Source organism: Triturus cristatus, chromosome 3_2, assembly GCF_964204655.1.
Source record: "Triturus cristatus chromosome 3_2, aTriCri1.1, whole genome shotgun sequence".
Classification (NCBI taxonomy): domain Eukaryota; kingdom Metazoa; phylum Chordata; class Amphibia; order Caudata; family Salamandridae; genus Triturus; species Triturus cristatus.
In genome coordinates, this window is record NC_140584.1 from 706,729,172 (window position 1) to 706,873,350 (window position 144,179).

Below are 144,179 nucleotides of genomic sequence, written 5' to 3' on the forward strand. Positions count from 1 at the left end.
GGACGACGCACCTGCGTGGGCACTGAGGCCCTTGACGGTTGCTTGGCGGCCCTCTCTTCCACCCCTAACTATTTTCTCTACTGAGGAGGGAAGTTATCCCGAAACCCGAGCCATGTCTCGGGCGATATTCTAAAACCCGGGACATGTATCGGGTCTAGAGATCATCCGTTTAACAAGTACTTACTTGCACCCACTGGGGTGAACCACTCAAGAACTTCATGTACCAGCTTCCCATGGGGCAACCCGGAGGAGGAGCTAGCGGTGTGCGCTCCATTGCGGTGGTTTATATGAATGGCTCCCTTGAGCTTTGAGCTGACGAGCTCCTGGACGACGCACCTGCGTGCCTGTGTGGGCACTGAGGCCCTTGACGGTTGCTTGGCGGCCCTCTCTTCCACCCCTAACTATGTTCTCTACTGAGAAGGGAAGTTATCCCGAAACCCGAGCCATGTCTCGGGCGATATTCTAAAACCCGGGACATGTATCGGGCCTAAAGATCATCTGTTTAACAAGTACTTACTTGCACCCACAGGGGTGAACCACTCAAGAACTTCATGTACCAGCTTCCCATGGGGCAACCCGGAGGAGGAGCTAGCGGTGTGCGCTCCATTGCGGTGGTTTATATGAATGGCTCCCTTGAGCTTTGAGCTGACGAGCTCCTGGACGACGCACCTGCGTGCCTGTGTGGGCACTGAGGCCCTTGACGGTTGCTTGGCGGCCCTCTCTTCCACCCCTAACTATGTTCTCTACTGAGAAGGGAAGTTATCCCGAAACCCGAGCCATGTCTCGGGCGATATTCTAAAACCCGGGACATGTATCGGGCCTAAAGATCATCTGTTTAACAAGTACTTACTTGCACCCACAGGGGTGAACCACTCAAGAACTTCATGTACCAGCTTCCCATGGGGCAACCCGGAGGAGGAGCTAGCGGTGTGCGCTCCATTGCGGTGGTTTATATGAATGGCTCCCTTGAGCTTTGAGCTGACGAGCTCCTGGACAACCCACCTGCGTGCCTGTGTGGGCACTGAGGCCCTTGACGGTTGCTTGGCGGCCCTCTCTTCCACCCCTATCTATTTTCTCTACTGAGGAGGGAAGTTATCCCGAAACCCAAGCCCTCAGATAGCCCAAAGGCTATCTGAGGGCCCAATCACTTCCAAGTCCAGCATTTTTTGGACCTGATACAATCTCTGACATGGTCAGGCTGCCTGTAAATTTTATTCTTGACAGGTGGACTCTCACCTTGGTCAACTTCATGGGTACAATGAAAGAGTGATTCCAAATAAGCATTAACTGGGGAGTCACAAAGTGTTTTAAGAAGAACCCTCATTCACCAACCTTGTTGGTAACATGCTTTATCATAGGGTTCCCACCCAAGGGGCCGAATGCCTCTCGGGTGTGCTGCAATGCCCAATTACAGCGGAGCAGGATTTATTTGGAATGTACAGTATGTGAGTAGTAACACAGTGAATGTTAAAATTGCCTTTACTTATACTAAAACAATTTTAATAGTGGAGAAGTAAAGCAGGATTAAAAGATGGTGATGGTGGACGTTTTAACTGGTTAAATTGGCAAGTGACATCCTGAAGTAATAAGTGATGGCCGGTCTACATGTTTCAGTCTCTGAACACAATTAGCTAGGTTTTGTTGCTCACCGATTAAGTCATGGTCGATTATCTTCTCTCTCCATCGAAATGAGAATATTGAAACCGGCCGCTTATAATTTACGAGTTGCTTATGGATTCTAAATTGAAGCACAATAGTGCACTGAGTATTCGCCGAATCCCATGCAATACTTTGGATATACATAGTCCACCAGTTGTCTAAAGGATAGTGCTATAACCAATGCACTTCACAAGAATCACAATACCCTGTTGAGCACATGTTTGAACAGCACGTATGGCAGCATGAGGGTCATTACACATACTGAGTCAGTGAAAAACATACAATATGACATGATTGTCTTGATATGCGCTTTCTCTTTCAGAATTTATTTTCTTTCAGACAACGCTGAAGGTCTAAAACCGTGAGTTTATGGTAACTATTTTCACAGGTGATGTTGCACCTTAGCGTGTGCTTACCCCCGTGGCATACCTTCTGACCTGGCTGACAAACAGTCCGGACAGCCTTTTGGTAATGCCAAGCTTTTTGGAATTCTTGGTTTGCCTCAATGTTTTGGCTGGCCTTCTTTACATACTCAGCCATGCGGAAGCGCAGACCAAGTACATAGTCCACTATGTCCTGTTTTGTAGGTTTGAGAGATAACTCCCATCCCACCTTCACCAGACACAAGGGACCCCTAACTGGATGTCCAAACAGAAGTTCAAAGGGACTGTAGCCAACCCCCTTCTGAGGAACCTCCCCGTAGGCAAAGAGAAGGGAGGGCAGAAGAACATCCCATTTTCGCCTAAGCATTCTGGGAGGCCCATGATCATGCCCTTCAGGGTTTTGTTGAATCTTTCAACTAACCCATTGTATTGAGGATGGTAGGGTGTGGTGAATTTGTAATTCACTCAACACTCTTTCCACATTGCAGTGACATGAACTTTGTACTGCTGTCAGTTAAGACCTTAGGGAACCCTACTCTGGAACAAATTGCTAAGAGGGCCTTTGCCACCACAGGAGCTGTAGTGGTCCTAAGGGGAATGGCTTCTCGGTACCTACTGGCATGGCCCACAATCACTAGAATATAATTGTGCCTAGATGCAGCTGGAGGGTTAATGGGACCAATGATATCAACCTCAACCCTCAAAGGGAACACCAACCAATGGAAGTATAATCTAGGGGGCTTTTGTGGTACCACCTGACTTGCCACGGGCTTGGCAGGTGGTACAAGAGCGACAAAAAAACTCCTGTGTGTCCTCAGACATGTGGAGCCAGTGAAAGTGAGGGACAAGCCTGTCCCAAGTCTTACTTTGCCCTAGTTGACCTGCCAGGGGAGTGTCATGTGCCAGGATGAGTAGGAAGTCTCTAAATACGTGGGGTATTACCAACCTCCAGGTGGCACCAGGCTTGGGGTCTCTACCCTCCGAGTATAAAAGTCCTTCATCCCAGTAGATCCTGTGGGACCCACTAACATTTCCAGAAGCCTCAGCAGCAGCTTGTTGTCGGAGGGGTTCAAAAGAGGGACAGGTCTGCTGTTCCATAATCAAGTCTGCTCTGGAAGGGCCCTCTGCCCCTAAGAACTCAACCTGATCAGGTTCAAGTTCATCTGGGGTAGTTCCTTCACAGTGCCCAAGATCATCTCCCTCAAGAGACTGATCCTCACACTAAGTCTGGGGGGTAGACCCAGCCTTGTCCCTTCTGCACCTCTTCTTGGAAGGCACCAAGTCCATTATTCGAGGATCCAGGGCCTGTTCAGCGGAAAGCTGCTTTGTTTGTGACCTGGTCACAGCAAACACTTGCAGAGATGCCCAGCATTTCTGCAGGAGTCCTTAGCTCCACTTCAGCCCAGGCTGAAGTTTCCAAATCATTGCAAAACAAACAATCCACAGTGAGGTCTGAAGATACCACAGCCTTTTTAGGTCCAGTTACCCCTCCCCAGTTAAAATTAACAACTGCCAAGGAATGATCAGTCCTGACATTGGTCACTTGGTACATTTGTCCAAGTATAATCTGGTCAGGAGACATGTTTCTGTCACCATTATGACACTGGCCCCTGTGGGCCATGGCCTCTTGTCCATTGATCAAAGGCTGTTGCCTGTACTTGCCCAGGTTACTGGGACTGACCAGTAAGATGACAAGATCTATGCCACCATCACAGACCAAAACAGCCTGAGCTGGAGTTCTAAGTCAGAGCCCACCGCAGAACCCAAGGTTAACCCTACTAATCCCTTGGTTGCTCTACTACCACTTGTACTGTAGCTACGGGATGCAGTTGCCTTCGGGGCAGTGGTGGTAGTAGTTTGCTCGGCCTTTGGCCAATCAGCATCCATTGTCCAATGGGTCTTCTGTTTACAAAGTTAACACCAAGGTTTCTTTTAGCCATTCATGTTGGATTGTGCCACCTCTCCCCCCCCAACCCCCATCCGTTTTTGGGCCCTTTGAGAAGACTCCTTTTAGTCTTTGCCCTTGTCCCCACCCTTCTCGAGATTTAGAAATATCTTGCTACTTCTGGTCATCACCACTGTTCTGGTTTTACTGCTTAACCCTGGTTCTGACCCGTTTATCTGCATTCTTTCCCAATTCTTGGGGAGAAGTCAGGATTTGAGTCCACGAGGTATGGATGCAAAAGTTGGTTCTTACAATTATTAAGGATCAGCTCCCTCAATCAAATTATACAATGCTAGGTAGTCATGCACTTTGCTGCCAAGCAACCAACCTTCCGGAGCCTTAATGGCACTAGCCACAAAGTCTACCCAGTCCTGGGTCTGTGCTTTCTGGGTGTTTCTGAACTTAATCCTGTATTGTTCAATGGTTCAAGCCAAACCCATCAATGAGAGCACTTTTCCAAAAGGGAGTAATTGTCAGCATCCTCTTCTCTTAACAGTGAGGAGCTTATCTCTACCTTTGTCAGCAAAGGAGAGCCACAAGATAGCTGCCCACTGCTCTCAAGGGACCTTTTGAACTATACAGGCCCTTTCTAAAGCAGTTATCCATTTGTGGATGTCCTCTCCAGAATGGTAGGGAGAGACGATCTGGTTTAGGTTCCTATGTTCAAAGAAATGTTTCTCAAGTCTAGGGACACTGTTGCTGCCCCCATGTGACTCTAGTCCCAACTTTTTCCTAACCCTCTGGACTTCTAGGGACTATGCCAAGGGCCAACTGCTCTTGCCTAAGCCTAGCTTTCTCAAGTCCAAGAAGTTGGTACTACCTATCCAAAGAGTCCCCCCTTCTATTAGAAATGGAGTTTCCTACTGAATGCCCAGAGCCATTGGATTCTGCAGAGGAGGATCTAGTCCTCCTTTGTCTACTCTGCACATTCCCAGTAGGATCAAAGGGGGCCTCCTCTAAGCCCTCTGTGTTCTCCTCTGGGAGGTCTGAATTGTCCCGGTGAGAGTAATCAGGCTCTACCTGGCAGGGTTGGATTCTAGGCCGAAGAGGGGTTACCCCCCCCCCCCCCCCCGGCCTATCTTCTGTCCTAGCCCCAAACACTCTTTCCTGTTAATTCGACCCTGAGGTTTCCTGAGGTCATCTAACAGTAACAGCTCTAAGAGGCGTGGAGTGTTGGCTCCTTTCAGTTTTCAACTTTCTAGAGGCAGAGTGGTTTCAGTTAGTTCTTGGAACGAAAGTTCACTGTATCTAGTAGTAAGCGAGCCACTGCCATCTCCTTTGGAAGACATACTAAGTGTGGTGTTGCACCTACCTAGCCTAGTGGGAACTAAACTCTGAGGTTGGAGAAAGGTGTGCTAGACCCTTGACTTACCCAACACTAAGTTCAGTAGAACTTACTTATTCTAAGCTTTTTATACGTGCCTAGCAGTAGTGATAGTTAATTAATCAATACAAAAATGTATCTGGTAAAACTGGAAAACCAACCGCTGCACATCAATGAGAGAAGCTGGTCTGGTATATGATGTCCACTAATCTAAGTGGACATATTGCACCAGTCCAAACAACCCTTATGGTGATTTAAGAGATCTTAGACAATCTTAGAAAGTTCTCCAAGTGGTAGTTGTGGAGAGCAGCCTCAAAGCTTAGTCCAGGATCGTAAAGCAGCTTGTTTTAGCAGAATGCAATCTTTTAGTATAAATTAAGTGGAAAAGAACCACACCAATCATTTATAAAAATGTGTTTATTATACGATACTGTCTGACACGATCCAGTATCTCTAACACGGAGTTAAAAATAATGCACACAATACGTTAGCAAAGAAACACAATAAATAGCAGAAATTACAAAGTGGCCCCAGGGGGTGACCAAACCATATACAATTAGAACCACAACTCTATTCAAGACCGTTCCAAGAGGACGTAGAAGTGGTGGGACCCCAAGGAACCACCCACGGTGAGTAGATGGGGACCCCAAGGAGAGCGTGCACAGAGTGGAAACAAGACCGTGCGCTCCGTACAACTATGTGCAAGTAGCAGTTGGATTTTTAAAGATTAAGTACCCTTCCCAGTGGACCCTGAAGAAACCCTGTGGAAGACAGAAGGTTGTAGAGCCACCCCGCCCGTGGATACCCTAGTACACGTTACCTACACCAGGGAAGTCAGGTGCCTACCTGTGAAGTGGTGTAGGAAACTGCCATCGAACCCAATGGAGGACTTCAGGGAAGTGCCGCTGGCGGAGGAGGAGAAAGTGTCCCCTGGAACCCAAGGATGGATTCTTGATGAGAGGTACTTGCAAGCAGAGGGGGCAGAGTTTATGTCACTCAGGGATGACCAGGAGACTTGGAAGACAAATGCACTCCGGTGTTACGTGCTGCAGGATGGGTGACAATGACCTTGCCTCTGCAGCTGTGAGGACCAGGTGCCAGGCACGAGCTGTCCCACGAAGGATGCAGAGTGCGGAGGGGTCGGTGTCCGGTGGGAGCACCAACAAGCCTTGGCAAAGCCAAGCCACACAGGAATCAAAGAAGGAGCAACGTTGGGACCAGCAGGGTCCAGGGGACTCACCAAAGGCAGGGAAGGCCCGAGCAATCAGAGGATCCCAAAAGAAAAAAGTGTGACCCTCTAGTGGACCTACAAGCCGGAGCCACTGGAGTCGTGAGAGGACCTCAAGATGCTCACCAAAAGATGCAGGCCACAATGCACACGATGCAGTGTGGCTGAAGATTCTGGTAACTGGAGGTGCTCGAGGTTGGGACTATTTGGAGCCCAAAGATCTTATTGCAAAGAAGCCAAAAAGACTTTCCATTTGTAAGTTGGTGGTGGTGCACAGGGGTTTGGTTATTGCAATCCCTACTAGGGATACTGGCGTAAGACTTGGTGAGAGGACAGGGCAGGCTTCGGGAGCTGTGGAAAACCACCACCTGTGTTGCTGCAGAGCCCACAGAATACAGAGGACCTCAGGACTCAGGATCTGCAGCCTGTTCAACTTAGTTGCAGTGCATGCAGGTGAGTGACTCCTACTCCAAGGGAGATTTCTTCAGGTGTCTGATATTTTACAGGCCTAGGAAGGTTCATGTATGATTCACTGACAGACGATGCAGCAGACTGGAAAGGAAATGAGGTCAGGCCCAAACGAAGTCCAGAGTGCCCAGACGATAGAAGTGCAGTGGTGTCTGATCTGAATCTTATTCCACGACAAATCTAGGGACCTACACCCAGGTAAGCCCTTAAGTACCATAAGGAAAGGGTTGAAAAGATTCAGGGAACCCTTCCAGGGGAGGGTGTGGACACGGGGAGATTAATCACATGTCCAGTTTCCCCTGAGCGGGAGCTAACAGCTCCCAGAACTGGATTGAACTGGACTATGCAAAGGGTCACCAAGTACGCCCCTCATGTATAATTTCTGGTGCTGACAAGCACACCCACTTAGTCCCAATACACTAAATCATGTCTGGGAGGTAACCACACCTCCCTGTGACAGGATGCCTATTGTTCCACCTTCCTCTGCTCAAGCTTGGCTCAGCAGCAGGAGGGCAGAAATCTGTCTCTGATTGGCAGCAACCATTTTGTGCTGTCCGGGTCTAGAAGTTTGGCACCGGGAACACTGAGCCTAACAAAGGGCTCTTCCGGTGCTTGGAATCCTACCTCCCACACCATTTACAGTGTGGGGGTATCATTCCAACATGTATACCAAACGTGATGAGATTTGTTGCAGCTGTTTGAGATGGTCATCGCGTAATTACACATTGCCCCTCTATGGTATATGGCTGCTTCACTGACAACCCGGATAATGGACTCCGTAGGTGTGTCCTGCTCATGCAGGGGCACCCTCTCACTTAGAACCTAGCATTCTGCCTTCAGGATTGCAATGACCTCCTATGGGGGGGGGGACTTATAGGTTTTAAGTGCAGTGACCCTTAGATATAGGAAAGCTATATCTTAAGTATGTGGTGCAAGCACCAACTTACACAGGCAGCAATGGCAGGCCTGTTACATTTTGCATGGTCTTTCATGGGTGGCATAATGCATGCTTCAGTCCATGAGACCTCTGGGGTATATATGCCCTGGGTACCTTAGTACCATATACTAGCCACTGATAACGGTACCCCAGTATTTAATCTGCAATGCACCCAAGTTCTCAACACAACAATTTAGGGAGAAAGCAGATAGACTGGGGTACTGATTAGCAGGACCCCAGTCAGACTAGTCAGAAACAGCATTACATCAAGCAAAAAGTGGGGGTAACCATAGAAGCAGATCCTACTTTCTTACAAACACATTTTAAGTTGCAATAAACCAAGTCTGAACTGAAAATGGTTCTGTCAGTCTCAATGTTAAAGGGTTCAGTAGAGGATTGTTTAATATGCACATAAACACAATGTGTGTGTTCAATCGGTGTGGACAGCAGATACAAACATTTGGTACACCGCTGTTGAATCAATCCCAAGTAATATCAAACTGTCTTAGTTTGTCAAGTTAAAACCTGAATGACAGATGAGCACAATGTACGTAATGAGGCTGAGACTTTATAAAATCACTTTGAAGACGCCACTGTAAGTGGTGGGTAAAATTGGCGGGCAACTTTTACTTCCAAAGAGAGAGAAGCTAAGGGGTTCACTGGATGGGATCCAGACACAAACTGGAACAGAGACATGCGGGTTTAGGCATAAATACAGAGAAATAATAGGCAAAACATTTGGACACACCCCTTGCCGTCGTCTAAACAAACCATAAACGAATTAAAGCAAATACACAGGAGTGAACTAACCAGGTACAAATTCCACATTAGATCATGGTTGTTTTTAATGGAGTGCAACAATCAATTTGGTTCTATCTTTACAAAATTGTCCTGTACCAGGAGGTTCCAGATTGTATCTGGAGAGAAACTGAATCCAGCGATTCCGGAGATACTGAAATTTCACGACTCTAGTGTGACCAAGATCTCTAGCAATGTCCAAGTTCAGCTCTCTGTGGGCAGAGGTCACAGTAGCAACACTCACCTGCAACTCCACCAAGCCATCCTCCAGTGCAGCTGCAAGACAACCTGCTGTGTGGCGGGGGCCCGTGTCCTACTCCACTCTTTTTTCATTTTTTAGCTCGCGTTTCTTTGTCCTGACTGCCCCAGGAGTGTGCACGTGAAGCTAGGAGGTGGGTCCAAGTGGCAAATGACTGGGAGACAGGCAGCCTGCTGAAGTATGCTAGATGGTACCATGAGACTGCCTGCGAACCCAACCCCACACCAGACAGCCGAGGAGAAGAGTAGGGAATTTCTGTGCTGAAAACAAGGAGTAAGAAAACCGAAAGGGGATTAGGAATGATAAGTGGGGATGCCTATGTGGAGGTTAATGCAGCCAAAAGGGCCTAGGTGAATCTATCCTTCGATGTAGGAATCTGTAGTGAGAAGTTAGCAAACACTTACCGCTTCGTTAGCACTATCTCAAGTATGCGCAAGTAAGAACAGCTGCCCGTTCTCTTCTAAGATGACGGCAATACAGTGCCACTTCTTAATGTGTAGTTGAGCCTCTTCAGTCTGGTAATGCTGCCCTTTTTGTTCTGTATTCCTTCCGTCATCTGTGGGTATTTTACTTTCTTGCTCTAAATGCACAAGGTATGCCCAGAAGTGTGTCCCGGCTCACTGTGCCACTTGGCTGATACCCTGGAACCGGTCCTATGATTCTTGTTTCAGGTCAAGGGAGGACCTGGCTTAGTACTTGGGCTGGGTCTAAACTGGGGTGGTATGGTGAGCAAAAGAATGATGGATTTGGCTCTGAACTCTTGACTGGGGGTGAATGTTCGATTTGTTCTACATTCATCCATCATCTGTGTGTCTTTTGCTCATGGGAGGGAGCTGCACTGGAGGCTTTATGTCGCATATGGCGAAGGAGGAGAAAGCGGTGGTTACAGCCAGGCATGGGATGTTAAAAATAATGAAATTGTTGCATGGCGCTGGTTTAGAACAGCGATCATAATGTGTGGCGGGATGAGTCACCGCAACCCAATTAAAAACAAAGTAGTTATAAAACTATGAAGAACCATGTGCTCTACGTAGGTTTAACGTAGTTGGGCGGTGTGCTCGGGGTGGGCCAAAGACCAGAGAAGGCATGACGTATGCATGTTCTTCACAAATGAGAACAAACAAAATGAAGAAACCATGGTGATAGCAAATGGCAAGCCTATTGGCGTGACTAGAAGCCCAGATGTAGATGCAGCATTTCTCGGTTTCGAAACAGCGCATGCATGCAGTCTAGAGCAGGTATACAAAAATGGGAATGATCAGGGCATAAGCATTACTTTCCCCTTCTAGGCAGAGATGGGCCAGCAATATCTTGAGCAACGGAAATGGTAGTGTCTGCTTTAAGGGTAACTGGGTCTTTTGAACAGAAGAGACATGTTCCGCCTAGTCAATGCCAATCCCCCTCCTAAAGCAGCGTGGGAAAGGGGATCCTGTGGTGCGTCCTCTTGCCAGACCACATCCTGTTGTTCACTTCTCTGCCTCATCTAGCCCCCAACCACCTTTGGGCCCTCAACTCTCATAAACCTCCTGATTTAGCAAAACCTAAAATTTAACAGACAAAACTGATACATTTAACTTTAGAACTGTGTGTCATGCTTCATGTTGTGCTTGATATCAGCCTCCGTTAGGAACTTTGTATTACTTTTTGTTCAGCACAAGTGGTTGGCCATTTCAAAGGCACGACAGTAGTCACTGTCAAATTAAGCAGAGATACACACAGAAGACAATCTGTTATACTGATCATGAAGGAATAATAATCTCCTTGAGATATGATTGGCAATAATAAAAAGGTGATCCTGTGCTGGGCCAGATGGTTTGGTGATGAAACACCAACAACTAACTTTAATGCTCGCTTGCCGAACACACGTTTAACTATACAGAATGCACATTTGATCAATTAAAAATAAACATCTGGACAAGACTATAATGAAAGATAGTCACACAGAGGGAGATTACATTTTATTGCCTTTTACTTACAGAATGCAGTAATTTCAAGTGCTATAACCTGTGCATTTCAACTGTACAGTTAACAGCAAAGTAATCCGTTTACCCTTTATAGGTACCTTACTGGATGCAAATATAAAGATTTTATTATCAAAAGTCAATAAATAAAATCCAACCTCTCCCATCTAAAATGTTTAAATGCACTATACAATCCAATGGGTGCCATGGTGGCTTTTACAACACACCACCCATCATCATAGGTGCAATTTCTCCCTCAAGAAGCATCAGAATGTCATAGCCTCTTCTCATTCAACATCGTCTTCTGATAAACTCTGTGCAGTAACAATTCTCTGGGGGGAAGAAAAAAAGAATTCAAATGTAAGAAAATAGAATGGACATCTAGACAGTCACATGCATGTGAGAGCCATGCAAATTTAACAACAGGAGATTGACAAACGTGTCAAGTACCACTTTCAGAAATGGGACAATACAATATTTTATTATGTTGCTTACCCTCACATTTCAAAACTTTTCTGTTGCCGTCCTACATCTGTTAAAATCACCTTTATGGCAGACTATACAAAGAGTGTTATCCAGCTCCAAATAAACTTCCATGCAAGAGTTTTGGGAAGTGGTTTCTTTCTTACACTTACGGTTAGTTCTTTTTAGAGTAGTATGTTTAACAGTATGCGATAAAAACTTGCTGCAAAAGAGACAGCATGATGGGTGCATGAGTACTATCAATTAGAATACTACCTTTTCAAAGAGCTGTGAATGATCACATTTCTCACTCTAAGGTGGTGCCATGAAGAGAAAGTCAGGTGGCAAACAACAAAACATTCTGAATTCAGCTTAAGGATTTTTTTTAAGTTAGCGAAGGTGACCACACCAAAATGAACCCAACTACTAAACTGAAGGCAATGTGGTAACCTGGGTATGAAGCAAACAAGCTATCAAGACCTGTTATGTCGAGGAATAATTTTGGTAAAGCAAACATACACAATTCAGGGAAAACTCTTCAATAGGGATAAAGAAATGTAGTTCACCGCTGATATAAGCAGGTCTCTGGATGTTAGCCATACATATTCTGCTCAAGTTTTGGCACACTGCCTGGTGGATCAATCGGGCTCGGGTGCTTTGAGTTTGGGTACAAGGATTTGCATGCAGATAGTTTGATCACAAAAGTATTGTTGAGTTAGGATTTATTTTGACACTCCATGTTAACAGATATACAGATTGGGGGAGGGGGGGGGGGAGTGGATGTGTGAAGGAGGCCTGCAACAACAGCAGACATCCATTCTCAAAATCCACCAATAGAGAACATATTTGTGGCCCTGTACATCACAGCCCTGCCTCCAGTACGGTCTTTGGTGAGACCTGGAAAGTTATCCTGCTATCACCAACTTTGAGAGCCTGTACAAACAGGAGGATAGGTCCTCTGTTTAACAATATTGAAGATCTGGAGAAGTGTCCTACCCAACCCTTGACTCCTCCCTTCTCCACAAAGACGTTGGTATGGTAAGAGCCTCTAGGATCTGTAGGGGTTAACAGCGCAATCTGTTGTATTAGCCTCTACAAACTAGAGGGGTAAAAATATATTAACTCTTGAGGTACAGTGGTGCTTTCTATGGCAAGAGCCTGTAAGAACTAGATGGATAGTACTGCTGTAGTGAGATCCGGCAAGATCTGGAGAGGCACGCTTTGAGATCCTGCCTTATCTGGAGGGTTAGTACTATAAACTTTGGAAAAACTCTGCTATCTAGTCTGCTAAATCTGGGGAGATAGTGAGCCTATAATATTTGGAAGGATGAAAATGGCGTCCATTGTGTGCGTCTGTTAGATCTGCAGAATTATCCTACACAAGAAGTCTTATCCGAGGCAAGCTAGCAGTTTTGTCTATATACAGAGGGCAAGATCTTGAGCGACAGCTCTGCTGTCAAAGACCAAAATCTTACATGCAAGCTGATGAGGGATTAGGTTGGAAAGTCATAGGGATAACTATTTAACCAGAGTTTTGCCACGTTTAAAGAGGTGGCTTTTTGCTTCCCTCCAGAGTTGCGGTCTATCATCAGCCCAACTTCTTGTGCTCAGCTAGTATGCTCAAGACTAAAGGAAAAGTGGTTCAAAAAGGTCTATGCCTGCGATCGCAATACAGTAGCAAACAGTGACAAGTAGGGATGCAGCCTTCTAATTGTACTGTAACTTGCAGGGTTATATTAGGTACAAACACAAAAGTGCACCGCTCTACAATGTTACTTACGTGTTCCAAAATCAGTTATCTGTGAGAGGAGTGGGCCGAACCATGTTAGAGGACTGGGATCAAGACTTCTGTCCCCAAAACCCACCATATACGAGGACCTGCAGCAAACCTGTTCACACCCCTGAAACCTTAAATAAGTGACCTGGGGACTACTAAAAGGTAGCAGTCGAAAGAAAACTATAAGAAGAGCAGGGGACATTGAATACTAAACATGCAGGATACAACACTGTCCTGGTCACTTAGTATGCAATATTACAGAACAATCTGCTAAGTAGAGCTTGCCTTTAAGTCAACAGCAGCAATAAAATCCAGTGGCATGTCCCAGGTATTAGATGAAAGTGAGGGTGCCGACCAGGCTCTGAGAAATACAAATCGCTGTCTCTCATACAGCATATGGGGGTCTGGCATCGATTGCAAATGAGCGGTATCACCAGAGTTATCATTTAACCTTTTGGACTACCAAGATCAGGGGTCTGCCATATTGGTTTGCATTGGTTTGAAATAAGGTTATGCTGCACAACAAAAGGAAAAACAATACAAGTAAATGCTGTAGCTATTTTGTGGTGCTGAAGCATGTCACTAGGGTGCACATTCCATTGGTACGACTGGAATAAGAAAATTTTTAGGTGTTTTTCTTGTAATTTTTTTTTTAAACCTGGGGCAATAAAAAGATACAATTAGTCTTTCCAGTTCTAATGAAGGAAGATGGCAGACTGCCTGCTAGCGGTGATCATGCCGCAGTACATCTTAACCAAAGGATGCTGCCTGAGAGAGGATGAAATACGGACCACTGTGAGCATGTTTTATGGTTGTCCATGACAATCCAACCTCTCAGCTGCCACGGAGCTATAAGATCAGAACTCACCATCTTCCACATACATGAAGATCATGCAGCTTCAAGGGATACCAGTTCTCGTTTCACTTGCAATGAAAAAGATTAGGGCCACTCCCCCCTAAAAAACCACAAGCCTGTTTAAATACAGGTTGTTTGGTGCATGGGGTTTCACAACGACAGACAGCAGATGGAGGACGACACGGTGGGAACCCCATGCTGTGTGCTGTAAATTTAGTGACTTGTGAAGGAGGGAGGCCTATGGGAAGAGGAGGCAGGGCAAGCAATGCCCATAAACAGGGAGAAAGACTGGGATAGCTTTAAAATTATTCAGGTGGACTACTTTGTCCTTCCCAATGGAATACATAAAACGTAAACATCTGTAAAATCCAGTGGGCTGATCCAAAACAGGATGAACATTCCATGAATTCAATATCTGAAGGGAGCTCATCAGAACAAGCTAATGGCTAAGGAAGGATGACCCAAAAACTTTTTCTGTACGTGTACATCTGTGTTGTGTGTAGTGGCCAGATGAGGTCTTGCCAGACAGCAAAAGTGGTCTTAAGCCACAAAAGGGGTACAGGCGGGAGCAAAGCGGTACATGGAACTCTGCTTCTGCCTTATGTCTACAGTTGTCACTCACACAGTTAAAGCTGTACCTCACAGATGGCTGCAACAGTACAAATGGTTATTGTCTTACAAGGACAATATCATACATTTCCATGCTGTGAGCCTGCCAGAGGAGTCGCAAAACATCCCTGTATTTTGCACAAACATGAGGGCAATGCCTCTTTGTGCCCCACATTACTTGCAGGTCACAGGGAATTGTGATTGGAAATAAGCCCTTTCTACAGGGTCCGCTCAGAATTTTGGTTTTTTACCGGTCCCTATGATTCTGCCAATTGAAGAACCCAGTGCACTTCCGCTAACCAGGGTAACGTGTCTGCGCTCATCCTTTCAAAATGATAAAATTGTCATACCCCTAATTGGCAAATTTAACTTACATAAGACCCTAGCGTATGGTATAAAAGTGTACACAGAACCTGCAAATTAAATGTCACAAGTGGAAACAGCACCCAATATACCACCAAATACAGCCACAGTGTAAACATTACTGCGGGCCGACCTTCTGTACCCTGGCTAACTCCTTTTGACAGGCCTAAAGCTCCCTTTAAGCTATTAATAACCCCCAAGTAGGTCTTACTGCCTATATGGTGGGGTGCATGATATTCAAAAGTAGGATAATGTAAAATCTTAATAGTAAATATATACTTCTAGTGAAAAAGCCCCAAAAGCTAGTTTTACTATAACATCATTGGCTGTTCCATAGGAAAGAAATGGGATACAATATTAATAAACTAATGTTATCTCCTGCTAGAAAACAACAAATTTCAATCTTGGACTTATTGAAATATTATAAACCCATTTCCCTGGTGAAGTCAGATTTGTAATAAATGTTTTGGAAAAGACTTTGAGACATTTTCCAAGCCTAAAATCTCTGGAAGGCTATTTCCAGGAGATCCCAATGTCAACTGACAGCTAAAAAGCAAACTTGACGATGCGTGAAAACTGCTCCCAAAGCAGGAAAAGGGCTTGTTCTTAGGAAGGTAATCATGATCCTGGGTATAGCCGTGACGGTCATCCTGTCAAAGAGCCTACTCTGTCACAGGTAAATCTTAGCTTATGACTCAGCAGGGTTCCACGTTGGTCCCCTGTCAGTTGACACCAATCCAAGTGGGAGAGGACCTGCCCCCAGAAATGGTTAAAAGTGACCACAGAGTAGGAGTTGATCAATTCCATGGGAACCCCTCTGTAGGAGAGTAGTGTTGTAAATTAAGGCAGAATGTGATTAAGCATTTACTGAAAACATTAATGCTTTCCCTTGCGATCATGTTTTCTTCGTTATGTTGACCGAAGTCCGGACTCCATTTTGTATTACCATGCTGCCACGTGTCCGCCACGAGGAGAGTCCGACCTCTGTGTTAGTTGCTCTTGTAATCTGCCTAGTAACAGTTATAAATAGCTCTCCCGTCCATCTAGCGCATGCCCAGACTTGACCACATCTGTTATAATTAGCTTTGCTTGACCATGTGTTTTCGCGGGCTCAAGGAGTGTGCTGGCTCCGCCCATGTATTGATTCAGTATCGAGAATGACCATAAATGGTAATGTTCTTCGACCTCATGTTGTATCCACCCACTTATGAGCCCCTCTGTTGTGTATAAAAGGGGACTGTGTACGCAAGTTCTGTGTGCTACTCCATGCAATACTGAAGAGTGTTGTGTGGATTGTAGGACCACCCTTAAGGGTTAATAAACGTTGTTTTTGTACTTTGCAGTTTCCGTGCCAACTTCCTTATAGATTCCGTTACAGGAGAGCGAACCCTTGTGTCTTGCGGGCCTAGCTGGGGCCTGTATTCATCAATTGGCGCCAGTCACGTGGGGCTCATCGGCGACTCGGATGCTCGAAGGACTGGTCGCGACGAAGGTGAGGAGTTTGGCCGGGGACGTGATCACTGCCAGCGGCGTCTTAGCCCTGGCATCCCGAGGTTTTCTTCCTTCCCTTCCGAGCTGACCGTCTGGGTGGCGCCGGTCATCGACTGAGACCTCTTCTGTCGGTCCTGCCGTGAGAGCCGTTTGGGCGATTGTGGAGCTTGGCAGTTGGAACCTGGACTCTTGATTGGTAAGAACCGTTGTACGGTACTTGCTCCGAGTTTTTGAAGCCTGGGTTGGCTATTTGAGTTTGATTGATGATGACTAGTCATATTTTGAATTTGTCTTTGTGAAAATATATGCGTTGCAACACATATAGGCAGGTAATGTGGAGAGATTTCTCCGGAGCTGTGTAAACTTTGAACGGCGCAACGATTAAGTGCCATTTTTCTTTATAATATTGCATATTTTGCATTATTCCTAGCATGCCTGCTTTTAGCGCACTCCGTAAGTGGTGCTGCTGTTTGGGTAACCGGTTGAACCTCGAGGAATCTGCTCCAGCTCCCCCAGAGGGGACTCCTAATTGGGATATGTATGTGAAGCATGGTCTTTCTTCCATAATGTACAGCACGCTATGGAGGAAATACACGAAGAAGGATCCTGAGTTGCGATGGCTTTTGTATGGATCGTTTGATATACGTAAGATTGAGTATGTGGAACAGTGTATGTGTAAGCGACGTGCTCGTCAGGATATGTTTGAGTGTGTGCGATTATGGGTGAAGGAAGTGCGTGAGCGAGAGAAACGTGAGAAAGCGCTGTTTGATAAGGAGCAACGAAAGAATGATCATGTGCGAGCGCAGGAAGCGAAGCGTCGGGAGGACAAAGAGCAAACGGACAGACAAGAGAAAGAGCGTAGGCTACAGGTCTCGGGTCAATATGTTGTTCGTCAGCCACTTTATCCTGTCCTTAATAATCCTGATGATGATTTTTATTTGCTAGATCGTTCTCCGCCCCCTTATGTTGGCGCATCCGCTCCGCGGCCGCAAGATTCTGGCCCGGCTTCGGGTAAGGTAGACACACGGTCCATGTTATCGGCCGAGCATATGGCTGAGCTCCGGAAACTTTCCCTCCGTGCCCTTAAGGGCAAGATATCTAAGGAGGAGTTGTTCCATACTTGGGGGTCGTGGCAAGATAGAGAGAGGGTGTATTTTCTGTCTCATTTCGCGGATGAAGTAATTGCTGCTTTCCGAAAATATTCCAGTGTCCTTGAGCCTGACGAAGTGTCTTCGGATGCCGGAGCATTACGTAATGGTGTTTTTTCTCCCCCTAAGGCTCCTGAGGCGGCTCGGCGGCTGTTCGCTTTGCGGGACGAGGTGCTGGCCCTTAGAGAGAAAGCACGTCAACAAACGGAGGAGGAGAAGCAGTCGGATTCGTCTGCAGCAGGGGGACATCCATCCGCCTCCCAGTCAGATAAGGATGACATAGTGCATGCTAAACCAATGCGAGAGGCGGCGCCTTTGTATGTTCCTCCTAAAGGAGCGGGGACTAGCTCGGACATTAACTCCGCCGATGCAAGGGGATATTTTGTGTATAATTGGGTTTACACTCCATGGCATAGGGCCGATGTTATGGCATTAAAGAATGCGTTGCCTGACCCCCGCAAGAATCCAGCGGCCTTCTATGAGGAAGTCGAGGGGGCCTTGAATTCTTGCATTATGACCTTAGCAGATATAGACCTGTTCTTTGGCCTTATCCTACCACCGGATACGTGGCGCTCTGTCCGAAAGGTAGATGATGCGGTTGCCTTTAAGGCCCGGTGGTCTGACCTTGAGGATGAGGATAGGGAACGGAAGCCCGCACAGAAACCACCCCAGAATATTTTAGATCTCCCTGCGGCTATTGTGGCTAAGTTGAAGACGATTATCCCCCCTAAAAAGATTGACTGGAATATGTTAGCTGCATGTAAACAGAAAGTTGACGAGTCAGTTGCGGACTTCTTTACGAGCTTTGAGGAGACGTTTCATGATTTTAGTGGCCAGTCGCTTACTGACGACACGGGCCGCCACCTTTTCGCGGACAAATATGTGGCTAATCTGCTACCGGCAGTTGCGGCCCGGTTAAAAGCGAGCGACAGTTCCTGGTCCTCCGCGACGCCGACGGCCCTTCTGACTATCGCCCAGTATTATGAGCGTCAGGAGCACGAGGCGAAGGGCCAGGAAGAGAAGAAATCGAAAGACCTCAAGAATAAGGTGATGTTAGCACAAGTATATGGCCCGCCCCGACGGGGTAATAATAGAGGAAGGGGCGGATCTTATGGTCCCCCTTCGGGCCGATCTGATTTGAATAGGAACCAGTGTGCGTATTGCAAGCAATTGGGCCATTGGGCCAGGGATTGCCCAGTGTTGCGTGCTTCACGTCAGGGGCATACTCCGGGTGGCCCGAGAGGTAGAGGGGGTTCCTCGAACTTTAGAGGGAATTCTAATGATAATGCCCGTTTCGATACTGCTGGGCAGCACCGAGATAGCTCAAATGTTTTCGATCGCCAGCACCAGTATCATGTGTCGGACATCGATCGATCGGGATATCACGATTCGCAGCATGCATAGGAATGCGTTGGATGGGGGTCTGAATCAGTTGAGGTGCCGGTCGATCAGACGGGTCCTTATGTATCGGCTGAAGTTTTAGGTTCTACTGATCAGTTCCTAGTAGATACAGGAGCGACCCGTAGTGCATTGTCTAGGTACTTGGTTCCGGGGGCTCCCCCATCCGGCTCAGTGGTTACATCGGTAGGGTTTGACGGTACACTCTCCCGAAGCCCTCTTTCACAGCCCCTTACATTTAAGGTTGATTCTTTTTCTGCGCCCTGTCCGTTTCTGCTTGCTCCGTATACACCGGATAACATTATGGGCCTTGATATGTTAAAGTACTTTAGGGCTACAATCCGCTGCTCCCCTGAGGGTGTGAGGGTGATATTAAATGACAACTACCCCCGGTCTGGGCGGATGTGTACGATATCAGAGGATGCGTTGTTGGCTACCCTCCCCCGAGCTTTATGGGCGACTTCGGACACAGATGTGGGACAAATGGTGATTCCTCCGGTCCACATTAGCGTCCAGGAGGGGGCGGTGTTACCACGCCTCCCGCAGTATCGTATTTCCCAGGAGGGCGAGGAGGCTCTCATACAGATTGTGCAAGACTTGATAGCAGTAGGGGTAGTGGAAGAAGTTCCCTATAATATTTGTAACAGTCCGATTCTCCCTATTTTGAAAAAGGACACGGATGCAAAGGTCTATCGGTTCATAATTGATTTGAGGGAGGTAAACAAGATCGTGATACCTCAGTACCCGGTGGTTTCCGATATCACGACGTTGCTTACCTTGGTCCCGCCTACGGCGACCATGTTTTCAGTGATTGATTTGAAGAATGCCTTCTTTTCCATTCCCATTCACCCTGATAGCCGATTTCTTTTTGGGTTCACATTAAACAATAGATCTTATCGTTTTTGTAGAATTCCCCAAGGCTATACAGAAAGCCCTAGTATTTACAGTCAGGCTTTGAAACGACAATTGGATTCCTTTGTTTTACTCGAGGGGGTCGCCCTCATTCAATATGTCGACGACATCTTGTTGGCGGCTGACACCCTGGAGTTGTGTGAGAAGAGCACGTTATCCCTACTTTCCTTTTTAGCATCCCACAATCATAAAGTGTCTAGGAAGAAATTGCAATTCTGTAGACCAAAGGTGATTTATTTAGGTCACCTTTTGTCTAAGGAGGGGCGTGCACTCACGCCAGATCGTATTCAAGTAATTTTGGACACACCGAGACCATCCACGCAGAAGGATGTGCGTGCATTTTTGGGTCTTGTTTCTTTTTGTAGACAGTGGATATTGGGGTTTTCACACATAGCCAAGCCATTACTAGCTCTCTTGACAAAAGACACGCCCATTCCGATCCCCTGGTCAGATGAGTGTGATGCTGCGTTTCAGCAATTGAGACAGGCCCTTTGTTCAGCACCAGTGTTAGGGACCCCTGATTATACAAAACCCTTTTCGTTGTATGTGCATGAGAAAGATGGATGTGCATTATCAGTCTTAGTGCAGATGCATGGTGATAAGCAGCGCCCTTGTGCATACTTTTCGGCCGTACTTGATCCTGTCGCCCGAGCATTACCAGGGTGTTTTCGCTCGGTTGCGGCGACAGCTGTGTCAATACGGCAGAGTGAAGGAATCGTGTTGTCCCATAAGCTGTTGGTGTTAGTTCCCCATGCTGTTGATGCCCTGCTTAACCAAACAAAGACACAGCATTTGACCAGTGCCCGTTTAACGGGATATGAGTTGACGCTTTTGGCTCCTCATATTACGTTGAAAAGGTGCGTGACATTAAACCCGGCCACATTGTTGCCATACCCCGAGACCCAGCCGGAGGCACAGAAAGCGCATGACTGTATTCTTGTGACTGAGGAACAAACAAAGGGTCGTATTGATCTCCAAGATACGCCCTTTTCAGATGTAGATGGAGAGTTGTGGGTAGATGGATCATGCCTGAAGCTACCAGATGGTACGACTTCAGCAGCGTATGCAATTACCACGTTACAAACGATAGTGGAGACAGCACGCATACCACAGAAATCAGCTCAAGCAGCGGAACTGATAGCATTAACACGGGCATGTGAGCTCAGTACAGGATTGTGTGTGAATGTTTACACAGATAGCCGCTATGCCTTCGGAGTAGCGCACGATTTCGGCCTACTCTGGAAGGAGAGAGGGTTTTTAACGTCACATGGGGTACAGATAATGCATGGAGAGTTAGTCCACAATCTCTTAACCGCATTGACATACCCGAAGAAAATTGCCATTGTTAAGTGTAGCGCCCATAGGAAAGTGGTTGATAAAGTTGGAGAAGGGAATGCATTAGCAGACCGAATAGCACGGGAGACTGCGATGCAGCCCGGCGCTACTGCCATGTATGTAGTAAAATCACAGGTGGAAAGATGGCGTGATGCGAAGGAAGAAGTGCGAGAAATGCAAAGGACCGCTTCTGATAAAGAGCGGGAACAATGGGCTAGCGAAGGAGAGCTGGATGATGAGGGTTGTTGGAGAAATAAGCAGATGGATAGATGGAAATTACCCACGGCCTTTGTACAACCTATGGTTCAGATGGCACATGGGCTAGCACATGTTGGAGCTTCCGCAATTGTGAAATTGCTTACCCAAGTCTGGGAGCATCCAGAGATTGCTAGCACGGCAAAGAGGGTGGTGCAGACCTGCATGATCTGTCTGAAGTATAACCCAGGGAAAGGCACTCGAACTCCAGCAGGAGGATTTGCGACACCTACTGCACCCTTTGAGGTTCTGCAGATGGATTACATCCAGCTTGAGCGCTGTAACAATTTAAAGTATGTTCTAGTAGTGGTTTGCGCTTTCAGCAAATGGGTTGAGGCGTACCCTACGAAAGATAATACTGCAATGACCACGGCGAAGCTACTGCTAAAAGAGTTTTTCCCTCGATACGGCGTCTGTAGACTTCTGTGGAGTGATAATGGCCCTCACTTTGTAGCGGATGTTATAAAGTATGTCTTGAAGGGCCTAGGCATCACTCAGAAGTTTCATGCCGTGTTTCACCCCCAGTCTGCCGGACTAGTCGAGAAGTATAATGGTACACTGAAGCTTAAGATCGCCAAAATCCAAGCTTCAACGTCTTTGACTTGGCCAGACGCCCTGCCACTGGCGTTATTGTCAATTAGGTCAGTACCACACTCTCGAACCGGCCTTACGCCATACGAAATAGTATTCGGACGCCCAATGAACATTTGGGGTCCACCAAGGCCTAAGGCTGTGTATGATGTACCTTGTGTAATGATGAGCGATTATCTGGCACAGTTAACGGATAACTTGGTTTCTATTCATCAACAGGTCCGAGAGGCGCTCCCTGATCGGTCTACCGGCGAAGGACATGGTCTCCGGCCTGGGGACCATGTCATGGTGAAAGTCTTCGACAGAACGAACAGCTTGGAACCGAGATGGGTGGGCCCTGAGCAAGTCCTCCTTGCAACGAGGACGGCTGTGCGAGTCTCGAACCGAAAGAATTGGATCCATTCCTTGCACTGTCGAAAGGTACCGCCCGGATTGGTGGAGTCTGCCGTGCTGACCGATCAACGAGAAATCCTGGCAGCAGAGACAGGCCGTGCTGCTGAGCCACGAGACACTGAGGAGCTCTTTCCGGACCACACGACTTCTGGAGGAAGGCGATATCATCTTCGACCAAGGAAATAAGGTTTCCAGTGCCGGGACATACTGTCAGAACGGCCCTTGGGTTAGTGACACGGAGAGCCGATGAGGCAAGGGGGGGGGGATCAGCCCTGCATTAGTGTAGTGACACCCGTCTTGGCCGGTTGGTGAAGAAATCAACCGCTGCCCAAGGGGAAGAGTTCTGACAGACTTTTTAGTTTCAGGAAGATATCAGGGTATTGTTTCCTTTGACATGGAGAAGAAGAAAATCCTTTGTGCGTTGGGGTTCATGCTAACAGTAGCTATTGTTGGCATAACCACATGGTTTGTGGAGGAGGTAACTCCTGCTCGGAAAACACTTGTGCTGACGACTCCAGTGCCTGCAGAGCACTACTTTTATACATTGCCGTATCAAGAGTTGAAGCATCGACAGTCCTATCTGAATAACACTTTCATTCAGATGCTGCATCATACCCACGTTGCTACGAACGCTACGAACTGTTGGATATGTGGGATGATGCCGGCCCATCAGAAGAAAGGAGGTACGCCATTCATACCACTTCCTTTCTCTCATAATGGCTCTTGTAGAGCATGGTACACTTTGCTTTTTGCCACTTGGAAACCGACAGTGGGACGATTGCTTTTCAGACTTAATAGAGAATGCCATCAAGACCAGAATGGGTATCCACAAGCGAATGGGACAATTTGGGAATGGGAAGAGTACCGACCGGACAATGAATCCATTCCCTATATCTTCACGAACACAAGAGACACTGCGGGGAAGGACAAATTCGTGATCCAAGTGGCACAAGCTCAAGCGGACCTGTGTGTCCAGAGTGTGGGTTTAATCCCTGTTGGTGTCAGTGATTGCATAACCGTATTGAACATTGACGGGTTGAATAACAGTACCTTCCTAGCGTCCCATAATACCTACTTTGTGTGTGGAAATAAAGGTTATTACCGTTTGCCGGCTGGGTGGTCTGGGGTATGCTATGTATCATTCCTATTACCTCCTGTATTCCTAGCACCCGCGTCATATCATAAGGATTTGAAATTGTTGAATAATGTGACTGTAAATAGATATAAACGTACTTTATCGATTGACGATGTGGATCAAACTGATACTAGCTTGCAACAGTATATTGACTTTAACTTAGGACTGTTTTTCTTTGTTGGAGCCGCTTTGAATAGTAGGAAGATCCGAAGATTAACAAGAGTGGTAGAAGCAGTGACTAATCAGACTGCTGCTGCTCTTGGGAATCTTACGGAAGAGTTACAAATAACTAGGATTGTTGCATTACAGAATCGTATGGTATTAGATGTAATGCTAGCCGATCGAGGTGGAGCCTGTAAAATTATTGGAAGTAGCTGCTGTGTGTTCATTCCTGATCATACGCCATCCGTTTATAACGCCATTAATAAGCTGCATAAAATAGCAGCTGAAATCCACACAGAAAACGGCACTTGGTCCTTTTCTGGTTGGTTTTGGGCATTGGTTACTGCCTGGGGATGGAAGGTTTTAACTGGTCTCTGTATTATTATAGCAATTCTGTTCCTTTTCTGTATGTGTATTCAATGTGGACCATTGTGCTGTTCTGTATGCATTTCATTCTGCATTCCAGATAAGAAAGCTGTTGCCGATGTTGCTCACCAAAAGGGTCTAGCTAAAGAGGTTAAAGGAATGATGATAATTGACATATATGATGATTATTCTTGGAAACCGGATGTCTTCAGTAAATGCTGAAAGGGTCGTCTGTTGTAAATTAAGGCAGAATGTGATTAAGCATTTACTGAAAACATTAATGCTTTCCCTTGCGATCATGTTTTCTTCGTTATGTTGACCGAAGTCCGGACTCCATTTTGTATTACCATGCTGCCACGTGTCCGCCACGAGGAGAGTCCGACCTCTGTGTTAGTTGCTCTTGTAATCTGCCTAGTAACAGTTATAAATAGCTCTCCCGTCCATCTAGCGCATGCCCAGACTTGACCACATCTGTTATAATTAGCTTTGCTTGACCATGTGTTTTCGCGGGCTCAAGGAGTGTGCTGGCTCCGCCCATGTATTGATTCAGTATCGAGAATGACCATAAATGGTAATGTTCTTCGACCTCATGTTGTATCCACCCACTTATGAGCCCCTCTGTTGTGTATAAAAGGGGACTGTGTACGCAAGTTCTGTGTGCTACTCCATGCAATACTGAAGAGTGTTGTGTGGATTGTAGGACCACCCTTAAGGGTTAATAAACGTTGTTTTTGTACTTTGCAGTTTCCGTGCCAACTTCCTTATAGATTCCGTTACAGGAGAGCGAACCCTTGTGTCTTGCGGGCCTAGCTGGGGCCTGTATTCATCAGTAGGGTCTGCTTTCTATGTTCACCCGCACTTGTTGCTTTTGCTTTACTGGTTTTCGACTTAGATGTGGCTGTGGGCCTGCTAATCAGACCCACAGCCCTGCTGTTCTCTCTCTAAATTAGTACTATGTACTTTAGGTGCATAACCCATTTGGATAGGATCACCTTATTGGCCCCTGTACAGTGTACCCTAGGTACCCAGGGCATAGGTGTACCCTAGGCCTACCAGGGGCTGCAGCATGTATTATGCCACCCCTGGCCTGGCCTCCCATTCTGACACAACTGGCTGATCACTCAGCTGGGGCAAGGTCGTGTAATCACCCCTTGCTTAGGTGTAGTATTCCTATACCTAACTTACATATAGACACATGTGTACCTATCAGTCACTCCTATGGCAGGCCTTAACAATCCTGGAGGCAGAGTGCTTGGTAACCTGTGAGATGGTGCTCTAGCATGAGCTGAGCCTGTCTGCAGCTTTCGGAACTAAGTCCTTATAGCTGTTCTATGATATAGCCTACCATATACTCTTAAAGTGCCTTATAATCTTAGACGGTTATGGTAACTATGGTTTGGCTTTATCGAAACATGTCGTGTAAGGTGTTTAACACTGTGGAATAATACAAAAAGGTACCTAAGCACACGCAGAAGTAATTTTTGCAAATATTAATGCGTTAATTAAAACATGTAACACAACAAGTGAGTCTCCGTTTCTTTCTTCAATTTAATTTTCAAGTTTTCATAGTGAGTTTGTAGTCTTCACAGTAGTTCCCAAGCCAACACGTGTTTCGTCGCCTCTAGTATTATTGTACATGCGACTTGTTCACGGCTGAACACTGTATTTTAAACAATCATTTATGTATGACGATAATTCCGGGTCATACAGTCAATCGACGGGGGGGGGTCAGTCCTAGTTTAGGAAGGCGTATTTCATCCGTAGCGGTCCTCAGTATTTGTGTGAGGTGCCCATCTCCGAGTAGAGGAGAGAGTGTCCGTAGTCTGCAACTGCCCCCAACCGCGTCTGGCTCCAATTCGAGTTCACAGACACATGTGTACCTATCAGTCACTCCTATGGCAGGCCTTAACAATCCTGGAGGCAGAGTGCTTGGTAACCTGTGAGATGGTGCTCTAGCATGAGCTGAGCGTGTCTGCAGCTTTCGGAACTAAGTCCTTATAGCTGTTCTATGATATAGCCTACCATATACTCTTAAAGTGCCATATAATCTTAGACGGTTATGGTAACTATGGTTTGGCTTTATCGAAACATGTCGTGTAAGGTGTCTAACACTGTGGAATAATACCCCCATGCCATTTCTGGACATGAGAATATTATTCCCCCCTTCTAGAGGGAGAGACATGTTAAAATCATACTTCAACTGTTAGCCTCTGACCAAAGCCTCAGCATCACAAAATGGATGCTGCTGCCACGACACAAGTCTGACCTCCTGCAGCTGGGAGTGATCCCAGCCAGGGAGGCCTGGACAATAGGTTTCCTGCTTGGGGAGGTGCTAGCACCTTCCCAGACAGCCTTTAGTGTATTGGGGTAGGGTGGGCTGAAAGGAATGAGACATGCCTGGGGCACACAAGGTGTTCCTTGCATAGTCCAGTTCAAACCGGCGCTGGGGCACTCCAGCCCCAGCTCTGGCGCGAAACTGGACAAAGGGAAGTGGGTGTAACCACCCCCTCCCAGGTCCCACCCATAAGGCGTGACCTAGCAGGTATCCCAGCCCCCCAGATTAGTATAAGAGTGGGAGTTGGGCCTCAAGACTTTAGATTATCCTGAACCTGCAAAACTGAACAGAAACTCTGGACCTTCGACATTCGACGAAAGAAGAAGACTGAAGAATCTCCCTTGTAGCAAAGGAGTGGCTACCCTGTGCAAACAGGCACCATCAAGAGACTACCCTTTGCTTTGCCCACGTTCTACGAGGAACCGACTGCAGAGCCCGACCAGAGCCTTGACTTCCAGACTTCTCCGACCCTGATCCACATCGACAGCAAAGCTGAGATCCTTGGAGGCGACGAGCGACGTGGGACCGGCTACCTGGGAAAAGTGGCTAGTAACTTAAAGCGCAGCTTCTGAGGCACCCTCGAAGTTGTGCACCGGGGATTGAGAAGCCCCAACCCCAAGCACCATCTGCACCGAAGATCAGCCCCCCCCACACTCCACGAGTCCTGCGTGGGGCCCTTCTGCATTTTCCTGCTTGCCGCGTCTGTCCGGTTGCTTGCCCTCTGGCTAGTGGCCTTTGAGACGACGCACCCTGAAATCTTCTGCGCTGGTTTGGCTCCTCCAGACTGGCTCCCGCTTCTCTGCAAAGAAGAAGCACCCCAGACCTTCCTGGTCTGCACCAGAAGCAAGTCCTCCGTTCTTCGTGGGTTCCGCTTGCCAAGGCTTGGTGAGTCCTAGTCCAACTTCGACGCCGCCGACAGCAAGAGCCTTTGTGGGACAGCTCGCCTCCTGGTCCTGGTCGTCCGACGCTTCCTGGTCCTCCTGGCTGCAGCGACAAGCTTCACCTTCACCTGCAATCTTCACGACATCGCCTGGTTCCTTCCTGGTTCCACGTAGTCACTGGCTAGTGACCTTGACTCTGTCCCTTCTGCTTGCAGGTTTCCTCTCTTCTTGATCCCAGCCTTGGGATCCACCGGACACTCTTCACTGACTGCCTGTCAGCATCTTTCTTCAGGCATCCATAGGAGTCGACGACGAAAACGACGCATCTTCACCCCTATGCACCCGCAGCCTGTGGGCTAGGTAACTTGGGTACTCCGGTGCTCATCAGGATAGTGACTATCCTAGTGTCTAGTTTTCAAGTCTCAACTTCCTAGCTACTCCGGAAGTGTCCTAAATCTACCGTTTTCTAAACTGTACTATTGCTATTGACTTTTACGCATTACGCGTGAGTGTTTCCACTCTGCACACGAATCCCGTGGGCCTCCCACTTCCTAACTAACGCTAGTGTAGTGTAGCCCCAGCGATTCCCTAGGCCTAGGCCTATTCTATTTCCGTGACAGTGGTCCTTATACCACTTACTTAGTATATGGTTTGCGTGGCCCCTAGGGCCTAACTGTATTACTTACCTGTGTGACTTAATGTATGCTTAAATAAGACTGTTGTACTTACCTCTAATCTCATAAAGAGTGCTGAGGGTTTGACTAGAATAAATACACTTTATTTTATATATATATCTGTTGTGGTGTCCTTTCATTTGTTATTCAAGGGATTATATATGGTATCACAGCTGGCTTCACATGCCATTCAGAGTTTAGCCTAAGACTGCTCTTGTCCATGCTACCACTAGGATAGCTGGTCTATAAGGTTGACTTTACAACCAATCACCATAAGGGTATTTGGACTGATATAAGGTGTACACTAGAACTAGTGACATCATACATCAGGCCAACTTCTCACATTGGTGAGCAGCGGTTGGGATCTGAGCTTGCTGTTGTAATACCATTGTAATCTTGAGATACTAAATTGAAAGATCACACAGATATTGTCTAGGTACATATAACATAGATTATAATACTTAAGTCCTACTGGACTTTGTAGTTGTAGGTTGAAGGGAGTAACACACCCTGACTACAACTACTAGAGAGGTTTAGTAGATACAACTAGTGTAGGTAGGTGTACACACCACACCCTCACTAGATCATGTCTCTGAGAGGAGATCAAGTAGATGCTCTCTCAGGAGGATCAGGTTTGCAAAAGACCCCCTCTAGATATGATACCTTAACATTCCAGGAGATGAGACACTCGTGTACCTCCAGAGGAATAAAACAGGGTGCAAACCCTACCCTCCTTCAGTTAAGACAACTCCTAGAGGAGTATGACATTCTTAGGCCATCTCAGGCAGGTACCCTAGGTACAGAGGAGGGTCTACCCACCACAGAGGAGTCAGAGGGGACTTCAGATGAAGAGGTAGACAGCCAGGGCCAAGTAGGAAGACTTAGCCAGGCTAACCTAAGCTTACATGGGAGTTTGCATGGGGTCCCCCCATACAGACCCCCAAGTAGGCTTACACAGAGAAGCAGGAGGGACAGATCCCCTTCAAGGGAATCCATCCACTCCCATGTCTCTAACATCTCTAATGCTTCCTCTCACAGGGGAATGACTTCCCCTGAGAGAAAGGAGCATGAAGCCAGAATGAGGGAAGCTAATCTGAGGATTCAGAGGGAAGAACTTGCCCTTGCCAAGGAGAAGCTTGCTCTGGCTAGAGAACAAAAGTTAAGTGGGTCAGAACCCACTGGTGGCAGCAATATCCCTAAGGATAGAGACAGGCACTATGATAATAGAAACCTGAGCAAGATTGTCCCTCCCTACAAGTGTGGGGATGACATCCACAAATGGATAACTGCTTTGGAGAGAGCTTGCAAAGTACAGCAGGTACCCCAAAGTCAGTGGGCAGCTATCTTGTGGCTCTCCTTCTCTGAGAAAGGCAGAGACAAGCTCCTCACAGTTAGTGATGAGGATGCAGATAATTACACTGTCCTGAAGAGTGCTCTGATTGATGGGTTTGGCCTAACCACTGAACAATACAGGTTGTTGTTCAGGGATACCCAGAAGACACAGACTCAGGACTGGACTGACTTTGTAGATTGTGCCACTAAGGCTCTGGACGGCTGGCTAATGGGAAGTAAGGTTAAGGACTATACAGGATTGTATAATTTGATCATGAGAGAGCAAATACTTAACAACTGTCAAAACCAGCTATTGCATCAACACCTGATTGATTCTGATCTGACTTCTCCCCAAGAATTGGGAAAGAAGGCAGATAGATGGGTCAGGACTAGAGTTAAGCAGAAAAACCAGAACCAGGGCGGTGATCAGAAAAAGGCAGACCAGAAGGGTAATGATCAGAAACAAAAAGACCAGAAGTCTTCACCAGGCCCCCAAAAGGCTCAGGGGGAGGGTGGTCCCAAAAAGGATAAAAAGAAAGATGGCCAAAAGAAACCATGGTGCAACTATTGTAAGTCCAACTCACATTGGTTTAGTGAGTGCACCAAAAAGGTTAAGCCCCCAGCCACCATTGCCCCTAAGGCAACTGTACCCCCTAGTTCAGCTGTAAGTGGTGGTTCCCAGCAAAAGGGTGTAGTAGGGTTAACCCTGGGAACTGAGGAGGATTCTGGCCTAGTCAGAGTACCTACTCAGGCTGTTCTGATCTGTGATGGGGACTTAGCTTTGTCCTCTACTGTAGGCCCCAGTAACCTGGGCAAGTACAGACAGACTCCTTTAATCAACCAAAGAATGGCTCAGGCCTACAGGGACACTGGAGCTAGTGTCACAATGGTGACACCTGCTTTTGTGGACCCTGGACAGATCATACTAGGTGAGAATTACCTAGTGACCAACGCTAGCAATGCCACTACCTCCCATAGTGTGGCTATTGTTAACTTCTCCTGGGGAGGGGTAACTGGCCTCAAGAAAGTTGTTGTTAGTTCAGACCTTCCTGTAGAGTGTTTACTGGGCAATGATCTTGAAACTTCAGTTTGGTCTGAAGTGGAGTATAGGACCCATGCAGAAATGCTGGGGATAGATGCACATGTCCTTGCTGTGACCAGGTCACAGGCCAAAAAGTGCACCACTGAACAAGTGCTGGATCCTGAAACTATGGACCAGTCACAACCCAAGAGAAAGAGCAGTAGGGTTAAGGCTGTGCCTTCCCCCCTGCCTCAGGTGGTGGATCAGCCCTCCCAGGAGGATGATTCTGAGAGCCCTGAAGGAACTGTCCTAGAAGAACTTGAACCTGATCAGGTTGAGTTTCTTGGGACAGGGGGACCTTCAAGGGCAGATCTGAGGCAGGCTCAATTAGACTGCCCCTCTCTTGAACCCCTCAGACAGCTGGCTGCTGCTGAGGCTGCAGGGAATGCTCAAGGTACCCATAGAGTGTATTGGGATGAAGGGCTACTGTATTCAGAGGCTAGAGACCCCAAGCCTGGTGCATCCAGGAGGTTGGTCATACCACTGAAGTTCAGAGGCTTCCTTCTTACCTTGGCCCATGATATTCCCCTTGCAGGACATCTAGGCCAGAACAAGACTTGGGACAGGCTTGTCCCTCACTTTCACTGGCCCCATATGTCAGAAGATACTAAGGAGTTTTGTCGCTCCTGTGTCACCTGCCAAGCCAGTGGCAAATCAGGTGGCACCACAAAGGCCCCCCTCATACCACTACCTGTGGTGGGGGTCCCCTTTGAAAGAGTGGGCATAGATATTGTAGGACCAACGGACCCACAAACAGCATCTGGGCACAGATTCATACTGGTGATAGTGGACCATGCCACCAGGTACCCAGAAGCAATTCCCCTGAAGGCCACAACAGCTCCTGTTGTGGCAAGGGCCCTGCTTGGAGTATTCTCCAGAGTGGGCTTTCCAAAGGAGGTCATTTCTGACAGAGGTGCCAACTTCATGTCAGGATACTTGACTGCAATGTGGAAGGAGTGTGGTGTTAACTACAAGTTCACCACACCCTATCACCCACAGTGCAATGGGCTTGTTGAGAGATTCAACAAGACCCTAAAGGGAATGATAAAAGGATTACCAGACAAGCTTAGGCGAAGATGGGACATCCTTTTACCCTGCCTTCTGTTTGCTTACAGAGAGGTCCCACAAAAGGGGGTTGGCTACAGCCCTTTTGAGCTTTTGTTTGGGCATCCTGTAAGAGGACCCCTGTGTTTGGTGAAGGAAGGATGGGAGAGACCTCTCAGACAACCCAAACTAGACATAGTGGATTATGTACTTGGTCTCCGCTCCAGGATGGCAGAGTATATGAAGAAGGCTTCTAAAAACCTTGAGGCAAGCCAAGAACTCCAAAAAGCTTGGCATGACCAAAAGGCTGTACTGTCTGTTTACCAGCCAGGACAGAAAGTGTGGGTGTTGGAGCCAGTGGCCCCAGCAGCACTCCAAGACAAATGGTCTGGACCCCACACTATTGTTGAGAAAAAGAAAGAAGTCACCTACTTGGTGGACCTTGGGACTCCCAGAAGCCCCCACAGGGTGCTTCATGTCAACAGATTGAAGGCATATGTTGACAGGGCAGACATGGGGCTACTCATGGCTACAGATGAGGGGCAGGAGGAAGAGAGTGACCCTCTCCCAGACCTGTTGACTCAGAACCCTGATGATGGCTCAGTTGATGGTGTGGTCTTTTCTGACAGCCTCACTGTCCATCAGCAACAGGACTGCAGACAGGTTCTGCAATCCTACAGACACATGTTCTCTCTGACCCCAAGTCAGACAAACTGGTGCACCCATGAGGTGGACACTGGTGACAGTCTGCCTGTGAAGAGTAAAATCTACAGGCAACCTGACCATGTCGGGGACTGCATAAAAGTTGAGGTACAAAAGATGTTGGAGCTGGGAGTCATTGAACCTTCAGATAGCCCTTGGGCTAGTCCTGTAGTTCTTGTGCCAAAACCTCACACCCAAGATGGTAAGAGAGAGATGAGGTTTTGCGTGGACTACAGAGGTCTCAATGCTGTCACTAGGACAGATGCCCACCCAATACCTAGGGCAGATGAGCTCATTGACAGACTGGCAGCTGCTAAGTTTTTGAGCACATTTGACCTGACAGCAGGCTACTGGCAAATCAGACTAGCTGAGAGTGCAAAGGCCAAAACTGCTTTCTCGACCCCAGGAGGACATTATCAATTTGTGGTAATGCCCTTTGGTTTGAAGAATGCACCTGCCACTTTCCAAAGGTTGGTGAATCAAGTCCTTACTGGGTTGGATGATTATTGTGCAGCTTATCTTGATGATATTGCTGTCTTTAGCTCCACCTGGGAGGATCACCTGGTCCACCTGAGGAATGTTTTAGAGGCCCTGCAAAAGGCAGGCCTCACTATCAAGGCCACTAAGTGCCAGATAGGGCAGAGCAAGGTTGTATACCTGGGCCACCTAGTTGGTGGGGGTCAGGTTCAACCACTGGAGAGCAAGATCCGGACCATAAAGGACTGGGCTCCTCCAACTACCCAGACTCAGGTCAGAGCTTTCTTGGGCCTGACTGGGTACTACAGAAAGTTTGTTAAGAACTATGGTTCCATAGTGACACCACTTAATGACTTGACCTCCAAGAAGATGCCAAAGAAAGTTCAGTGGACAGTAAGCTGTCAAAAGCATTTGATGACCTGAAGCAGGCCATGTGCAGTGCACCTATTCTGAAAAGTCCAGACTACTCCAAAGAGTTCATTGTCCAGACAGATGCTTCTGAGTTAAGTGTGGGAGCTGTTCTTTCACAACTGAATGTAGATGGTCAAGACCAGCCCATTGCTTTTATAAGTAGAAGGCTGACCCCTAGAGAGAAACGTTGGTCAGCTATTGAGAGGGAGGCCTTTGCTGTGGTTTGGGCCCTGAAGAAGCTGAGGCCATACTTGTTTGGCACTCACTTCAAGATTCAGACAGACCATAAGCCCCTCTTGTGGCTAAATCAGATGAAGGGTGAAAATCCCAAACTTCTTAGGTGGTCCATTTCCCTACAGGGGATGGACTTCACAGTGGAACATAGACCTGGGACTGACCATGCCAATGCAGATGGACTCTCCAGATATTTCCACTTAGAACATGAAGACTCAACTGGTCAAGGTTAGTTTAATGTCCCTAAGTTTGGGGGGGGGGGGGGGGGGTTGTGTAGGGTCTGCTTTCTATGTTCACCCGCACTTTTTGCTTTTGCTTTACTGGTTTTCGACTTAGATGTGGCTGTGGGCCTGCTAATCAGACCCACAGCCCTGCTGTTCTCTCTAAATTAATACTATGTACTTTAGGTGCATAACCCATTTGGATAGGATCACCTTATTGGCCCCTGTACAGTGTACCCTAGGTACCCAGGGCATAGGTGTTCCCTAGGCCTACCAGGGGCTGCAGCATGTATTATGCCACCCCTGGCCTGGCCTCCCATTCTGACACAACTGGCTGATCACTCAGCTGGGGCAAGGTCGTGTAATCACCCCTTGCTTAGGTGTAGTATTCCTATACCTAACTTACATATAGACACATGTGTACCTATCAGTCACTCCTATGGCAGGCCTTAACAATCCTGGAGGCAGAGTGCTTGGTAACCTGTGAGATGGTGCTCTAGCATGAGCTGAGCGTGTCTGCAGCTTTCGGAACTAAGTCCTTATAGCTGTTCTATGATATAGCCTACCATATACTCTTAAAGTGCCTTATAATCTTAGACGGTTATGGTAACTATGGTTTGGCTTTATCGAAACATGTCGTGTAAGGTGTCTAACACTGTGGAATAATACCCCCATGCCATTTCTGGACATGAGAATATTATTCCCCCCTTCTAGAGGGAGAGACATGTTAAAATCATACTTCAACTGTTAGCCTCTGACCAAAGCCTTAGCATCACAAAATGGATGCTGCTGCCACGACACAAGTCTGACCTCCTGCAGCTGGGAGTGATCCCAGCCAGGGAGGCCTGGACAATAGGTTTCCTGCTTGGGGAGGTGCTAGCACCTTCCCAGACAGCCTTTAGTGTATTGGGGCAGGGTGGGCTGAAAGGAATGAGACATGCCTGGGGCACACAAGGTGTTCCTTGCATAGTCCAGTTCAAACCGGCGCTGGGGCACTCCAGCCCCAGCTCTGGCGCGAAACTGGACAAAGGGAAGTGGGTGTAACCACCCCCTCCCAGGTCCCACCCATAAGGCGTGACCTAGCAGGTATCCCAGCCCCCCAGATTAGTATAAGAGTGGGAGTTGGGCCTCAAGACTTTAGATTATCCTGAACCTGCAAAACTGAACAGAAACTCTGGACCTTCGACATTCGACGAAAGAAGAAGACTGAAGAATCTCCCTTGTAGCCAAGGAGTGGCTACCCTGTGCAAACAGGCACCATCAAGAGACTACCCTTTGCTTTGCCCACGTTCTACGAGGAACCGACTGCAGAGCCCGACCAGAGCCTTGACTTCCAGACTTCTCCGACCCTGATCCACATCGACAGCAAAGCTGAGATCCGTGGAGGCGACGAGCGACGTGGGACCGGCTACCTGGGAAAAGTGGCTAGTAACTTAAAGCGCAGCTTCTGAGGCACCCTCGAAGTTGTGCACCGGGGATTGAGAAACCCCAACCCCAAGCACCATCTGCACCGAAGATCAGCCCCCCCACACTCCACGAGTCCTGCGTGGGGCCCTTCTGCATTTTCCTGCTTGCCGCGTCTGTCCGGTTGCTTGCCCTCTGGCTAGTGGCCTTTGAGACGACGCACCCTGAAATCTTCTGCGCTGGTTTGGCTCCTCCAGACTGGCTCCCGCTTCTCTGCAAAGAAGAAGCACCCCAGACCTTCCTGGTCTGCACCAGAAGCAAGTCCTCCATTCTTTGTGGGTTCCGCTTGCCAAGGCTTGGTGAGTCCTAGTCCAACTTCGACGCCGCCGACAGCAAGAGCCTTCGTGGGACAGCTCGCCTCCTGGTCCTGGTCGTCCTCGACGCTTCCTGGTCCTCCTGGCTGCAGCGACAAGCTTCACCTTCACCTGCAATCTTCACGACATCGCCTGGTTCCTTCCTGGTTCCACGTGGTCACTGGCTAGTGACCATGACTCTGTCCCTTCTGCTTGCAGGTTTCCTCTCTTCTTGATCCCAGCCTTGGGATCCACCGGACACTTCACTGACTGGCTGTCAGCATCTTTCTTCAGGCATCCATAGGAGTCGACGACGAAAACGACGGATCTTCACCCCTATGCACTCGCAGCCTGTGGGCTAGGTAACTTGGGTACTCCGGTGCTCATCAGGATAGTGACTATCCTAGTGTCTAGTTTTCAAGTCTCAACTTCCTAGCTACTCCGGAAGTGTCCTAAATCTACCGTTTTCTAAACTGTACTATTGCTATTGACTTTTACGCATTACGCGTGAGTGTTTCCACTCTGCACACGAATCCCGTGGGCCTCCCACTTCCTAACTAACGCTAGTGTAGTGTAGCCCCAGCGATTCCCTAGGCCTAGGCCTATTCTATTTCCGTGACAGTGGTCCTTATACCACTTACTTAGTATATGGTTTGCGTGGCACCTAGGGCCTAACTGTATTACTTACCTGTGTGACTTAATGTATGCTTAAATAAGACTGTGTTGTACTTACCTCTAATCTCATAAAGAGTGCTGAGGGTTTGACTAGAATAAATACACTTTATTTTATATATATATCTGTTGTGGTGTCCTTTCATTTGGTATTCAAGGGATTATATATGGTATCACAGCTGGCTTCACATGCCATTCAGAGTTTAGCCTAAGACTGCTCTTGTCCATGCTACCACTAGGATAGCTGGTCTATAAGGTTGACTTTACAACCAATCACCATAAGGGTATTTGGACTGATATAAGGTGTACACTAGAACTAGTGACATCATACATCAGGCCAACTTCTCACACCCTCTACACAGGAAAACAAGGGTTCTGCAATCTTGTTTTTTTAATAGAAGGCACTGTGGATTCTTTGAAGTAGGGCACAGAGGGAATTGTGCTAAGGTGGGTTGGGTCACCCCTGGGTGCTTCTACACCGTTGGTTAGGGAGTTGCGAGGGGCTTTCCCCAACCTCAGGCTTGTGCCAGGCATACATGTAGCATCCCCAATAGCCTCCTCAGTTTGGACCTCTGAAAGAACAGAAGAGTAATGCTGCGGCTGGCTGCGCCGAGAGAAGAGCTTAGAAAACTGCACCTGCTCCTACTCTTACACCTAGGACACAGACATGGACCCTAAGGGTTATAAGAGCGACCTCCTGTTTAAGGTACAGGGACATAATAGGCTACAAGAGGCCTTTTCTGCAACTGCCCAGCTGACCAGATCCAACTGGACCTGCCCTGGACCCCACTGCTGGAGTGATTTTTCACCGCACTTTGGCTCGTGTCTAAGTGTTCGCCCCCTAATATTTGCTGAAACCTGGGATCAAACTGCAAGCCTATCCAACTAGGGTGTATTGCAGCTGGGCTAAAGACTGAGGTTACTCTCAATTAGAGCTTTCCCAAAGCAGCAAATCCTATTCAGTGGCACCTCGCAGAGAAGATATCTGCCTCGTACAGCCTTCTTTTGCAATGGCCTACAGTCTTGTTTGGAAGGAAGTCGGAAGGTAGAAATCTTTACTGAGCAAAGGCAGCTAAAGTATTCGGGTAGCGAGGGACCTTCAAGCACATATTTCAAATTTCTCAAGCTCAGAGCTTTCCCCAAAGACCTCGAAAGTCATTGACTTCACCAAGACCTAGTTTAGCGGCTATATGATGTGCAGCCATCTTCGGCCACAGCCTGTTGCCTTTCCCTAACAACGCAGAAACTGGCCGATATATTTAAGCAAGGGCCCAATATTTGAGAAGGGAAAGAAATTTCCAAAGTCAGTCAGCTTGTTTGTATGAACAAACTCCAGCTCTGGTTGAGGGGGGTATACTCTTACCTGGCTGATGTCACACTGCCACATCATAAATTTATTCTATTAAGATTTTGCATAAATTAGATTCCGCTGATGGTAGGCTACCCAGGGAAGAAATTCAAACAGTCTGAACTTTCCTTGTGCCCATGCGATAACCAATCTCCACAAAATGATCTTCATGTTTTATTTTGTTGTTTATATCAAGAAAGACAACTTTATAGTACAGATTTGTAAACGTTATAACTTAACATTTAGTCTCGTAGCATTGCACTTTCTCAAATCTCTTCAGAATCCTTTTGTATGCTTTTCAGTAGCATCATTCTTATGGACACGTAAGAAAAAAAGGAAGCAAGCAGGCCCATAACTAGAAACAGGAATTGTCTTTTTAAAAGTTTAACCTTTTTTAATATTTAATGTTTTAAATAACTAGTAACCAGACAATTTACATAGATGAAATTGATTTTATGATAAATGGAGCAGGAGCATCTTTTTAATTGAGACTTATGTCTTTTTATAATCATGTTTCCTTATAAAAATGTTACTGTATGTACTTTTATGACCTCATGTGTAAGATCGAATAAAGGAATTGATTGATTGGTATAAAACATTATATAAGGGATAAAGTACTCCATGGAGTACATGGCAAGGATTGTTTATGAAACCCCTCGGTGACTTGCACTGAGGAACGAGTACAAAGGCAGTGGTCCTTTAAAAGGTTATGTAACTCAGAGGTGACTTGCAATATCCCCACGTATGGCAGAGGATACGTTATCCCATATAAAACATGGTCACACAATGTTTCCCACAAACCACTTAAAACCATGGTATGTAGGTCTTTCATTTGAAAGAGTCTTTAGTGCAAAATTAAACACATCAAAAACCTTTTAGATATTGGTTAATAAAAACACAAACAGTTTAAAAGAAACAGAAAGCTGCAGTAATTCGGAAATGTGTAGAAACATCCAGAATTTTTTTTGTACCTTCTACAATTAACTAAGGAATGCCAAGAATAAACATTTATTCTGCTAATCATTTCAACTAGGAAAATAAAGCAGAAGAAAAAAAGCAAAATGTCATGTTTACTGCTTTAAACAGCTGCTCAGTGACCAGATCTGCCCTTCACCTCAGCTGCTCGAGTTCTGATGTCTTTTCAATATAATCTGTGACTGGGTGCATCACAAGTCTCAGATTATAGGAAAATAGAGACAGGAGTTCATACAGGGATTGTAGAATACCATAACTGTGTGTAGTGTGGGGTGTGGTGGTGTGGGTGCGCAGTGAAGGATGCAATGAAACACAATCTTTAACTGCTCTACTGATTAACTTTCATGTTGAGTAGAATTCTCAGTGCCAGATCATAATCAGCAGGTTGTCTTCAAGATCCAGCCAACTGTGTGAGCACCTCTAATTATTCTGTTCTATTTTACCAATAAACAGTATTACAAATTGAAGAAAGTTTACTGTGCTGGAGATATAACATCCACATGTATTTCTACGTATTCAAGCAGTGTCAAGTGGCAGCATGGAAGTCTTTGCGAGCTACAGAAAATTTGAAAAATAAATACCTGACTGATGGTTGGTAGTTTAGTCAAAAGCATCTGGAATACTGGTGGTGGAAGAGTTTGTTGCAAAACTTGCAGTAACTGCTGGGGTTGCCCACAAACAGCTATGGCATTGGTTAGGTGATCCACACCTTTTTCATATTCCCCTACAGTAATAAAAATAAACTAGTTAATATTTTGTTTACATGAACTCCTAGATTTAGCAATAATGACAACACAGTGGGTACTGAAAACATTGGGGAAAAGACACTCAACTCACCTCTTTTCAAACTTAACAAGCATCGACAATACTGATAGGTCGGTCTTTTAAAAGAATGTTGTATAGCAATGTGAAGTATTACAAGTACTTAGCGTGGGAATGGATATAGTATTGTGTAAAAGCATAATAATATTGGTGTAGATTAAAGCCTACCAATCCAAGTAGGTTGACTGCCCTCCTTCCATCTTAGCTGCTGCCAGAGAAAAACGCCATCAATTATCTAGTTTTCTAATAATTTAATAGCATGTGTGCGTTCCCTTGAAAGTCCAACTTCGAGCAGCTGGATAAATAAACAAAATTATCGCAGCTGTGCGGAGAGAAAGGTCTTGTGTGGAAATACACAACTTTGGTCCAATCAAAACATGCACTTCTGGCTTCCAACACAAGGGCGAAGCCAAAGCCCCTCTTCTGGAGTTCACATAATTGCCTGGTGATAGCTGCGCTGTCAAGCCACACCATAAAACAAGCATTTGCAATGCAACAGGTTTCACATTTACGAGATTTAGAGCGATTGGTGTTGTAAACTAGTGTTTTTACTTGTGTGTCTTGGTTTGGTGTGTAGTGTACATATGTGGTGTGTAGTGGAATTATGTGGGTTGGACTGGACTTGTTAGTTGTGGCATTGAATTGTGTGGATTTGTGTAGTGGAAGTATGTGGCATAGTGTGCACTGGAATTATGTGGATAGTAATTATGTGGTGTTGCGTGGACTGGAATTATGTGGAGTGGGATTGTGCGTCATGGAGTGCAATTATGTGGAATGGTATTTTGTGTTATGTAGGAGTTTAATTATGTGGTGTGCTGTTGAATTTTGTAGCACAATGTTGGGTTACGTGTTGTGAATTGGATGTATGTGATGTGTAGTAGAATTGTGTTGTGTAGAAGTATGGTTTGGCGTGGAATGTGGTGTGGAATGGGTTTGTGTGGAGTTGAATGGTGTGGCATGAAACTGTGCGGCGTTATGTGAAATTATTGAGTGGAAATATGTGGCATAGAGTGGATTTATGTGGTATTAAGTACTATGTAATTAGGTGGAGTTGAAGTATGTGGTGTAAGATGGTTTTATGTGAAGTGTGAATATGCTGGACTGTGTGGAATTGTTGTGCCGCTGGTTTGTGTGGTTTTGTGTTGAATTATGTGGATTTGAGTACTTGTTGTCTATGTCCAGCAGTGCTTAGGGAGCAGCCTCCATGGGAGGTAAAACAATGGTGTTTTCTTTTTTGTCTTTTTACTCAGGGTTAATGGCATGCAGCATTTGTTTTTGCTGCACCACCCCATCCGCTCCTCCATCTCCAACAGCTTTGTTACAACACACTGAACTATGTGTTACTCTGGGCCTTGCACTACATGGCGCTGTTTTTCTAGACGCTAGATGTTTCTTGGTGTGGGATCGTACTATTGGGAGTGGAACCCCCCCCTATTTTGTTGTCGCTATTGATAAGGTTTTGGGGTGAACATTTCAGTCTAAGGTTGGCATGGCCTTTATTATCTGGCCCGTTTTAATGATTAAATCCAATAAATAATTATTGCCAATAAAGAAGGGTGCCAACCATGAGGCTGTCCTTGATATGAACAGTAATTATTGTGGTGGACTGTAGCAGTCTACTTTAGTCCAAGAAAGAGAGTTTACCCCAGTTAGGCCAAAAGGGACCGGGTACAAAGCACAAGATAAAAGAAAATGCCCCTTTTGTGACCACGTTGTCGTTTTATCACTAGTTTGCACTGAACCATGAGATTCTTCACTATAACATTAAGCATCTACACCAGATCATTAAACAAGCATTTACAATGCAATGGTCTCGGCATTGTTAAAGTTAGAGCTATTGGCATTGCTATTGACATTATTTTTGTTTACGTTTTTGATTTTAAAACATTGAAAGAAACAGCATTGTTATTTACAATGTCAATAGCTTAATCTCTCTCAAATGCGAGATCTATTGCATTTGCACCCACACACAGAGCCACCCACACAGAGCTATTCACATAGAGCAACCCACACACAAATACAGCCACCCACACAGAGCCACCTACACACACACACACAGAGATTTACCCACACACACAGAGCCACCACGCATAGAGGCACCTACAAAAAAAGCCACCCACACAGGCGCACACACACACACACACACACACACACACACACACACACACACACACACACACACACACACACACAGCCTCCCACACACACACACAGAGCTACACACACACAGAGCCACATACACACACAGCCACACACAGAGAGCCATACACACACATAACGAACCACACAGATCTAGACACATACACATTGATCTTGGGAGCCAACGCAGAAGTGGCACGCACTTCACCTCCAGTTGTAAGAATTATTTTAGTGAGTAGTATTTATTGATAGTAGTAGTTAGTGAGAAGAGAGTAGTATAGTGTGGGTAGTATAGTGATTTGTAACTATTATAGAGTAGTATCACAGCCAGAGGAACTAACTATGGCATCCTTTAAATGCAGCATCCTCTCACAATTAGTCTTCTGAGAAGATACTATTTGAGTTTATAAACCACATTGTAGAATGTGCACTTGAAACTTTTAATAAACAGCTGAAGCAGACCACCACCCGGCCCTGTCAATACCGAGATGAGATGGAACGTGCCCCCTTTCATAATACGGCTCAAGTTGGGGACTCCTTGCAGATGAAACTATTGAAGATATGAAAGTCTTTCTCAGCTGGCAATGTCTGACTCCAATGTGGAACAAGCAGCCTCCCATCACCTTTGGTTTGTTTCATGTGCCTAGGATGTAGCCAACTACAGCTTGCATTCTGGACCCTACATTTCACAGTTAATGCGAGAAAAGTTAAACTATAGGCAAAAATATGCAATTTTCTTGTATCTGAAAGCCAGGAGCTCACGTGGCCTGGAGCTGCCCGTGAAGGGCGAGGCACTTGGGAGCAGTGGAACGGAAGTTGCTGGAAGGATTCCAGTGCATCGTTGGCCCTTTAAGTAAACGACCGTATGGCAGGCCTGGGAGGAGCGGGAAGGTCCTTTCCACGTCCTGAGATCTTGTCACAAAGGTGATAGCACTCTCCGAGGCCAAGAAGGAAGCTGCGACTCAGGTACAGAACGCGGAAAATAAACTTTATTACCCCGCGTGGACTGCTGTTTCTCATCCAACCACCCCCCCTTCCCGTGTTCTTATTCCCGCGCTTAATCTATGTCTAACTTTGGCGGGTCTTCCTTTTGCAATACACATTTTATTTTATTTGCCGTGCTGGAACAAAGCAATTTTTGTAACACACAACTGCTGCGTAATCTCTATGCAGTGTGCGGCAAGACTCGTTATCCTTTTCAGCCCTTGAGCGAGAGAACTTTGCATTCTGGGACATGTAGTTTCACGATTCTCAGAATACGATTGGGGTGGCAAATTGGAATACACAAACTGAAATCTGGCTACAGAGAGCCAGGGATACCTGAAATGGTCACGTGACGTTGGTGGGTCACATGTAAGCCACAAATAAGCGAGTAATCCCGAGTCAAGTAAGTGGCGTTTTAGCATTGGAAAGGTCAGAAAGAAAGGAAAACAGATGCGGACAGCTGTCCCCACTTCCTGTTTTTCGACACACTTGTTGTTGCCTTGTTGTGGACAACTCCCAGGCCCCGATCCACCACCCCGAATACTCGCAAGTGCTTCAAGGCGATCGAGTGGGCGCTAAAAGTATACCAGAGTCCATTCTGTTTCATAGCGTAGAGCGTGACGATTCTACCAGATGGAAACGTGTTAGTAGGACACCCGTCAAGCATACATGCCTAGGAGATCCTTTGAGGTCAGGGACATACGCCATGAATAGAGTGTACCAACTCCTGGGGAGGGGGAGTGGGGGGGGGCGTGACGCCATAGCTCAGCCCACAGTCAGGAGTCTCTGCAAGCTTCGACATTTTTATCGCCACAGTGTAAGATGCAGTCACCAATTCCAATGCTATTATCAACCCTTCGGGACCTCCTGCAGCCGTCAGGCCTTCTTTGTATATTCCTTTGTCGGTTTCGGGTTTTTACAAGTCTCGCTCAGCTGCTGACGGGGCCCACAGAGACAGCCCAGGTGTGCCTTCCACTCTGCGCGCGCACGGAGGCCCAGCGACTTTACTGGTTATAAACTAGAAGTGGACGGGGGATGGGGGAGGGACAGACTGACACCGCTTGCACAAAGGGGGCATTGAGGGCCAAAACCGTCGCACTCCGGGAGAGTGCACAAAGCAAAGAGGCGCACACCCGGGTCCCAGCTGGGTAACATGTGGCAGTTAACTTTCGGACTCGGTCCCGTAAAAAGTGATTTGTAGAGAGCAGGGACATGTCTGCTTCACTGAACAGCCAAAGACAGACGATACTCTACCATGCTCGTCTTGCTGGCAGCGCGACCCTGCCCAAGCACCGGGCAATGTTTACCACATAAGTGTCCGTGACAGGGTTGTTTGTCAGCTATTGTTCCGGTACCTCAGATAGCGGAGTCTTTGTAAAAATATTAACCCGTCCCCCCCCCCAACAGTCTCGACATCCGTGCAATAGACAGGTGCAACGAAAGGTCTCGTGACTGCGCAGGCTACGAGTCACAACACTTCTGTGGTGGAAGGTGATGTGGTGGCGCCACTTGCGAAGTGCATCTCCGCTCCCGGGAAACAGTAACAAGCACACCACTGCCTTTCTCCGAGGCGAAGCAGAAATGCCTCTGAGAAAGGCAGCGGCGTTTCCGGATTCGGGGGCGTGTTTTTCTTTTCTCTCCTCTTGCCATTGGCTGGAGGAGATGTAGCAAAAAACACGCCCCCGAATCCGAAAAGGACGGGGCCTGTTCGGAGAGACAAACCTCTTCTCCAATGGCTGGCCAGCATTCAAGAGGCCAGACAATGGAGAAGAACACCTTCTTCAGGAGTGTTATCATATTCACAAATTTCTCATCGTTAATCATAAAATCATGTATCCAGATATTCCGCAAATGATGTTTAGCAGATTGTTCTCTGTTCAATGTGTCTGAAAATAATCCAAAGGAACCTTAAAATAAGGATGAGTCAAAGAACTTTGGCGCCTTATTCGTATAATTTTCTTCCAAAATTCAGTGTCCTAAAGTCCTAGGTTTTGCTTCTTGGACTTTTTACTGAGGTTTTCAATTAAAATAAGGTGATTCTTCACAGTGACGGATTGCTTCGACCAGCCTTTTCCAATGACAGCGGTCCGCAAATACTCGTTGGAATGTTTTACAGCCTCCTGTCGAGGTTCTGGATCAGATACCAGTCTACTTTAGAACATTATAAAGCTAAAAACACAAGTAAAGGTAAATCTGGCATATACGTCCAGTGTAATTAGCAGTCTATTTCCACCCTAATTTACAAGTTTCCTTGAAAGCAAAGGAGGCCAGTCACTTGTGAAATGTGTTGATGGCGAAAGAAGCCCATTAAAATATTAGAAAGACTGACTTTCGGTCTCGATATCGAATCATTTCTCTCAAACACGTAACTGAAATCTCAAGGCAGCAACATTTTCAAACTGACTGGTAATAGACACAACAAACATGCTACTAAAACTAGCAAAATTCTAGGACTTGTTCAATTTTAGTACAGGAGTGGTCAGCTGACTGAAATCACAAGTGTTTATTAATGTGGCCAAAAGGTGTCATTAGCAGCAACAATGAGATGATGTAGGGATAATAACGGCTATCCGAAGCTGCTCTTAAAGAATGCTTATCGCGTTAATCCCCTGTGATATCTAGACCCTAGAATTAACTCTGTTCAAAGTATGCCCTACAAAAAACATGTGCTCAATGACCCAGTGAATTATGACCGCTTCAATGGGAGGGGAACAGGAGAGGGGAATAGCATCTCCTGCCAGCAGTCAGATAAATTATTTACTGTTGCACTACTCACAACACTGTTTTCCATCTAGTATGCAGTTTCCTGGTAAGAAGCAAGGCTTGGCCCATCAGGAGGGTCACCCTTCCCCCATAAGATTTGGGTAACGTGTGATACACAGCTAATCCCTTACCTGATCTAGCCGCTGCCAGTTGAGCATCCATTACCTTCCTTTGATGGTTGGTCATGGAGGGATGTGGCCTGCAGTTTGCAAGTGAATTTTGAGATACAAGGCAAATCATTAGCCTGCACGGTCTGCCCCAACCACAGGAAGATGGAGATCAGACCACAAAACTGAACAACAGAATTGAAAGAAATTTGGGCAAGTAGGTGATGCCTGTAGCGTGACGAGCCAAAAAACAACAAAATGTGTGTGCGATACTAGCCCGAAAACAAAATTAAATGCGACCAGCGATGCAACGCATTCATGCTCCTTCCACTGAAATAGACGCTGGGTTGCCATCAGTTATCCCAAGAAGATAGCGTCCACCATCAAACAAGGACATCAGTGGCTATACATTGAGCAGACAATTTCTTGCATGGCTGCCACATTGCTTCCAAGCTGAAGGCTATGTATTGTACTGTTAGGATTGAGAAAAGCTTTGTAATTTATAATTTACATTTATAATGTCAGGTGGCCGTGTTATTTCCAGGCCAAACATATAAGAACAGCCCCGCCCACAAGAGACATTTATGATTTCATACGAGGAGCCCACAGATTGTTCTACTAGTGTGTAATTTACATAAACATAATTACATCTGCAAAGCTTTAGAGAAGAGGGCCTCATTTACACGGCAATGTTCCACAGCATAGAAAAATCGAGTGGCCTAATTTACATAGATATGTTCAAATCGGCGAGACTTTAGAGACAAGTGCGGTTCTTTGAGCAGGAGACTGCATTTCCTGGGATGTCCTTCAGCAAGGCAAGAAGAGCCTTTCAAACATGCATGAAAAGGAAGGATATGCAGAGCGCCGGGGAGTTTGTTACAGGAAGGGGTTTACAACAGAGGAGAGACTGAAAGTACTGGTTAAAAACAAGCCAAGCCACTTGTGACCCTGGGCAATGAACAGCAAAAAACATTGAACCGATATATTACAAGCGTGCTGATCTACAAATCTGAGCCTCCCTGCTTTATCTTCCTAATGATCTTGACTTTTCAGTTTGGTGACTCGCCCAAAAGAGCACCGTGCAAGCTTTCGGCGAGAGGTTCCAATGAAGGGAGAAATCTTGGAGCTACGACAAGGCATCATAACAGACAACTCGTTCACGCTGGGGAAAGCGGCCAAAATGTTAGAAGCCGCCAAACTGCTGACAATATGTGCAGGGACGCCCTTATTAATGGGCAAGCGTGGCATTTTGCAGCTCTTGGCAGTGTTTTTTTTAAGTTGATTTATGCGCACGGAGTGGCACTTTGAAAATATATATAAATAAATAAAGAGCTTGGCTACCAGCCAAAACATAGGCATAAACGAAGGACTAGGAAAACAGACACCTGCCTTCACCTCTAGCAACGGATAACAAATATGATGGCCATTTCTGTGCTTCAAAGTAAAGTCCATTGCATTCTTTGGTAGAACTGTCACCCATTGCAGCATGTTCTGTTTATGATTTTACATGTTGGCCACATAACTATTACCTGTGTCTGCCGGGGGCCTTAGGTACCTGCACTCTAGTCGATACCAACACGATTCAGTCAGATAAGGGTTCTTGTTGCTTGTGGGAGGCTTTCGGGGTTCCAGGGCAGTGATCACAAGGGAGGGGTCAGGCAGGATATGCATGGGAGCGTGCCTGACAGTGCAGCAAGAGCTTACAGCTTTAAATCACGGAGGACACTTGTGCATGGGCCCGGACTGACACGCTCTACAAGGGCAGCATGGGAAGGGGAGGGGCATGATAGGAGGGCTGCTAGGAGTTTCCCGTAATTCCCCGCGGTTGTCTCCGCATTAAACATGAAGCGTGGTGTAAAAAAAAAAAAAGAGAAAAATAGCAAGCAGTAAATACCAGCGTATATTGTGCATTTCCTACTCCCTCGCTGAGCAGTAACTTAATCAGGTAATCCCCACAAGACAAGCCCCTACAGTGTGTGTGTTTCCTACTCTGTCACTGAGCATGAATTCAAAGAAGTAGTCCCCACACGAGCATACAAGCACCTGTAGTGTAAGGAAACTGTAGTTGCCTGGTGCTCCAGAGCGTTAAACAGAAGTGAAGTATTGGGAGAGCCAACCAATACGCACTCAGTAAAGAGCACTGTCATGAGTAAAACTATGGTAAGCAGCAGGCGGAATTTACATGCCTATAGTGAAAACAACAGTTCTTGCAGAGAGCGCATGCGTGCTGATACTGGACCTAAAAAGGACAACCCAGATGACTGTTCTGTTGGTGGAAACGCACACCTAAACAAACTTAGGACAGCGACTGCATTTCATGCCTGAGCTGGCAACAGACTTATTTAAACAAAGCACAAAATGAACCAGAGATGTAGGGCATTTATAAATCCCTAAACCCACTAATATAAATCGAGGCGGTAGCAAACATTGCTATCAACATCACAAGTAAAAAAAAAATATATATGTTTATCACTCAAAGTGGGCTAAATTTAAAATAAAAGTGAGTGGGAAAATCTGAAACATCTTTTCTAAGGAAACAAACATTTGCCACACGTCATTTCGGCTGCAATGCATGATGACAACTGAAAGCAAGACTTCATTTATCAGCATTTTCAAATAACCTCAACTACAGACCACCTGAGAGGGCCCGACATGACCCGAGCTCAGGATAACAGACAATGTGAATCTGAGAAGCTTTTGGGCAAGGAAAATCAAAAGATAACCTACTGCCCTCTAACAAGTGGCCAACCTCCTTTGCTTATATGTCAGGAAGCACAATGCATAGCAGAAAGTTCAAGGGAAATCAAAGAAGCAACAAAGGAATTTGTTTAAGGGTCGACAGGCGTTAATGCTTGCTAATCATCAAAGCACTACGACAAAGACCCTAGACCAGTGTTATCCCAAATTGAGAGTTTCAGGCCGATTTTTTGTTTGAAAGTCAAGTCAATAAAGATGCATTTTTAAATTCTGTATTCATCCCACATTTGCTTCGCTTCAAAGCTAAGCTGTCATATGACCATGGGCATTTGTATTTACATACTCACTGCATTTCGTGGAAGAAATGTAAAGTGAATTATGTAACAAAGTGTGAAAGGAAAGGCTATAGTGTCAGTCTTGTGATAAAACAAGACGTAAATATCTGCACATGAACTGCACCAATTCAGAAGTTAGGAAAAAGAAAAATATGTAAACCTGAAGTGTGCTGAAAACAGATTTCAATAGGATCTAAATACATCAAGAAACTACTTGGTGACGCACAACTGACAACTATTCACTGAAACCCGATTTCCACACCTTGTGTGTGCAATATAGTTTTATCTGAAAAACTGTGCAAACTTAGTAGCCATTTCAAAGGAAAATGGTCTCTAAAATGTCAGTGCGCTGCCACAAGATAAAAAATGTGCTGTTCTATAAACTAAAAAGTTTGGGAAGCTCTGCTCTAGACTAAGTACAAAATAACTTTGCATTCCAGCACGGATGTAAGCGGCAGCTTAGGTAGTTACTTGGCTTTTTAACCAAATAGACTAGCCTTCCAATCACCAAATGGGCTTAAATGCTCCTCCATAGGAAGGTGAGACGACTTCCAGGGAGACCAAGTAAAAACAAGCTTTTGCAATTCAATTGGTCTCGCATTTGTGAAAGTTAGAGCTTTTGGGGTTGAAAATGATTTTTACTTTCGTTTTTAGGTCTCGGCTAGCGAAGGCTGCGCTTGAGCAGTCTCGCTCGCGAGATTTAATGACTTGGAGAAGAGGGGCTTGAACCCGCTCCTCTTCTCTCCTCTTCTCCATTGGCTTGCCTCTTAAATGCTGGCCAGCCATTGGAGAAGAGGTTGGTCTCGCACAACAGGCCCCGTCCTTTTCGGATTCGGGGACGTTTTTTTTCGATACTTTTTGCTGGGCGTGTTTTTCTCTCCTCCAGCCAATGGCAAGAGGAGAGAAAAAGAAAAACACACCCCCGAATCTGAAAACACGCCCCCGAATCCGAAAATGCCGCTGCCTTTCTCCGGGGCATTTCTGCTTCACCTCGGAGAAAGGCAGTGGTGTGCTTGTTTAGCTGCTCTGCTTTCACTCCTCCCTTTTCCTCTCTCCCATGCTGGATGTGTCCAGGCCCCCGGAAGCAGCAGCTCCTCGCCCTCCCTGCGGCCGATGAACATGGGGGACTACTATGACCCGGAGCACCCTATCGAGTAAGTATTTGCACCGGTGTGGCTGTTTCTGCCACCCCCCGCTTGTTTTCTTAACCCTCCGCAGTCTAAAAAACAGAACACGACGTGTTCCCGGCAGTTCTCCCTCAAAAAATAACGTGCATGTGTGTGTTTTTGTGGGCTGGGGCAATCATGCGGATGGTACATCCGCCTTGCGTAAAATCTGTCACCATGTTAAACGACCTCGCAGTGCTCTTCCGTGTTAAGTTGGTTACCGAGGCTCGTTATGCTTAAATCTCTCAAAATGAGCGTTTTAAAAAATCTTTTTGAATTGACATACTGTGCTTTGGTGATTGGCAGTACCGAATTTAGTAGTAGTAAAGTGAATTTAGTAGTAGTAAACACCTCAGTCTCACACATTTCCCCATATCAAGAAAACCCTCGACGGTAGTACTTTATTTTGTGGTGATTTTAAAGGAACCGTCGTAGTGGGATTTAATTTTCTTCTCCTTAGACGTGTGGCAGTTGGGCATTTACGCGTTTCGTTATGAGATATTCAATACCGTTTTAAACCTTTTTTGACGATGGCGGCAATGTTCCGCCTCTCGGAGTTTTTATCTGGTCTGTCTGGTTTGAGGAGCGTGTTTGTAGTCTCCATTTTGGTTACTAGACATTTACAGTTGTAGAAAAATATTATTGTCGGTAGACCAGCAGGCTCACCCCCCCGTAAATGGAAATATGTATTTTTGACAGCCCCGTGACCTCCACACGGTCACTATTTTGTCAACGCTGCGCCGACGTCGCCTGAGAAACGCGGCCTACCCGAGGCCTGTACGAAGCTCCGGATCCTCGGACTCGCGTGAGCAGGTTTGCCGGAGGAGGGTTTAATTTAAAAGCAAGGCGAAGAAGCAGGGATTGCCCTCAGCGTTACTACAAGTGTACCGTCTTTCTTAACCGAAATGCCTCTGCTTTCGAACCCTGGCACCCCCATTGCTGGTGTCACAATGTCTACCAGGGCTCCTGTAGCAATACGAAAACATATTGCGTTGGTGCTTTGAACTTCACTCTGCAAGTGCAGTAATAAAACCGGAGCAGTCCGCAATTACCATTTCTAATTTTAAATTCAAATATGGTTAACTCTATTTACCAAACCATGTTAAGAGCAGCGTCTGGCCAGTTATTCTAATAAAAAACAGGATATATTTTGCTCTCAGATTTAGGATCTGGCTCCCTTCAAATTATACTTCCTGTTGTAAAACAAATAATTACTCATGAAATCTTAATCTTCATAGAGCCTGTTGAGGGGGTTGTCAGTTGATCCAGCAAAAAGTAAATATGTGTTAAATTTTGAGGTTACTGTGTGGCTGTGTGTGGAGGTGGGGGTGGCTCTGTGTGTGTGGGGGAGGGTCTGTGTGTGGGGGGGAGGGTCTGTGTGTGTGGGGGAGGGTCTGTGTGTGTGGGGGAGGGTCTGTGTGTGTGGGGGAGGGTCTGTGTGTGTGGGGGAGGGTCTGTGTGTGTGGGGGAGGGTCTGTGTGTGTGGGGGAGGGTCTGTGTGTGTGGGGGAGGGTCTGTGTGTGGGGGGAGGGTCTGTGTGTGGGGGAGGGTCTGTGTGTGGCTATGTGTGTGTGGGTGGCTTTTTTTGTAGGTGGCTCTGTGTGTGGTGGGTCTGTCTGTGGGTGGGTAACTCTGTGTGTGTGTGTGTGTGTGTGTGTAGGTGGCTCTATTTGTGTGTGGGTTGCTCTATGCGAGTGGCTGTCTCTGGGTGTGTGGCTCTGTGTGTGGGTGCAAATGCAATAGGTCTCGCATTTGAGAGTGATTAAGCTATTGACATTGTAAATAACAATGCAGTTTCTTTAAATGCTTTAAAAACAAAAACATAAACAAAAAGAATGTCATGAGCAATGCCAATAGCTCTAACTTTAACAATGCCGAGACCATTGCATTGTACATGCTTGTTTTGTATGCAGTGGAGTGATGCCGTTTGCAGAAAATGGGAAATAAATTATAAGGGAGGGGAGACAAGAGTAATATGCTAGCTGGAAGAAGTAACATCCTGGAAACTGCAAACTCATTGGCAACACAAGATTTAGTAAAGCAGGAGAAGTGAACACTGGAGGGAGGTGGGTGGTGTAAGATGTGTGGGGAGGGGTTAATCATAGTCAGAAGGGTTCCCCTACACCGTGGTGAGGCTGTAAAATACATGTGATTATTGCGAGTGGACCAAAGATGAGCAGAGGAGCAAAGTTAAATGTTTTCCACTGTACGCATATCCCAGGTATTGCAGTGCCCCCAGGATTGGTGCACCCAACCAGAGAAAACAATGTTTTTCAAGAACCGCCAAGAAAACAAAAGTAGCGCTTCACTGGCAAACTCTGTAAAGTGGCGCTAATGGGTGTGGTTGTGAAAAGAACCAATATGACAATTTGGGACCCCTCTTTCTAGCCTTAATTCGTTTTTTTTGTTTTTATTTTGAACCTTTTTTCTAACCATCTCGAGGCTGCTCTTTGGAATAGAAAAAGTTACTGGGGTAGAGGAGAGTTCAGTGGAGTGTTATGCAATGCCGTAAAACAGAGTTCAGTGGAGTGGCACAGAGTGCCGTGTTCCTTATAAGCTTTGTCTTCACTAGGCAGACTATCGCTTTCTACAGTAGATACTCGTTATGTTCTCCCTAAGGTATGAACAAACTTAATTGCAACCATGCATGCACCGAGTCGGAGGCAAGTCACAAGGACTGAGTGTTCGTGTATGCAAAACAATCCTGGACCCCCAGTGCGTTTGTATAGAGAGATGCTGTCCACTCCCGTTAAGAGTCTAGCTCCATTAAGCGGGTCTTAACTAAAAGCTTCACACAAGGTGCGTTATTGCAGTAATGTGCAGCTCACGTCATGCATCACTAGTGTAACAAGTACTCTGGGACTCTCTGCATGCAGTTATCTACTAGAGGAGATACAGTTTCATACGTAATCCAATAAAACTGAAGTGGACGTACTAGATTGTCAGCGAAAATGTAGAGATTTTGGGTGCAGTTAAAGATTCTGCTGTAACATCCTCCTGTTGAACTCATAATGTACTTCTGTAGTACTCATGATGTATTCCTCTATACGAGTGAGTTAGGAGTAGGCCCGGCTTAGTCCAGGACTTAGTAAGGAGTACGTCACACCAACTTACTGCAAACTCTTGGTGAATCTGACACCATTGAGCATCGTGTGTCGCTAAGGAAAAGAGGGGTGGACATTTTTCAAGAGCTCACATCTAATTGGTTGTCAAGCAAATTTGAGGAAGCAGGAAGGTTGATAAAGCACTTGCGAAAGTGTTATGACAGGATCTGTAACAACATCCTTAGATCCATCAACTTCGCCCCAACACAAGTACAAACACACACTCAAACACTATCAAGTACACACACAAACCACGAGTCACAAACATTTGTTTAGGCTTAAAGAACTGTACACAAAAAAGTATACAGAGAACGCTGCTGCTGCAAGCAGATGTGAAATACTCGATTTACTCACAAAGTGACAAACACAAGACCCGCAGCCAGACATACCGGGCCCGGTGCCACCTCACAAGCACCCCTGGTCACACCTTCCCCTTTCTGGGAGCTTCCAGGAGACTCGCTGGGCAGGATGAGGAAATACTGAGTGCTTGTCCCAGCAAGTCGAGTTTCTTTCTGTGTTCAAAAATTACCACCTTGCTTTTTCTGCCTCCCCCTCATTTCTGTGTTTGGGTTTCTTTGTGTCTCACACCCTTCACCATCGCTGCCACCCTCTCCCCAGCTGCCCTCTGCACTTCCCCCTCACCTCTAGGTCTCTCCCATCACTCTTTCTACCTCCTGTTTTCCCCATACAGCTCTGCCTGAATTGCACCCTCCTTCATGTTCATCCTTTCACTCTCTCCTTGCTGTCACTCTTCCCACTCCCTTTTGCCCTCCCCCTCCTCTCTGTGAACCTCTCTCTGACCTCCATCTCTGTCACTCTCCTCTCATTGCCATTGTTTCCACTCATGTGGCCATTATGAATCTCATCTCACGCTCTTCCTCTGCATCCGTGTCACTCTCACCTTTCCGTCACTCTTTCCACTCCCTTTTGCCCTTCCCTCCTCTCTGTGAACCTCTCTCTCTGACCTCCATCTCTGTCACTCTCCTCTCATTGCCATTGTTTCCACTCATTTGGCCCTTATGAACCTCATCACACGCTCTATCTCCATCCGTGTGACTCTCCTTGCTGTACCTCTTTCCACTTCCCTTTGTCCCTCCCTGCAAATCTGCATCTCTGTCACCCCCTCTCATTGACACTCGTAGTACTCTCCCCTGTCCATCCCTCCTCTCTGTGAGCCTCCCTCTCTTCTGCACTCCCTGTCCTCCTCCTTTCATTGTCACTCTTTGCACTCCCCTTTGCTCCTGCCCTTTCCATTTCTTGATCCGTGGTTACTTCTTCCCACTCTTCCTTCCCTCTCTCCTCTTACACTTTTATTTTAACTCCCTGTCCATATTACCAACTGGCACTGACATAATTTTGTCGCACCCGAGTTTATCCAGCAGCCAAGCCGAGCTACTTTTAAGATAACGCGCTTCTTGTGACCATACTCGCAAGTTGTGACTTTGGTGAAAACTGGTATTTAACGGTCGATTCAGGTTTTCCGGTTAAGAATGCAGTAATTTTCATCAGGGCACATTTGAAAAATGCTCATGTGAATACGAAGTTTCAAGATTACAATTTAAAAAAGAAAGCTTACCAGACCAGGTCCGTGCGGCGCCTCTCTGCTTCTCGGCCGGGTCCCGTTGGCGCCACTTCTAAGGAACAGCACTGGTTGGCAACCCCTCTAAGCCAATACGGACGCTGCTCCAGCAGCGCCAGCATTGGCTTAGAGCAGGGTGACTCACTCCCCGCCTGCCCATTTGGAGACCTAGGTTTGAGCCTTTACTCAACCCTCGCTCTCCTAATGGGCATGCGCCAGCCACAGCAGACTGGGCACGGTGGAAAAATTTGCCAAGCTTTACCCAGCAAGCGCACCGCTGCCTGCTGTGGGCTCTGCGCCACCTCTGGTCTGCTGCATGTCAGTCACTCAGCAGCATGACGCCGGACTGCCCACCCCCTTCAGACTCTGAAGGGGGTGGGCGGTCCGAGTTCATGCTGACTGACATGATTGTCAGACAGTTCTCCCACGGCGTCTCTGAACTTAAGTAAACTGAGTCAGTTTACTTAAGTTCAGAGACGCCGAGGGAGCTGCGGGTGCGGGCGGCTTGTGGGGCAAAGCCACAGCACCCTTAATGGACGCACCGCCACTGCCCTCTGGTATTACCACTGAGGGCGTACCACCTGAACAGCTCCTATGAAAGGGAACAACTCATGAACACGTAGTAAGGACGCCACTTAAGAACAAAGGGAAAACGGATGGCTTCAAAGCAAATAAAGTGCCTGGCCTCTTATTAGCTTGGAATGACCGAATTAGTCTTTAGTTGGCTCTCCTGCTTCCTACTATAGTGTGACTGACCACTTACTTTGCAGTGGTTTGCCAGTAACAGATACTTGCCTGTTGCTGCTGTGTGCTTCTATCACATCTGCGAGCTATAGCAGCTATCTAACTTAGAACTCATCTGACAGTTCTCGTGCATGCTACAGAAGCTTGCCTGTCTGTGCTAGATTTCCTGCTGTGTCTCCGCAGTCTTTGTACCGATGGCTAATGTAGTGTGCATGCCCTCAGTCTCACGCCTGCCAAGCTCTGTACCTGCATCGGATGTGTTGCTAAAGCTGTGTCCATGGCACTTTAAACCTGCCAATTGCTAAAGTTCTGCTTCTGCACCGGATGGCCTGGTATCTGCTAAAGATATGTGGCCACTGTTTCATAGCATTTAACCTAGCAAGCATATAACCTTCTCAATAAGCCCGGGACACTCAGCCCACGTGTTGCTCCCTCGCAGTGACCCGTGGGTACATTTGAGTCTGCTGTCATGGCCTGAGACCCTGCCGCAACCCCCGCCCTTCCTGCGGCGAAGCCCTTGGAGCGCAGGAACAAGCAGACAGAGCACCTGCACCAGCCGATCCCTGTATCCCCAACCCGAGCACCCGCAGCTCCCAGGGCGGAGGCCCACCGATGGGGATCATAAAGCTAGTCATGGTATTCCAGGAGGCGGCGCCATAGGCCATCAGCAGACTGCAGGACTACAAAAGGTAAGGAGAAGTCATGCAACAATTCGGGTGGGAGCTATGGGCTGCACACAGCTGTGCAGACTAGCGTGCAACACGGATCTGACCAGCCTGGCCGCCATCTTCAACTGCCTCGCTTCCAGTTGATCATAACAGAGGGTACCGAAAGTAACTCCAAGTAGTGCTCTCACATTTTCCATGAAAGGTTTATAATTCAAAGACAGCTTGTCAAAATACACTAGCTCAAAAATATATAAAAACCTGGTCCTAGTTTCACATGCCAATCTATAATACTATAAAGTTATTCTTTTGAATTTTGTTATATGAACTATTACTGCCGTACGCTGTAAAATTTCCTTTTATTTCCACGCTCAAGAAGCATTCCATAAAGCAGGGCTACTCAGAGTGCCGTCCTCCGGACCTTTACAACTGCCACATGGATGAAAACAAGACGGTTCTGTCACAACATGAATGATGTCATGACGTGAGTCTGCAATCTTAAATCGGGGCAATATTCATTAAAAATCATAACTATAGCAATTTACTCTGCACATCGGCAGTGCACAACTGAAAAGAAAAAATGAATGTAAAAAGTTGTGGTCACAATTCTATTTGCGTGGCGGCAGAGTAACAGGCGCCCTGGAAGAAAAGCCTCTAACATTTGACCTTGGTTTTTGAATGCACAGCAAATGTAGTCTAGAGATAAACAAGATTTGCAGCCCTGTTTATAGAAACAGACCTGGAGCGACTGAAAACATCCAGGGCTCTAGTCAAATGTTCTCAGAGAAAGGGAAAAGTAGTCCCTTAACAGATGCTACAGTGGGTCTAGTAGAAGGGTACAAGTACTGGGATACTGCTTCCTGGGAGTAAACAACTGAAGAAAATGAGGGGAAAAAGAGGAAGGCTTGGCCACTAGCAAGCAAGGACTTTTAAAGGACACTGAAAAGGATAAATAAAATTAGTGGGCGGGCTGTGAGCCCACAAAGAAATGTGTGTACATGTATATATGTATGCATATGTGTATATACTAAATTATGTACATGAAACTTGATAGCTCGACCAAACAATGTCTGCATTCAGTTATCTTTGTGGGTTAATGTGGCAGGTGTTTTTTGAAAGAATTTGAAAACAAAAGTGCTTAGTCAGGATTTGGGCAGAGGTCACTGAAGAACAAACTTTGGTAAAAATACAGACTTCAAAGGAAGAAGAGTACCATCACAAATCTGACATAGAATGAATGACATTTATAAAGCGCAAAACAGCTGCCCCACAAAGGAGCGTCCCGGCGCTAGGTGATGATAGGACACAGTTAAGATAAGCTAGAGGTGCCAGACAAAATTAGATCATAGCATAGCTTTACCCGTCCAGCAGGTGAAAATAAGACGGTAGAGCTCTGGGGCCTTTTCAAAACCATTCCTGGCTCACTACTTGCAGACAGTAAAAGGCACGAGGAACCTTATGTTCAATACAAACCCTAGTGCCACAAGGACAACTGCACCTTCAATTGTGGATTGAAGAGATAATGAATCAGGACCACGGATGTACAGTTATAAAAATGTTTTTACTTGCTGGTCATCCAATGACGGCAGTCTGATGAAGGATTAAATATACAGAATTGTGTCAAAATGATTTGTTGGGTATTTACATGGGAGGCCATCTTCCATATATTGCTCGGGGATAATTGACAGAATTTCAGAACCAGAAATATTGTGTGGACAGAATACAGCATCAAAAATATCAACGAACATAATATCGAGAAGGCAAGTGCAACTAGGTAAGTGTAGATTACTATTCTTAACTCCACCTCTGCATACTTTTTAAAAATATATTACACATTGTAAAGGTGCATCTATGTGGATAAAGATATATAATTTACTTACCTATTGAAATGTACTTCCACAATAATTTTGTCTTCGATATTCTTGAAATGATAGATTGTCCCACAATATTTTTAGTTCCGATATGCTGTCTAAACACCATTGCACACCATTCACAGAGTTGCTAACCATCTCCTAGAAACCTCAAGTTGGAGCAGACAAAAACAGCCAGCTAAAGGGTTGTCGTGGCACGGAACAAGGAGTTATTTCGTTGAAAGCTAAGCAAAAAAAAAAAACAGAAGAAACTGTGAAAGCAAGATCATTTCCTGAAAAGAACAAGCATTGGCATAGCCATTAGGTCTCGCCTTTGGGACCTTAGAAGTGTTTAATCATGCAAAAGTTAATGTTGTTGCACCAAGGATATTGTGCTGCATAACTAAATACTTATATAAGGTCCCAAAAGCGAGACATATTGACAATGCTTGTTTATTTTACAAGCACGATCAAGGAATCCTTGACATCTGTGAGCTAATTCCCATAAGCCATGGTCTAGTCAGGATTATTTATTTATCTCCAATAGCTTTTCAGGTCCAGTAATTAGCACGCTTATGTCACTGCCACCTAATGGGGGATAGGATTTAAAATAGCACTTTACACTATGCTTTACATTTATTTTCATGTGAGGAGGGTTAATTAAAAACACAACACGTGCAAGCGTGTGCATGATTTTTGAATGCACACCTACAAAATGACTTGGTGGCGGCATCATCACCGCTCCATTACCTTCCAGCAAATCAGCAATTAATTAGTGCTATGGGCCCACTAAAGGTTTAAATCTTCGGGGCGCGTGCTCTAAGGGGTTTATTTACAAGGCCCTTGCGCCGCCCGTACGTCACTCCCCTCCACCCCCCCCATGTTAAAAATGATGCAAAAGTGGCGCAAGGGACTTGTAAATAAGCCCCTAAGAGCGCAGAGCTGCGCGGGCGGCATCCCGCTGCCAGCGTCATGCATTTCCGCTGGTCCTCTGCAGGCTTCCCCGTCTTCCCTCGACTCTGCCAGAGGTGAGGGGCCCAGGGTGGCAACTTTGTCAAGAAAAACTCTAAAACCGAAAAGATCTTGAACCTTTGAACTGCCGTGTTGACAAGCACGCACGTCAATGATGAAATGCTGAGCCGCCAAGCGCCATCATGTTTCGGCTGCATTAGCGCGCACTTGGCCGATGCACTGAATCTGATCCCTGCTGGTCAGCTGTGTGAGCTCCTGGCTCTTTTCATGAATTCTTTGTGGGCTTTCAAGGCACAACCGCTAAAATCGAACCTGCCTAGTGCAGCACAAAGGCCTCTGTGGCACGTATTTCAGATAAATTACCGCCTGGCAAGCCTAAATGATTATTTTATTTCTGCTCGGAGGTAAACTCCAAACTAGAGGGATTTTTGTATTGAAAGGAGACTCCCGGGCAGGCTTTTATGAAGATTTTCTGTCTGTTTAGTACCCAGGATGCAGCTGTCAATGAAGCAGGGGATCGTGGCGGGAGTTGGAGTGTTTCTCCTTTCAGAGTCACCTTTTGCGTCACCTTTTGCCCCTTCCTCGGTGGTGGTGGTGGGGACTCTGTGCAGCCGAAACCCCTTAGCTGTCCTCCATGAGACCAGTCACACAGGGCATGACAGTGGTCGCGCAGTGCTTAATTTGAGCCAATGGTTGCTGTTAATACTCTGATTTGGGGACAGGCACTTACTGTTCCTCATCAGACCTTCACCCAGAGCAAAAACGAAAGAACACAAAAGGAGAAGAGAAAGAGGCGGAACAGTGAAGCAAGTATGAAAAAGTACATGAAAGAAAGAGATAAAGGATCAGGGAGTGGGGGGGGGGGATGAAAGGGGCATGAGCTGGAATCAAAAGTAAGTACGCAGCCTAGGTATTCAGCACCTCAACAACAATTGTAGCGCCAGTTATGGGCTTCTGAGCAAACCTTTGGCCCCGTATTCAATATGTTGGGGCTAGGCAATTGTTCTAGGAGTTCTTATGCAAGCAACAGAAAAAGAAGATCCTCACCGCATATGGATGGGTATTAAGCGATAAACTGCTGTTGCCACTAGCTGTGGTGTGGCACCAAAATATTGTGTGATATAAATATTATGTCCTATAGATGGTTTATAAATATCTCATCTCCTTGGGTGAAGATTTTCTATTATTAACTCCCGCGGGGTATTATTTCTGTGTACGGTATGCTGCCATAAAACCACTGCTCGAATGATAGCTAAGCACTTGAATCTGGAGTCCGACACACATGTTGACCAGTAGATACTTTGGGCCTGATTACGAGTTTGGCAGTCCATGGGATCGCCAAACTCGCGTTCGCAGTTGGGGCAGCCGCACCAGTGGTCTGACCAGTACATTGGTTGAACCTCCCTAGCACCGCAGCAAACTGCAGGGATCCGCAATCACTGGCGGTGGCTCAGCGATCGGTGAACAGGTACGGCTTCCGCAAAACAAGCAACACAGTCCTCCCAACCTAGGTCTGTTTGCCACCACTGCCTTCGTCTCCAGGCGCCACCAACCCAGTCCTCACGTAGAACCGAGGAGACAGTTGTGCGAGATCCTCATCCCCGTACTTCCACATGTTTGCGTCAGCCAGAGGGATTGTTAGCAAAGCGTGTACATCCAGTGATTGTGTGCAGGAATGGGCTGGAAACAGTATGACTGACGTCAACAGCGCATCGCCCAAGGTTGCTCACAATAGATTAGATAATGCTCACATCATGAGGCAAATTAACCATGAGCTATTTACTCATCACCATTCTAGCTTTCTTGCTTAAAAATGATGTAAAAGCAGTAACCCTTGTTTCCCCATTTACCCATTGAATAGCACCAGTACCCTTAACGAAAGCGCAAACTTTTCCTTTATTTTTGCAGTCTCCAAACACGCACAGTCTTAACAAATGTGAACATTGAAAAAATGCGCTACCATCATGCAGAGAGATAGTGACAAGGTCCATCAGGAGCGCCAGCACTAATAAGCACTCTCGCGCACAAAGAAGGCATCCAATTATAAACAGATTACAGAATTTGCAGGGCTATCAAAGGCTTAGTTACAGCTGCTGTTCCATCAAGTCAGCCTGTGCTTGATTTCTATGCAATCTGCTTTCAGGCTGTACCCCCCCCATACTAAACAAGCGTGGTCCCGCAAAGGCAGCAGTGTGTTTATTTTCTCATCGCGCTTTCACTTTAATTGAATAGGCGGCTGACTTTGCCAAAGCCCAATGAGAAGACAAGCACACAAGTGGTGCGCGCGCCACAGCGAGAATTCTGTTTTGCATTATCGTGCACGTATCTGTGCACGATAATTCAAAACAGATGTGGCCTGTGCGGGTAACCGCAAGCAATAGGCCTTGGGTGGAGCAAAGACGGGACATGCACCCGCTTTTGCCCAATTGCGGGCTGTCTTTCTCAGAAAAATGCACGCAAAGGCTAAAAGCCACTGAAGGAAAACAAACCTTTCCAAAGCCTTTTTACTGTTTACATAAAGTCTCGCCAGAGCAGCGCATGCGCGCTGCTACAGGCTCGACCTAAAAAAGGGTGGCATTATTGTAGTGCTTCGGGCACATTCAGAAGGTATGGTCTCTAGGTATATGCTTGTGGGTTAAAATAAAGCAGGGAGGAAGAAGTGCATGGCAGCAATGGATCAAGAAGGCAACATATTTGTAGTCTATACTTTGTGCTATACAGTACATATAGGGACAGGAATAGCAAAGTAGGCAGGTATTAACTGTTTTACAAATGAAATATTCCAGTTCAGTACTCGTGTTACCATTATAAAACATTAGCGGTGTTTTTATCCCAGCTAACTCAGAATTCTGGATAAGTATTCATGTAGATCGGCATGCAAAACTTCATTTGAGAAGTTATGTAAATCAAATTCTCCACATCACCCGCTAATGAACAGTGTAAAAATGATAAAAAGAAACGGTTGGGCATTCTCTAGGATAGGACAATTCACAAGAGCAAAGGATAGAATCTATGTTGCTACAGTTTGAAAACTACAACCTTGTGCTAGCAGTTCTTCTCCAAGCTGTATTTCCTCAAGAAAGAACTTCTGAACGGCCTCTGCATCCTTAAGATCAGGAAGCTTCAATAAAACCAAAACAGGAAATCACTGACATTGTTAACATGTAAGATAAACGTAGAATTATGAGCAAAGCAACGTGATACTAACAAAAATTATACCGGCTTTGGTCTCAACACTCATGCCTAAGACATTCACAGGTGCACAAAGGGGTACTCACTCTCAAAAGACGTCCCATCTAATTTGCTCTTCAGATATTTTACGGGTCTGGATTTGTCGGTGCTTTGAGGAAATCATGCCCTCCAGAAGCTCCAGTAACGAAATGCTAGGGGAACTCCTACAAACGAGGCTCTGTTGCAATCTTTTCATATGTTGGTGTCGCAGTCTAGAGCTCAAATCAGTGAGACATTTGAGGGGTGCGGGGGAATTGAAGAGATAGGGCAGGGTCATACCACAACAGCCCGAATAGACACATGTCAGCTTATATCCATCAGTGAGAGCCATATTCTTCAAGTCCACATTGAAATGGACTTCAAAGAAAAATGTCCCAAGTTGATCAGTGTAAGGAAAAGGGGCGATTAAGCAATGATCATTCAAATACAATTTATTGTACTGCAAGCCTTCCTACCATTGGTACAAGCTTGCTTATCGCCAGGCTTAAGTAGTGCCTAACAGTCTGCTAGCTGCTGCATCATAATTCCAGGTGAAACACAGACAATTCTACTTGATGAACTTGTAGCCTATACATAAAGCAAACTCTGGTTTCCACCTAGCTAAGAGCGTAAGTACATGACAATAACAGACTGCAACTCACTGTGAAGTTTTGGACATTGGAAGCCACAACAAGCCTTCCAGCTGGTGAGGGAGAGCTCACTCAAACCATTATGCCTGTGCTCTCCCTGAGGTCCAAGTGTCTTAGGAAAAGAGGGTGGAAGGCCCACACAGACTACCACTATATCCTTAACTTTGGCCACACAGGTAAATATATCAACTAGGAAGAGGCTATTTTGAAGACCAATTGTAAATAATGAGGGAGGAAAGGAGGAGGGGGGGGTTGGTTGGTTCAAGAGCTTCTGCACCTGTCCACTGCCAAGTCCTTCTCCGTTCATCCTGCTCTTGCTGCCGCATTGCCTTTCCAGGTCCCTGTTAAAGTTCAAGTTCCCAAGATGCCAACAATCTCGTTCCTTCCTTGTAGCCCTCTCCAGGTCCCTCTTTTCCATCCCCAGCCGTGGGCTCTTCAAGAGGGACTAAATTAGCATAAAATGTTTTACATTACACTAAACAACGTTAAAGATGACTTGTAGTCAGAAAAGAGGGGGGAAATGCCATCTGTGTTGTGTACTAAGTGCATTAATGTTACTAGATCGAAATATTAATTAGATCTAGCCTCCAAGGACCTGGTGGTGGTGGGGTTAGCCATGAAAGTTTATCGAGTCAGGTAAATGGGGTGATGTGGTTGAGGGTTGCTTCTCTTAGATGCAGAGTTTGAGGGAGAGGGGGGGTTAGATGTTCAAAATGTTTTCACTACGCCGTCTACTCTACCAAGGTTTTCACATAAGGTACAGAGATTTTTTCAATTGCCATTATCTGCTTGAAACTATGTGTGTGTGTTCTCAATTTCAAAGATCGCTTTATAGAAGGCATGGACATTTGAATGTTTATGGGGCTCAGTGGGTCGAAGCAGGACGAGGCAGACTATCCAATTTGGTTTAACTTTCTTTAAATATTTAAACAAAGGTTTGCGTCATACAATGCTAGCTTGCACACATTTTAAAGGTTCGGATGTCTCAACATGCCGATAGGCAGAAACTGCCTAAACTTAAAACAAGCTAGGGCAGAGTATTTTCTGCTGCGCCTATGACATGTCTTGCTCCTCATCTATTTCTTTATTCAGCCAACCAGTTATCTTTTCAAACCATACATTAAGTGTCACACTGAAGAAGCAAAGCCTCCATGATGTAGTAATTTGCAATAATCGCTTAATTGCCACTTTTGGAAGCAGCCTGCAATTATTTCATAAAAGCCTATCTGGATTTGCCTTCTGCTTCGGTCTTCCACTATCAGCCTAGGCATGAAGAGCTTAAGAAAGGACTGCCTGGAGACTGGGTATCACTCAGTGCGTAAATTTAATGTCCAGTCTTATTTCGCTGGTTCTCTTGCATTTCCTCACTTCTTGCATCCAATTTTGGTCCCATCGGCCACTTCACACCTATAAAACAGCTGGTATGCCTCTATCAAGGAAGTGATGAAGGGGACCCACCATACTTCAAACATTTTGGCTTCCTGAACACAAAAGCAACAATCATCAAAGTGGCATTTATTCAACCATTCCCTCCATCAGTCACAGGCAATTGGGCCACATTACAGACCTGCGTTTTTCACCCTAAAAAACATACCTTTCATAGGCAAATCGGACATGGTCCTGCACCAACTGTAACAGCCCAGACTGAAGTACCAGGCCAGGTCTCCTCTAGACGGTAACACAAGCAACCCCATGCTGGTTGTGACCAACTAAAGAGTTTGTCTGGACTGTTCTGAGTGGAGCAGAACGAAGATTGATTTTCATAGGACAGTACTTAAAATGGTAGCTGTACAACTTGAGATTTCATATATTTTCACCTCGTTTGCCGTTATGGGAGTTTTTCAATTTTTGGTGGGCTTCATCATGGTTTTTTTTTTTTTTTTTTTTTACTTATGAAGTGGACAATGGATCATGCTTTTTAACGTACTTTTAAATTTCAGTCAGTTTTTATTATATTTTCAGCTAGTTGTTTTTAGTATCCAATGTTTCGCCCTTTTCAGTTATGTTAGTCATTCTTCTGTTTTTTAGTCTCAGTATCATTCTGGACAACAAATTTAACAGGAAGAACCAGATCGACACAGTCCTCTGCCTGCTTCTTCACTCTCCGCAACATTTTCAAGTGGCTCCCAATCTTCACCAGACGGACCATCAAGCGAGCCCTCGACACCAGCTGCCTGGATTATGGCAACGCTCTATATGCTGCACTCACAGCACACCTCACAAAAATACTCCAAGTCATACAGAACACAGCAGCCAGACAATCTGAGCCTCCCAAGACGAACCCACATATCCACCTGTCTGAGGAACCTCCACTGGATCACCGTACACAAATTATGCCAATTCAAGCTGTTGACTCATGCCTATAAAGCCCTTCGCAACCAAGGACCTGCATACCTCAACCACATCCTGAGCTTCCACCACCTCGCCAGACCCCTACGCTCTGCGAGTCTCACCCTCACTCACACTCCCCGCAGCAACAGTGGAGGCCGTTCCTTCTCCCACCACGCCGCAAAATCCCAAAACTGCATCCCCATCCACCTTAGGACATCTCCCTTCCAGGAATTTAGAAAAAGACTTGGGAACTGCTCTTCAAATTCAGCCGATTCCAGGGCCTGGGTGCCCTCACGGTTGATTAGTGCCCTCTATAAATCCTGACTGATTGGTGTAAATGTGCTTTTGTTGTTGTTAATCAGGATACAATTTGATGCGTTTTTAAACAAATTTCTCATGAATATTTTGGCCCCAGCTTTCTGTTTTCAAATCGATTGACTTTTTTTTTTATTTCTGTGAAAACGCGATAAAGACCATCTTTACAGACCAGTCCACATACCCTGCAGCTTATCTCTGCAGTAACATCAAGTAAAATTATAGTTCAATTGGATATCGTGACAGATGTGTAAAACCATTCCATGTCTGAAGGATCACTTTCAGAATCAGACACTTTTGACAATAAAGGTATTTGATTGTTTAGAGTACCTTCACATAATCTTCACAAACAATTCAATCCTCGTTCAGGTAGTTGCAACCGTTCCTAGACAGTGTTGCATGGACAAGATTGATGCTCACTCAGAATAAACAGATAAGTGAGGAAGATCAATTAAGAATTTGAAAAAGGCCATTGAGAAGGTGGAAAAACGTAGTCAAGGCCCAAGTTGTTAATGAATTCATCAAGCAAAGGCACTTATTCTGCAGGGTTAAGAACAACATGGTACAGAAGCTTTGACAGCACCAATTTCAGAAGAGACTGACAAATAACTTTAGGCATAGGATAGCTAATCATATGTCAGTTCTCACAAGACATGTCCTGGTAGTGTTGAAAGGAGCAACAGCATATAAAAAACGCCCATGCATTGCTTCACCACTGAGCGATTCATCTTGGAGTGAGTGTGTCCCAAAGACCTCCTAGATTAGGACATGGTAGCACATACGCAGGAGGAAGTAACTTTGCGTTAGTGTAGAAAGCTATGGTGAGTGTTAAAATGAATTGTCGCAAATATCTAAATACTGTTCACAAAATTAACTAATCCATGTTGCAATATCCTAGGAGGTCTGGATATGGCCCCAAGCACCGACATACAGACCACAGTGGAACTAACTTTCAAACCCCCTTGTCCCCATTCAAGCAAGCTATATGGGTGGCACCTCACAAAAGTTAAACAAAGCTGCATAGTGTACAAAAATGGTTAGGAATATCCTTGCAAAGAGATACTGTGGCCACTGCTTGTGATGTGCAATCAGTATGCCACTTCACAGTAGCACACATGTGGTTCCTTGGCAACCAAAAGGGAATGTCACTACTGTGCTGATTTCTGCTCACCTATGTGAACTATAATTAAGTTAAGAGGCAAGTCCCATTACAAGCTTGCAGCAAAGCAAAGTGCATACATTAACTCCCTCTTCGACAGCAAAGTACACCAAGTTATGTTTTCTTATGAACAGTGAGAATTATCTTACCTTGGACAATCCTTCTCTCTCTTGGTCGATCTTTTGCCTCCTCCTGCCTATAAACAAAAAGTATATATACATATTTGAGAGTGTTACATCTGGTAGAAAACTGCAAATCAATTTTGATGCAATATATAAAAAACAGCAAATGAGAAGATTAGGTGTGCCTAATCTCTGGATACCTGCAATTGATAAGGAGACAGGCTGACCTGTTTTCTCACATCTGGCGACAATGGACATTGAAAACATACACAATTACTAACCTCAACAGGAGTCATTTCTTGTTCAAGTTCACAACAAATGAATAAATCACCTCAATTCACTAATAAGACCGCTAGAAAATCTCAACATAAAGAACTTCCTAGTCCTCCTTTATACAATGGCGAAATGCAAAACGAGGCCCCCCATTTCTCACAGATATTAATTGACTCTTGACTGAATGAGGCTCGCACAAAGGGTTGGAGGTCTCCTGCCTGCGGGGCTCAAGGGGCTGCTGTAAATTGGCAAACATTACTGGAATTCAGAAACACTAAGTATGCCCTAGCCAAGCCTTCTGTGGCCTACACCGTACTTCAAAGACCAATTAGGAGATAAAGTAAGAGGCTTAGGTAAATCAGTAATGGAATCAAGATTCCCATCTTGACCTGTAGCATTTCGAGGAGGTTCTCCTAAACATGCAACTCAATTTGTATGAAATTCAAAGGTGCGACTTAAAAAAAAAAAAAATGAATCCCTCCTATGGTAAAAGGTTTGAATTTGGAGTCCCTCATTTCCAAATCAGTCACTCAACATGACTGGCCTGAGAATTTGACAAGCCACTAGACAGTCTCAGATGTGTCAAATATTTACAATTACTATTCTGTAAGCTGGGTATAATGCACAGGGCCACTTTTGTCTGGCTAGAAATGCACCAGGATATGTTGCTATGGAGCAGGACTATCACCACCTTAGCCAGGAATTTCCCAAGTGGCCTTTACATGTCACAGAGGCAGCCAACCGGCCATGCATTTGTCTGCTGTTATGGGCTTGTACTGAGGTGTTGAACGATAGCCTCCGGCTGAACAGCTGTAGGAATATGGCTTCCGTTAAGCTTCTGCTTAATCGAAATGAATGCCTCTTAATTAACACGGATGGGGGTGATTTCTTCACAATAATTTGGCGACAAGCTGCGGCAACCATCCTACATGAATTTTATAATGATAGACTATGTTATCCCAAAGCCATTGTGGAGACTGTTAAGTATCATCCTTGGAATTTTTTTTAAAAAAAGAACCACTAGTCCACAAGAGTCTACTGGCAGTAAGCCATGCAACAGGAGAGTGATAACCATTTTCCCTGTTAAAGAGAAGAAGAAAGACGAAAGTAACGCCTGCGTGAGCTATTTACCTTAAATCTACAATTGACACTTTGGCTACCACAAAGACGCACAAAACAGTTGGAGAGCCATAACCCTTTGCGTGTGGAAGCAGTCAGACACAATAGTGCTCATGTGCGTTGGACGGCTCACGCGCGTCAGACGACATGGCACAGGAAATGGGATTTCCTTTCCCCTATATAATCTCAGGAACTGGAGAAGAGCTTGCCCAGCTCAAGAGGCTGTTTAGTTTGTTTCACTGAAATGACTAGCAGCGCACACGTCGTACTGGCATCGTTTCAGTGAAATCGAAACTGCAATGAGTCGATTAGCTCATTTCAGTTTCACTTTCTACGTGCTCGTGGGGCTATCTTAGACCCCCCCCCCCACCCAAGAACGTAGAAAGGCAGGAGAGGTTTCATTGGAAAGGGGAGAATCTCTCCTTTCCAATGATACCCCTCCCTAGTGGATCCCTGCATGGGGATCACCTCAGTGGGCGATCCCCAAGCAGGGATTCACCCAATGGACACAGGGAAGGGGCTCCATGGTCAAGGGCCTTTGTTCCCCCCAATTTATCTGTGACATATTTTGTCTTTCAATAGGCAGACAGGGGCAATAGCCCCCAATTCTTACCCCCAGGGCAAAAAACCCACTAGGCATCAGGACTTTTTTTTTTTTAAGCATAGGGGTGTGGGCTGCCCATAATGGGCATGCAAATGCCCCCACCCACCCCAAAAAATAATTGCCAGAGTCTTTGTCTCCCAAGCGAGGCATCATTTTACCCAGGAGACGGAGGGGAACGCTGCGTGATGGACATCTGTGCTGGCACGGTAATCCCACACAAACGTGAGAACATTTTGTATTTTTCAGCTAAATGAGGTTTGCTGGGGATTTTGGGTAGGCAAGTGTTGGGGGAATCCACGCAAGACACACATTCCCAGACTCCCCTACCCCCCCAGTATCTAGTTTTCAGAAATGTCTGGGTTTGGAAGGTTTCCATAGATGGCCACCGGGGCCAAAATCCAAGGTGACCTCGCTTCCAAAACCAGGTTGTTTTGGGATAGGTAATTTTGATGTCTCCACAATACGTTTTGGGCCCTTCCCAGCTGCAGGCACTTGGCCCACCCAAACAAGTGAGGTAGCATTTTTATCAGGAGACTTTGGGGAACGCTTGGGTGAGTAGAAGTTTAAGGATCCACGCAGATGCCAGAACTTTCCATCACAGAATTGAGGAAATTAGTTTTTTGGACAAAATTGGAGGTTTGCAAGGGATTCTGGGAAACAGAACCTGGAGAACCACACAAGTCACCCCATCCTGGATTCCCCTGGGTGTCTAGAGTTCGAGTGAGTAATCTTAATCTTCTGAAAATTGCCTAGCTAGAGGATCAGGGATGCCACAATTGCTCCCCATGGATGAACACAATCGAGAACAACCAGCTAGCAGATAACAGGGTACATTTTACGGCTTTGAGGAGCTTTCAATTTCTTCAGATTATTCTAGTACGTTCATGACAGCTGTTGCATCATATGGGAAAAACCAGAACCATAGTCTGTTTAAGCGAAATCCAACTAAATAAAACAAAGTATTTATAATCAGAAAAGGTTAACTTTGGCCTTGAGATTCAAAACGTTCATCAACAGTAACTTTGAGAAGATTATTTTAGAGCAATTCGCAGCATTTTTAATCCCTGTGTGTGTCCTTAAAATGCACGTTTGGCACACTGAGCTACCGGACATACAGCCGGCCTCTACGGTGCAAATAATGCAACATGATTAGGTCTATTTGTGAAACCTCAACTTCCACGGGAATAACGCATCATTATATTTTACCGGGCTGAAAAAATCCATGAGAAATTCGTTTAGCTAATTTATACGCCCAGTTACGATCGATGTAGTCGAGGGATAAACTGGTAAAAGCACAATGTTCAAAACTGAAGCACACAGCGCATCTAACTGCTAACCGTGTGCCAATAATTTAATTCAGACTCTTTCACCATGGGGAATATGAAGCGATAGAATGAATAAAGTAATAAAATTAATTTGAATTAAGTAATAAAATTAATTTAAATCCAACGTGAGACAAAACGGAGCATAAACTTTTAGAAGCAACATCCTTAAAACAGGAACAAAGTATAATTTACCAAAGTATATTTATGAACGATTACTTGATACCTTCCCCCTTTTTTGCCATACTACGAAGACATTTCTGGTCAAGTTAATATTTCACTTGTGAGAACTGTCTGAACATCCTCACTGCCTAGCACAACTGACAGCTAAAAAGTGCCCGCTAGTGCAGAGTACATTGATCTACATGATTGATGAGGCAATCGGCCAATGAGAACACTCACTGTTTTTTGGAGATCAGTCCTCTCTTTCCAGTATGGCTGCAGTACACAAACTGGTAAGGTGGAGGAGGCTTAGGATTTAAAGAAATAGTACACAACTATTACATATAACATTTAAAATAGTACATAACTAGAAATAGTCCTTCAAGAAACACACCGCGAGAAACCAACCACAACAGATCCCACACTGCAGCTTGAAAAAAGTCACCGAAGACCAGCTCATCTCCACTCTCGCCCGAAACCCTCCACCCGAGCCCTCCGAGACCGACGGAGCAGCCCACAACTTCAGGCAATGGATCAATGACTGCGGCAACACCCTCGCCCCGATCAGGAAACCCTCCAACAAACGCACCAACACGAGAGCCATCTGGTCCAACGCCGACCTCCAGAACTCCAAGCACAACTGCCGAAGACTCGAGAAGCAGTGGCACAACGACCAGACAATCACGCCGCCCTTACGAATGCCAGACGCAAACACCATCAACTCATCCGATCCACCAAAAGAACCTCCTTCAAGGAACAGATCGACAACAACGGTGACAACAGCAAAGAGCTCTTCAACATCGTGAAAAAACCCGCCTGCTCCAGCTCCAACGACATCCCACCATCGCAAGAACTCTGCGAATCCCTGGCCACCTTCTTCCACCGCAAGATCGCAGACATCCACAGCAGCTTCGACACCCAGATGCCAACAACAGACGCTCAACACCCACCAAACACACCGACCTCCTGCTTTCCTGGAACCACGTCAACGACGAAGACACCATCAAAATCATGAACACCATCCACTCCGGTTCACCCTCCGACCCCTGCCCCCGCCACATCTTCAACAAGACAAGCTCCATCATCGCACCCCAACTCCGAAAAATCATCAACAGCTCCTTCGAGACCGCCACCTTCCCGGAAAACTGGAAACACGCTGAGATCAACGCCCTACTCAAGAAACCCAAGGCAGACCCAAAGGACCTCAAGAACTACCGAACCATTTCCCTGCTCATTGAAAATACGGCTAACAGACATGCTTCCTGGAAGAGAACAACGTCCTGGACATTCCCAATCCGGATTTGGCAGCAACCACAGCACCGAAACCGCCCTCATCACAGCCACTGATGACATCAGAACCATACTGGACAACGGCGAAACCGCGGCCCTCATCCTCCTGGAGCTCTCGGCCACCTTCGACACCATCTGCCACCACATCCTGTGCACACGCCTCTGCAACGCAGGGATCCGAGACAAAACCCTGGACTGGATCACCTCCTTCCTCACCGGCAGAACAAAGAGTCCCCCTCCCCCTTTCAGATCCGAAGCCACCACAATCACCTGCGGCGTACCCCATGGATCATCCCTCAGCCCGACCCTTTTTAACATCTACATAGCACCGCTTGTCAACATCATCCGTGCACACCACCTCTGCATTGTCTCCTACGCCGACGATACCCAGCTGATCCTCTCCCTCACCAAGGACCCGGCCACCGCCAAATCCAACCTCCATGAGGGAATGAAGGCCGTCGCAGACTGGATGAAGACTAGCCGGCTGAAGCTGAACTTGGACAAGCCTGAGGTCCTCATCCTCGGATCCACCCCGCAGCATGGGACGACTCCTGGTGGCCGGCCACGCTGGGAGCTGCCTCGACACCCATCAACCACGCACGCAACCTGGGTTTCGTCCTTTACTCCACGCTCTCCATGACCTGGCAAGTTAACCCCGTCTCCTCCTACTACTTCAACACCATCTGCATGCTCCGAAAGATCTACAGATGGATCCCCACTGAAACCAGAAGGACGGTCACCAAAGCACTCGTCAGCAGCAGGGTGGATTATGGCAACGCCCTCTACGCAGGAACCACGGCCACACTCCAGAAGAGACTCCAACACATACAAAACGCCTCAGCCCGCCTCATCCACGGACGCCCAAGCCACATCACCACCCACCTGAGAGACCTGCACTGGCTCCTGGTCAACAAGAGGATCACCTTCAAGCTCCTCACCCACGCCCACAAAGCACTCCACAACGCCGGACCAGCATGCCTTAACGAACGACTATCTTTCTACACCCGAACCGCCAGCTTCGCTCCGCTGACCTTGCCCTCGTCCCACACATCCGTCAAACGACCACCGGCGGCAGATCATTCTCCAAACTCGCCGCCAAGATGTGGAACACCCTCCCCGCCCACCTACGGCAGACCCAAGACCTGCTGACCTTCAGGAGACTCCTCAAGACCTGGCTGTTCGCCCAATAGCTGCTCCCCCCACCCCCTTAGCGCCTTGAGACCCTCACAGGTGAGTAGTGCACTCTACAAATGTCTTGATTGAACAAGGTATGAGTTGGTTAGTTTATTAATCAACTCGGATAACAGACAGTAAACGTGTGTGGAAAGGTAGCAGATCTTATTAGTTTGTTCATACCCTTTCACTGCGAATATCTCCGACTTTGTGCCCCGTCTTAATTACAATTATACATGAGCTTAGACAGTATTTAAACGCGATTTTGAATACAACAGATTCTGTGACATGCTAATAAAAATTATTTTAAAAAGGCACGACGTGCAGGTTTGCAGATGAATAGAGGCGGAGGAGGGCGCTCACATTTTCAAGGTCAGGGGATGGTACATTGCTGAGCGCAGCATTTAGCTACGTAAATAGTACCTAAAATACAAGCCCGGCGCTGTGCTAAAACAGAGCGCGGCGGCAGTGTAAATAAAACGTGTGCACGAAGACCGTGTACCTTCTATGCTGCTGCAAAGAAAGTTGAGAGGGCGCAGTGTTAAAACATTAAGCACTGCATCCATGTACATAGTAACATTAGCACAAATTAAAATTTTAAACAAGTACTAACCAAAGGAAAGTAGTAAATAAACTACAGTATAAGGAAACTGAAGTTAGCGGATGCGCCTGAACTAAAAAAACGGAAGTCAAGTGTCGAGAGCAGCACCAATAAGGAGCCACAAAAAACAAGCAATGCAGGTGTGACCAACTCAAGCTGAAGGTAGGATTACACTTCCGGTATATTGATTACAGCATGTCTTGCAGTCAGCGCATGCGCGCTGATGCTTGACCTGACAAGCATTTACAATGCAATAGGTCTCACAATGACATTGAGCTATTGGCATTGTAAATGTCAGTTTTTTCCCCTTCGTGAAGCATTAATTTCTGTCCAGTGTAGGCGCTGCATAGAACCGTGAATTGCTCCCCCCTTTTAACATATCGGAAGGGGACTTCAGAGTTTCTCTCATTGGCCGGCTATCAAGCCTGAGAAGTCACTATATGGCAATAGTTTTTCTTAAACCAGCGGGAAGGGTGCCTCGTACCACCGCCTGCTCAGGGAGTAAAAATCTGAGCACAGAGTATAGAAACGTGGTGCAGGGACAGAGCAGAAATGCACTGCAACTCTGCGACTGCCTGGCGTTGAATGTGGGGGGGGGGGGGGCAGGCTATTGTCTTTGTTTATTATTAAAAGTTTAACAATTATCAAAAGCTAATGCTGGTGCATTAAAAGATCACAACTACGGTCTACCCGTAAAAATATTTCCATGCAAGAGCACTTCATGGTAGGGGGAATAAAGATATATCCTGTTATTTCGATAAAAAACCCCACTATGGGCTCAGCTTGCGTTTTTTTAGCTGCCACAATGTGAACCTTTTCTATTAATTTAAACGCATTTCAGACTAATTTTATTTTCTTCGCTGCTTCCAATATCACGTGCGGTAGTGAGCTGAACCCCAGCTCTGGTCACCTTGTAGCCAAACAAAACACTGAAGAGGGGGGTTGTTCCCATTCTCCGGCCTCACAGCCGGAGAGCAGTGGCGCTTTCAAGCATCTCCCTTCAGAATAATGTCTCTTCGGCGGCAGCGCTGGACAAAGTCAGGAGAGGAGAGAGGTGGGCGTGTCTCTAGGAGGCATGGGTTGACAACTAAATGTACTCGAATGACAAATCGCGCCTTGATAGGCGAACGATGCGCTTCACCAATAGAAGACAGAAATAACAAGGTTGTCGATGATTTGACCAGGGGACTGGCGTGCAAAACCTGTCTTTTACACTTCTCGGTGTGTGATCTTGTGCTATCCAATGTCCCTCGATTGTCCGAACTTTTGAAAGAATACATCGCAGTATTTAGCTCTATGAAAGTAAAACTAACCAAGCGCTCGACGATTGCACGTTTTCAAGACTTGGGATTTCCTGTAACAACCAAATGTATTCAGGAAGCGTTACTTCTAGGTTGCCTCAATTGAACTACATTTCCAGGCTAGTTGGTTCGTGACTGGACTGACAAAGTATCCATGGAGGAACTGGGCCATCTATTCACTCGTTAAACAAGGGAGGGCGAGGTTGAGAAGAAACACTCTTATTAAAGATAAGAAATACCTTCACGACAGCCGAAAAGCAGACAATCCAGTCCGGGTGGGCCGGACGAAAAGGAGAAAGGGCAGAAAACAAAAAGGCTCAGTTCCAATTAAAGGCTAGCGTTTTACATAAACGTTGACGCCAGCACATGAAAATAAGGGGCGGGGCTTCAAGTCCCCTTCTGAAATCTCATCCACAATATGTCTCGCAGCGCATGCGCGCTGCAATGCTAGGTGAGACCTAAAAATTCAAACAAGTCAATCGGTTCAAAAATGATCTGCCGCAGCTTTCCACAACACCACGTACATCCCCAGGGCCATGTCAACATTCTCTCTGAACATTATTTTACACAAATCTAATAAGGGTGAGCATCTTTACATAATACTGGACAAACGTCCCGGCGTTTAAATGCACATAAGACTCCTGATATACAAAAAACCTTCTATAATTCTATATCGCATAGGTTTGTCCTGCAATAGTTATTTGGTACTACATTACCTCATCAATACTTACTTTGGGCTGCGCGAATAAGAGTCTATACAGTCACAAATCTCGCTGCTTTTTAAACTAGTAACACCTTATGAATGCATTGTATTTACTTTGTTCAAATTTATCTAACGTGCTTCGCCCATTACACTTCTTCAGGGCTGAACTGTACTCACTTGGCTGTCATGGAAATATTAGGTAGCATACAATCTCTCCAAGGGGCATATTTACAAGGCCTTTATCTCCGCTTTTTTGGCTTACAAAGCCCAAAAAAGCAGAGATAAAACCAGGTCCCTATTTACAAGAGGGTGCTAACAGGCATAATCGCATGTTAGCACCCCTTTTCCCCAACGCCTCACTTTGCATCTCCAATGAGATGCAAAGCGGGCGTTACTGGGCGTACCCAAGATGGACTACCTTGCAAATATCGCTGATGTATGCATCGCGATATTTACAGGGCAGCCTACATGATTTTAGCACACATTAGATTTTGTCGAACCTAACGTCTGCTAATTTCCTGACTTAGCCATCCCTAACATATGGGGTGGATTATGCTGATACGATCCTGTGGGTTGTATCAGCAAGGTTATCGCCCTTTTGCAGGGAACATCGCTGGAAAACCAGCGATGTTCCCTGCAAAAGGGCGATAACATCGCTATCTCTGGAATTTTTATCGCCCTGGAGTAACACGTTGTTAATAACGCGCTACCAAAGTGATAAATACCAGACATAGCCTGCGATAATATAATTATCGCTAAGCACGGCTATCGCTGGCTGTTGTTAATATGCTCCTAAATTAGGACATATGGGGGAATATTATCAAGCACAGCATTAAAATTATCACCGCTTTTGGGCTAGATAATATGCCGCAGAGAATTCCAATAGAAGCCCATGTTGACACCAGAACATGGGCTTCTATGGGAATTTTCAAGGGCATATTATCAGGCATTTTATCGCCGCTTTAGCGGCAGTTTTCTGCCCCTAAAGTGGCGATAACTGTAACGCCGTTTCTTGATATGACCCTTTAATAGTTACTGCCAATCTCTTACCTGTAAACTGATGGGAACTCTTCTATTGTATATCACGAATAACATACGAGAGTGGTAGCTAGCCAGCGCCAACGAGGAAATGACACACTACAAATATCGATAACCTGATCGGAAACTGTGCCCCATCACGTGGAGTTAGACACCAGCTCGAACCGTGCTCTTAAAGCTACGTTTTTTGCGAGATACGAAAAAAAGAGAACCCCATCAATTGGGGGAGGGAGGATACATAATGTCTCAAGAACAGTAGGGTGGTTGGGGTTCAGTAATTTCGCTCTCGGGTGGCGAGAGATACTTTTCTCAACGCCATCTGATCCAGGAGCCGTTGACATGATACAGCGCACGTTCTACAAGCTTGGCTGTGCACTCGGAGCCGTTGACATGATACAGCGCACGTTCTACAATCTTGGCTCTGCACTCGGAGGTTGCAATGCAATTGGTGACTGTAGCAGACACTTCCGCCATCCCTTTAAGGTAGGACCAGCAATACTCACGTTCCCGCAGTCGGTGTTTAAAGCCAGGGTCGCTGCGCCTTTTTCTGTCAAAGTAAATGCAATAACCGAGCAGAAGAGCCCCACACACGCCCGCAGCGATAGCGCTGGTCCTACCGGCCGCCATCATTGCTGCGACCCGGGGAAGCGCACAGGCGGAAGGAACGACCTAACACTCCGCTGACCTGAACACCTTCAACCGCCGTCATTGAAAGAGCGACTCTAAGGGAGGGCGTCGCAGGAGCAACGGCAGTATCCAACGACGCATGCGCGCTAGTATAGATACTACTCCCCCGCCTGCTGCCTTCTATGACGAAAGTCTGTGATTGGTACGTTGATTGAACATTTTTTTCTGTTGGGTAGTGTAAACACAGTTGTAGCGTTGACTGAGGCAAGAAAGAGTTCTACGAATGGAAATTAGCCGTGGGCGAGCAAGTAAATTTACAAGGAGAGCCGAGTCAGGGGTCTGGTTTATCAATTAGGGCTATGCACAAGCCGAGACACGAAAATGTTTACCATGTAAATCATACAACAAACATCATATAAAATAAAATAAATTCTCTTCAGAAATAATTTTTCAAAAAGTGCATTCCGTTAACACATGGAAGCCTTGACATTAATACATCACATTGTAGCACTGTACTTAGACGTCTTAAGAAAAGTGATAGTTTTTAAACATACTTAATAAAAGTGATAGTTTTTTTACACATTGACTTAGAACCATTCCTGCCCCACCTGCAGTGCCATTTGTGAACCAAGTGGCAAGACAGTTGTCACGAGAACCTTGTATGTGCCCCAGATTCTTAAAAAGTTAGAGCAACATTATAGTCAATTAAATCAAATAGATTTTCATAGCTGCCAACTTTCACAGGTCCATGCATGGAGTCCAGGGTTTTTCCTTCGAATACTGGGTCTAGTAGCCTCGAAAAACACTGACATTAATGTTGTACTGTGTCAAGGCATATCTGTCCCATAGGATAGCATTGAGATTACCTTAATACATCTTTTAAGTGTATTTCCCAATTGGGAAAAATTAGACTTTTCAAGTTTAGTGTCTCTGGACTCACAAATTAAAATCACAATTTATGGGAAGCCGGATATTAAATTGTAATTTGGAAAATACCACTTTTAGAAAGTTAGCATTTTCTTACATTAGCCATGTTGGCATTTTCTTACTTTAGCCATTTTGTGCCTTCAGCCTGCCTCTGTGCAATCCCTCTAGTCAGTCACACACAATGGGAGCTTAGGTGTGACTTGATGTCCCGCAATGAGCCATTAACTGGCTTGATCGGGGGAGGCAGGGGGAGCAGAGCTAAGCACTACCACACTTTCATCTGAATAGGCTGTGCCCTGTCCACACACAAAAGGACTTAACAGTCTTGCATTGTCACTCTAGCCAGCATGAAGCCAGGACAGGGGAGTCAGGGCATCTCTGCACTTCAAAGCCACTGTCTAAAAGCACCTCCCACCTTTCAGGACCAGGGCACCAAATTATAAATACTGGACCTCTTCTGAACCTGTGGATAATCTGCCAGGAAGAAGGACTGCTATGCTACTGAAAGGACTGTCACTCTGCTGTTCTCCTGTTCTGCTGTGCTGGCCTGCTGCCCTCTTTGCCTGGTAGTAAGAAGGACTGGACCTGCATCTCTCCAACCCAGAACTAAAGTGACTCGAAGGGCTTGTTGGCTTTCCTCCTGTTTTCTGAAGTGTCAGGGGCTCAAACGACTTCCAACTTGTTGTAAATTAAAACAGCAATGTGATTAAGCATTTACTGAAGACATTAATGTTTTCTCTTTAGATCATGTTTTCTCCGTTATGTTGACCGAAGTTCGGAATCCATTTTGTATTATCATGTGCCACGTGTTCGCCACGAGGAGAGTCCGACCTTTGTGTTAGTTGCTCTTGTAATCTGCCTAGTAACAGTTTATAAATAGCTCTCTCTTGTCCATCTGGCGCATGCCCAGACTTGACCACATCTGTTATAATTAGCCTTGCTTGACCATGTGTTTCGCGGGCTCAAGGAGTGTGTTGGCTCCGCCCATGTATTGATTCAGTATCGAGAATGACCATAAATGGTAATGTTCTTCGGCCTCATGTTGTATCCACCCACTTATGAGCCCCTCTGTTGTGTATAAAAGGGGACTGTGTACGAATGTTCTTTGTGCTACTCCATGCAATACTGAAGGGTGTTGTGTGGATTGTAGGACCACCCTTAAGGGGTAATAAATGCTGTTTTTGTACTTTGCAGTTTCCGTGCCAACTTCCTTATAGATTCCGTTACAGGAGAGCGAACCCTTGTGCCTTGCGGGCCTAGCTGGGGCCTGTATTCATCAATTGGCGCCCGTCACGTGGGGCTCATCGGCGACTCGGATGCTCGAAGGACTGGTCGCGACGAAGGTGAGGAGTTTGGCCGGGGACGTGATCACTGCCAGCGGCGTCTTAGCCCTGGCATCCCGAGGTTTTTCTTCCTTCCCTTCCGAGCTGACCGTCTGGGTGGCGCCGGTCATCGACTGAGACCTCTTCTGTCGGTCCTGCCGTGAGAGCCGTTTGGGCGATTGTGGAGCTTGGCAGTTGGAATCTGGACTCTTGATTGGTAAGAACCGTTGTACGGTACTTGCTCCGAGTTTTTGAAGCCTGGGTTGGCTATTTGAGTTTGATTGATGATGACTAGTCATATTTTGTATTTGTCTTTGTGAAAATATATGCGTTGCAACACATATAGGCAGGTAATGTGGAGAGATTTCTCCAGAGCTGTGTAACTTTGAACGGCGCGACGATTACGCGCCATTTTTTATAATATTGCATATTTTGCATTATTTCTGAGCATGCCTGCTTTCAGCGCACTCCGTAAGTGGTGCTGCTGTTTTGGAAACCGGTTGAACCTCGAGGAATCTGCTCCAGCTCCCCCAGAGGGGACGCCTAATAGGGATATGTATGTGAAGCATGGTCTTTCTTCCATAATGTACAGCACAGTATGGAGGAAATACACGAAGAAGGATCCTGAGTTGCGATGGCCTTTGTATGGATCGTTTGATATACGTAAGATTGAGTATGTGGAACAGTGTATGTGTAAGCGCCGTGCTCGTCAGGATATGTTTGAGTGTGTGCGATTATGGGTGAAGGAAGTGCGTGAGCGAGAGAAGCGTGAGAAAGCGCTGTATGATAAAGACCAACGGAAGAATGATCATGTGCGAGCACAGGAAGCGAAGCGTCGGGAGGACAAAGAGCAGGCGGACAGACAAGAGAAAGAGCGTAGGCTACAAGTTTCGGGTCAATATGTTGTTCGCCAGCCACTTTATCCTGTCCTTAATAATCCTGATGATGATTTTTATTTGCTAGATCGCTCTCCGCCCCCTTATGTTGGCGCATCTGCTCCGCGGCCGCAAGATTCTGGCCCGGCTTCGGGTAAGGTAGACACACGGTCCATGTTATCGGCCGAGCATATGGCTGAGCTTCGGAAACTTTCCCTCCGTGCACTTAAGGGCAAGATGTCTAAGGAGGAGTTGTTCCATACTTGGGGGTCGTGGCAAGATAGAGAGAGGGTGTATTTTCTGTCTCATTTCGCGGATGAAGTAATTACTGCTTTCCGAAAATATTCTAGTGTCCTTGAGCCTGACGAAGTGTCTTCGGATGCCGGAGCATTACGTAATGGTGTTTTTTCTCCCCCTAAGGCTCCTGAGGTGGCTCGGCGGTTGTTCGCTTTGCGGGACGAGGTGTTGGCCCTTAGAGAGAAAGCACGCCAACAAACGGAGGAGGAGAAGCAGTCGGATTCGTCTGCAGCAGGGGGCCACCCATCCACCTTCCAGTCAGATAAGGATGACGTAGTGCATGCTAAACCAATGCGAGAGGCGGCGCCTTTGTATGTTCCTCCTAAAGGAGCGGGGACTAGCTCGGACATTAATTCCGCCGATGCTAGGGGATATTTTGTGTATAATTGGGTTTATACTCCATGGCATAGGGCCGATGTTATGGCGTTAAAGAATGCATTGCCTGACCCCCGCAAGAATCCAGCGGCCTTCTATGAAGAAGTCGAGGGGGCCTTGAATTCTTGCATTATGACCTTAGCGGATATAGACCTGTTCTTTGGTCTTATTCTACCACCGGACACGTGGCGGTCTGTCCGAAAGGTAGATGATGCGGTTGCCTTCAAGGCCCGGTGGTCTGAGCTTGAGGATGAAGACAGGGAGGGGAAGCCCGCACAGAAACCACCCCAGAATATTTTAGATCTCCCTGCTGCTATTGTGGCTAAGTTGAAAACAATTATTCCCCCTAAAAAGATTGACTGGAATATGTTAGCTGCATGTAAACAGAAAGTTGACGAGTCAGTTGCAGATTTCTTCACGCGCTTTGAGGAAACGTTTCATGATTTTAGTGGCCAGTCGCTTACTGACGACACGGGCCGCCACCTTTTCGCGGACAAATATGTGGCTAATCTGCTACCGGCAGTTGCGGCCCGTTTAAAAGCGAGCGAGAGTTCCTGGTCCTCCGCGACGCCGACGGCCCTTCTGACTATCGCTCAGTATTATGAGCGTCAGGAGCACGAGGCGAAGGGCCAGGAGGAAAAGAAATCGAAAGATCTTAAGACTAAGGTAATGTTGGCACAAGTATATGGCCCGCCCCGACGGGGTAATAATAGAGGAAGGGGAGGATCTTATGGTCCCCCTTCGGGCCGATCTGATTTGAATAGGAACCAGTGTGCGTATTGTAAGCAATTGGGCCATTGGGCCAGGGATTGCCCAGTGTTGCGTGCTTCGCGTCAGGGGCATACTCCGGGTGGCCCGAGAGGTAGAGGGGGTTCCTCGAACTTTAGAGGGAATTCTAACGATCATGTTCGTTTCGATACCGCTGGGCAGCACCGAGATAGCTCAAATGTTTTCGATCGCCAGCATCAGTATCACGTATCGGAGATTGATCGATCAGGATATCATGATTCTCAGCATGCATAGGAATGCGTTGGATGGGGGTCTGAATCAGTTGAGGTGCCGGTCGATCAGACGGGTCCTTATGTATCAGCTGAGGTTTTAGGTTCTACTGATCAGTTCCTAGTAGATACAGGAGCGACACGTAGTGCATTGTCTAGGTACTTGGTTCCGGGGGCTCCCCCATCCGGCTCAGTGGTTACATCGGTAGGGTTTGACGGTACACTCTCCCGAAGCCCTCTTTCACAGCCCCTTACATTTAAGGTTGATTCTTTTTCTGCGCCCTGTCCGTTTCTGCTTGCTCCGTATACACCGGATAACATTATGGGCCTTGATATGTTAAAGCACTTTAGGGCTACGATCCGCTGCTCCCCTGAGGGTGTGAGGGTGATCTTAAATGACAACTACCCCCGGTCAGGGCGGATGTGTACGATATCAGAGGATGCGTTGTTGGCCACCCTCCCTCGAGCTTTATGGGCGACTTCGGACACAGATGTGGGACAAATGGTGATTCCTCCGGTCCACATTAGTGTCCAGGAGGGGGCGGTGTTACCGCGCCTCCCGCAGTATCGTATTTCCCAGGAGGGCGAGGAGGCTCTCATACAGATTGTGCAAGATTTGATCGCAGTGGGAGTAGTGGAAGAAGTTCCCTATAATATCTGTAACAGTCCGATTCTCCCTATTCTGAAAAAGGACACGGATGCAAAGGTCTATCGGTTCATAATTGATTTGAGGGAGGTAAACAAGATCGTGATACCTCAGTACCCGGTGGTTTCCGATATCACGACGTTGCTTACCTTGGTCCCGCCTACGGCGACCATGTTCTCAGTGATTGATTTGAAAAATGCCTTCTTCTCTATTCCCATTCACCCCGATAGCCGATTTCTTTTTGGGTTCACATTAAACAATAGATCTTATCGTTTTTGTAGAATTCCCCAGGGCTACACAGAAAGCCCTAGTATTTACAGTCAGGCTTTGAAACGACAGTTGGATTCCTTTGTTTTACTCGAGGGGGTCGCCCTCATTCAATATGTCGATGACATCTTGTTGGCGGCTGACACCCTGGAGTTGTGTGAGAAAAGCACGTTATCCTTACTTTCCTTTTTAGCATCCCACAATCATAAGGTATCTAGGAAGAAATTGCAATTCTGTAGACCAAAGGTGACTTATTTGGGTCACCTTTTGTCTAAGGAGGGACGTGCACTCACACCAGATCGTATCAAAGTAATTTTGGACACACCGAGACCATCCACACAGAAGGATGTCCGTGCATTTTTGGGCCTTGTTTCTTTTTGTAGACAGTGGATATTGGGGTTTTCACACATAGCTAAGCCATTGTTAGCCCTTTTGACAAAGGATACGCCTATCCCAATCCCTTGGTCAGATGAGTGTGATGCTGCTTTTCAGCAACTGCGACAGGCCCTTTGTTCAGCACCAGTGTTAGGGACCCCTGATTATGCAAAACCCTTTTCGTTGTATGTGCATGAGAAAGATGGATGTGCATTGTCAGTTTTAGTGCAGATGCACGGCGACAAGCAGCGCCCCTGTGCATATTTTTCGGCTGTACTTGATCCTGTCGCCCGAGCATTACCAGGGTGTTTTCGCTCGGTTGCGGCGACAGCTGTGTCAATACGCCAAAGCGAGGGAATTGTGTTATCTCATAAGCTGTTGGTATTAGTCCCCCATGCTGTTGATGCCCTGCTTAATCAAACAAAGACGCAGCATTTGACCAGTGCCCGTTTGACGGGATATGAGTTGACGCTTTTGGCTCCTCATATTACGTTGAAAAGGTGCGTAACACTAAACCCGGCAACATTGTTGCCATACCCCGAAACTCAGCCTGAGGCGCGGAAAGCGCATGATTGTATTCTTGTGAGTGAGGAACAAACAAAGGGTCGTATTGATCTCCAGGATACGCCCTTTCCAGATGTAGATGGAGAATTGTGGGTGGATGGATCCTGTCTGAAGCTACCAGATGGTACGACTTCAGCAGCGTATGCAATTACCACGTTGCAAACGATAGTGGAGACAGCACGCATACCACAGAAGTCAGCTCAAGCAGCGGAACTGATAGCATTAACACGAGCATGTGAGCTCAGTACAGGACTATGTGTGAATGTTTATACAGATAGCCGCTATGCATTCGGAGTAGCGCACGATTTCGGCCTACTCTGGAAGGAGAGAGGGTTTCTAACGTCGCATGGGGTGCAGATAATGCATGGAGAGTTAGTTCACAATCTTTTAACCGCATTGACATACCCAAAGAAAATTGCCTTTGTTAAGTGTAGCGCCCATAGGAAAGTAGTTGATAAAGTTGGAGAAGGGAATGCGTTAGCAGACCGAGTAGCGCGGGAGACTGCGATGCAGCCCGGTGCTACTGCCATGTATGTAGTAAAGTCACAGGTGGAGAGATGGCGTGATGCGAAGGAGGAAGTGCGAGAAATGCAAAGGACCGCTTCTGACAAAGAGCGGGAACAATGGGCTAGCGAAGGAGAACTGGATGACGAGGGCTGCTGGAGAAATAAGCAGATGGATAGATGGAAATTACCCACGGCTTTTGTACAACCTATGGTTCAGATGGCACATGGGCTAGCACATGTTGGAGCTTCCGCAATTGTGAAATTGCTTACCCAAGTCTGGGAGCATCCAGAGATTGCTAGCACGGCAAAGAGGGTGGTGCAGACCTGTATGATCTGTCTGAAGTATAACCCAGGAAAGGGTACTCGAACTCCAGCAGGAGGATTTGCGACGCCCACTGCACCCTTTGAGGTTCTACAGATGGACTATATCCAGCTTGAGCGCTGTAACAATTTGAAGTATGTTCTAGTAGTGGTTTGCGCCTTCAGTAAATGGGTTGAGGCGTACCCTACGAAAGACAATACTGCAATGACCACGGCGAAGCTACTGCTAAAAGAGTTTTTCCCTCGATACGGCGTCTGCAGACTTCTGTGGAGTGATAATGGGCCTCACTTTGTAGCGGATGTTATAAAGTACGTCTTGAAGGGCCTGGGCATCACTCAGAAGTTCCACGCCGTGTTCCACCCTCAGTCTGCAGGACTAGTCGAGAAGTATAATGGTACACTGAAGCTTAAGATAGCCAAAATCCAAGCTTCAACGTCTTTGACTTGGCCAGACGCCCTGCCACTGGCGTTATTGTCAATTAGATCGGTGCCACACTCTCGAACCGGCCTTACGCCGTATGAAATAGTATTTGGACGCCCAATGAACATTTGGGGTCCACCAAGGCCTAAGGCTGTGTATGATGTACCTTGTGTAATGATGAGCGATTATCTGGCACAGTTAACGGATAACTTGGTTTCTATTCATCAACAGGTCCGAGAGGCGCTCCCTGATCGGTCTACCGGCGAAGGACATGGTCTCCGGCCTGGGGACCATGTCATGGTGAAAGTCTTCGACAGAACGAACAGCTTGGAACCGAGATGGGTGGGCCCTGAGCAAGTCCTCCTTGCAACGAGGACGGCTGTGCGAGTCTCGAACAGGAAGAATTGGATCCATTCCTTGCACTGTCGAAAGGTACCGCCCGGATTGGTGGAGTCTGCCGTGCTGACCGATCAACGAGAAATCCTGGCAGCAGAGACAGGCCGTGCTGCGGTTCCGGGTGACACTGAGGAGCTCTTTCCGGACCACGCGACTTCTGGAGGAAGGCGATATCATCTTCGACCGAGGAAGTGAGGTTTCCAGTACCGGGACATACTGTCAGAACGGCCCTTGGGTTAGTGAAACGGAGAGCCGATGAGGCAAGGGGGGGGGATCAGCCCTGCATTAGTGTAGTGACACCCGTCTTGGCCCGCTGGTGAAGAAATCAACCGCTGCCCAAGGGGAAGAGTTCTGACAGACTTTTAGTTTCAGGAAGATATCAGGGTATTGTTTCCTTTGACATGGAGAAGAAGAAAATCCTTTGTGCGTTGGGGTTCATGCTAACAGTAGCTATTGTTGGAATGACAACATGGTTTGTAGAAGAGGTAACTCCTGCTCGGAAAACACTTGTGTTGACGACTCCGGTGCCTGCGGAGCACTACTTCTATACATTGCCGTATCAAGAGTTGAAGCATCGACAGTCTTATTTGAATAACACTTTCATTCAGATGCTGCATCATACCCACGTTGCTACGAACGCTACGAACTGTTGGATATGTGGGATGATGCCGGCCCATCAGAAGAAAGGAGGTACGCCATTCATACCACTTCCTTTCTCTCATAATGGCTCTTGTAGAGCATGGTACACCTTACTGTTTGCCACTCGGAAACCGACAGTGGGACGATTGCTTTTCAGACTTAATAAAGAATGTAATCAGGATAAAAATGGATATCCGCAAGCGAATGGGACAATTTGGGAATGGGAAGAGTACCGACCAGACAATGAATCCATTCCCTATATCTTCACGAACACCAGAGACACTGTGGGGAAGGACAAATTTGTGATCCAAGTGGCACAGGCTCAAGCGGACCTGTGTGTCCAGAGTGTGGGTTTTATCCCTGTTGGTGTCAGTGATTGCCTAACTGTCTTGAACATTGATGGATTGAATAACAGTACCTTCCTAGCGTCCCATAATACCTATTTTGTGTGCGGAAATAAAGGTTATTACCGTTTGCCGGCTGGGTGGTCTGGGGTATGTTATGTATCCTTCCTATTACCTCCTGTATTCCTAGCACCAGCATCTTATCATAAGGATTTGAAATTGTTGAATAATGTGACTGTAAATAGGTATAAACGTACTCTATCGATTGATGATGTGGATCAGACTGATACCAGCCTGCAGCAGTATATTGATTTTAACTTAGGACTGTTTTTCTTTGTTGGAGCCGCTTTGAATAGTAGGAAGATCCGAAGATTAACAAGAGTGGTAGAAGCTGTGACAAATCAGACTGCTGCTGCTCTTGGGAATCTTACGGAAGAGTTACAAATAACTAGGATTGTTGCATTGCAGAATCGTATGGTATTAGATGTAATGCTAGCTGATCGAGGTGGAGCCTGTAAAATTATTGGAAGTAGTTGCTGTGTGTTCATCCCTGATCATACGCCATCCGTTTATAACGCCATTAACAAGTTGCATAAAATAGCAGCTGAAATCCACACAGAAAACGGCACTTGGTCCTTTTCTGGATGGTTTTGGGCATTGGTTACTGCCTGGGGATGGAAGGTCTTAACTGGTCTCTGTATTATTATAGCAATTTTGTTCTTTTTCTGTATGTGTGTTCAATGTGGACCATTGTTCTGTTCCGTATGCATTTCATTCTGCATCCCGGATAAGAAAGCTATTGCCGATGTTGCTCATCAGAAGCGTCTAGCTAAAGAGGTTAAAGGAATGATGATAATTGACATATATGATGATTTTTGGAAACCGGATGTCTTCAGGAAATGCTGAAAGGGTCGTCTGTTGTAAATTAAAACAGCAATGTGATTAAGCATTTACTGAAGACATTAATGTTTTCTCTTTAGATCATGTTTTCTCCGTTATGTTGACCGAAGTTCGGAATCCATTTTGTATTATCATGTGCCACGTGTTTGCCACGAGGAGAGTCCGACCTTTGTGTTAGTTGCTCTTGTAATCTGCCTAGTAACAGTTTATAAATAGCTCTCTCTTGTCCATCTGGCGCATGCCCAGACTTGACCACATCTGTTATAATTAGCCTTGCTTGACCATGTGTTTCGCGGGCTCAAGGAGTGTGTTGGCTCCGCCCATGTATTGATTCAGTATCGAGAATGACCATAAATGGTAATGTTCTTCGGCCTCATGTTGTATCCACCCACTTATGAGCCCCTCTGTTGTGTATAAAAGGGGACTGTGTACGAATGTTCTTTGTGCTACTCCATGCAATACTGAAGGGTGTTGTGTGGATTGTAGGACCACCCTTAAGGGTTAATAAATGCTGTTTTTGTACTTTGCAGTTTCCGTGCCAACTTCCTTATAGATTCCGTTACAGGAGAGCGAACCCTTGTGCCTTGCGGGCCTAGCTGGGGCCTGTATTCATCAAACTCACCTGCTAGAGCACCGGGACTCTGCCATCTGTGAGCCTACCCTTACAAGTGGTGCCACCCCAGTCCTGGACCCTTTGAAAGTGGGCCTAAGGTATTCTGCCTTCCGTGGTCCTTCTTAGAACTGATGTTGGACAACGCAAAGCTTTGCATAGCAACGCAGCGCAGATCACACACCAAGATTCAAGGTACTGGGTTCAGTGCACGCAAGTGGGTCCCTGTAGCTGGCCCACTCTCCATTGCAGTCGGCCTGGACTTGTGACTGTCCAGGTCTGGCACGACCAGATAACCACAGTCGGTGCTTTGCACTTTTATGCGCTATTTTCACCTAAATATTTAAAATTACATATCTCAGGATCTACTTATTGAATTTTTGTTCTTTTTTTGTTTAATTTATTAAAATGTGCTCTATGTTTCTAACCAGGTGTGATGCCTATTTGTGTAGTGTGTTCACTGTTTTACTGCTTTAAGTGTTGCACAAAGACTTTACACATTGCCTCTTAAGTTAAGCCTGTCTGCTCTGTGCCAAGCTACCAGACGGTGAACACAAGTTAATTAAGGGTGTGTATCTGATTTGCCCTGATTAGGATTGTGCTTCCTGATTGGACAGGTTACATACCTCTGCCAACCAGAAACCCAATTTCTAACAATAATAATATAAACGCTGTTTGGATAGAATTCCAATTTCTAACAATAATAATATAAACGCTGTTTGGATAGAACTCTATATTAACACATCTTTACTTACAAAGTAACCAATTATTCTGTCAACCAAGTTGGTTTCTTTACTTCAGATCACAGCTCAACAAATGTTTCTCCTCCCATTCAGAATTTGCAGCAAAAGTTAATTACTATGATACATCCTCATTTTGATGATGACCAGATCTGCAATTCAAGAGTATATTGTGAGTATGTCTCTTGATAAAGACATTAAAAGGTTTCGTAGGTGCCCCCTCCTCTGCCCACGTGAGAGCTACAATTGGTGTAACTATGGGACTTGAAAAACATCTTTATAAGTAAGATTGCCCAAGTATGCCACAGCATGCAATAATTTCACCTGTCATGAGTGAAACCTTGAGGCATACGGTCACCCTATGACTCAGCGTTTCATTGAAGAATTCCCATTGTGTGAGTGGCAAGGGGACATGATTTGTGCACCACAGGCGCCCTAATTTGCGTATACCTTCAACCTGCAAAACACACAGATTTCAATGTGAAGGACTGGTTGTTTGAATAAAATGAAGCAAATGAAAAATAGAGCAAACAAATATGTTATATCATAGTAGTGCAGTTCTAATCTGGAAAATACACTAAGGACCTTATTTAAGGTTTGGTGAAGTGGAAAGAATGTCATAAACCCGCAGTCCTTTGGGCCAGTCAAACCTACAGTGTCCTCACTATATTTAAAGTCAGGGAACCTCTGTTTTACCCTTGGCAGAGTCTCCGCAGGCTCCACTGGCAGTATCCCTTGACCTGGCAGTCTGTCCACAATAGGATGGCTGAGTCACAATGATGGTCATTGCACCCTAAACTATCATCACTCATTTTCCCTGCCCGTGTCCTGCCAGGAAAAAAGTTAAATAGGCCCCACTCACAGACAAAGCGCTGCCACACCCAGAAAAAGTAAATGGCATTAGACTCATTCAGAAAAAATATCTGGATTAGGATTTTGTTTTCTCGGACCAAAAAAAAGAGTTGTCTGAGCAAGCACTTTAAACATGACACATATTCGGAAAACAGCTCCTGTGAAAGAAGCAACTGCTGCGTTGGTTCCCTTGACAGCAGAGTGATCTCTGTCAGGCTAGTAGGAATATCTAAATAACACAGGCAGCCTTTCACCTTATTATCGAAGGTCATGACCTCCATCCCCTTGGTGGGATGATATGGCACCCGGATTGCTAAAGAAGGCATAACTTATTTATTTCCAATTTCAAAGCATATGATTTGGGCTTAACATTCATGAGAGCCATGAATATATAGTCACTCATAGATTGTTGAAAGTACAAACCAGTGGGATCGAAAAACCAAACGCAAAAGCATTGTGTTGGAATCTGTTTGAGACTACACAAGAGCCATGACTTATTTAGGGCAGACAGATCTTTAACTAACTTCAAGACCTGTACCATCACATTCAGACATCAATAAGGGTGAGACTGCCTCATCTCTGTGCAGAAGACTCTAGGGTGTCTGTTCACACTACCCATCCCTAGTTTCTAAGCCCCTTCACCTCATAGCATACACCATGGCTGTTCGTTCTTGCTATCCCCTGAAAGTAAAGTGTTCTGCCTGTTTTTTCCCACTAACCTATGATTGCAACAGAACTCCACGGAAAGACCTCACAATTAGCTTGAGAATTAATTATGGGAATACTGTCTGCCTCTGCCCGTACCCAGTCTATCAAAACAAATTCATCCAATAATATGCTTTTGTCTTACCTCCATTTGCTTCCAGTTCATAATTTTCATTTGCATGAGCACACGCTTCTCCTACGCATATTGTCAAGTTGGATTGTGGCTTCTGTAGGTGGTTAACCTGTTTCTTCAGTTGTGAACTGTCAGGTTTATGTTCTAACACTGAAATTTTTATTTTTGCATGCCAAGGGGCTGGTTAGTTAAGTGCTGACGTCCGTGGTGTTAACTTTGAGGAACATCAAACACAAGTGGTACAAACTTTAAAAACGCATGCTAGCTGTTTGTGTGACGGTCATATTGGGTGTATTCACACCAGTTATTTCCTTCCGGAATGAATACACTGTCAGAAACCGCTGTCAATCTCAATGGAGGACTTCAAGGAAAAGCCACTGCGGGAAAGAAGAAACATGTCAGTTGGAATCCAAAGTTGGATTCTTGTTGAAGTGTACCTGAAAGCAGAGGGGACAGAGTCTGGGTCACTCATGAGTGACCAGGGGCTTGGTAGACGAATACCCACCGATGTCAGGTGCTTCAGGTGCTTTGATGGAGACCTTGACTCTACAGCTGCAGGGACCAGGAGGTGTCTAGGATGACCAGGAGCCAGATATGTGCTGTTCCACGAAGGATGTCGAGTGCTGAGGGGTCGGTATCCGGCGGGAGCACCAACAAGCCTTGGCAGCGGCAACCCACGAAGAAGGTCAAAGAATGTTATGGTCTGGCCCAGCAAGGACCAGGGGACTGTTCTGCTTGGGTTTTCGGATCAGGTGGAACCCGCTCAACAGAGCCTTTCTAACCCAAACCAGAACGTTACCCCCTCCCTAGGGCCTTTTTACACCTAAATAACCACATATATATGTACCACCTAAGGACAGGGAATTCCTATTATATATATATATATCAAGACCTCACAGCCTCGCGATCTCAGACAGACCCAGAACCTCCTACCCAGACGGCAGCCACAGTCTCGCGGTCTCAGACAGACCCAGAACTTCCTACCCAAACGGCAGCCACAGTCTCGCGGTCTCAGACAGACCCAGAACTTCCTACCCAGACGGCAGCCACAGTCTCGCGGTCTCAGACAGACCCAGAACTTCCTACCCAGACGGCAGCCACAGTCTCGCGGTCTCAGGCAGACCCAGAACTTCCTACCCAGACGGCAGCCACAGTCTCGCAGTCTCAGACCTCACAGCCTCGCGGTCTCAGACAGACCCAGAACTTCCTACCCAGACGGCAGCCACAGTCTCGCAGTCTCAGACCTCACAGCCTCGCGGTCTCAGACAGACCCAGAACTTCCTACCTAGACGGCAGCCACAGTCTCGCAGTCTCAGACCTCACAGCCTCGCGGTCTCAGACAGACCCAGAACTTCCTACCCAGACGGCAGCCACAGTCTCGCGGTCTCAGACAGACCCAGAACTTCCTACCCAGACGGCAGCCTTAGCCTCGCGGTCTCGAACAGACCCAGTACTTCCTACCCAGACGGCAGCCTTAGTACGAGCTCATCCTATTATTACCGTAGTACACGACAGGGGAATCGGGGTTACTATGTATCAGATCACACAAAGACTATTAGTTGAGCACAACCTGTTCTTTAGTTCGAGGGGCTCTTTTCTCCCTCATTCAGTTACCACTTACCTGATCAGGATTAACATCTGTTCATGTCAAGTTGAATCTGACTAGAAGAATAGGCTATCCTCCTATACAAGGATACACAACACATGCTGACTCACAACAAGCTAAATACTTTATTTAATTGCTACATGCACACTCACAGAATACATCATATATACAACCTGCAAGGAAAGTAAAAGGTTAAGTTATACACTTCAATAAAAAGGGGTCGACATCACCTTAGTCGTATGTAGCCTGTGCTCAATGGTCATCTAGGTTCCCTTCTCGTCTGTGCCTCGGCTTCGCCTGGAAGTCACACCTCCGCAGTGGCGGATCTACTCCCTTCTCCCTCTCCGAGTCACTGGAACCTCTTCCTCATCGGCTACTCTCTCCTCTTTAGATTCAAGTTCATCATCTGTCTTCCCTGAAATAAGTAGTAGCTTTTCTGCTAACGGCCAGGTGCCGCCTATGGACTAGAAGCAAGCGCCAATATCTAACTCAGACTTTCACTAATATAGAGGTGCATTCTCTCATGGAAAATTCCAGCTCGAAACCTGCCGCCCACCAAATTCCTGTACCTCCCCGTGCCAAGGACACGTTCCCAGCCGGCCGGCCTGATGTAGTGTCTTCGGCAGGGGAAAAAATACACTCCTTCGATAAGGGCCGGCCTGAACCGGTTCTCTCCGAGCGAATAACACCTCATAACTAAAATATCACCCTTCACCTAGAAATGTCCCAAGCTGCCGGGGCAGAAAGAAAGATGGAGTCTCTCCTGTCTGAGGCCTACCAGGCCTGAATTCAGCACGACTCCATGAAATACCCTCACTATAGGGCAGGTTATCCTTAATACTAACGAATCTATCCCCTAGGCTATGTATGTAAGCCCTGATCTATGGGGAGGAGCACAGGATCGTGTCAAAGTGTCTAATAAATAGGCTCTATTCACTACTCTAATCCTTAGACTTGGATGGAAAGAGACTGAAGTCATATTAATCGCTCTACAACACAAGAAGGCCGGGAAAATCGAGCAGTACATGGACTCACCACAGCAAGGGGAGTCAGGGCAAGCCTGGAGCAATCAGGGGAGCCCAAGAAAAGCAGTGTTGACCCTCAAGAGGACCCACAGGTTGGAGGCACAGGAGTCATGAGGGGATCTCAAGCAGAATTACAAAGCAACAACCCACGGAGCACTCGGTGCGGGAAGGCTGAAGTTCTTTGGTGGAAATGGTGCCAGAGTTCGGTGCTACTCGGAGCCCAGTGTACTTGTTTTGGAAACGCCAACAAGTATATGCACTTGCAAAAGTACGCGGTGTACAGGTGTATGGGTATTGCATCCCCCACAAGGGATTCTGACCTCAAACTTGGTGAGACAGCAGCTTGGACCTCGAGGGACGTGGAACCCACCTCCTGTGTTGCTTGAGCCTTCGGAGTCCTCAGGAGCTCAGGATCAGCAGACCGGTCAGTTGCGTTACGGTGCCTGCGTTTGACAGGGAGTGACTCCTTCACTCCAAGGGAGACGTCTTTGGTTGTCCTTGATGCTCCACAGGTCTTGGACGGAGCCTGTATGGTGCACGGGCACAGACAATGCTTTGGACGGAGTTGGAGATGAAGTCGGGCCCAAACGAAGTCCAGCGAAGTCCAGAGTGTCCATACGGTCGAAGGTCAGTGGTAACTTGATCAGAATCTTATCCACGTAGAATCTGGGGTCCTACAGCCAGGTAAGCCCTTTTGTACCCACGGGAGAGGGTTGGACAGATTCAGGACAGTAGAGAGGTTACTCCCATGTGCTTTGCCCAGTTTCCTGCCACAGCAGGAGCCAACGGCTCCCAGGACTGGTTTGAACAGGACTATGCACAAGGACACCAAATATGCTCCTCATGCAGACTTGCAGACTTTCGGATGCTGGCAAGCGCGCCCACCCAGGCCTGATACACTGAATCCTGTCTGGGAGGTGGTTGCACCTCTCTGTGACAGGATGCCTATTGTTCTGCCTTCCCTTGCTCAGGCTTGGCTCAGCAGCAGGAGGGCAGAAATGTGTCTCTGGTCGGCAGCAACCTTTTTGGGCTGCCTGGTACTAGAAGGCTGGTACCGGGAACACCAGGGACCTCACAAAGCTCATTTCTGAGGGGTGGAATCATACCTCCCACACCGGTTACCGGGTTGGGGGTATGATTCCACAATGTTTGATACCAAACACAATAGGGTTACTTTCATCTGTTTTAGAGTTGGTCATCACACGGTCGTGTAATGCCACTCTATATGTCGTAAATGCCTGCAACACTAACAACCCGGGAAAATAGACTCCGTAGGCTGCAGGGGTGTCCTACTCATGCAGTGGCACCCTCTTACTTAGAACCAGGCACCCTGCCTTCCGCATTGTTAAGGCCTGCTATAGGGGTGACTTATAAGTTTTAAGTGTAGTGACCTTTAGATATAGTGAACCTATATCTTAAGTAAGTGGTGCATGCACCAACTAACACAGGCTACAATGGCAGGCATGTAGATCCATTTTGCATGGCCTCTCGGGTGGCATAATTCATGCTTCAGCCCATGGGAAGCCACTGGAGTACCAATGCCCTGGGTACGGGTGTACCATATACTATGGACTGACAATGGTACCCCAGTATCCAATCTGGAGTGTACCCAAGTACATAACATAACATGTTAGGGAGAAAGCAGATAGATTGGGTTCCTGATTAGCAGGATCCCAGTCAGACTAGTCAAAAACCAGCAAAACACTAGGCAAAAAGTGGGGGTAACCATGCAGTTCTACAAGGTTTAATTACTAAAAGCAAGAGTGCTGGTGAAAGTGGCCATTCTTGTCTCGTACCCTAACTTAAGTCTAAATAGTCTGATATATTACCATTTAGTCTAACTCTGGCTTTATGATGGGAGTATATGGCCATGACTATTCTAATACATTCCTCTCCCAAATTAAATTTGGTAAGTACTGCTTTCAGAAATGGCCAGCACACCTTGTCCAAGGCCTTTTAGGTGACCAGAGCTACTGCAACCATTTGGAAAGTCAATAATGTGACAAAAAAGTTTTGTGGTGTTGCTTGAAAACCTACCTGGTTGGGGTGGATCAACTTGTGGATTAGTTATTGTAAGAAAACAGCCAGGACTTTAGCATACATTTTGCAGTCTGTATTGATCAGCAAAATTGGTCAATAATATTTTGGGAGAGATAGTTCCCTTCCTTTATTCAAATAACAGCTATCACAGCTTCTGCTGGTGTACCAGTTATTTCTCCTTGCTTAGAGAATGTCTTAAATAAAGCTATCTCTGGGAATTCTAACTCTGGCCAAAAAGTTTATAAAAAAAGAAGCCGTATATCTATCTGGACCAGGGTTTTAGTTGATTTTAATTGATCACTTCTTCTGTCATAAAATGATAAGCCAGTGCGACTCTTTCTTCCTAAGTGATAGTAGGAAGATCCAAGGTTTCGAGATAACCTTTACACATCTCCGGGTCAATCTGCTTGTTATTATCATGTAGACCTGTATAAACATTTTTGAGAATTTCAGATATCTGATCTGAATTCACTTCCACTTTGCCATCTGAGTCTTTAATACTAGTAATGGAAGATCTGTTTTGCTTACATTTTTAAATAGGAGGCAAGTATTTTACCAGCTTTATTGGCCTGGCATATTAAAATCCTTTTTTGTTTCTTGTTCCATACACCCACTCTTTTACTTAGTATTGTACTGTATTCATATTCTTTATTAATTAAGTTAGTTATGAGCTTGCTATCTGAAATGCGTTGCCTGTGCTGAAAGTGAAGTAGTTTAATATCTTTTTCCATCTTATGTAATAGGTTCTTGGACTGTTTATTCATAAAGGACCTATATACTGTGAGAAAGTGGCTCTGTATATACTGTTCCCAAATAGGTACAGTGTCTGCAGAGGCCACAGTCCCCAGAGGTTTGGCAGAGGTTAAAGTTAGATATAACCTTACTCTCTAAAGTGGTAGCTTGGTCGAGCAGTAAGGCAGTATCGGAGGACAGTGTAAAGCATTTGTCGTACACACAGTCAGCAAATGGTCTCACACACTCACAAACTGAACACTAGGTCAATGGTTTATCTAACAAATATATGGTTGTTTTATTTTAGAACCATCAATAGGTATCAAAATATACTTTCTCAGAATGAGAGGCTTTAGTTAAATACTTTTGCAATATGCAATTGACTTTTGTAGGTAATAGTTACAGGTTGTTGCAATAGGCAACACAATTTCAAACACAATAATACGTTGAGCTCAATGGGAATTTTAAGTTATGTGCACTTGATTCCTTTCAGGATTACTTTTCTAACTCCAGGACTGGATCCTAGATTCAGTCCTGGGACAGTTCTTGGAAACAAGTGAGTAAATTCAGTTAAGTTACTGTTGTGATTTTTAAACAATATTTAGCTATTTTAAAAGTTGACACTTAGAAACTTTTTCTGGTCAAATTACCAATGTTATCCTATGGAAGGAAATTCACTTAGCAGGTAAGTGGGGTTCTGAGTACTTTTTCTAGGTCAGTGTTGGATCCTGGATCCAGTACTAGTGTAGCACCTGTAAGCAGTTGAGAAACTGCGTTTAAGTTATACAGGCGATTTTTAACCCCTTCGGTGCTCATGACGGAACGGTTCCGTCATGAGCCACGGTTGAGCTGTGCTCATGACAGAACCGTTCCGTCATGACCACGCCCGCGCAAGAAACCGTCAGCACAGCGGCGGAATTTGCGCAGCATGGAAGGGGTTAAAGAATATTTATAAGTTTGCAAAATCGACACTTAGAAGAAATTTCATAGAAAAACAGTCAATGGTTTCCTATGGGAGAAAATTGAGTTAGTGGTAAGTACGGTTGTAAGTACTTTTCAGGCTCAGTGCTGGGCACCAAGATCCAGCACTGGGATCTCTCATAATAGCAGGTGAGTATTTCCGTTTTCGTTACTCAGTTGATTTTAGGTGAATATTTTAGAGTTTAGAACTCCACACTTATAAGAAATTTCAGAAGAAGCCAGTCAATGTTACCCTATGGCAGAAAAGTGAGTTATCGGCTTTTGGGTAAGTACTCGACTGGCAGAGTTAAGGTTCTGGGCATAGACTCAGGGGTCTCTCAGGGTCAGGTAAGTACAGTTGTTACACCCTTAGCGGCACTGGGGCGGCCGGGTGCAGAGTGAGTTAGGCCCAATGTTATCCTATGGGAGGCAGGGGGGCCTTGGTTGGTGGCTGCTGACCAGCAGACCACGCGGCTGTGGGAGCTCGACTCCTGGTCACTTGCTCAGGGTAGGAGTAGAAGGTGCACTGCCAGGGCCACGCAGGCGGCTGGGTGCAGGGTGCTTTTGAGCCTTTGGGCGCTCAATGGAAAAGCTCAAGGACGAACAAAGGCTGCAAGCTCGGGGACAAAGATTCTTCAGGTGCCCCCACCACTTCGAGAAGTAAGTTGGGTAGTTGGAGGATAGGTAGGTACCCAGGAGTCAGGCACAGGGGGCCGCAGGGCGCCGGGTGCAGGGGTGCCTTTTGATGTTGGGAAATCTTACCCTCTGTTGATCGCAGTTGGGGGGTACCTGGTTCTGAGGCTGCAGGCGTCATCAGGAGCGTCGAGGTGGGTTCTTGGGTGCCGGATTCAGGGTCAGAGTCGCCGGGGGGACGTCCTTGGGGTCTTTGTCCACTCCGTCACAGGCCAGGCTTGTCGGGTGCAGAGTGTGCAGGGTTCACGGTTCCGGGCTGATGCCAGGGGTTAGAAACTTGCTTTGAGCAGAGCCACTGCTCATGGGAGTTCCAGATGCTCAGTGTCACAAGGTAGCCAGGTCCTCCCAGGTTTGCGAGGATGCTGGCCACAGGTGGTGCCGGGATTTAGCAGGAGCAGGTTCGAGGGTCGACAGGCCGGTAGGGCTAAGGCCAAAGCAGTTGGTGTCTTCCTCTTCTTAGCAGCTGCACGGCAAGTCTTCTTTCTTCTTGTTTTTCTTTGTTTTTTTGGAATCTGGAATCTGAGGAGGGAAGGTTGAGGTTGCCCTTAAATACTAGATTTAGGGGCATTACAGGTAGGTAAAGGGCAGGGACCAATGGGTCCCTGCCCTGGGGTGGGTACACCCCCTATCCTGCCACTCTCCTGTGCGAGGGGGGCAGTAGCCTAGTCCTGATTGGGCAGGGCTTCCCATCTTCAAGATGGTGAGAGAGCGGAGGTGTGCTTCACCTCGCCTCCCCCACCTGAGGGGTGGGGTTGGCAGAGGCCTGTCCTTACTTGGGGTTTCCGGACAGTCTTCCCGCCAGAGTGGGGGTCAGAACCGGTGGGGGCCAGTTGCTGGGTACAGCAAATGGCCTGGAGAAGCGCACAAAGGCGGCATGCTTCCCCCTGCCCATCCTGGGGGAGGAGACGTAGCACCTTGCCCAGGATGTGCATTGTTGCAGGCCCAGGAGAGTGGAGGCTCTCCACCCAGGGGTCCAGCAACATGTCTGCTGTGTGGCAGCCTAGGTAGCCTCTCAGACAAGACGTGGATTGTAGGTTAGGTTTCAGGGGGCATCTCTAAGATGCCCTCTGTAGTGCTTTGTACATTAAATCCCACACTGGCATCAGTGCGGGTTTAATGTGCTGAGAAGTTTGATACCAAACTTCTCAGTCTTCAGTGTTGCCATTATGGTGCTGTGGAGTTTGTGTTTGACGAGCTCCCAGCACGATATACTCTTAAATGGCAGCACTGCACTTACAGTGCCCAGGAATAGACCTGGGTACTGTAGGGGCACAGGGCTCATGCTCCTGTGCCCACACCACTGGCATAGGGCACCCAGCTAGAGGGGTGGCTGATGTATGCCAGGGCAGTGTAGGTTGTGGGCATGTCGACTGTGTTTTGTCTTGTACCCAGACACTCAGCCTGCAAGGGCAGTGTGTTTGTGTTAGGGTACAGGGCCTCTAAGGGTGGCACAATAAGTGCTGCAGCCCTTAGAGGCCTTCCCTGGTCACAAGGCCCTGGGTACCTAGGTTACCGTTTACCAGGGGCTGAGATGTGGCCAGGGTTTGCCAATTTGGGTTTGGGGTTTTAGGGAAGGAACATAGGCCCTGGGCACCTGATTGGCAGGAGCCCAGGGCACACTCAGTCAAAGTACAATCAGCAATTCAGCAAAAAGTGGGGGTATACCATGCAAGAAAGATAGCACTTTCTCACATATACTAATAAGTGATCCCCTGATAGTAGCTGTACAAGCTCCCCATCTATTTAGAGGAGAGGTATAAGTAGTTGGTTGGTATCAAGAAAGTGACGGATGTCAGAGCATATTTTGGTTCTATGTTCTTTATAATTTATAACCTCATAATTTAGTCTTCATAAGATATGTTTGGTAGTTGGAACTCCCCATGTAAGTGATAAAGTGATCATAAATGTGCCTAGGTTCTATGTTGGTTGAGTTGATGTGTTGTGTGTTAGTACCAGAAATCCTTAAGTAATCTAGTCTAGAATAGAAGAGGTGTGGTGGGGAGACAAATGTATAATCTAACGTGTCAGGATGTTGCAGTCTCAGTCTCCATGCATCTTTTAAATTAAACTTCAGACATAAATTCTTCATTGATTTGCGTGCTGTAGGAGGTCGATAATTATATTTCGAGGATCTATCAGTTGTACAGTCCATTGGGTGATTAAAGTCAGCTTCCGGGAAGTCAGTGTATCTGCCGGTATAAGGGAATTATTTTAGGAAAATTCTTACAAAAAACCTTGCTGGTCTTCATCCGTAACAGACCGAGTAGGACGCAGAGACGCCGCCGGTATAGACATCGATAAGAATATCTGAAGCTATATCCATATGATGACATTCGCCTAATAAACTGCCGCTTTCATTGTTAATCTTTCATCACCGAAAGACGGAACAAGTTATATTAGCATACTTCGATTCATTGAATCATACCCTTTATCATGATATAAAAAGGAAGAGAATTTTAAATCTGGTGAACAAAACTATTCACGAGTAATCATCCCAAAAAGATTGACAATAAAGCAAAAGAAATAACGTTTCTGACCATTGGAAATTTATAGGAGATACAAACAAAGTTAACATGTGGCCTTTCCTGATGAAGACGCAGGTTTGCGTCGAAACGCGCGTCGAAAAAGAATCTACTCATCAGCCACTAAAGAATATGTACTTATGTAACTGTAGTTATTATGTTTATTGATGAAAACGCAATGTTTTAATATTCATTCAATTGTATTTTACCCTGTATTATAAAATGTTTTTTAATATGTCATTAAATGAATGTTTTTAAATTTAGTAAGTGTTAGTTGAATTTATATAGTGTTGCACTCCATTTTTTCTGAGATCTAAATTGCACTAGTAGGGCATATGTATACCAACTGATTACATATATTTGAATCATATTGCCTAGGGATTTATACCTTACTTTATAGTACCCTGCCCTAGGAATTACACAATTATTGGACAGGGGGCCCTTGTTATTTCATTTGGTCTTCATTCGGCACACATACATTAATTGCATAAAATAATTTTCATTCCTACTCATTTCAGAGATTGCCAATCTGCCTTCTGAGTCAAACTTATTAGATATTATACTAATATTGAGTTCTTAGCAACTAGGGTTAGGACTCCATTCTTTTAACCCATTGCAGGAGAAAAGGCTATCCACTTGTTTATGAAGAAGTAGCTTCTCTATCTTGGATCTTGGTCTCTTGAAGTAAAATGATACCCCATTTCAGTTTATAGGAATACTCAGACATTTTGAGTCTTTCGACAGGGTGGTTGAGGCCCTTTGTTTTAATTGACAGAAAATTAACATTTTTGCTAGTTTGAGCCATAATTAAGTGCATGAAACATAATATGAAGAATGAAGAATACATCCATCCAAGAAATACAGTGTAAATACTGCAATTAACCTCTTCGATGCGGCGCCGATTCCCGCTCAGCGCTGACCGTTTCTTGCGCGGGCGGGGTCATGACGGAACGGTTCCGTCATGAGCACAGCTCAACCGACGCTCATGACGGAACCGTTCCGTCATGAGCACCGAAAAGGTTAATAAATGATGTGCACAATACGAGACACAATAGAAAATGTGTAAGGAGTGCAATAACACCAACACACAAATGAATGACTAACCTCATGAGTGGATAGGTAAGAGGAAGAAGAACAACAAGAAAAGGGTAACATATAATCAAGAGAAAAAGATCTTCATGTAACGGCGAGGTTCCAAAAATACTAAACACCAAATCCCACCTAAGCATTGATAAGGACATTTAGATAAAGAGACACATTTGAAGAACCAGAACCTTATGGGCCTGGCGGCGCAGGGTACGCCTTAATCTCCTAGGTTCTCCTGCTTCAGCTAACAGAGACACGGGGACACTCTGTTGGCATAAAAGATCAGATTTATTAGCTGCAGCTAGTACAGTTGTCCTAGAAGTACACACGGTATGTTCTCAGGAGACTGCCACTTCACTCCGTGGCGCACAATCTTTTATAGCACACAGGAGACATATACATTAACCAGAAAACACACCTAATACATACATCGAGAACCAATAAGAGAAGTTCGAGATAGGACAGAGCCAATAGAGAGAGTTGGAAAACAAAGTATCGGGTAACCCGAATATCGACCTCCTACAGCACGCAAATCAATAACATTGATTTGCGTGCTGTAGGAGGTCGATAATTATATTTCGAGGATCTATCAGTTGTACAGTCCATTGGGTGATTAAAGTCAGCTTCCGGGAAGTCAGTGTATCTGCCGGTATAAGGGAATTATTTTAGGAAAATTCTTACAAAAAACCTTGCTGGTCTTCATCCGTAACAGACCGAGTAGGACGCAGAGACGCCGCCGGTATAGACATCGATAAGAATATCTGAAGCTATATCCATATGATGACATTCGCCTAATAAACTGCCGCTTTCATTGTTAATCTTTCATCACCGAAAGACGGAACAAGTTATATTAGCATACTTCGATTCATTGAATCATACCCTTTATCATGATATAAAAAGGAAGAGAATTTTAAATCTGGTGAACAAAACTATTCACGAGTAATCATCCCAAAAAGATTGACAATAAAGCAAAAGAAATAACGTTTCTGACCATTGGAAATTTATAGGAGATACAAACAAAGTTAACATGTGGCCTTTCCTGATGAAGACGCAGGTTTGCGTCGAAACGCGCGTCGAAAAAGAATCTACTCATCAGCCACTAAAGAATATGTACTTATGTAACTGTAGTTATTATGTTTATTGATGAAAACGCAATGTTTTAATATTCATTCAATTGTATTTTACCCTGTATTATAAAATGTTTTTTAATATGTCATTAAATGAATGTTTTTAAATTTAGTAAGTGTTAGTTGAATTTATATAGTGTTGCACTCCATTTTTTCTGAGATCTAAATTGCACTAGTAGGGCATATGTATACCAACTGATTACATATATTTGAATCATATTGCCTAGGGATTTATACCTTACTTTATAGTACCCTGCCCTAGGAATTACACAATTATTGGACAGGGGGCCCTTGTTATTTCATTTGGTCTTCATTCGGCACACATACATTAATTGCATAAAATAATTTTCATTCCTACTCATTTCAGAGATTGCCAATCTGCCTTCTGAGTCAAACTTATTAGATATTATACTAATATTGAGTTCTTAGCAACTAGGGTTAGGACTCCATTCTTTTAACCCATTGCAGGAGAAAAGGCTATCCACTTGTTTATGAAGAAGTAGCTTCTCTATCTTGGATCTTGGTCTCTTGAAGTAAAATGATACCCCATTTCAGTTTATAGGAATACTCAGACATTTTGAGTCTTTCGACAGGGTGGTTGAGGCCCTTTGTTTTAATTGACAGAAAATTAACATTTTTGCTAGTTTGAGCCATAATTAAGTGCATGAAACATAATATGAAGAATGAAGAATACATCCATCCAAGAAATACAGTGTAAATACTGCAATTAACCTCTTCGATGCGGCGCCGATTCCCGCTCAGCGCTGACCGTTTCTTGCGCGGGCGGGGTCATGACGGAACGGTTCCGTCATGAGCACAGCTCAACCGACGCTCATGACGGAACCGTTCCGTCATGAGCACCGAAAAGGTTAATAAATGATGTGCACAATACGAGACACAATAGAAAATGTGTAAGGAGTGCAATAACACCAACACACAAATGAATGACTAACCTCATGAGTGGATAGGTAAGAGGAAGAAGAACAACAAGAAAAGGGTAACATATAATCAAGAGAAAAAGATCTTCATGTAACGGCGAGGTTCCAAAAATACTAAACACCAAATCCCACCTAAGCATTGATAAGGACATTTAGATAAAGAGACACATTTGAAGAACCAGAACCTTATGGGCCTGGCGGCGCAGGGTACGCCTTAATCTCCTAGGTTCTCCTGCTTCAGCTAACAGAGACACGGGGACACTCTGTTGGCATAAAAGATCAGATTTATTAGCTGCAGCTAGTACAGTTGTCCTAGAAGTACACACGGTATGTTCTCAGGAGACTGCCACTTCACTCCGTGGCGCACAATCTTTTATAGCACACAGGAGACATATACATTAACCAGAAAACACACCTAATACATACATCGAGAACCAATAAGAGAAGTTCGAGATAGGACAGAGCCAATAGAGAGAGTTGGAAAACAAAGTATCGGGTAACCCGAAGAAGCCTCTCCTTCAACTGTGTTTGTCGCTCCTCCTTACGGGTTAATTTATTAACGTGTCTGTAGCTGACTCGCAGGTGGTGAGATACATGTGTGTGTTTTGGAGGACAGTTGTGAAACGAGAGAATACGAGTAGAGGACAGCGAAGGCCATAAGATAAGATAAAGTCAGAAGAGAATAGTGTGAACCAACAGATAGTTGATTAGAAAAACCAGACAGGGATTAGTGTACTCGGCCAGTCCCTAACACCAGTTTTGTAAACAGAGGCAGAAGGCTATTTTGACACGATACTGCAGGAAAAGCTGAAAAGACTTCGTTCGTCGGGCTGCCTGAGTGAGGGCAACACAAAATGGCGGCGGTTTACAAAATGGCGGGTCAATACGATCAAGATCGAAAATCGAATTTCCTCACATTCCCAAATTTCAACTCCCCCCTTTTCTCCTCCCAATAACAAGAGCTGGTACCATGAGGACGAGGACAAGTTACTCCTCCAGCATAGTGATTAGTAAAGCATTGTGGCCGAAACAGGCAGTAAATATATTGAGATTGAACATGGCAATGCTGGTTGTTCAAAAGAGCAATGATTATTCAAAGTAGACAAGCAAACCCTTAACAAAGGAGAAAACTATCTTACACGTGTACAAACCAATGTAATATTATTAGCGAAACTAGAGTAAGGATACTGTTTCTCTTAGAGATGATGGATCGTAGGCAAGAAATGTCTCATTACTTGTTGAAGAAGCAATGTTTTGTTGACCATAAATAATCGATCAAGAAAGAGTATATCCAAACGGAAGATTATAAAACAATAAAGTAACACTTCCAGTTGTGTCTACGGAAATTGCCAAATCCTTCACTTGTCTCTTTCTAAGAACAAATTAAGATTTCAATGTCCATGTCACATACAACCAGTTCATCCAGAAACTTCCTCAGTTCTGAATCAGAATAATATGAGAAGTGCCATTTAATGAAACTTGGAACATTTGTGGAACAATAAAAGAAAATTCTAGGTTTCTGGCTCTCAGTCATGGCCGTAGAGCTAAAAAAGCTTCCCTTGTGTCTACATTGGCTTTTGAGTAACCCTTTTATAAATAGATCTTATGCCCTTTCCATTCCACTTGATTATTCTTCCTCATGTAGCTTAGTATTAGTTCAGTATTTTAGGTTCTGAGAGGCCTGCAGACGATTGGTCTGAGGGATTTCTTATTCGAGAGAGGTCAGGCTGGAAACCCATGTTCCCTATCCAACTCAAGTCTTTCTGAAAAAGTATAGATGTCACTTGCGGGATTCTGGACTCTAGGAATATGATACACACACTAAAACACTGCCACTCCAAATCCTCTGGTAGACCACAAATATGATATGTGGGCAGCCTTTGTTACAATCATCCAAATCTGAAACCTCTTTATGTAATGAAAAAGTGTTCATATGAGTAGAAATATGTTTTATGTGTGATGAATCTCTATGTTCCAGGCTTCTGATTTTATCTTCAGCCGCTGCAATCCTATTGCTGATTTGCTAAACTTGATTTTTTATCATAGTAATGGCTGATTGCATGGTATCCATGTTAATCTTAGTGAATCAGGCTGGATCATGTGCCTCCTCCAGGTTTTTCAAGTATCGTATCCATAGTGAATGATGATTTCATCTTGGTTTTGACTGTAAAAGCAGGGACTGCTAAATAAGTGTTAGAAATTGGGTCTCTAGTTGGCAGAGGTTTGTACCCTGTGTAAGTAGAGAACACAATCATAGTCTGGGTAAGCCGGATACATACCCTAAATTAACCTGTGCTCACCCTCTGGTAGTGTAGCACAGAGCAGTCCGGCTTAACTTAATAGGCAATGTGTATAGTATATGCGCAACATTTAATACAGTAAAACCGTGGAAACACCACACAAAAATAATCAACACCAGGTTAGAGAAATAGAAATTAATTTGATGGAGCACGAGTCGGCTACAGGGACCCCAATATGGCCTTCTAAACACATTACCTTAAATCCTGGTCCGCATCTGTGTGGCGTTGCTGTGCGAAGCTGCGCTTCGGTTCCGATGAGGCCCACAGAAGGCAGGACACCTTAAGCCCAATTCCAAGTGTCCAGGACTGGGTGGTGCCACCTGGCAAGGCTGACTCACAGACGGCAGAGTCCAGGAGCAGGTTGGTTGGAAGTCTTTTGTGTCTGAGACTTTCGAAAACAAGAGGCCAGTCAGCTGGCCCTTGGAGTCACTCTGGTTTCTGAGTTGTAGAGGTGCAGGTCCAGTCCTTCTCACTCCCAGGCAAGGGGGAAGCAGGCAGCAGGTCAGCACAGCAAAGCCTGAGTCCAGCAGGGTAGCAGTCCAGCAGAGTGGCAGTCCTGGTAGGTGGGAGAAGCTTCTAGACAGTGGCTTTAAAGTACAGGGAATTCCCCCTTTCCCCTGTCCTGGCTCCAAGCTGGCTGGAGTGACAACACAGGGTTGTTAGGCCTATCGTGTGGAGACAGGGCACAGCCTATTCAGGTGAGAGTGGGGGTGTGCTTAGCTCCGCCAACTCCATCAAGCAGGTTCATAATTCATTAGGGCCCATCAAGCCTTACCTACGCTTCCATTGTGTGTGGGTATCTAGCGGGAATGCACAATCAGTGCTCCAGGCCCATTAGTAGCATCTAATTTACAGGGTTTGGCCACATGTAGTGCACTTTACTAGTGACTTTATGTAGCACTTTACTAGTGACTTTATGTAAATTATACATGCCAATTGTGGATAGGCCAATTGTAGGAAGCTAGCTTTTTATGTAGTGTACCAAAACGAGGTATGTTATGTAGAAAGTTCTGTCAACCCTTATTGGCTTATAAGGCTTAAATGAATAATCCCAAATGCTCTCATTTGTTGTAGTGTGGCCAAGCAGTTTAGGCTTATCAGATAGTAGTGTTAATGCGTTTGTTGAACACACATATAGTCAATAAACGAGACAAACACTCTAGAAGAAACTCAAGGCCAATTTAGAAAAGTAACAATTGTTTTTATATTTATTTTAACACCAAGAACTTCGTAAATGTGTAAGTACGTTTCCTAATAGCAGTATTTGGAGGCAAGTAAAAATTCGTATTTACATACTAATGCTTTTCTATGGAGCAAAAGGCATATACTGCATAAGGGTATTTGCAAACAGTTCTCAGGGTTTCCCTTTAGGACTTAAGGTGCTGGGGAGGAGGGAGGGGGGAGGGGGGAGCAAGGTCCAACATACCACCAGCAGTTTGAATTTACCTGCCCTGGAATTTCCGTATGCTGGACAGGGTGTCAGCTGTGCGAGATACACTGTAGACAAGGAGGGGATGGGGTACCTAAAAATGGGCTGCAGGGGGGACTTGGGGACAAGTCTGGGAGCTCCCAATGAGGGGCTCGGATCGTGGAGGTGCGGGCAGCAGGAGACTACAGTTGGTTCTCGTGAAGGGTTTTGGTCAGCTGATGCCCGTGCATCAAAGGCAGCCACGGTTCTCAGATCTGAAATGGGGACTTATCAGGACAGCTGGGCCACTCTCATGCTGGTCTCTGCAGTGCTATGTCCCTCCTCTGCTGCTCAGGCTCTGCGACAATGGAGTCCAGATTGCGCTCAAACAAACTTTGGTTGCTGCAAGGGATCCGGTACCCTGGAAATTGGTGCAGGCCGGCTCTGGTTGGTCCTGAAATCTTCTCACTTGACGGGGAGATGGATCTGACCTCTGCAAGCACAATGTCAGTGTCAATATTCTTTATTCGAAATGTAAAAACATTATCATAAAAGTACAGTAAAGTCATATTAAAACATCATAAATGACATAAAAATTTAAAAGGGATAATAATAAGTAAAACATAATTTTAGTATTGAAACAATCCTTACGAGATTCATTCAATGGGGGGAAAAGATACATGACGTAGAAGAGAGCGTTCAGCGTCTATCTCTGCATAGAGGCTCTTGTTATTACAATCTTTTTCAGATAAAGGGAGACCACTGCAATAGTTAATGGGCTATCTAGTGCTTTCATTTTGAGATAAGCTGCCCTGCAGGAACGTAATCCCCAAGATTTAAGCAATGGTTTCAGATAAATAACCCTTTGCAATTGGTAGAACTTACAAAATAAAATGCAATGGATGTTAGATTGCAGTGACAAACCATCACAAGGGCATTTCTCCAAGTTTCCTGACCAGCTATTCTGATCAGGGAATGTCAACAATCTGAAAAAGGTATCCGTACGAAAGCGGGTCACAAGCATACGGGAAAATGCAGAAGAAATTAAAGATAGATATTGTTGCATCCCTTCAACAGTGGTGGAGAGTTGATACTCCAACACGGTGTGCTTAGAATTTTCAGTGAGCCAACGACGATTAGCCAAATGGGTAGCGACTAAACGTTTTAAAGTAACTCTAGGGATATTATTTAGGGTAGAGGGATCATTAAAAAATTCTGGGTGCCCTATGTCTACTGACAAATTTCTGACATAATTCAACCATTTGAGGCTGTCAGCCTCACTTAAGCTGAGACAGTCCATGATAATTTCCCTGTTAAAATGTGTTTCGTGGGTGGTCCAAACGTTATGCCATAAAATGATGGGAGCTGATTTTATAGTGTCAGTAATATATGTCAAACCAAGTTCCTGGTGCATTACAAAAACAGAAGTACCACGTGGGGTGGCCAGGAGGTAGCGCAAAAATAAGTTCTCAGAGCGCTGTATATGAACTGCCGGATCAATTCCCCAAATCCCAGATCCGTATGTTCCAGTCGAAACACACTTGGCACGATAAGTCTGTGATAGAGGGTTGATCGGGCGTCCCCCCAGTTTTTTTGAGAAATTAATCAGGGCTCCTATAGCTTTAGAAAATGCGGTTCCTCTAGCTTGGGCAGCAGCCCGCCAGGAGCCCATCTTCTCAAAAGTAATGCCCAGGTAGGGGAACCTATCGACACTTTCAAGCTTATTACCATTTATAAAAATGGAGCATTGTCTTTTCCCTATTCCTAGGCCACAGGACATGGTAAAAGTTTTTGACGCATTGATTTTTAAGCCTCGCTGTGACATGAACTCAGTGAAATCATTTACTGCTCTTTGGAGGCCCATACGGGTCTGTGACATAATTGCTGCGTCATCTGCATAAAGTAATATGGGTATGGGTTTCCCATTTATAGTGGGGTAGTCGTGATAGTTTCTGTTAAGATACTTTCCGAAAGAGTTTATGTAGAGAGTGCAGAGTAAGGGGGCTAAAATACATTTCTGCCTAACGCCTCTTTTAATATAGAATCTATCTGAACACTCTCCCTGTCTGCCATATCTTACTCGTGCTGATGCTCCCTTATAGAGCTCTTTAATAAAAGCAAGGATAGGGGGCTCAATACCAATCTCGACGAGGGATTCCCAGAGAAGCTCGTGATTGACGCAGTCAAATGCGGAGCTAAGGTCTACGAAGGTGACAAAGAGATTCCCCTTTTTTGCTTGGGTATATTTGGCAATAATAAGGGTCAAGTTCAAGCCTTGCTCAATAGTGCCTCTACCTTGTCTAAAACCGTATTGTAATTTTGAGATTATGTCATGTTCACCCAACCAATCTTGAATCCGGTTTAAAATAATACGCCCTGCGACTTTCATAAGAGAGTCAAGCAGTGAAATTGGGCGATAATTAGAAGGGTTGTTCCTATCACCTTTTTTAAAAATCGGCACAACAACCGCTTCAGGCCAAGTGTCAATAAAAACCTATTTTATTTAAAGAATTTAGGACATTTGTAAGTAAAGGAGCCCACAGGTCCAGCTGTGATTTAAAAACATCAATAGGTATACAGTCAGGGCCTGGGGCTTTCCCAGAGGGGCTTTCTTTCAGGGCCATAAGTACCTCAACACAATCAAAAGTGAGGTCTAAAGGAAAAAAAGTAGGGTCATTCAGATCTTTATGATGGTTATGGTAAAGATCCAGACTATCTATGGGCGCTGTATTGTCTATTGTGTCGTATAGTGTGCCAAAATGGCTGACCCAAGTTTCAGGAGTTATAGCCATCTCAATCTTCGCAGCCCGTGTACCTTGCAGGAATGGGGCATTGACCGCTTTCCAAAAAGCAGTGTTGTCCCTACTATTGGAAGCTTCCTGTAAGGTTAGCTAGGCCTCTGCTTTTAGCTGTTTAGTTCTTGCCCCCCGTACTTCACGGTATTTTTGTCTGGCCTGCCGTATTTCCAGCTGATTTCTGGGTTTGGTTCTTAGGGTAGTTTCTAAGTGTTTCAAGGCTTTTGAGCAGGACCTGTCAAACCAACCCATGCTGCCTTGTGAGGTTCTCCTCGGTGCTCTCGCAAGAGAATTCTTAATCTCCACCGAGATAACAGAAAAAGCATGACTGATTGTCTGAGGGGTCTCTAAGATGGACAGGCATGTCTGTATATGCTCATATGTATTCTTATGTACTGTAAGACAACGTTCACAAGGAACTCATTTACAAATTTTTTCAATAATGTACAATCTCAATGATTGCCTTGAAATTAATCTCATACCAAGAAGTCAAGAAATGAAGAAACTCAATTATTTCAAAAGAGAACAAATCATTCTTCATAATCAGAGAATTAAGAAACACTGAAGGGACTACTTTGTCCCATTTAAGGTAGAGCCCCATCGAAGTTCCCAGAGTGAGTGGCGGTGTATGAAACGAGTTTACCCTTAGATCATCATCAGAGGTTGTGGTTAGTTTTAGAGCCACCGCCAGTGGGTAGTGGTCACTAATGGGACAGTCCAGTGTCTCCCAATTTGATATAATCTCTGGGTACCTGGAGGATATCAAGGTATAATCGATTATAGAATGACATCCTCTCCCATTAAAGGTAGGTTTAAAACACTTTGGTGGATCACACATCTCATTCATGAAGGATAAGTTGAAATAGGATGTTATGCCGTTTAAAAGGTCACCCAATTTAGAGTGTGGGAAATGCGAAGAGGTAACACCTCTAATAGAATCTAAACCACAGGTACCTCCGTTGCTCAATGAGCACAAAGAGCAGTTAAAATCGCCTACCCACATAAGCAGCATATCAGTTTGAAGGTGGGACTCAACTTTAATTAAGTCTTCCATTAAGCCATTAGGGACACGGTCATGATGGGAACTGGAAATGTTATTATAAAAATTTACCAAGATAACATCCTTACAGCAACTGCCTTTTAGGGAAATAATCTGGTAGTTTTCCGTCTCAATGAAATTAGTATGTGATATTCCGTATTCTACGGACATATAAGTCACTAATCCACCCCTATTCCTGCCATGTGAGCTAGAGAGTGCTGGAGTATGTAGGGTCTTATATTGTTGTAAATTGAAACGACGATGTGATTAAGCATTTACTAAAGACATTAATTCCCCTTTCCTAGATCGTGTTTTCTCTGTTATGTTGACCGAAGTTCGGACTCCATTTTGTATTGTCATGCTTCCACGTGTTCCCCACGAGAAGAGTCCAACCTCTGTGTTAGTTGCTCTTGTAATCTGCCTAGTAACAGTCTATAAATAGCTCCTCTGTCCATTTGGCACATGCCCAGACTTGACCACATCTGTTATCAGTTAGCCTTGCTTGACCATGTTTTCGCGGGCTCAAGGAGTGTGTTAGCTCCGCCCACATATTGATTCAGTATCGAAAATGACCATAAATGGTAATGTTCTTCGGTCTCATGTTGTATCCACCCACTTATGAGCCCCTCTATTGTGTATAAAAGGGGACCATGTACGTAAGTTCTTTGTGCTACTCCATGCAATACTGAAGAGTGTTGTGTGGATTGTAGGACCACCCTTAAGGGTTAATAAATGCTGTCTTTGTACTTTGCAGTTTCCGTGCCAACTTCCTTGTAGATTCCATTACAGGAGAGCGAACCCTTGTGTCCTGCGGGCCTAGCTGGGGCCTGTATTCGTCAATTGGCGCCCGTCACGTGGGGCTCATCGGCGACTCGGATGCTCGAAGGACTGGTCGCGACGAAGGTGAGGAATTTGGCCGGGGACGTGATCACTGCCAGCGGCGTCTTAGCCCTGGCATCCCGAGGTTTTTCTTCCTTCCCTTCCGAGCTGACCGTCTGGGTGGCACCGGTCCTCGACTGAGACCTCTTCTGTCGGTCTTGCCGTGAAAGCCGTTTGGGCGATTGTGGAGCTTGGCAGTTGGAATCTGGACTCTTGATTGGTAAGAACCGGTGTACGGTACTTGCTCCGAGTTTTTGAAGCCTGATCTGGCTATTTGAGTTTGATTTGTGATGACTAGTCATATTTTGTATTTGTCTTTGTGAATATATATGCGTTGCAACACATATAGGCAGGTAATGTGGAGAGATTTCTCCGGAGCTGTGTAACTTTGAACGGCGCAACGATTAAGTGCCATTTTTCTATAATATTGCATATTTTGCATTATTTCTGAGCATGCCTGCTTTCAGCGCACTCCGTAAGTGGTGTTGCTGTTTTGGAAACCGGTTGAACCTCGAGGAATCTGCTCCAGCTCCCCCAGAGGGGACTCCTAATAGGGATATGTATGTGAAGCATGGTCTTTCTTCCATAATGTACAGCACAGTATGGAGGAAATATACAAAAAAAGATCCTGAGTTGCGATGGCCTTTGTATGGATCGTTTGATATACGTAAGATTGAGTATGTGGAACAGTGTATGTGTAAGCGGCGTGCTCGTCAGGATATGTTTGAGTGTGTACGGTTGTGGGTGAAGGAGGTGCGTGAGCGAGAGAAGCGCGAGCAAGCGCTGTTTGATAAGGAACAACGGAAGAATGATCATGTGCGAGCCCAGGAAGCGAAGCGTCGGGAAGACAGAGAACAGACAGAGAGACAAGAGAAAGAGCGTAGGCTGCAAGTTTCGGGTCAATATGCTGTTCGGCAGCCACTTTATCCTGTCCTTAATAATCTTGATGATGATTTTTATTTACTAGATCGCTCTCCGCCCCCTTATGTTGGCGCATCTGCTCCGAGGCCGCAAGATTCTGTCCCGGGTCCGGGTAAGGTAGATACGCGGTCCATGTTATCGGCTGAGCATATGGCTGAGCTTCGGCAAATTTCCTTCCGTGCACTTAAGGGTAAGGTGTCCGTGGATGAATTGTTCCATACTTGGGGGTCGTGGCAGGATAGAGAGAGATTGTATTTTTTGAGTCATTTCGCTGAGGAAGTGATTGCTGCTTTTCGGAAATATTCTAGTGTCTTTGAGCCTGAAGAAGTGACATCGGATGCTAAAGCATTGCATGATGGTGTTTTTTCTCCCTCTAAGGCTCCTGATACGGCTCGGCGGCTATTCGCTTTGCGGGACGCGGTGCTGGCCCATAAAGGAAAAGCGCGCCCACGAGCAGGGGAGGAGACGCAGTCGGATTCGTGTACCACAGAAGGCCACTCATCCACAATCAATCAGATAAGAGCGATCTAGTGCATGCTAAGCCAATGCGCGAGGCGGCGCCTTTGTATGTTCCTCCTAAAGGAGCGGGGACTAGCTCGGACATTACCTCCGCCGATGCTAAGGGATATTTTGTGTATAATTGGGTTTACACTCCATGGCATAGGGCTGATGTTATGGCATTAAAGAATGCGCTGCCCGACCCCCGCAAGAATCCAGCGGCCTTCTATGAAGAAGTTGAGGGGGCCTTGAATTCTTGCGTTATGACTTTAGCAGATATAGATTTGTTCTTTGGGCTTATTCTACCACCAGATATGTGGCGATCTGTGCGAAAGGTAGATGATGTTGCCACTTTTAAGGCTCGATGGTCTGAACTGGAGGATGAGGATAGGGAGAGGAAGCCTGCGCAGAAACCGCCCCAGAATATTTTAGATCTCCCTGCTGCTATTGTGGCTAAGCTGAAGACAATTATCCCCCCTAAAAAGATTGACTGGAATATGTTAGCTGCATGTAAACAGAAAGTTGACGAGTCAGTTGCGGACTTCTTTACGCGCTTTGAGGAGACGTTTCATGATTTTAGTGGACAGTCGCTTACCGACGATACGGGACGCCACCTTTTTGCGGATAAATATGTGGCTAATCTGCTGCCGGCAGTTGCGGCCCGTCTAAAAGCGAGTGAAAGTTCTTGGTCTTCCGCTACACCGACGGCCCTCCTGACTATCGCCCAGTATTATGAGCGTCAGGAGCAAGAAGCAAAGGGCCAGGAGGAAAAGAAATCGAAAGATTTGAAAACAAAGGTGATGTTGGCACAAGTCTATGGCCCGCCTCGACGGGGTAGTAATAGAGGTAGGGGAGGATCTTATGGTCCTCCCTCGGGCCGATCTGATTTGAATAGGAACCAATGTGCGTATTGTAAGCAATCGGGTCATTGGGCTAGGGACTGCCCGGTGTTGCATGCATCGCGTCAGGGGCATACCCACGGTGGCCCGCGAGGTAGAGGGGGTTTCTCGAACTTTCGAGGGAACTCTAACGAACAGGCTCGTTTTGACTCTGCTGGGCAGCACCGAGATAGATCAAATGTTTTCGATCGCCAGCATCAGTATCAAGCGTCAGGGATTGACCGGTCGGGGTACCATGACTCTCAGCATGCATAGGAATGCGTTGGATGGGGGTTAGAATCAGTTGAGGTGCCGGTCGATCAGAAGGGCCCTTATGTATCGGCTGAAGTTTTGGGCTCTACTGATCAGTTCCTAGTGGATACAGGAGCGACACGTAGTGCGCTATCTAAGCAATTGGTTCCGGGGGCTCCCCCATCCGGCTTAATGGTCACATCGGTAGGGTTTGACGGTACACTCTCCCGAAGCCCTCTTTCACAGCCCCTCATGTTTAAGGTTGATTCTTTTTCTGCACCCTGTCCGTTTCTGCTTGCCCCGTACACACCGGACAACATTATGGGTCTTGATATGTTAAAGCATTTTAGGGCAACAATCCGTTGCTCCCCTGCTGGGGTGCGGGTAATATTGAATGACAATTACCCCCGATCTGAACGGATGTGTGCGATGTCAGAGGATGCGCTGTTATCTACCCTCCCTCGTGCTTTGTGGGCAACTTCGGATACTGATGTGGGGCAAATGGTGATTCCACCGGTCCACATTAGCGTCCAGGAGGGGGCGGTGTTACCACGCCTCCCACAGTACCGTATTTCCCAGGAGGGGGAGGAGGCTCTCATACAGATAGTGCAGGATTTGATGGCGGTAGGGGTAGTGGAAGAAGTCCCCTACAACATTTGTAACAGTCCGATTCTTCCCATACTGAAAAAGGATACGGATGCCAGAGTTTATCGGTTTATAATTGATTTGAGAGAAGTGAACAAGATCGTGATACCTCAATACCCAGTGGTTTCCGATATCACGACGTTGCTTACCTTGGTCCCGCCTACGGCGACCATGTTCTCAGTGATTGATTTGAAGAATGCCTTCTTTTCCATTCCCATTCACCCTGATAGCCGATATCTTTTTGGGTTTACATTAAATAATAGATCTTATCGCTTTTGTAGGATTCCCCAGGGCTACACAGAAAGCCCTAGCATTTACAGTCAGGCTTTGAAACGACAATTGGATTCCTTTGTTCTGCTCGAGGGGGTCGCCCTCATTCAATATGTTGATGACATCTTGCTGGCGGCTGACACCCTGGAGTTGTGTGAAAAAAGTACGTTATCCTTACTTTCCTTTTTAGCGTCCCACAATCATAAGGTATCTAGGAAGAAATTGCAATTCTGTAGACCAAAGGTGACTTATTTGGGTCACCTTTTGTCTAAGGAGGGACGTGCACTCACACCGGATCGTATCCAAGTAATTTTGGATACCCCGAGACCGTCCACACAGAAGGATGTGCGTGCATTTTTGGGCCTCGTTTCTTTTTGTAGACAGTGGATATTGGGGTTTTCGCACATAGCTAAGCCATTGTTAGCCCTCTTGACAAAGGACACGCCTATCCCAATCCCTTGGTCAGATGAGTGTGATACTGCTTTTCAGCAACTCCGGCAGGCCCTTTGTTCAGCACCAGTGTTAGGGACCCCTGATTATGCAAAACCCTTTTCGTTGTATGTGTATGAGAAAGATGGATGTGCATTGTCAGTTTTAGTGCAGATGCACGGCGATAAGCAGCGCCCTTGTGCATATTTTTCGGCTGTACTTGATCCTGTCGCCCGAGCATTACCAGGGTGTTTTCGCTCGGTTGCGGCAACAGCTGTGTCAATACGCCAAAGCGAGGGAATTGTGTTATCTCATAAGCTGTTGGTATTAGTCCCCCATGCTGTCGATGCCCTGCTCAATCAAACGAAGACGCAGCATTTGACCAGCGCCCGTTTAACGGGATATGAGTTGACGCTTTTGGCTCCTCATATTACGTTGAAAAGGTGCGTAACGTTAAACCCGGCAACATTGTTGCCATACCCCGAAACCCAGCCTGAGGCGCGGAAAGCGCATGATTGTATTCTTGTGACTGAGGAACAAACAAAGGGTCGTATTGATCTCCAGGATACGCCCTTTCCAGATGTAGATGGAGAACTGTGGGTTGATGGATCCTGTCTGAAGCTACCAGATGGTACGACTTCAGCAGCATATGCAATTACCACATTACAAACGATAGTGGAGACAGCACGCATACCACAGAAATCAGCTCAAGCAGCGGAACTGATAGCATTAACATGAGCATGTGAGCTCAGTACAGGACTATGTGTGAATGTTTATACAGATAGCCGCTATGCCTTCGGAGTAGCGCATGACTTCGGCCTACTCTGGAAGGAGAGAGGGTTTTTAACGTCACATGGAGTACAGATAATGCATGGAGAGTTAGTTCATAATCTTTTAACTGCACTGACGTACCCAAAGAAAATTGCCATCGTTAAGTGTAGCGCCCATAGGAAAGTAGTTGATAAAGTTGGAGAAGGGAATGCGTTAGCAGATCGAGTAGCACGGGAGACTGCGATGCAGCCCGGTACTACTGCCATGTATGTAGTGAAGTCACAGGTGGAGAGATGGCATGATGCGAAGGAGGAAGTGCGAGAAATGCAAAGGACCGCTTCTGACAAAGAGCGGGAACAATGGGCTAGCGAGGGAGAACTGGATGACGAGGGCTGCTGGAGAAATAAACAGATGGATAGATGGAAATTACCCACGGCTTTTGTACAACCTATGGTTCAGATGGCACATGGGCTAGCACATGTTGGAGCTTCCGCAATTGTAAAATTGCTTACCCAAGTCTGGGAGCATCCAGAGATTGCTAGCACAGCGAAGAGGGTGGTGCAGACCTGTATGATCTGCCTGAGGTATAACCCAGGAAAAGGTACTCGAACTCCAGCAGGAGGATTTGGGACACCCACTGCACCCTTTGAGGTTCTGCAGATGGATTACATCCAACTGGAGCGCTGCAATAATCTGAAGTATGTTCTAGTAGTGGTTTGCGCCTTCAGCAAATGGGTTGAAGCGTACCCTACGAAAGACAATACTGCAATGACTACTGCGAAACTGCTGCTGAAAGAGTTTTTCCCCCGATATGGCGTTTGTAGACTTCTGTGGAGTGATAATGGCCCTCACTTTGTAGCGGATGTTATAAAGTATGTCTTGAAGGGCCTAGGCATCACTCAGAAGTTCCACGCCGTGTTTCACCCTCAGTCTGCAGGCCTAGTTGAGAAGTATAATGGTACACCGAAGCTTAAGATCGCCAAAATTCAAGCTTCGACGTCTTTGACTTGGCCAGACGCTCTGCCACTGGCGTTATTGTCAATTAGATCGGTACCGCACTCTCGAACTGGCCTTACACCATATGAGATTGTCTTCGGACGCCCAATGAATATTTGGGGTCCGCCAAAACCTAAGGCTGTGCATGATGTACCTTGTGTGATGATGAGTGATTATCTGGCACAGTTAACGGATAATTTGGTTTCTATTCATCAACAGGTCCGGGAGGCGCTCCCTGATCGGTCTACCGGCGAAGGACATGGTCTCCGGCCTGGTGACCATGTCATGGTGAAAGTCTTCGACAGAACGAACAGTTTGGAGCCGAGATGGGTGGGCCCTGAGCAGGTCCTCCTCGCAACGAGGACGGCTGTGCGAGTCTCCAACAGAAAGAATTGGATCCACTCCCTGCACTGTAGGAAGGTGCCGCCTGGATTGGTGGAACCTGCCGTGCTGACCGATCAACGAGAAATCTTGGCTGCAGAGACAGGCCGTGCTGCGGAGCCAAACGCCACTGAAAAGCTCTTTCCGGACCACGCGACTCCTGGAGGAAGGCGATATCATCTTCGACCAAGGAAGTGAGTTTTCCAGTACCGGGACATACTGTCAGAACGGCCCTTGGGTTAGTGAAACGGAGAGCCGATGAGGCAAGGGGGGGGGATCAGCCCTGCATTAGTGTAGCGACACCCGTCTTGGCCCGCTGGTGAAGAAATCAACCGCTGCCCAAGGGGAAGAGTTCTGACAGACTTTTAGTTTCAGGAAGATATTGGTTTTATTTTTTTTTTACTTTGACATGGAGAAAAAGAAAATTCTTTGTGCATTAGGGTTCATGTTGACAGTAGCCATTGTTGGGATAACTACATGGTTCGTGGAGGATGTAACTCCCGCTCGGAAGATTCTTGTGTTGACAACTCCGGTGCCTGAGGAGCACTACTTTTATACTTTACTATATCAAGAGTTGAAGCATCGACAGTCTTACTTGAATAACACTTTCATCCAGATGCTGCATCATACCCACGTTGCTACGAATGCTACGAACTGTTGGATATGTGGGATGATGCCAGCTCATCAGAAGAAAGGAGGAACGCCATTTATACCACTTCCTTTCTCTCATAATGGCTCTTGTAGAGCATGGTATACTTTGCTTTTTGCCACTCGGAAACCGACAGTGGGACGATTGCTTTTTAGACTTAATAAAGAATGCCATCAAGACAAAAATGGGTATCCACAAGCGAATGGGACAATTTGGGAGTGGGAAGAGTACCGACCAGACAATGAATCCATTCCCTACATCTTCACGAACACAAGAGACACTGTGGGAAAGGACAAATTTGTGATCCAAGTAGCCCAAGCTCAAGCGGACCTGTGTGTCCAGAGTGTGGGTTTCATCCCTGTTGGTGTTAGTGATTGTATTACTGTTCTGAATATTGATGGGTTGAACAATAGTACCTTCTTAGCCTCCCATAATACGTACTTTGTGTGTGGAAATAAAGGTTATTACCGTCTGCCGGCTGGGTGGTCTGGGGTATGCTATGTATCATTTCTATTACCCCCTGTATTCCTGGCACCCGCATCTTATCATAAGGATCTGAAATTATTGAATAATGTGACTGTAAATAGGTATAAACGTACTCTATCAATTGATGATGTAGATCAGACTGATACCAGTCTGCAGCAGTATATTGATTTTAACTTAGGACTGTTTTTCTTTGTTGGAGCTGCCCTGAACAGTAGGAAGATCCGAAGATTAACAAGAGTGGTAGAAGCTGTGACAAATCAGACTGCTGCTGCTCTTGGGAATCTTACGGAGGAATTGCAAATTACTAGAATTGTTGCATTGCAGAATCGTATGGTATTAGACGTTATGCTAGCTGACAGAGGAGGAGCATGTAAAATTATTGGAAGTAGCTGTTGTGTGTTTATCCCTGATCATACGCCATCAGTTTATAATGCCATCAATAAACTGCATAAAATTGCAGCTGAGATCCATACAGAAAACGGCACTTGGTCCTTTTCTGGATGGTTTTGGGCGTTAATTACTGCCTGGGGATGGAAGGTTCTAACTGGTCTCTGCATTATTGTAGCGGTTCTGTTTTCGTGCTGTATCTGCGTTCAATGTGGTCCCTTGCTCTGCTCATTATGTGTATCATTCTGTATCCCTGATAAGAAAACTATTGCCGATGTTGCTCACCAAAAACGTTTAGCTAAAGAAGTTGAAGAAATGATGACAATTGACATACATGATGATTATCCTAACAAACCGGATGTCTTCAGTAAATGCTGAAAGGGTCGTCTGTTGTAAATTGAAACGACGATGTGATTAAGCATTTACTAAAGACATTAATTCCCCTTTCCTAGATCGTGTTTTCTCTGTTATGTTGACCGAAGTTCGGACTCCATTTTGTATTGTCATGCTTCCACGTGTTCCCCACGAGAAGAGTCCAACCTCTGTGTTAGTTGCTCTTGTAATCTGCCTAGTAACAGTCTATAAATAGCTCCTCTGTCCATTTGGCACATGCCCAGACTTGACCACATCTGTTATCAGTTAGCCTTGCTTGACCATGTTTTCGCGGGCTCAAGGAGTGTGTTAGCTCCGCCCACATATTGATTCAGTATCGAAAATGACCATAAATGGTAATGTTCTTCGGTCTCATGTTGTATCCACCCACTTATGAGCCCCTCTATTGTGTATAAAAGGGGACCATGTACGTAAGTTCTTTGTGCTACTCCATGCAATACTGAAGAGTGTTGTGTGGATTGTAGGACCACCCTTAAGGGTTAATAAATGCTGTCTTTGTACTTTGCAGTTTCCGTGCCAACTTCCTTGTAGATTCCATTACAGGAGAGCGAACCCTTGTGTCCTGCGGGCCTAGCTGGGGCCTGTATTCGTCAATATCCTAAGAGGTGGAGTTCATTAATATTCCATGTTTCCTGCAAGCAGATAACACTGAAAGGGGTAACAACTTGAACCCATAAGGGGTTTGTCAGCTTGTCGAGGAGACCTGCCACGTTCCAAGACAAGAAGCCTTTGACCAATAGACTTTTTTTAGTGGCGGTATTACTGCTCTTAGTGGCCTTGGGGTACTCAGGAGTATCCAGTGACTGGCAAGTAACCAAAGAAACTAAGGAGCATGGAGGATCGTCAGTCTGGTGTTGGATCAGAGATGGGTTAGATGTTAAACCATAATTGACTGAACTATGCTCAAGGTTTAAAAAAGGCAAGTCAGTGGATATTTTTGTCTTGGTTTCGAGCTTACGTGGACTCGTGAGGTTGATCTTGTGGTGTAAGGAATCAATATCTAAGAAAGAAGGACTCCAGGTGACAGTTTTACTAATCTCATTATCCGCGTTTGGGAGTCAATCTAAATCGTCCAGGCCCGAAAGGATGGCATATCTGTTTGAGGTTGGAAGGGACGGATAAAGAGGTTCTACATTGGCCATGAGTAATGGATATGGTTTGGGTGGGTTTAGCAAGAGAGAGCGAGGGTAAAAATAACTTAGGGCATGTGTCGAAATGCCTGCACCATTGGATGGGGTATACCAGTCTATAATATGGCGCAGTACCCTACGGTCTCTAAAATTTATAATAATCGCATCTCCTTTAATGTCCTTTGGTCTATAACCCACCCAACCCAGTCTTCTTCTTACATGAAGTATTTCACCGTTGATGTCATTGGGAAGTGGCCTATTTTTACTCAGCCAATGGACCACCTTGTTTTTAAGCTCCTGATGTCCCTCTGTTTTACCCGTAATCAGTTCAGGAACACCTGTGAGTATCACCACATATGGGGCTGCTTCTGGGGGCAGATCAATATGATCAGTCTTTCCTTCCTTACGAAGCTCGGGTGACTGTGTGTTACCATTATCGCAGTAGGAAGCTACCGGTCTAGGCGTTTGCTTAACTCTGGAATATTTTTTGCCAGAGGCACAATTCTCCAATATGTGCGTGGCGGCAGGAAAATTTGCCATTCTAAGAGATGATATTGGCTGACTATCATTTTGCTCTGATGAGATATGCCCAATGTTTAAGGAATGAATGGGATTTTTTAAGAGACTGATGTTTGAGTCCTTGTTAGATGCAGTGAGTAAGGCAATAGATGTTTCCAGGGACGTTAGTTGAATAGCAATATTTTTGATTCTCTCCACTAATGGCGAAAGTAACGATTTTACCAAGTGCTTAATGTCAGTTCATAGGTTAGGAGAATGTAACATACATGACTGAGGATATTCTTGCAGAGGTTCTGCAGATATTGGGGTCACCTTAGTTTGAGAAATCGACTTGGAGGGAGGTAAGTGAAAAATTTTCCTCCGTTTTATTGTTTGCACTGTTGGATTAGTGGGTTTTTTGACAATGGTAGGTTTACTCCTGGAGCCCTTTTTCTTAGTTTTCCTCACGCTTTTAATTGGGGTCTGATCCTCAATTGAATTATCAGTTATGTATTGAGTGTCTGAGGTATGCCTAGTGTTAACCTTGGCAGCAAGAGATGTATCAATTGCATCATGGGGCTGCAAAGTAGCGTCCGTATCAGGTACAGAGTCCATAGCTGGGATATTAATCGTTGGGGGTGACGGAGCATTCTCCATAGGGCCTAAAGATGAACGTTTCTGGAAGAATGGATCCAGGGACAAACGGCGTTCGGTTATAGCTATCTCCTGCTCTAACACATTAGTAGCCCTAGTAATGAAATTATCCAAGGTCCCCCTGACTGAACCCCTCACCACGGATTTCCTAGTTTGGGTTAGGCGGGTAGTCATGGTTTAACAGTAATAAGCAAAACAAAGTCACGCTATAGGGTAGTACAATACAGCAAAATGTCAGCACTTTAACAGACGAGTCTTACTTAAATATTTCAGGGCCAACGGACAAGGGAAATAGCCCGGCCCGGCCTCTGTCGGCCCTGGACGGCCCGCCCTTTGCCCGGGCTTAGCCCGGCGCCACCCGCGCGCGATCCCGCGACGCGGGGGGTGGAGTTATTTTTGTAGCGCCTTCGGGCACGAAATGCCGGGTGCCCGCTTCCACTTCCGGTGAGCTGCCACTAGGAAGCCTGGGAGTTGTGGTTTTGAGCTCCCACCACACAGCGGTCGCCAAGGTTACCAATGCGACGGCGGGAGGGAGCATCCAGAGCAGCAACGAAGGGAGAAGAACCACCAAACACAGCCAAACAGGTAGGCACAACGCCAGCAATGGTGCGGGGAATGCGAGTCAGACCAGCGGTTCAGGCAGCCCCCCACAGTCTGTATGGTGAGAATGTGTAGAGTAGACCCCAACCCTGGCTCCCAGTCGTCGAGTCTGCAGTGTTGAGGCACAGCCCCCGCTCAAACTATGATACTCTGGGCCGTGCGAGGCACAGTAGGGGGTCCTAGGTCACTGCCCAATGCTGCAACACACTCCTTACTGGCACAGGGCACCCACCTCACAGTAATCTCTCCACGACGTCAGCCTGCGGCGGTGGGGACAAGTATCAGCGCCGCCGTCTATTCCGTAGAGGTGCACTCTCAGCCCCAGCTGGTCCACACACAGCTTACAGCCCTTCGGTGCCCTGGGGCATCAGCAGCGTCCTTTCACTGCTGCATTAGAGTCGCGAATGCTGACAGCCGCGGTCCGGGACCCTCGCCTGCCTCAGTGGGGTGTCCTCAGCTGTAGACCCCTCCTCCAGGGGCCAGGATCCGGAAGGTCCCTCGCTGCCGGTAGCGTTCCCGGCCGGCTGACTGCACGGCCTCTCCTACGTCTCCGTGCAGCCCAACGTCGCAGACCGCACCAATGACTCTCCGTCGCCTCTTCACGGCCACTAGCAATGTTGATCAGGGCCCCAGCCCCTCCGGATGGAGATTCAGGCAGGTCAGCGTAGTTTTAGGCAAGTAGGAATGGATAGAATACGGATTTCATGCTCAGCTCGGCGGAGCCTACGAACTAAGCACAATGTCCTTTTCCTGGGCAGCTGCTGCGACGATTGACACAGTGAACAGCAGGACCTTTAACTGAATATTGCAGTTGGTCCCTGCGGGCTTTAGGGAAGTGGCTCCTCCACTTCAAAGGAGATGCTGACAGCTTGGCTACGTGCTGGAGACCCCTTTGGTCTTTTGGAGGCACCACAGCTAGAGGACGAGTTGGGTTGTTGCAATTGATAGGACCGGAGCTGGTAGGTAGGCAGGGTTTGATGCCAAAGTCAACAGCAGTCCTCAGTCCTTGCTTCTTCATCTCTTCTGTGTCCTCTTCTTTCTTCAGTAAGGGGACGCTGAGTTCCTGGTGTCAGGGAGCCACCTAAATACTCAATTTAGGGGTTTTAAGGGGCGTGAAGGGTAGTAGCTAATGGGCTACTTACCCTTGGGGTCACTGCACCCCCTATGTTGGCACTTCCTGTGGGGATTTAGCATAACCCTATCCCAGAATTCCTATTTCCAGCAAAATCAAAATGGTGGAACCCTTCTTTCGTGGGGCACATCAGGCATCCCACCTTAGGGGTGTGACTGGCCTGGTAGTGCACCACACCTACTTGCATATCTAATTTCCCGCTTGTACAGTTGCCAGATGGGCCTCTGGACAGGGGATGGCCTCTCCCAGGTCTTGGGGAGGCAGAGGTCGCAAATCAAAGGCAGCAGAGGCTTTGAAGCCTCTGCCCTTGGTATGCAGGTTCACTAGCCATTCTGCTGGAGGAGGTGTAAACGCTTCCCGTTAGAGCAGGCATTGTTTCTGACCTCTGAGAGCACGGTTGCTCACCTCCAGGGGGTCAGACATTCATCTGTGGTGGCAGGCTGTAAGATACCAGTCAGCCAGCACGCTAAGAGGCTGGTAGTGCTTCAGGGGGCACCTCTAAGGTGCCCTCTGACTGTATATCTTATTAAATCCACTACTGGCATCAGTATGGATTTATTAAGACAAAGTGTTTGATACCTAACACTAAAGGTTTCAGTGAAGCCATCATGTAGCTGGGGAACTCATAATGACCAGTGCCCAGTACATATACTTAAGATGGTTTTCCTGTTAACTTGTACTATCTAACAACAGGACTAGACAGCACAGGGGCATATTTTCTCATGCAGATACGACCTCACATGTAATATAAACACCTTGCTTTAGGGCTGTAAGGCCTGCTGTAGAGGTGACCTACATATATCGCATGCAGTGTTTGTGGGCATGTTCCATGTCATGTTTTCACTTTTGTCTGCACCATTTTACACAGTCTGCAATGGCAGTCTGCATGAGTTTGGTGGTGGGTGTCTTAGGGTGGCACAATACATAATGCAGTCACTAGGGCCTTTCTTTAGTACCCATGCCCTAGGTGCTAGGGGTACCATTTACAGGGAACTTACAGGGGTGTGAATTGCCAGTTGGGGAATAATTGAACAGTTACCTTGTTTTGGGGAAAGAACACTGGTACTGGGGACCTAGTTAGCAGGAGCCCAGTGCACTTCTGTTAAAACTGCATCAAGTACCGTGCAAAAAGTGGGGGTAACCATGTCAGAAAGGGGCACTTTCCTTCACCAATGTTATCTTCGTTTAGGGAGAGAACACATGCACTTTTAGCACTGGTTAGCAGTGGCAATGTGCCAAGAATCCTAAAGCTAGCAAAAACGAATTCAGCATAAAAGGGAGGAGGAAGGCAAAACGTATGGGGGTGACCCTGCAGAAAAGGCCTGGTCCAACACAACCCTCTCCAGCCTAAAGCCAGGGTAGACTAATCAATACCTTGATGGACATCCCTGCTTAGGCGATAGAGCATTGACAAAGCCCACTGCTGCAGGGTCACTTGTTAGTTCTATGCCTCACTGAACTCGTTGGATCCCTCTGTCTATACCCTCCTGTGCCACTGAACTGACAAATGGGGAACACTTCTCCTCATCTGTGGATCCCATCGGTGCAGCACCTAACCTTAATTTGCTGACAGGTGCTTCCACATAGGCAGACACCATGGCCAACAAAGTTATGCGGCCCATTCCACCCCTTGGGTCTGACTTCTGTCCCCAAACCAAGGGAAACTCCGTCCACAAGGACAACAACCAACAGAGTCCACTGACAGCCGTCCGTGTTCATAGCCAGGCCCAGGCCATCCAGGGGTCTCCAACCTCTGTGGTTTCTCAAAGTGAGGGGCAGTAGCCCAGGTCTCTTGCACTCTTTTTCCACTTCACCTCTCACCAGTTCAGGGATGGTAACTTGAGACTGGTCCTTCAATCCAGGGTCTATACCCTTAGGCTAAATACGTCCCTGGCAAGCTAGGACCTCCAGAGGAGTACAACTATCCCCTCCCCCAAGGAAAACACATTCTGTATGTGTTGTGTAGGAGTCTGTCTAGTGCAGGGTCCCAGCCCTCTATTCCTGTGATAATGCATGGTGCCCCCCACCAAGGCCTGAAGTGGCATCAGCAAGGTTAGTCTTTTGGTGCTCTGATCTCAGAGCTGGCAACTCCTGGCCCATCGGTCCTCCCACTGTGGCCTGTTTACACTTCCTGCCCTCCCATCTAGCCTTCTGTACCCTCTGCTGTGGAGTGCTACGCCCAGAAGCTAGAACTGGTAGAACACTTGTGGCAGCCGCACTCCGCCCCCCAGCTCTCCTGACACTGTGGAGCTCCCACCAGTGGATGGTCTCATGGTACAGACCAGGTCCTCCTGCTTGTCCTCCCTCTAGGAACAATCTATGCTTGGGGAATGGAAAAAGGGCCCCTTCCTACCTTTCTTCCTACTCTTAGAATGGACATGGGACCCCTTTCCCCTACTAAACTGTGATTTGTCTGGATCACTGTGTACCTCCCTCTCACTCAGATGGAGAAAACCTGAGCTACTCTCCATAGTATCGCTCCGCAACACCTTCTCAGACACTCTGGGACTCACCCAGAGGTCTGCCTCCTTTGCAAACCACCTGGGGTCAGTGAACCTGCAATCAACCAGTTGTTGGCGTAGCCCTAGAAAACAGTGACTGAACATGTGCTCTCTGGTAATCAATTTGTACAGCTCCCGGTAATCCTTTACCTCACTGCCCTTCACCCAGCCATCCAGTACCATGTAAAAGTAATCCACACAATCCACCGAGGTCTGTTGGGATAGCTTCTGACGGTCCCTGAACTTCTATCTGTACTTCTTTGGGGTCAGACAAAACTTCCAGTTCAGGGTTTTTTTCATTGGGGGTTATAACATCCTGTCCCTCTAGGGCTAGTAGGGTGTCCCTCCACTCTCTAGGGATGAGCCTCCACAGACTTGCTCCCCAATCCGCCTCAGAGACCAAGTGCATCTGTAAAGCAATCTCATAGGCCTTAAACTATCTGTCTATGTCATCTCCCACTACAAAGTCAGACACCAAACCCTTTGGTATGTGAACGTTCCTGCCAGAGGGCACTGAAGAAACGCTGGCACCATCACTGCTGGACTCAGCCCTCCTGACTTTTAGGTCCAGCTCTTTCAGGCTCAGCTCCTGAACCAACATCATTTTCCTTTCTTCTATTTCTCCTCCTAAGCTCTCTCCTTCAAAACTTGAGCTTGGCCAACTCCAATTCCAGATTTAACTCCTCCCTCCTGTCCTCCAGCTCCTCTGGGGACAGGGCTCTGGAAGATACTCTGCTCCCTACCCCGGGTGAAATCTCCAATCTTGGAAGTATGTTGCCCTCCTCCCCGCCTCCACAGGTAGCCGTCCAAGACCCTCTCCTGGGCCCCGTTTCAAAACATCCTCCTAATCCAGCCCCTCCTCATCCTCATCTGGGGTCTCCTTCTATGTAGCATGGGCCTCAGACCAGGCTATCAATGCCTTTTGCAGCTTCACCTTCCTGGTGGTGCTTTTTACAGGAAGACCAGAGTCCTTGCAGAAATCCTTGAGTTGGGCCACAGTTTAACCCTCAAGTTTGGCCAGCTCAAAATCATTTTTTGCAGGTGTAGATGCAGATGTATTACCTCCAGTCAAAGACATGATTTTAGGAGAAAACCTAAATGCCAATCAGGATGAATTAAAACATTTAAAAATGCCAATCAGAGCCCATTGACTCGAATTGGTCTTATATGTAGATAGTAGTCTACACCAGTGTTTCCCAAACTGGGGTCCGCGGACCCCCAGGGGTCCGTGACACATTCCCAGGGGTCCCCAGGCAGCAGTTTTAAAAGCACTGCAAAGTATCTTGTATAATTAGCAGTTTTCAAACAACAATAAAAGTGTCAAGATAACACCAGTGATTAATGTACCTGCTGGAGAGAGATGAGAGTTTTGTCCAGTGGCAGCTTTGACATATCTAATGCAACACAGAGGATTAATATGCCTACTGCAAAGAACATGTACCACGCATTTTAAAAAACAGTATTTTATGTGCATAGGTGAGTGGATTACACATAGATTATTTTGTTACTGTGAAGTTCATAAGTGACAATCGTAATCTAGCACAGTGACCTATAAAATGTCATCAAAGAGCTGCTTGCAAAGTGCAAGGTACAAGTTAGCATGTTTTTTCCCAGTCTTTCATTATCTGAAATGCTGGATGCTGCTTAAAAGGTTTATTTGGGTGGAAATACATTTTTATTGTTAAAGTCAATGCTAACCACTGTGTTATGTTCTGAACCCTGAGTTTGTGCTTCTCCAGACCAAGCACCCTTTACAAATGCCTACCAATATGAATGGCATTGAATTCTGCACCTTGTAGTCCCCTTTGCCTTATGTGACATTTTCTGTACACTGATTTACACATACGATTCGCTGTCTCTATATGTGTGTGATGTAAAGTGCTCTGACATCCTACAATGGTATGAGAGATGCTATAAAAAATTAATACATGTGACAGAGGGGATATGGAGAAATGAAAGGCACTGTTGGAGGGTGATAGTGGGGGAATCATTGAAGAACCCCAAAACAGATCGTTGTATTCTGGTGCATAGTAAAGAATTAATTTACTTTTCTTTAAAAGCTAATACAATTCGATATGTAATGATAAATCTGTTGTAGACTGCATCATTGTTTCCTACATTTTTCTTTTGAGGGGGAAGCATACCAAAGCCCCCTTGGTAGTGATCAGGCTCACTCACTGCACTTGGTGTGCACCGTATGGGGACTGGTCTGAAAACATTTGCCATGGCTGCTTTGGGTTTCCAGTCTGGCCCTGGCAGGAGCAGGAGCCTCGTACTGTGAAATAAAACCAACCATTTAAATGTTATTCATGGAGATGCAGCACCAACCTTCCCATTCATTTTTTGCAAATTCTTTCAATATAAAATACAACAGAAGTGGCGGAGAGTGTCGTAACGATACGCTCCGCCACTTCAGAAACGCAGGGTTGCACATATATTTACAAGAATATGATGCAGCCCTGCATTTCCCCTATGGTCGCGCTACACTTAACCTTGTAGCGCCAACGCAGGCCCCCTTGCACCATAGTGCAAGGATGTCTGCGTGCAGGGGAAGATTGTTTATGTACAGTAAGGTACCCCTTCCTGCACATAAACAATTTTGAAATGCAGTTTTGTCACGTCTATATGTGCTGCTTAATGCAGCACACATGGAAGTTACAAACTGTCATTTTTTTAAAAGATTGTTTATGTGCAGGAAGGGTCACCTTCCTGAACATAAACAATTCAAGTCGTTTTGCAAAAACGAGGAGAAATAAAGCATTTCTCCTTGTTTTGCCAAGTTAAGACCAGGTTTTCCCTGTTCTTAATTTTGGTGCGGCTTCTCATTTACTCTGCCCTTGTTTATAAGGGGCAGCATCAAAATCAATGGGTGTTGCTATGGAACGCCCACCGCAACACCCACTGCCCACCCCTTTCACGCTAAGCATTGGGTGAAAGGGGGTCTTGTTTACAAGGCAGCGTTAAGCCACGTTAAGTGGCTTAACGCTGCCTTGTAAATAAGGCAAAACCCCTATCGCCACCGGAACGTCGCATAAGTGACGTTCTCATGGTGATAGGGGCTTGTAAATATGCCCCTAAAATCCTTAGTAATTTGACGATTTGTTTTGTGTGCACATGTGTTTATTTTTTTCGAATTACTGTTTTAATGTTTGAAATTTAAATCCTATAAATTGTTTGGGGGTCCCTGGCTTTCAGTGGTGACTCAATGGGGGTCCTTAGGAGTCAAAAGTTTGGGAATCACTGGTCTACACCAAATTAGTGTAAGGCAATGCACAAACACAAGTCCTATCCTCACCACTGATCACCAATGTTAGACATTGGGTCTCTAGCTGGCAAAGGTATGCACACTGTCTAAATAGGAACCACAGTCTTTCAGGGACTGTCCAGGACTATGTCAGGAACACTGTCAGGGACTTGGGCAAGGACTGGGGACTAGGTAGAAAAGGTACACAGAAAGAGTATACAGCGCTGCCCAGGATCACACAAGATGTCAGAGGAGGAAAAGGGATCCAAATGGGAAGCCTGTACTAGTGAACAAGATGGCTAAGACCCAGAAAGGACAGGCACTTATAAAGTGATTTAGTATTCAGAAAAACTACACCCAGGACGAATGTACAAAACATATATATGAAATAACTATAAAGGGGAGTGTGGGGTAAAGCACTCAGGAGCTCCACGCGGTAAGACGTAAGCTCAGTAAGGTACTCACCCACAATTGCTGTTACAGATACTGACTGCAAATACCCACATATAGGATATGAATGTAAAGGCAGGGTCTGCGGAGTTTATACCTAAGGTGATGTTATAAATGCAACTCAAAGACTATACTCACAGTGAATAAGAAACACCACCTAGGTAGTCAGCTGTGCCCACGGACCCTGGCGATCAAACAGGAACACGCAAGGCAGTAACAGCAAGGGGGTGGAACTAAACACAAGCACAATAGACAAGGAGCTAGCAAGGAGGAGTGCTTAACAGGAAAGGAAGGAAATCATAGGGCACACTTGGCAGAAAGCAGGTAACAAACATACAAGGCAACAGTAGCAAGACAGCAGAATAGAAAGACAGCTAACTAGGAACTGGAACCAAGGAAATGGGAAGAAAGTCTGGGACTAGAAAAGGATATACAGAAGGGGAGGCTACAAGGGTATACAAGAATAGTGCAGGTTCAGGAATCAAGAAAACAAAGTATCATAGAAGGCAGTGTTGGGACAGGAACAAGATTTGAGCTAAGGCTCAGGAGTCAAGATTTCAGGAACAGGGAATTGCTAAAGCTCAGGAGTCAAGGTAGCACTGCAGGCAGTTCTATTTCCGGAACAGAGAATTACTAAAGCTTCAGGAGTCAAGGTAGCACTACAGGCAGTGCTAGTTCAAGGAAACAGGAAATAGCTACCGGCCAGGAAACAAGGAGTCAAGAGGGCACTGCAAGCAGTGAAAATCAGGACAAGAAATAGCTGAAGCCCAGGAACATGAAGAAAAACTAACTATAGCTCAGGAAACAAGGTAGCACTGCAGGCAGTGCTAATTCAGACTCAAGGAATGGCTATAGCTCAGGAATCAAGGAACAAGGATTACCTATAGCTCAGGAATCAAGAAATAGCAAAACCTCAGGAACAAGGTCTGGTCTCACCGGAACACAGCTACAATGACCAACCTTGGCCTGAAGGGAGCTGGGGCTTAAAAGAGCTCACGGTAATCACATGCATCAGGTGTGAGCAGGCTAGCAGCAGCCAGCCACAGGTGATCTGAATTCCTCCACCCATCCTTGGCCTGCAGGGGTAGAGACGAAGCAGTGAGCAGGGAATTCTAGGTAATGGAGTTTCCGGCATGAGCAGGCTGGCTTCCACAAAACCTTGCATGGATTGGGAACGGATGGCCATTTCCAAGTAGAGTCCAAATGGCTAGAAGTCAGTGTGTACATGAAGAGGAGGGTCTGGAAGCTTATTAGAACACTGGATAGACCCACAGTTCAGCCCCCTGGTGGTGGACACAAGAACGCAGGGAGCAAGTCATGACACAATCCTAGTCAGGGTAAGCCAGATATACACATTAAATTAATCTGTGCTCATCCTCTGGTAACTTGGCACAGTCAGGATTAATTTAAGAGGCAATGTGTAAAGTATTTGTGCAACACTTAATACAGTAAATCAGTGAAAACAGCACACAAAAATACTCCACACCAGGTTAGAAATATAGAACTTAATTAAATGAACAAATCAAGACAAAAACCACAAAAATCCAATAGGTAAACTGTGAGATATGCAATTTTAAAGATTTAGGTGAAAATAGTGCATAAAAGCACAAAGCACCAACTGTGGTTATCTGTTTGTGCAAGACCGGGACAAAGTTACAAGTTCAGGCCGATCGCGATGGAGCGTGGACTGGCTACAGGGACGCACTTGGGCCCGCTAAACACAGTACCTTAAATCCTGGTGCGCCGACCTTGAGGCATTGATTTGCAAGGCTTAGCGGCTGTTCCGATGAGGAGGACAGAACACCTAAGGCCCACTTCTAACGGTCCAGGACTGGGGTGGTACGACCTGGCAAGGCAGACTCACAAATGGAAGAGTGCAGGTGCAGGAGCAAGTTGCTTGGGAGTCCTTGGTGTCCCCAAGACTTCAGAAAACAAGAGGCCAGTCAGCTGACACTTGAAGTCACTCTGGGTTCTAGGTTATTGAGATGCAGGTCAAGTCGTTCTCACTTCCAGGCTAGGGGGCAGCTGGTCAGCACACAAAGCAGGAATCCAGCAGAGTAGCAGTCCAGCAGAGCTGCAGTCTTTATAGCAGCACAGCAGTCCTCCTTCCTGGCAGAGTATCCACATGTAGGGAAATGGTGGTGTCTGAAGTCCAGTACTTATACTTTGGTGCCCTGGTTCTGGAAGCTGACAAATGCAAAAACAACAGTTGATGGACAGAATGCAGAACAATGTCATACATTCACCCCAGTATAGAGATCTGGGCCTAAATCCATCGTTTTTTTGCTCACCATGCCGTTCCAGTTTGAACCCAGCCATATGCAAATCAGTCTTGACCCTGTGCCTCATGGGAACAGTCCAGCCCGAACTGCCAAGTCAGGTCCTCCCTGGACTGAAAACAAGCATCCTAGGACCGGTTTCGGGGTTTCACCCCTCTTCAGCCAGGATAGTTTGATTACAGTGGCATGGAGAGCACGGGACCCACATTTGGCAGTTCAGGATGGACTGTTCCCATGAGGCACAGGATCAGACTGATTTGCATATGGCCATGTCTGAACTGGGGTGGCGGAGGGAGCTAAAGAATGATGATGGATTAAACCCAGATCATTGACTGGGGGTCAGTGCTTGCAATGTTTAACACTCCGTTCATCATCCCCTTTGGTTTTGTTTTGTGCGCCCTAAGTTCGCAGGGTATGCCCAGACATGGGTCCCTTGCTCACTTTGCCACTGGATTCAAGATAGCCTGGCTGATGAGGGTTATGAACCAGAACCTGGTCCCAGGATGCTTGTTTCTGGTCCAGGGAAGACATGGCTTGGCAGTTCGGGATGGACTGTTCCCACGAGGCACAAGGTCAGACTGATTTGCATATGGCCATGTCTGAACTGGGGTGGCGGAGTGACCTAAAGAATGAGGATGGATTAAATCCAGATCAGTTGACTGGGGGTGAGTGCTTGCAATGTTCAACACTCCATTCATCATCACCTTTGGTTTTGCTTTGTGCACCCTAAGTTGGCAGGGTATGCCCAGACATGGGTCCCTTGCTCACTTTGCCACTGGATTCAAGATAGCCTGGCTGATGAGGGTTATGAACCTGAAACCGGTCCCAGGATGCTTGTTTCTGGTCCAGGGAAGACATGGCTTGGCAATTCGGGATGGACTGTTCCCATGAGGCACAGGGTCAGACTGATTTGCACATGGCCATGTCTGAACTGGGGTGGCGGAGTGAGCTAAAGAATGATGATGGATTAAACCCAGTTCAGTTGACTGGGGGTGAGTGTTTGCAATGTTCAACACTCCGTTCATCAACCCCTTTGGTTTTGCTTTGTGCGCCCTAAGTTGTCAGGGTATGCCCAGACATGGGTCCCTTGCTCACTTTGCCACTGGATTCAAGATAACCTGGCTGATGAGGGTTATGAACCCGAAACCGGTCCCAGGATGCTTGTTTCTGGTCCAGGGAAGACATGGCTTGGTGGTTCGGGATGGACTATTCCCTTGAGGCACAGGGTCAGACTGATTTGCATATGGCCATGTCTGAACTGGGGTGGCGGAGTGAGCTAAAGAATGATGATGGATTAAACCCAGATCAGTTGACTGGGGGTGAGTGCTTGCAATGTTCAACACTCCGTTCATCATCCCCTTTGGTTTTGCCTGGTTCTGGAAGGTGGCAGAAGCATCTAGACAGTAGATTTGAAGTGCAGGGAATACCCTTCCTCCCCTGTCCTGGCTCCAAGCTGGCTGGAGTGACAGTACACAGTCGTTAGGCCTATTGTGTGCAGACAGGGCACAGCCTATTGATGTGCAAGTTGGGCTGTGCCTAACTCTCCCCCCCCCATCACGCTAGTTAATGGCCCATTAAGACCCACCAAGTCACACCTAAGCTCCCATTGTGTGTGGCTGTCTAGAGGAAATGCACAAAGGCCAACTGTCACCCACCCCAGACATGTATTCTGAGACAGGCAGCAGTCACAGAATGGTTAAAGTAAGAAAATGCCAAATTTCTAAAAGTTGCATTTTCAGACTTGCAACTTAAAATCCGACTTCACTATAAGTTGTGATTTTATATTGAGAGCTCAGAGACACCAAACTCGAAATGTCTATCTTTTCCTAATTGGAAATTACACGTATAAAATTTCATAAGGTAATCCCAATGTTAACTTATAGGAGCTATAGGCCTTGTAGTAGTGAAAAATGAATTTAAAGTGCCTTCTGACTTTTAAAATACATCTCAGCCTGCCTTGGGGCTGCCTAGGGCCTCTCTTAGGGGTCACCTATATGTATTAAAAAGGAAGATCTGGGCCCATCAAGATAGTTAGCTTGCCATGTCGAGATGGCAGTGTAAAACTGCACACACAGGCCATGCAATGGCAAGTCTGAGACATCTTTACAGGGCTACTTGAGTTGGTGGCACTATCAGTGCTGCAGGACCACTATTAGCATTTCATTTACAGGCCCTGTAAATGCATGTGGTGTAGGACACTTTAGTAGGGACTTATAAGTAAAGTAAATATGCCAATTGTGTATAGACCAATGTTTCCATGTTTTAGAGAAAGAGAACATGCATTTTAGCACTGGCTAGCAGGGGCAAAGTTCCCAGAGTCCTAAAGAGAACAAAAACAAATTGATCAGAAAAGGGAGGAGGAAGGCAAAAAGGTTGCGGATGACCCAGCAGAAAAGGCCAGGTCCAACAATACGACTTAGTCCTTTTCATGCCTGTTTTTTGCTCCTTTTGTTTCTTGTCAGCCATGTTGCAAGTTTAGGTTAGTATTTAAACCAAATATCCTACATTTGAATGGTTATGTGATCTCTGATTCAAAAGTTAGAAGCATTCAAGATGTAAATTCATGAAGGGTCATAGCATGATAACATGAAGCAGATGTTTTGATCAATATGATCGAAGCATCATGCAGTTATACAAGAGATTTCATATCCAAATAAACCTTCAATAGCCCAAACAAATTGAGATTTAGAATATTGGGCTATACTGATAAATATCATCTTTTTTCCATTTTAGGAGTGAAGAAGATGACCAGTAGCTTTAGAAAATGATAATAGAGACCTTTCTTGAGCCATTAAACAGGTTGGAGTAAGGCATAAATGGTTAAAATGCGAGTTTCCCTTTTGTTAGGGATGTATAGCCCAAAACAGCACAAATAGAGCCTACCTGTCAAGGACAACAAAGCTCATCAAATGTTCTTTTTTAGTTAAAAATGCATACAAGGCATAGCATAATGGCACTCTCTCACCAGTGTGCACTGCAGATGCGCTCCTCGTCAAACCAATGAACAAGGCTCATCGAATGAAGGCCCTTTTCAATCATTGCATCAGGTGTCATAGAGATTCCACGCTGCCACAGCCGGAGTTTCTCGGATGCTCCAGAAGACCATTGAGGCAGCCTTGGGTACATACTTTGCCCATTTAACCATAGGCTCTCTCCATGAGGTTGGCAGGAAGGATACACCGGTCGCCACGCAGCAACAAACATCTATGGTCGGTCTGGAGCTGTATACACCAACTGGGTCACCCCTGTCAGTTTTACCTTGGGGCTTAGTCTACTTTTTGGAGGCCACGGGGCAAGAGCCAAGTCTAAGGTCGTCATGGGTCCATCAAAGTTGTATACGTCAAGCTCCTGCTGAAGCTGTTGGTTTTGGTGCCAAACCTGCATGGGGGACATTGCTGGATTTCATAGTCTCTGAGTTTGCTTTGTCAGCTGGGTGGATTTACCAGCTTGCCCCTGTCCAAGGATATACCTTCAAACTAATTCACTTTTTTGGTTCTCAAAGCCACCAGCAGGGCTCTGCTAGAAGATGTACTGTTGCGGAGTTCCATGAGCCCAAATACCAAATACTGTGAGTTCGTACTGAACCTCTTTTCAGCATGGCAAAAAATCTTCATGAGGGAGAAACAGTCTCCCGGTGCAAAGCCTCAGGACCATTTCCTGGTTCTACATAGGAAAATATAGCTAAGTACACATTATTCCAGAGAACTTTAGCCGCCCTTGTGTCTATGTGAATCAGGCTGGCTAATTCAGCAGTCACTCAACCCACCACATCCACTCTCTACATCCTCATTAGTGAGGCATGTTCCACTTTCCAATTTATTGTTATTCTGCGTTTTGCTAGTACTAACATCAGATCGACCACACCACTCTCATGTCTCCCTTTACCCCTGTGCAGGAACAAACGCAGCAAATATATTTCTTATTGAACCTGCTATTTCTGGTAATTCTAGCTACATATTCTTCAATTTTACCCCAATTCTCTTTGCATGCGGACCTTATCCCCATAATCCGTTGTCTTAATACACCTTACCATATAACTGGGACACCAATTTCCATCTGGAGTCCGATGCTAGCATCGTTTTTAGTGTATTGTCCATTAGAGGTTTATTTATTGTTCCTGTTGCCCTATACAATCTTAACATTGTGGTTCAGTATCCCAAGTGACAAAAAGTGTTTATTTCCTCAAAGCCCATTAATGAACCCTCCCACTACATGTACCCCCTGCTCCTAGTGCTATTCTACCCACACCCTAAATGTACCTTCCATTCATACTTCCCTCCACCATTTCAAGCATCTGAGTGAGATGTCAGGCCCTTAGATCAACTCTTCTCTTCAATTTAGTATATCTATTCCGACATTGATTTGCTGCCATAACTAATTTGAGGATATGTCTAGCTTTGTTTTTCTCCTTAAGCTCCACATAGGGTAACTGGTTCTTAAATATTTAATTTCCAGGTCATCTGGTTTGGGTGCCTATTGCATTGCATACTGTAGCTGTACAGCTATGTAGTAGGGCTCATAATAAGGGGTACCAAGTGCCCGATATGTTTGTTGAAAAATCATTTTATCCATGGCAACTCTTCTCCTCGTCTTGCAAAAGCAACCTCGTCAGCAACATATCCAGAACTTTAAATAGCATTTGGTGTAGTGCCGGAGCCATATACATAGTGGCTGGGGCAGCGTAATAATTTTGGACAACACTATTCGGCCCAACAATTACAGAGGGGAGCGTCTTTATGTAGTTTTGTAAAGGAATCATTAAGGTTATTGAAGAATTATTATACTTAATGTCACATCAACCCTTAAGCTTCAGAATAATTTGTTAAGAATGATTTGATAGGGAAGAAAGGGGCACTCTTTAATGAATAAACAGAGATGAGTTAATGGCAATGCAAGTAATGAGTGAAAAGTCGCATTTGATTTAGTTTGTCTTTTGCTTGTTATTTATGTTTAGCCATGAGAAAGTCCATGCCTTAGTTTCTTCAAGGGGCAAAACAGTTTTTGGCAAAGTAGTTTTCAAAAAGGAATACATATTATGCAGATGAAAATGAGAATTTCCAAATTAAAAATATATATTAAACATACTATTGCCAACATGTGTATTTCTCCTGGATACAATGCAAAAATAATTTTTAATCCATTAATATTTAAGATGCATATTGCTTGATAAACCATTAGCAAATGCACAACTAGTAACATAGCAACAAAACAATACAAGGCTTTCAAATAAATCGTCCTGCACCTAGTCCTATACCACATTCTTTCTGAAAGCAGTTACTGTTCCCTTCCTTAGCTGTCACTTACCCCTCACTCTAAACAGAACAAAGTTATGATGAATCGTTCAAGAACTTTTGCTTTTTAAGAAAGGAACATGATTCATTTAATAAAAAGCTTAGCAACAATGTTCCAAATAGTTCCTGCCCACTTTGACCGGTATGGGACATTTTGTTTATATTTAAAGGCACATGGGACTGATTTTCAAAGCAAGAGTGTGATTGAACCCTCAGTGGTTCTGTTGTTCACAATTTCAATGCATTATTCTTAAACCACAGCAATGTGTAAAGTGTACTGTTATTCACCCTCGTACGCATGTAAAGAGAATTCTAAAGCCTTGCCGTAATATTGATTTCATGCATTGTAGTACTTAGGTATTGTAAGGCTTATCTTTATTGTGTTTTGTATTCTTTTGTAGAACCTAACTGTGATATAGCTCTGAGAATGTTGTGGTGTTAAAAACAGCTGGTGAGTTGCCTGCGAGCAGCATGGAGTGACCAACGAAGTGTCTGCTTGAAGAATACATCTACAAGAAATCATCCTTCGTCTTACGTGGTATTTGGCGATGAGCAGCTAGTCACCTCAGTAATATAGCCCATGGCATGCGGATGATTTATGTAGTTGTTTCTACCAACATTGAGTGGAGATAGTTGGAAGCGGCGCTGCAGCATTATGGGACCGCAGCTTCGAGGGAGGTAGCTGGAACACACAAAGGACAGGAGCATTGTGCTTCCCGATGTCACTGGTGAGGTTTACAATTTGGGTAGGAATGTACCAGTTCGACATTTTAAGCATGGAACACATCTGCGCTTCACAGTAGCAGTTGTTGCTCGCTGTGCCCAAACGGCGGTAGAAAGAGAGTAGCAGGTTTCAAAACAAGCTCCACTCTCTATGGAAAAACGTATCAAATGTTTACAGGTCGACGCATGGCGGCCATATTGAGAGGAGTGTGTTTGTTGCTTGATATAACAGCTAAATACCATTAAGTAAAATGTGTGAAAATAATGTGGGTTGCAGTACAGTGGGTGTGACTTTGGCAAACTCTTGGGAACCAGGACTCACTCTAGCAGAGGTCAGGAGCAGGGCTCAAGCAGGTCCAGTTGCAGCTGTGAAGTTGCAGGGAGGCCTCTGGAAGCTTGTTGTGTCACACTGGAGATCATCCAGATGACTCTTGGAGTCACTCTGAATTACCTGGGAACAAGCAAGCAGGTCCAATGTTCCTTCTACAGATAACAAGGCAGTACTTCAAGCATCAGGTCAGTCCTTATTCTGGATTTTCCACAGGTTTCAGGAAGGTTCTGATGAGAGGTTCTGAAGGTCTCACTTTTATTTCTGTTGTCAGCCTTTGTGTGGTAAATTCTGTGGCCCACCACTGGGTCTGATCAGTTCTGCCCCTTCCTCAGTTTGCAAACTGTCTAAGGAGACAAAGCCAAGGGCAGGACTAAGTCAGGAGTCTTGGAGTAAAGTGACTCCCTGGGTATTGACCTATTCTGTCTCCTTGACAGCCTTGAGTAACCAAATGCACACTTTTATATTTCTTTTAGGTTGCAGGTACCTGGGTGGGAAGGGCTGTTTCAATCAATTCTTTATTTGGTTTCCAAAATCATCAAAGTAAACACAAACACATAACAAGATATGCAATTACATATAAGTATGTATACATTTGATACCCAATGTTAAAAACTAGGATAAAACGGTTATATTGTTCGCCTTAGGCACACTACACAAAGGCAAAGAGTAAAAATACATGGGCAAGCACAATATAGTGAGGTTCAAACATATACTCTAAAATATAAGCATATCGCCCTTGCGTGGCCCGAAGTAAGACTAGCCACAATAGTTGCAAACCTATGGACCCAGCACGAATAGCTAATGTTTCTAGCCTGCCTTATAAGACACAAAATAAATGCATAAAGTGCATAAAGAAATAAAGTACATTATCGTTAAGGAGATATCTGATTTTGCAGACATAGTGCCGTCACAGGTGCTGGAATAACACTGTTTACATTGATTATAACTACTAAATCCAGGCTGTTCTGCAATTTTGCACCACTCTGCACCCGATGCCCACAGCCTGGGATCGAGTGGCCCCACACAACGAGGAGGTCTTCCCAGCGATCCTGACCTGGAATCTGGTGATCCACGACCTCCCTCAAGCTTTAAGACGATGCCTGCAGCCTCAACCTGAAGGGTCCACCAACTGCGACCGGAGCTTGTATGAAGAACCTGATGCCAAAGGACTCCCCTGTACCCAATGCCCCACGTCCTTGGGTGGCCCAACCGACAGTGTCCAGGCATCCTCCAAGAACCCAACTTACCTCTTCAGCCGGTGGTTACCTTCAGGAAGTCTCCCTGCCTGAGCCTGCAGCATTTTTGCTGAACCAAAGGTCTCCATTGGAAGCCACAGGATCCCTGACATCTCCTTGGCACCATGCACCCGGCCACCTATGTGCTGCTGGTGGTGCAGCTCCTGTGCAGATTGTTGACCCCTGCAGTGCTGACCTTAACCCCTGGAGCTTTGCTCCCAACCCAAGTGGCCTGCTTGTGAGCCGCCCCTGACCAAAGGCCACCTTAGCCCCATTTGCTAACATTGGTACCCTGTACTCTGCACCCGGCAATCCCAGTGCCGCTGATGGTGCAATTTGAGTGCTTACTAGACCTTGGGGAACCTTGGTCCTAACCCCCAAAGCTGCCACTCGTAAGTCAAGTAGTCAAGTACTTACCTGTAAAACTGATAACCCTTTTTCTTCCATAAGAACCAATGTTATGAGTTTTTGTTCCAAATATGTTGTTGAACTGCTGTTTTGTATGGAGAAAAAGTAACTTCACTGCAAACCTTAAAAAGCCTTACTCACCTTGTATTGTCAGATAGCCCGGCGTGGTATCTAGGCATATGTCGCGGGGTGTTGAGGGGTGAATTAGACCCTCCTGTGGTGGTCATGGGCCACACAGACACTGATTATCTAAAAATAATGAACACGGATGTGAAACAAAGGTCTTACGTCCAAGTGGCACTTTTATTCATCAAATCATTAACACAGCAGAGAATATATTCATCAATTCATTAGCTCCAGAAAGACTATTCAAAACTACAATTGTAATCAGCCAGAAACAGCAACACAAGAATAAATATTTATGACGCTCAAGTGCCTAGAAGGCAAACCCTTAAATGAGAAAATTAACCATGCAAGAATTTACAATTTCAAAGTACATTTAAAGGCAATGAAAGGGTGAAATGTCATGGTCCTGGGGTACTGCACCAAGGCAGCTTAGTTTGAGGGGGTGCTTCTGCAAAATTATGACAAAATAGACATGTAAACGATAGAGGAAAATAGCTTTCTGATTTATATGAAAGAAGAACCCTTTTCAAAATTGAATAATGAGCCTGGGAGTCTTAGCAAAGTCTTGGCATTTAAAGACACATTTCCTGGAGTGAAGAACAAACTCTTGCAATGCAAATATATTTTAAATCAATGGAAATACTTTCAAAATAAAGCATACACTTGACTGCAATGCTAGGAATGCACACGTTAAGTTAGGAGGAACAACCATTATTGCTTTGCAATTGCAATAATGTTTTAGAATAAGGGCAATGCAGAGGAGAGAGAAAGAGACAATTTGAAAGTACAATAAGAAATTAGAGCTTCAGCCAAAGATCCTTAGTTAGAGGGCTGAAGGAGACCACACAGGTGTTAGCGACCCAAGGGGTCACTGCAGCGGGGTAGTCCGTCGAATGGACTAAGGAGCAGATCTTTATACTCTTTCAATGATGAACTATTGACCACAAAATGACAACATTATCAGGTGCCTTTGACCTATAGGACATGACGCATTTTGGTCACTTCTGGGAAATATTCAAGAAAATAGAAGTGCCACCCACGCTACAAAAAGTTTCTCAAAAGGTCACAGGATGTTTGACCATGAATCATAATGAAATTTAACACCTATTGAACAGGATTTGCATCACTTCAGGGAATCTTTTATAGGAAAGCGAAACATTTAGGAAGATATAGGTTGCATGTCTTAGTTACATTAAAGCTAGCAACAGATACAGTAATATGAAAGATGACAGATGGCCGGTGGCCCCACCATCAGGTATTGCGAGATGTCTCTTTTAGCTCGGGAAGTTCCCTATTCTTGCGGTATTGCTATTCTTGCGGTATCTACGTGGGTGTAAGAGAAGAAGAGCACATCAAGGGAGCGGGGGCCCCGGGGGAGCTGGGCCTCGCTGAGGAGATGTTGTGTAAGAGAGAAACTTTGGGGCCTATTCATAGAAAGAGAACAGCTGGTACAGTTTGATCAACTAAACAGATTCCTTTTATGCTAGCTGGTGGGGGCTTATCAGGGTCTCATGCCTCAGGTGTGGGCAGACTTGGCCTGGGGTACTATATGATAAAAAATAGACTCTGCTTCAGAGCAAACAGATACAATGAGGCAGGGTTGGTGAAAAAGGTTATTTCTTTACTTTTTATTGACTGTTTTGCTAACAATAGTCTTTTCCAAACAAAAGAAATGCCTCCGTTCCTTGATCTGTCAGGATGAAGGGAGGGAATTAGCCGTTTCGCTCTCAACAGTCTCAGGCACCGAATAGGTTCCACCACGAGGTCCGGTACTCGGCAGGGTCCAGATGTTCCCTGGAAAAAACAAAACAAAGTGTCAGGGCTATGGCCGCTTTTTCCTATCCTTAGGGCAGGGAGTGAGGGTAAACATACACCCGTCATGTAAGGGGTGTGTAAAAAGGACTGCCACCAGGGAGTAGGTAGGCTGTGTAAGGTAGCAGGTAGTGGACTCAGGCCCTTGTGCCAGCCCTGACCTCTCTCCTACCCACCGCCCTCTGCCAAGGAACAGAGCACGCACCTGAGTTAGCCACGCTCCTCCGGGAGCGCGGCCGGGTGCCTCGCGGGGTTGTTGGCCTCCTGGCTCCCTTGCCAACTCCTCTGGTTGCTTCTTCTTCTCGGGTCTCTTGTCCAGGCCCTCGGCCTCCGCCACGTTGAAGTGTCCGGTCTCCGCGATCCTCCGAACGCCGCCTTCGGTTCTCCTCTCCGTCATCGAACTCCTCTCTCCTTCCTCCGCATCGATTTCACTTCCTGGGTCCGCCAGCTCCTCCCACCAGGCGGTGGTTCCAGTCTCTCTAGAATCATCCAACCTCCATGTCTTAAAGGACCCGCAGGGTGGTTTCTGTGGGTCCTCCCCGGCATACAAAGAGGAAGAAGGGCTCGAGGGCTGAAAGGAAAGCAAAGACATGGGGCTATAAGTTATTCCGGCATCCTCCTCATCACCGTCGGGGTTACGGCATCCCAGATCCTGACAGCATACCACCCCGAGTAGTGGATGTATTTTAAAAGTAATCCAAAAGTATCCCACAAGTAATTACTGTGTAATTTAAACTGCTTTTTGAATCAGCACAAACCTGTAACAATTGCAAATTAATTCCCAATTGCACTTCTTGACAAGTTCTATGATGTAAGTATATTTTACCAACCTGTGCCAAGACTTGCTTGGTTCTAGGAAATAAAAAAGAAGTATATCTTCTCTATATTTACCTAATTGGTCTCGATTCAGTCTCTGAGTGTGTGCCATCAGCCTTGAGTGAGTAAATACAATAAATGCTTAAAACACCCTCTGGATAAGTCTCACAGCTCGCCCACACTACCACAAAGAGAGCTGTTAGTACCTACCTAATTTAGCCTCTGCTATCCCTCTGGGGACTCCCTAGCCACTATTACTTTCTTTGGTATAGTATATACAGAGCCAGTTTCCTACAGTGTGGCACTCTGAAGTGGTCTGTGGGGTGTAGTTAGCTCCAGACAACAGTTTGGTTAGCCCTGATCTGGGTTGAGTGAATTGTACGACTGTACACATAATTTACATCACCTTATTTCAGCCCTGTCACATCTCGCGTAATTCACTTGCTAATTTCCTCGGGGTATACTCCCTCTAATGTTTTTGTAAGCTCTGCCAGATAGACCTGTTGAGAAATAGATAACATTTTTATTGGTGAAAATGTGGTAAGTACATCCACATCATTTGTCTCACAGTAAGTAGAGACCTAGAAATAATCAAAATAGGTAGAGATTACTAGTGTGATCTATTTTAGTGGTATTACATTTCTTAAGAAGACATTTGGAGACATTCAATACATGTAGGAAAATTGAGCAGCTCATTAGATGTGCTGATATGTAGCATTTTGGATTAAGAAATGAACATGACATCTCCAAAACATTTCAGTTGACACCGAGTAGAAATCACATGTGTATTTGACCATTTCAAGGCCTAGTTGTGTAGAATACTTGCAAACACACAACACGGGTGGAAATCTTGGGGCCAATTCACAGAACTAATCTGAGACAAAATCCTAAACTTACTACTTTTGGTATTCACAGAAGGCATTTAGTAGTAGTAAAGTTAGGATTCCTAACTTTACTACTACTAAACTGAGACAAAATCCTAACTTTACGACTTTCGGTATTCATAAAAGGGATTTAGTTGTAGGATTCCTAACTTTACTACTACTAAATGCCTTTTTTGAATACCGAAAGTCGTAAAGTTAGGATTTTATCTCAGTTTAGTAGCAGTAAAGTTAGGAATCCTAACTTTACTACTACTTAATGCCTTAATACCAAAAGTAGTAAGTTTAGGATGTTGTCTTTTGTGAATCGGGCCCCTTGCTTTTAGTCATCATGTGAGCAGAGTCAATAGATCACCTGACACTTCATATCAGACGGGTTACCTTCATTCCTTACGTATATTTCAGGTACACACTTGGTATGGTGTCACTCATGCCATCAATAGTTTCAGCTGAGGAGACCAGGACAACATCAAGCAAAGTAGTGAGACATGCCTCTGATTAGAGCACTGTATGTACATTGCACAATCCATGAGTGGTGAACTTCAATTATAACAGGGTAGACAAGTGAGAATGGGCAAGATCACTATTACATCTTGTTTAGAGTTACAGTAACAGGGCCTCATAGTAGTTGTAGTCATTTCAATCTGAACTACACCAACACTTGATAAATTGTAAGCTGCATGGTAAGTGAACCTCAGTTGTACCATGGCAGACAAGTGAGAATGGGCAAGGTCACTATTGCATCTTGTTTATAGTTACAGTAACGGCCTCATGGTAGTTATAGTCTAGTAGTAGTAAACTTTATTCTGTTGAAGTAACCATCCAAGTATGCACAGGAAAACATAAAAACAAAAGCATCAACATCTAATACATAAAAAGCTAATACATATGACTCATTTAAAAAATCTATGTGCATTAAAATATAACATCATCCTAATGTCCTTATTAAAATTACAACTAAACGGATACCTCTAAAAAATCGCACTAGATCATTTATTACACTGGATAACATTCTCCAGGCAGTAAAAAAATATAATTAAATTTCACAAAACAGATGTGCAAAATACAACAATTAAGATACATGTTTTGGAATACAAGCAACAAAAACAAATAACTGTGGGCTTGCGGTTCTTCCTTGTCTGAAGCTTCATTGATAACGTATCTGCAATAAGCTTCTTATACATTTTACAGATAATGTCCGCAGATATACGTTGAAGGCTGTGTAACAATGCATAAAGTGACCATGCATAGTGCAAAAGAACAAGTGTGCATCAATATTTCAATAAAAGGAGCTTATCAAGTTAGTAAACACACCAAATAATAACGTTTAACATTTTTAGTCTTTTAAACCACACTGCTTGTAAAAATTAGCATACAGCAAATACTACTTTTAGCGACATGTCACGTATTAAATTCCTAAAGGCTTCCAAGTGACTTCGAGTGGCCATACCATGGCAGATTGT

The 144,179-nt window shown here is 45.8% G+C and overlaps 1 protein-coding gene across 1 annotated transcript; it reads right to left on the minus strand.

The window, feature by feature from the left end:
* Positions 1 to 10,944: 10,944 nt before the first annotated feature.
* On the minus strand, positions 10,945 to 76,378 carry TOMM20 (translocase of outer mitochondrial membrane 20). The gene is made up of 5 exons (XM_085648775.1): positions 76,163 to 76,378; positions 66,101 to 66,147; positions 61,326 to 61,407; positions 38,941 to 39,083; positions 10,945 to 11,294 (listed from the first exon to the last, which is right to left on the minus strand). Exons 1-5 carry the CDS (start codon positions 76,287 to 76,289, stop codon positions 11,250 to 11,252), a joined length of 444 nt encoding a protein of 147 aa, XP_085504901.1. The 5' UTR covers positions 76,290 to 76,378; the 3' UTR covers positions 10,945 to 11,249.
* Positions 76,379 to 144,179: the final 67,801 nt, after the last annotated feature.

Coding starts and splice junctions, on each gene's coding strand:
- TOMM20 (XM_085648775.1), bottom strand. CDS start 76,289: ATGATGGCGGCCGGTAGGACCAGCGCTATCGCTGCGGGCGTGTGTGGG. Junction 61,408..66,100: donor AGAGAGAAGGATTGTCCAAG/GTAAGATAATTC, acceptor GTTTTATTGAAG/CTTCCTGATCTTAAGGATGC. Junction 11,295..38,940: donor AACTACCAACCATCAGTCAG/GTATTTATTTTT, acceptor TCTTCCCCCCAG/AGAATTGTTACTGCACAGAG.